Raw genomic sequence first — 144,179 nt, forward strand, 5'->3', positions numbered from 1 at the left:
TCAGTTTCCTCATCTGTTAACCAAACAGGTTCAATGAAGTAAGAACATCCCTGCAGCTCCAAAATGAACCTTTGCTTGTCCCTGACTTTGCTTCATCCTGTGAAGATGCTTAGACATTCCTGTGGAGGAGATCAGGAAGGAAGTGGAGTACCCAGAAAGGTGCCTGCCACCAAGCTTGATGACATGAATTCAATCCCCAGGGCCCACATTGAAAAAGGAGAGGACGTATTCCATCAAGTTGTTCTCTGACCTCCACACACAGGCTATGGTGTGTACTCTCTCACTATGACAATAAATAAATGGATAAATGTAATAGAAAATAATTTTTTTAAGGAGTGGAGAGTTCCAGATGGGGGCATCAAGATTTCTGTTAGAAGCCTGCTGCTGTGCAGTGAATCTTGTCTATATTTTGGGACTGCTCCTTAATAAAAGAAGCTTCCAGAAGTCACTGCAGTTGACAAATTTAATGATTATACATTGGAACACAATACAAAAAGCCCAGAGGAATCCTTTACTTGAATCACTGTAAATGTATTCCTCAATTATTTTTTATCACACATATCACAGGCATTTGGATGGAGATAAAGTATAATGTTGGGGGAGGAAAGAGGCCTTTAGAAGGAAGAGACCTGATTCTACCACTTTCTATACCTGTGACCACCTGCGCCACATCAGGAACCTGCCCTGAGTCAGATGGACTCACACAAATGATTCGTCCCCAGAATGACAACCACTCCACATTACAGATCAGGAGCCCCATCACCAGTCCCCAGCTAGTGGCAGGTCTGGGGTTTGAGATCCCTTTCTTGTAGGTCAACTCTAATCCTAACTTCTAACATTCTCTCTCCACAGTGAAAATAGGGAAGTACCTGAGACCTAATAGTTAGTTGCTCAATAAACATCAGTTTCCCAGCTAAAGCAGAAATCTCTCAAGTCTTTTTCTCCTTTGATTTCCTTCAGACCTTTTTTTTCCTTGAGACAGGGTCTCACTATGTAGCCCTGGCTGTCCTGGAGCTCATTAGGAAGACCAGGCTAGCCTCGAACTCACAGAGATCTACTTGTCTTTGCACTGGGATTAAAGGTGTGTGCCACCACGTCTGGCGTCTTCAAATATTTTCCCTTGCAGTAGAGCCATTTAGTCCAGCCACAAGTCCACACCCCTGGTCCTCCACCACAGAGTCTACTTTGCTCCCAGGAAGCTACGTGCCTGGGGCGTTCCTTCCTTCCAATCCCCAGGCTGAGGGGCTGAGTTCTACCCAGCATGAGCTGTCTCTTGAGTGTGAAGCTGTGTTTGCTGAGCACTTCCCACACAGTGCTGGGTCTGAGTGTTCCCACTTCATCCTTGGAACAAGCCTTTAAGGAAGACACACAGGGTGGGGAAAGTCTTAGAGAGAGCCAACCATGTTCCTAAAGCTACGCAGCTCACCAGTACCCAAGTCAGGATTAGGACTCAGGCCAGCCTGGCTCCTAAATTCTTCATGTGCCTTGGGGGCGGGGGCGGGGGGGGGGCGGAGAAAGAAAGAAAGAAATCTCTTTGGGAAGACTGGAATTTTCCAATCTGCTCCTAGTAGTCTTCTCTACTCTCAGAGGCACCTAGCCAAAAAAATATAAGCCAAAAATAAGTTTATTTAAAAATGAAGATTCCTGGGCATTCATGAGACCTTGGGGCTTTAAGTAAACAGTTCCAGTCAAGGGGGGGGGGGTGCTCTGTGTTCACAGTGAAGGCTGTGGAGATAGTCATACCCTCAACTGAGTAACTGTATCCCTGCAATTTCTGCTAAGGCTGTATTTAACAGAAACAAAAGCTCCACAAGTATATTTACTGTAAAGTTATTTGAATATCTAAAGTTTAGAAGCAACATAAATGTCCCAAAGAAGGAAATGGTTAAGGACCAACTGTGCAGAGTATTATGTGGCCATGAAGATGATGGTTATGGGGACTATGGAGACATGGAGAAACATGTAAGGACATACACTTGAGTACATGACAAAGAGTATCAGGGGCTGGAGAGGTGGCTCAGTGGGTAAGAGCACTAGCTGATTTTCCAGAGGACCCAGGTTCTATTCCCAGCACCTGCGTGGAGGCTCACAACTGTCTGTAATTCCAGTCCTAGGGGTCCTGGACTGTAGGCACTGCACATATGTGATGCACAAACACACGTGTGGACAAAACACCCATACACATTAAAAAAAAGCAGATCATCAAATGCATGAACAACGTGAGCACGGAAACAGGGCAGTCATGTTACATGAAGAGGATGAGAACTGAGGATTGAATACATTCTCTTTTTAGACAGAGCCTTGCTTTGTGGTCCAAGCAGGCCTCAAGCCACAAGCCATTTTTATTATTTCTAATTATGTGTATGTTGTATCTGTGTGTATAGCATTCGGGTGCAGGCACCCCAAGAGGCAGGAAGAGGGCAAAGGATCCTCCTGGAACCGGAGTCAGAGGCAGTTGTGAGCCACCATGGGTGCTGGAGACTGGCATCGACAATGACGGTTGGAGAAGCACGAGGGCCACACGAGGGCACGTGAGCAGGTGACTAACACTCCCCCCCCCCCCCCCCCCCCCCCCCCCCCCCCCCCCGCCTTCTTCTCTGCAAGGATAATGGAGGCACAGCGCCGCACTGCCTCCTGGGGCCTCCCCTGGGGCAAAACCGCAGGTAGCCACCCACAGTCCCGGCTCCACTGACAGCCATCTCAGGCTAGCTTGTCCCGAAGCAGGCGCTGATCGGAAGGTTGGGGGAGAAGGTATTAGGAACCACCACTTGCCAGAGGGAGAATGAGAAAGGCTTGGGTAGGGGGAGATGCAGAATGGAACACAGCTCTGAGAAGCTTCGGATGTGTGGTTAAGAATCCTCGCTGCAGGTCTAGGGAGCCTCAGCCAGCCCTGGGGTGGGGTAGAGATTGAGCAGCCCCAAGAGTGAGTCAATCCACCTGGCCCACCCTTGAGTGAGGCCCAAGGCAAGGCTACTCTTTCTCCTTTCTTCATTGGGCATTGAAGGAGACTGTCCATGGACCCCAACCTGCAACTGGGCAGCACGGCATGACGGGAAGGAAGGGCCAGCTAGCAAGTCTACCTCAAGGACACACCTGTATCAGCTTCTTCCAACATCTGCCGTGATTTCCAGACACTCATGTGTGACACATGTATTTTTTTTTTTTTTTTTAGTCTTTTGAGACAGGGTTTCTCTGTGTAGCTTTGTGCCTTTCCTGGAACTCACTCTGTAGACCAGGCTGGCCTTGAACTCACAAAGATCCGCCTGCCTCTGCCTCTGCCTCCTGAGTGCTGGGATTAAAGGTGTCCACTATCACCACCCGGCTGACACTTGTATTTAAAGCTTTATCTCAGTGTCCATTTAGGGGACTCAGACTAATACAACACATATTTCCTCAACTTATTTATCCTTTCACCTATCAGTGGACATCCAGACTTTTGCCAAGTTTTTGTGTACATATATTCTGGAATGTAATTTCTTATAGAAATTTCCTTGTACATGGGTGGCGGGTTTCTTTTCTTTCTTCTTTTTGTGTGTGTACTAGTCTGTCTGTCTGTCTGTCTGTCTGTCTGTGTGTGGGGGTGTGTGGGCAGGTACATTTGCCTAGAGGCCAGAGAAGGAGATCAGCTGGCCTGATCTAATCATTCTCCACCTTATTCCCTTGAGACAGGTTCTTCACTGAATGTGACACTAAGCTGATAGCCTGAAGGCCCCAACAATCCTCTTGTCTCCACTCTGACAGTCCTGTGATTTCCAGGTGTGTGAGGCCACACCTGGATTTTTACAAGGATGCTAGGGATTGGAACTCAGGTCCTCAGGCTTCCACAGCAAGCATTCTTACCCACTAAGCCACGTATCCCTAGCCTTATATCTGGGTTTTAAAGCCAATACTTAGAGCAGAGTTCCAAGGTTACAGGGCACGAATGTCTCTCATTTTACCGAATGTTGTCCAATCAGCCTCCAAAGTGATTGTCTGATGTCATTTAAGATGCATGAGCACTCAGAAGGTTCATAGCCCGAAAGAACCACTACTTTTTCCTGATGGTTTTTACCATGGGAGAGCTGCATTGTTTGCTGTTTAACAGAATTCCTTAGTGCGGTGATGAATAAAACCATCAAAGAAAGAAAGGTAACAGCTGACAGCTGGATCATCAAGTTGGCGCTATTATTATATCTGTGCCCGAATATCTAGACCTGTAAATCTGTCCTCCTACACGGCCAAAGGAACTTCACACATGGATTAAGCTAAGCATGGTGAGATGGGAGGCTATCCTTGACTATACTGGGAAGACCAACAAGAACATAAAAGTCTTTATAAGAACAAGGAAGGTGATGTGGCAGAAACAGCAGAAAGAAGAGAAACAGCCTCTGAAATATGGGAAGGGAAGGAAAACAGATTGTCTCCTACGGTCCCTGAGGATGTAGCCTTATAGACACCCTGATTTTAGAGTAATGAATCATGTTGTTGTCTTAAGTCACCAAGTTAGTGTTGGTTTGTTACAGCAGCAATAGGAAACTAATACCCCACACACAAGCTGATGAGACAGTCTCTGCTGGAGTCTTCAGACCAGGGATAGTCCAGCTTAACAGCTCTAGGCTGAGTCAGTGCCGTACTCGCAGTGTATACGTGTGTGTGTGTGTGTGTGTGTGTGTGTGTGTGTGTGTGTGTGTGTGTGTGTAACAAAAGAGGGCATTAGATTTGGAGCTAGAGTTACAGATGGCTGTGAGCCGCCCAACATGGGTGCTGGAAATTGAACTTGAGAACTTGGGTCCTCTGTAAGAGCAAAGAGCTTCTTAACCGCATAGACATCTCTCCAGCCCCTCAGGAAATATTTTGATAAGCTCATGGGGGAGGGTGGCAGTTGGGCCATGAAATCTAACAGATAGCTCATCTACAGTAGAAATAGTGGACATTTGGGCCAGGAGGGATTGCAGGGAAGAAAAACAAGGTAAGATAAAGGGAAATTAGGCAAGGTGACAAAAATCCAAGTCAGAAGAAAAGGCAGGCAGGCTTTCTAAGAACTGGGAAGTCTAAAACTCAACCGGAAGAGCATGGCTGCTAAGAAGTCTTCAGTTCTCTCTGCATGGCGAGTCCCCTTCCCTGAGTTAGGCCCTCATAGTTTCCTGTCTGAACTAATGTAAACCCTGCTTACTACCCAGGAATCCCCTGTAATCCATCTATGGGGATCTTTTCCTATTCCCTTCTATTATATAGCAACACAAAGCACAGTGTACTTAAAAATACATAGGGGCTGGAGAGATGGCTGAGTACTTTCAGCTCTTTCACACCTGAGTTTGGTTCCCAGAATCCACATTGGGTGGCTCACAACCACCTTAACTCCAGTTCCAGGGGATCTGACACCCTCTTCTGGTCTCTGTAGGCACCTGTATCCATGTGCACACACCCGCACATAAGCACACACATAATAAAAAATAATAAAATACATCTTTAAAAAATGTAAGTAATGTGGAAAGAGTGAAAATCCACCTCCCTCCTTTTCCATTATTACTTCTCTCCCTGGAAGGAGCTTCTGATAGCATCTTGTAATCCCTCTTTGGCATACACACACACACACACACACACACACACACACACACACACACACACACGTGTTCTGCAATTGTCTGTCATCTCAACATAGGGAGTTCCTTGAGAGCAATCTCTGGGCCTTTTATTCCCAGGCCTGAGGCAATAGACACACCATAAATATTTACTGAATGAATATACACGCTCTCTGTGAATGTCATGTTGGGAACTGATGTTGGTCATTCCCTTATCTCTTGATGAAGACTGGCATGTTCCAGCATCTCTTGGGTCACCTGCTAGTCATGCATTAAGATGGTTATCTTGGGTAGAGCTTCCTTGTTGGCGAACTCCACTCAGCAGTAGCCACAACAAAGGAAGCACCATGTGACAGGCAGCTCATTCACAGCAAGTTCACTCCAACATACGCTTGAGGGTATTTCCTTCTGTACTTCCTGTCTTTCTTTTTCCCCCACTTCTTCCAGTTCTGGAGATGAAACTCTTTAGGGCCTCGTGCAAGGCAAACACCCACCAACTCAGCTAACTCTCCATCTCCTCCCACTTATACGGGTCTGTGGAAGATGAGGTGACATGAAGCATAGAGAAGCTCTGAGTGACGGATCTGGCCCTTAGTGATGAATGGCGGTTTCTCCCTTGTCTCCTCAGCCTCACGAGAGTGGCCCCATACAAAGCAGACTAAAGAATCCTCAGATGACTTGGGGGACAATGATGACGCCAGGCCAGATTTGTCACTGCTCAGCATGTCCTTCCAGTCTTGCTGAGATCTGCTCTGGGCTCTGCCTGGTCTTCCCTGCCATTATACAACAGGTTAGTTTTCCCAAAGTCAGCTGAGGCCTGCAGCTGGACTTAAGACTGAGATACACTGGGGAGGCAGCCTTGGGTAGAAGAGGTCTTATGTGGACAGTCCACACAGCCTGGCCATCTGATCCAGTGTTCCAGAGCAGAGCTCATCTACTTTCTGTATACATAGATCCCTCGGGGATCTTCCTAAATTGCAGCTTCTGGGACCACAGGTCTCCTTTGGAACCTGAATTTCTGTGTTTCCTAACTTGTCAGCTGTTGCTGGTCCAACTCTGGAGAAGGTGTCTGATTAGGGAATATTAGACCATCAAGACTAACAATTTAGGATTTTCTTTCTTGGTTTTTTTTTCCCCCAGGGGATGGCGGAGAGGAGTTGAGACAGGTTCTCCCTATTATATAGCTCTGGATGTCCTGGAACTTACTATGTAGACCAGGCTGGCCTCAAACTCTTAGAGATCCACCTGCCTTTACCTCCCAAGTGCTGGATTAAAGGTGTGTGCCTTCACCCCTGGCTTTGGGATTACCATTGACTACTGCTAACAGGAGAGACGAAGAGGGAAGAGCACATGGGCCAAACTGTTAGGGACGAGGGAGTAGGGGGCATTGTGCTATCGTGAGCCAAGGAGTCAACCATCACTGAACTTTGAATAAAGCTGGCTCCACGTCTCCCCTCATTTCGTCTGGGAAAGATACAGAGCAGCATTGTCTTGGAGGCATCAGTTCTGTCTCATTAAATGTCAGCTGACATTTCACCTCTGTTCGCTTGTTGTTCCAAACACAGTGTCTGGTTGTCAACACAATGGTCCCTAACATTTGCCTGGAAAAAGTGCCCATGTCTGGAGGGTCTGTAGGGGGGTCCATGAGTATGTTGACTGCTTGGCTGCTTGGAAGACCTGCAGTCAAGACCAGCCCGTTCATTTTCTAGAGTGCAGAGAGACACAGTTTAAAGGACTCCTCTTTCCACTCAAGATAGAGCAGTAAGGATTTCGTTTATCTCACCATATGAAGCAACTAAAAAGCTGGACTAGGTTTTTGAAAATAATAGCAGCAGATGTGATGGGAAACACAGGAGGTAAGCCTCCTGTTCCTGGCTCATTGCCCGGAGGAAGTACTCAGTCCGCGATGGCTGGTGGCAGAATGCCGGCAGAAGTCAGCACACTCTGGATGAACAGAGAGGCCAAGAGACTACTATACATAGGGTAGAGTGATAGAGGGAGGGAGCTGCCTAGAGAGAGGACCTGAGGTCTGCAAAGCCCCTTCCTGGGTGTTGTATGTACAGTTCTCAGCCTGTGCAGGTGAGGACCAACCCGAGATTAGAGCCACGCAGAGGATCTGAGGAAATACTGTTCAGAGCTCCCAGACTAGAGTAATGTGTGCTGCCAATAGCCAGAGTAGAAAACTGCAGAATAGAAGACTATCAAGAAGCATTTTGTCTTGTGGGGATTAACCCTAAGTTAAAAGCAGCTCTGGCCTAACCAAATTTAAAAGACGTGCAATGATCAAATGCTTCCCAGGTAACTGAAGTGCATCCTTTAATAGAACAAAGGGTACTTCTCTGAATAAGAAAGTTTTCAACATCCAACAAGGTAAAATTGATGGTGTTTGGCATTCAGATAAAAAGAACCAGACATTCAAAAAGAAGGTAAATGCAGTCAAGAATGAACAGAGAAATCATTCAACACTAAGAAATAATAGAAATGACAGCATGATATAAAGGAACACATTGATGTGACATGTCAAGAAGTCAAAGGACACTAAACACGAGAAGTGGACATGTGAGGTCTGCACAGAGACCCAAAGGGGCCATCAGAGGGGACAGCTCCAGGGTCTGACATGAAAAACATCGTGGTAGGACTTTGTGATGGATTATCCATTGCAGAAGGAATGAACAATGGTGTTAGAAATGATCAAAAGGAAAAAAGAGTAGAAAAGATGAAGAGAGCCCAGTGGGGCATAGGGTGACTTCCGGTGGCCAGATGCTCATGTGATTAGAGGTTGGGGTCTCAGGCTACTGAGACAAGAATAGTACCAAAAGAAATAATGGTCTGAAATTCTCTGAAACTGCCAAAAACTATAAGCCAACGGAATTAAGAAAGCAAGAAACCTTTCAGACACAGGAACAGGAAGTGAACAGCACCAACCAAGGCACAGCACAATCAAACCATGTGAAGCCAAAGAGAGAAGGCAAGAGCAGCTGAGGAAAAAGACACAGTGTACTCAGGAAAACAAGGACAAGGATGAAAGGGAGTTCCTCCATCCTTCCCTTCCCTGCTTTCTCTAATTGTCTTCATTCCTTCCTCTCTCCCCTCTCTCTTTTGTGGGAGCCCGTTCTCGGGTTCCTCGTGGCTTTACCCAGCAGGTCCGCATAGAGGATGATTAGGACCACGGGCCTGAGTGCAGGTGTCTGAGATGGTCTGTACTTGGCTGTGCTGAGGGAGGAGGTCTTTTGCTCCACCCCTTGGCGTCTCTATAAAAACCCTGGGGCAGAGACAGTCGGGGCCGTTGGAATAGGTTCCAGGCCCTCTCGAGGCTATCCTTTATTTTCTGTTTATCTCCACGATATTCTCCGCAATAAATCCTTCTATCTAATATTTCCTGCTGCTCGCACTCAAGAAAACTCTGGAGAACTGTGGGGGTGGTGGGTAAACGCCCCACACTCTTTCCCTCTCTTCCTTCCTCCCTCCTCTTTTTCTCCCTCTGTCCCTCTTCCTCTCTCCCTTCCCTCTCTCCCTTACTTCCAACAGGGTGTAGAGCCCAGGCCAACTTCAAAGTCAATATATATGTGACTGAGGCTGGTCTTGAACTCCCGATCCTTCTTCCCTACTTTCCAAGTGCTGGGATCACAGTTGTGCACTACCTTCATCCAGCTGATAGCAGACTTCACATTGGAAGCTGTCTCAGTTTGCATTCAATTGCTGTGATAAAACACCATGACCAAAAGCAACTTGGAGAGTGTCTTAGTTGGGGTTTCAGTTGCTGTGAGGAGACACCATGACCACAGCAACTCTTATAGAGGAAAACATTTCATTGGGGGTGGCCTACAGTTTCAGAGGTTTAGTCCATTATCATCATGGTGGGAAACCTGATGGCTAAGACAGAGACAAGAACACATTAAAAGATGGTGAAATAGCTTCAGTTTGTTAGTGGGGGTAGTGAGGGGATCAAATCCCTGGACTTGTACACACCAAGCAAGTCAAGTGCCTACCACTGAGTCCCTGTCAATGAGGCCAAGAACCTGTAACCAGACATGTCACGGGTCCTAGGGGAAAGCCTACTATTATTCTGTGAAATGGACATAGTATTAAGATTACTTTTTTTTAATGGTTTTTCGAGACAGAGTTTCTCTGTGTAGCTTTGGAGCCTATCCTGGAACTCACTCTGTAGACCAGACTGGCCTCAAACTCACAGAGATCCACCTGCCTCTGCCTCTCGAGTGCTGGGATTAAAGGTGTGCACCCCCATGCCCAGCTAAGATGACTCTGAATGACCTATTGCTATGTTCATAGATGAATGCATGGTTCCACCCTTATCTGAGAAGCTTCCTCTTGGAATAGATAGCAATTAAAAACTGGTCAATGTGCAGACACTAAAAGGCTTCTGGATGCTCAGCCCTAAATGTGATGTCTGTATCACACCCTTCTCTTCAAGGCTCAGGGGATCTATGAGGAAGAGGGAGAAGTGGTGGACGACTTCCAGGAAACAGTGTTTCCTAGACAGGCTGGGACAAACGCACACCGGAACTCACAGCACTTGCGAGACTTACACAAACTCCAGCCAGAGCAATCTCAGTGTGGAGGAGGGAGGTGACATGGAGTTGCACCCCAAGCTCAGGAGCTACTGATGTTTGATTGCAGCTGGAAGAGGGGAGTGACATCTGCTCTATCAATCAGAGGGCATGCCTGGAGTAGTAATTGGCCAATACAAGTTAGACTTGAGGTTCTAAAAACAATACATATATATCTGTATTTTGAATATATATATTTTCAAAACTTATACATTAAAAATGCAAGAATATATAAAACATGTATGTATGTTAAATATATGTACTAAGAGAGAGAACATTAAGTAGGATGGAAGGGAAGAGGGGAGAATATGGGAGGAGTTGGGGGAGGGGATGAATATAATAAAAACACACTGTATGAAGTTCTCAAAGGATGAACAAAAATAGATTTTAGAAAGCATGAGAAATAAGAACTATGGGGCTGAGGAGATGGCTCCGTTGGAGAAATGCCTGCTGCACAGCCATGAAGACCTAAGTTTGGGTCGATAGCCACCACGTGGTAAATGGGTGTGGTTGTGCACATCTGTAACGTAGTGCTGAAGGTGGGGGACTAAGATATGTGGGTCCCTCCAGCTTGCCAGCCAGCCAGCCAGTCTAGCCAACTGGTAAGCTTGGTCCAGTGAAGAAGTCCTGTCTCAAAAGGTGCCAGTGATAGGGGAGATACTGGTGTCAGCCTTTGACTTCACATTCACATGCACACCTGTGCACATACACTACACATACACAGACATACACAAAAGAATGATAACTATGTACGGGTGTTTTCCTTAACTAAGTATCTCTAAGAAATAATTGACGAAAGGGAAAATATTAACAATACCACTATTTGAAAATAAGCATCCGATAATAATACAAAGGCCAGGGTTATAGATCTATAACCCTGGAAGACTCTTATGTATGAAGTGGAGTGTCACTTGAAGACAAACAGTGATAAGTTAAAGTGTATTACTGGGCCTGGAGAGATGGCTCAACTGTTAAGAGCATCAGTTGCTCTTCTAGAGGACCTGGGTTCAATTCCCAGCACTGACATCGTGGTTCAAAATGATCTGTAACTCCTGTTATGGGGGCTCCAAGGCCCTCTCTTCTCATCTCCATGGAAACCAAGCATAGGGCACAGACATGCTTACAGACAAAACATTCATACCTAATACACATAAAATAAAAATAAATGTTTTTAAAAAGATATGTATTATAGCTAGGTATGGTGTTGCCCACTTATAATTATAGCACTTGGGAGCCTGAGGCGGAAAGATCACAACTTCAAAGCCTACCAGGGTTACACAGTATGATTCTATTTTTTAAAAGTGCATATCATAAACTCCAGAGCAACCGACTAAAATTGCACAACAAAGAGTTATACTTAATAATTAAAGAAAGAAAAGAAATAAAAATAGAATCTTGAAAAACAGCCAACTAACCAAAAATGGGTAACAGCAGAGAAACAAGTAAAAATAGATAGGAAAAGTAGAAAACGGATACCGAAATGGTAACTTTAAGCCAGGTGGTGGTGGCACACATCTTTAATCCCAGCACTTGGAAGGCAGAGACAGGCAGAGCTCTGAGTTCCAGGTCAGTCTGGTCTACAGAACAAGTTCTCGGACAGCCAATGATACACAGAGAAACCATATCTGGAAAAAAAAAATAACAACAAAATAAAACAAAGAAAGATGGCAGATTTAAAGTGAATCATATTGATAGCCATAATAAATGTTAATGGACCAAATATCTAAATTAAATCAGATATTGCCATATTGGATCAAAAACAAGACTCAGTGATATGTAAAATCCACTACAGGGGCTGGGGATTTAGTTCAGTGGTAGAGCGCTTGCCTAGCAAGCACAAGGCCCTGGGTTTGGTCCTTAGCTCTGGAAAAAAAATCCACTACAAATAGTTTAAAGTGAAAAGATGGAAAATATATACAAATATAGCTTGTATATATGTTTTAGTCAAAAGAAAACTGAAATGGTCCATTAGACCAAAACAGATTTGAGGACAAAGAATATTTCTAGGGACTAAGAAGGTAATTTCACGACGAAGGAAGCATTCAGTCATGAAGATAACATAATAACCCTAACAATTTGTTTACCTCATAACAGGTCTTCGAAATATATGAAGCCAAAGCTGTAAGGACCACATTATTTAAAAAAAAAATCTACAACTATGACTTGTAATTTAAAAATCTTCCTCTTAAGAACGGACAGAACAAAAGATAGATAAGCAGTCTAAACGGCTCAGTAGAAACCAAGTGCAGGAACAGTGTGAGTGGTGTGAGTATGGGGCATGGAGGACCAGATTATAGACCCAAACACAAGAGCAGGGATGAACTCGGGGCAAAGGAAAGTGAAGTGTTTGGTAAACACAAAGCTCTCCTGTTACCAACCCCTAGTTAAGTCAAAGGATTTTCAGGTCCACAGTCTCCGTCATTCTTTTTTAGTTTTGTATAAACAATCCACACATTTCACCACAGGGCCTTCTTGCTCTTCAGTTGCACAGAACTCAGAAGCGTCCCTTCGTGATTTTATGGAGGCCAGTTGAGAGCAGTTTACAAGGGAGACTGGCCTTTGAGTCCAGTCCCTGATCGTCTCTGAGTGACTCTGAGCATAGATGTCAGTAAGGAAATGCTGTAATTCTCCATGAAGCAGAGGAGTAATGGAGACCTCATCCTTAATTTGCCTTTAGGAAGACGTTCCATCAAGGCACTCTCCATCTAATGATTCTTGGGGGATCCCCTGGCAATAATAGATGTTTCATTGCATAACACCCCCTCTCTCACCTCTTCCCCTTTTTCTTCCCACTATTGTTCTTCATATTGAATCTACGGCCTCACACATCTCACACATGCATGGCAGGTGCTCTACCAAATCAGGACCTCTGTTGTGAAAATTTTCACCCTGGGGAAAGGACCAATCAAGATACATCTTGTAAATTCCCAGTAACAAACCAAAGTCTGATTCCATCCAAGTTCATCCTGGGGAACCAGTGAGATTTTAGGGTTACTGATAGAGCATGAATGACTCTAAAGCCTGCTCCCAGCAGAGACAGTGGCTTCCTCATGGCTGCCAGATGGAGCCCCTTCCCTGGTCCTTTCTGGCCTATACTCCCTAGTCCCTCCCTGAGATCATGCACAACCACGGAAGAATTGCACACAACTAGTTGGAAGAGTGGCTGGATACTCAGGGAGGATCCTGTGGTCCTCCCACCCCTCCTTCTATGACAGAAAGTAAACTGTCAACCAGCCCAGTTGAGGGATGATCTTCTGCAGGCAGATTCAGCTAACTCACCAAGATGGCGGTAGTTTGGCTTAGACAATAGTCCTATCTAACACCTCTAGACACCTGTTTTCAGGCATCTGGGCAGAGAGGGAGATGCACATAAACCAATTTGTGTGGAAGGGAGTGGGGACAAGCTAGACAAGAGGCCCTTCTATAATCAGGGAACAGAAATGGGTTAGGTGGGAGTTCACTGCGCCCACCCCAGCTTCTCCCATTTTTCCTGTTTTGTTCTTTCCTATTCCCAACCCCAGATCATGGCATGGTCTTGAAGAGCTATTAGCCTCTTGATGGACAGATGTGTGAAGCTCTCTAGAAATGCTGGAACAAACCTGGTTCACAATGTGGAGTTCTTAGGAGAAAACAAGCGTTGGATGCTAGACACACTCTAACGCTTAGGAGTTATACGGTCGACAGGAAGACAGGAAATGCCCCCATATTGCCTTTCCCAGCTGCAAAACCAGAAAGACAGCAACCCTATGGGTGGCTGAGAGGGCCAAATCAAATAACAGATGTTCTCGGGCTACAACCTTGGGGGTTCCCTGAAAAAATCTAAGTTTATTTTTTCTATAATTTTTTTACACACTGTTGGGGGACACAGAAGTCCTTGTACTCACAGAGAAGCACTAAGAGAACCAGGAATGTTAATCATGCAGGGGTGTCTCCTCAATGGATGAGATAAAATCAAATACCTTCGTTCCATCCAGAAAGACGACAGTGGATTTTGTTAACGACCTGGTGACCTTTTTGCTATCTGTGGAGGCAGACCTCACCCACCTTTTTCTATAGAGGCAGACCTCACCCAGATTTCCCAGAGTGCTTATCTCAGACTCTTCTCTCCCTAGACCATTACCCATCCTTGGGAGAGATGTCACGTGTACTTTATGGCCGGCTGACCTCTATGGTCAGGGCCCACACTAGACTCTAGGTCTTTTAGCTATAGACGCCACCCTCATGGTCACATGCTCTTTGCGAAGTCTCTATGTAGTCACACCTTCAGCTTTACTGTGCACCTGGAATCCAGCTGATTGTTGCCAGGAAACCTTTCCCTAAATTGTACCGTGTTTTCAATATGCTGACAGTGAACTGCCTGCCATTAGGCACCCCAAAGTCTGATCCGGGTCGAAAAGTCAATCTGGGCTGAGTTATCATTCTCATCTCGTGGCACGGTGATACCCGCAGGGACCCCTCAACACACCTGGAGCTGCCTTATTGATTCCTGGTTAGATTTAAAATAATAACATCAAAAAGCAAACAGTCGGTCGCCAATTCAGTTCCTCGGATGTGTTTGCCGGCTCCAGCTTCAGCGTTAGCTTCTCTTGAGGCGGTGTCTTCTCAGGGAGCCCTTCTCTGGACGCCTGGCCCTGTGTGTGCCCTGAATTCTAGTTCATCTGGGCTAGCCTTTGGTCTGGAACAGGCTGGCATCTTCTGGAATATTCCCATCCCTTACTAACCCTGGTCCTCAGTTGCTGGTGCTGTACCGGGAAGATTATGACACCTTTAGGGGGCGCAGCCTTGCTGGAGGAAGTACGTCTCCGGGGGTGGGCTTTGAGGGTTTATAACCGTGTCCCACTTCCTGCCTGCTCTCGCTGCTTCCTGTGCATGGTTAAGAGCTGACCTCCCCCTTCCGGTTTCTGCCTCCATGCCTGCCTGCTGGCATGCTGTCCCCGGCGTTATGGACTCCCCTTTTCTTTCTTAAATTCGGTCACGGTGTTTCAGCACAGTCACAGAGAAGGAGCTAATACGGCCACCAGTGAAGTAACTTAAAACAACAGAAATTATTTTTCTAGAGGCCAGAAGCCCAAAATCAAAGTGTGGGTTGAGCTGGGCTTCCCGGCAGGTCTCTGGGGGAGGGTGCTTCTTTATCTCTTCCACTTTCTGGTGGTATCATTCTCGTAGCGTCACAGTGGCGACACTAATGTGTGTCCCCCCTTTCCTTCCCCTCCCCCTCGTGTGATCGCAGGCTCTTTTCTTCCACCACGTGGGTCCTGGGGATTGAACTCGGGTCACCAGGGTTGATGGAGAGCGACTTCATCCACTGAACCATCTTCCAACCCCTTAAAATTAATTTTAAGAGGAAGGGGAAACTGTGGTCACTATGTAAAATAAGTGAAAAAATGAATAAAAAGTTATTTTTAAAAGGAGATTCGGTCAGGGTATGGTGGCACGTGCCTTTAATCCCAGCACTCAAGAGGCAGAGGCAGATTTCTGTGAGTTGGAGGCCAGCCTGGTCTACAGAGGGAGTTCCAGGCTAGCCAGGGCTACATAGAAAGACTCTGTCTAAAACAAACAAACAAAAAGTGATTTGATCAGATCTCAAGATGACCGGTAACTCTTCCCCCTCATATTGTAAAGCATTTTAAAGCATAAAAAACTTTTTTAATTAATTACTTTTGTTTTTTTGGGACAGGGTTTCTCTGTGTAGCCCTGGAACTAGCCCTGTAGACCAGGCTGGCCTCAAACTCACAGAGATCCACCTGCTTCTGCCTCCTGAGTGCTGGGATTAAAGGTGTGTGCCACCACTGCCCAGTCTTCGGAAAACTTTGTTCTCTTTGTTCCATGGAAGATTTGGAATACCCTGTGGGGCCATATTACGCAGTCAGTCTGTTCTTGATTTTGTGGGGGTTCAACAACTCACAGACCAAAGATATTTGAGGAAGAATATCTGCACTGAACATGTACAGACTTCTTTATTATAAGATTTATTTATTTACTTATATATACAGTATTCTGCCTGGATGTATGTCTGCATGCCGGAAGAGGGCACTAGATCTCATTGTAGATGGTTGTGAGCCACCATGCGGTTGCTGGGAACTGAACTCAGGACCCCTGGAGGAGCAGCCAGTGCTCTTATCGGCTGAGCCATCTCTCCAGCCCATGTACAGACTTCTTAACAAAATTCTCCAAACTATGCAGCTTAACAGCTCCTTACATAGTACAAGGTATAAAAGCAATTTTCAGATTATTTAAATACATGGGAGGGTTGCCAAAGTCATATGCAAATACTACCCCATTTTATATCAGGGACCTGATATTGGTGTGCTTCTGGAGGTTGGGCCCTGGAACCAATCCCCGGTAGATACTTAGGAGTAACTGTAATTATTCTTTGATACAGGAGGAGGGTGAGGCTCAGAGTTGTTAAGTGACTTAAGTCTGCTGTCCTTACCCTCATCTCCATCCACACCATCCTGAATGTGTGGGTCTTGTCAGTCAGAGCTCACCAGGCACCAGCTCATAACAGCCATTCTTCCACCTTTCCCAGGAAGCTGGTCTTCTTCCTCAGAGGAAGAGACTCATCAAATGGACATAGGGCCTCAGCATCATTTGTCCTGGGAGAGTCCCCAACCTCTGAACCATTAGAATCCCTCCTCTTGCCAATTTGTCTATTTGTGAAATTGTTCCAAGTTATTTTGAGATTTTTCAGCTGATTGTTGTGAAGTAAGAATGGAGGCATTTCAGTTTTAGGAAATTTTTTTTTGCCCTGAAACAGATGTAGAACAGGTAAGATGTTTGTGTCTGTCTCAGTTTTAACTTTTCGTTGCTGTGAACGGACACCAGGACCAAGCAACATAAAGAAGAAAGTGTTTAATGGGGACTTACAGTTTCAGTGGGTGAGTCCATGACCATCACGGCAGGGAGGCTGGCAGCAGGCAGGCAGGCATGGTGCTGGAGCGGTAGCTGAGAACTTACATCTTTGTCAGAGAGTGGGAGGCAGAGCTCACTGGGAACATCACAGGTCTTGATACCTTAAAGTCCACCCCCAGTGACACATCTCCAACAAGGTCACACCTCCTAATCCTTCCTAAACAGTTCACCAACTGTTTAGTATTCGAACAGATGAATCTATGGGGACCATTCCCACTCACACCACCACAGTATCTGAAAAAGAATTTTGAGGTGGAGAAGGCACCCAGGTTTTCTGAATTCCTTACTAAGGTCCTTTATTGGGCCTGTGGATATGTATACTGGTTCCCTAGGCTTCAGGTAGCCAAGCCTTCTGCCTTTGGTTCCCCAGCTTACATGGGCTAGCATGGGCTAGCATGGGCTAGGATGGGCAAGCAAGACTAATTACAAGGACAGCATCTCCTCGGCCCAGGAAAGCTGATGGCCTTCCTGAGGGCCCTCGTCTTCACAAGGCTGAAGTGAGAAGCAGCAGGAAAGGGGAGCCAAGCTAGTTTAGGTGTTGGGTACCTGGGACCATGGAACTCTTCACTAAAACAATCAATCCCATGTACCCTTCCGGGGCATTTGATGAACTTCCCCTACCCATATGTAGACTGTACATATAATGTGCATACTTGTGTGCCTAAGAGGTGGCCAAGGGAACAGTCTTTTGCAGGTAGAGCACATGGATAAAGCTTGGGCAGTGTTCTCTGCACACATGGATGCTCTCAAGAGTAAAGATGAGAACCAGGTATACTACAGAGACAGCATGAGCTGTGATCTAGGAAGCCCCATTTAAACTCTCGGGGGAGGAGGCCAGAAAGGCATCTCAGTTGGTAGAGTGCTTGACTTGCAAGTCTGAGGACCAAGTTCAACCCCAAGCACCCTGGTAATTAAGGCAGGCATGGTGGCATACACATGCAGTCCTAGAAATGGGGAGGCAGAGACACAAACCTGAGAGACTTTGCCTCAAAAATCAAGGTAGTCACCTCTTGAGAAACGATGCCTGTGGTTTACCTCTGACCTCATCACACACACCTGCACACACACGTACCCCTCTCCTCAAACACACCTACACACAAGTAAAATAACACCTCTTAGCTCAACCCTGCAAATGTTAAGGGTGAGTGCCAAGGGAAAACCTGATCAGAATAAATCTGATCATCAAGAAAATCTGATGAGAAGTAGCCAGGGAAAGACAAGAGTCAGGAAAAGCACACAATCCATAGACTTCCTGTTTGCGGAGAGAAGTGCTCCCCAAACCGTCACACTGATGAACCTGGATGTAAAGCTTAGTTTATTTTTCATTAAAATTCAGACAACGTATTGGTTAGGCCAATAACAGAAACACTTGTTTTTAAAATGGTACCTGTGTTACCGTGAGGATAGAATGTGAATCCAGTGGAGGCAAGCAGCTAATACATGCTAACAGGATTTTCTTCCCCTTGTTTTCTTCAGCCTGTCCCTAACTCTCAAAGCAAGTCTTTTCCTTCATTTGTCCTCAACTGCCTGGTATGATATAGTTAATAAGAAACACAACAACAGCCAGACACTACGATGTTTTTAAGTGTCAAGTTGAGACAAGTTAATAATCGTTCTCTTACGATTTGAGAGCAAGCTTGATTGTCCAGGATCAAAACCAGTTGTTTCCTACTTTTTTGGTTCTGCCAAAATTCTCTTGAGGGTGTGTACCAGGTCAGTGTGTGGACAAGCTCAGAATGCGAATGACGTCCACGGTCACAGCCCATGTCAGACCCAGTTTCGTGAGGATGTGATTTAACCAAACCTTGTCTGAAAAGTAAAGAAGGGTTCCAAACCACCTCAGTGAGCCAGGCAATCTGTCCTTGTCAAAACACTCTCTCTGCGGGGTCTTTCCACGCCAGTCAGGCCTGAGGGAGGTGGCTGGTGTTGGCAATCACAGTCATCAGCCCTTGCCCTCGGCTAGCACTTTACAAAGGGCCTGCCTGCCACAGACGTGATTTCACACCATCCTCCCCTGGAGACAAAGTGGGAACCCTCCGCATACCGTCAGTTCCCATTCTGAGAGCACTTAGAGAGAAAGACACTAGCTCTGTGGCTTGGGCAGAGCACTGTGTTATCAGGAAGTCATTTATCAGTGGCTGCTCGAATTCAGTGATGCCACCCTAGGCAAGACCTCTAACCAGGTGGAAGCGACGGGTGCCTTTAAGGAAATCAAGTCTGGCCAACCATCAACCTCACCCCTCCATCTCTAAGGCCCTGGGCGAGGCCCTTCCCACCATGGCTCTGCTGATGAGGAGACTGTGGTGCCTGTATTCCATGAATAAGGGCTTTTCCTCTTCTCTGCATGCCATAGGAAACCGATTGCTCATGCAGGTGGGCAGCAGGAGACTTGTCATTTGAGCCACAGATGTCTGAAAGGACCTCGGATCTGCATAGGTGGAGCAACCCAGGGCACATGGGTACCTCTTGAGAGTTCAGAGCCAGGTGCCCACACCACAGGGAACGGAGAAGTGCTGTGTGTCAGCCTCTTTCAGCAGCCACGGGGTTCTGACTAGTGTAGTGGTATTTGCTCGGCCCATGACCTTGGGCTATACGGCCCAAAGGAGGCGCTGCTTCCTGCCCTTGTATGTGACCTCTTTTTTTTTTTTTTTTTTTTTTTTCCCGAGACAGGGTTTCTCCGTGTAGCTTTGCGCCTTTCCTGGAACTCACTTGGTAGCCCAGGCTGGCCTTGAACTCACAGAGATCCGCCTGGCTCTGCCTCCCGAGTGCTGGGGTTAAAGGCATGTGCCACCACCGCCCGGCGTATGTGACCTCTTATAAGGAGTTGGAGAGGGTCACATGTCCCTTCTCCCTGCTGTTGCCTGCGAGGCAGATTCACTCCTGGTCAGATCAGAGGACTACTTCTGCTGTCTATTCTGTTCTGTATTCATGAGTATATTTCCTCAATTTATATCTTAATAAATTCTGTTACCCATTTAATAGACTTATGTGGATTGATTGTAACAGTGGCCCAATGTGGGGCCTGAACCCACGACCCTAGGGACAAACTAGAAGAACAATTCTCCAAAAGACCTATCAGTGTATTGGGCGGGGACTACCTGGTTAGTAGACCCAGGAACTAGGAGATGCTTCTCAGAGAGTGCCACTCTCCCCTCTGTGGCTTGTCAAAGGCCACTCATTTTTTTTTTTTTTTTCCGGATAAAGGAGGAAAGACACTGGAAGCTTCCTTCCCAGGCTTCATGATTTTTAACCTCCCAAGAGAGGCAGGATACTGAAAACTGCAGAACCTGAGGTTCTCTGGTGGGCAGAACACACCCAGTAGAGAATGAGTGTCAGGTGACACCTGAGGACAGGCCAGGGGTTTGAGGGATGTGGAACTGCAGGTAGATGAGGCAGAGAAGGAGGGTAGGAGCCAAGCTGGGTAGGAGCAACGGGACTCAGGTTCTAGACTTTGGCTAGATGTAACAAGGGCATATAAAAGTCATCAGAGTCAAAAGAAACAGACAGGTCACCTCAATTGTCCATAAGAATATTGCAAAAATGAACAAATAAGCAAACAACAACAAAATACCCCTACAGGATTAAAAGGAATTCTCCACACACTGGCATTTATTTTCCTTGCTGGTATGAATGCCATCAGTTCTCTTCAAGTGTGTGTGTGTGTGTGTGTGTGTGTGTGTGTGTGTGTGTGTGTGTGTATGTGTGTGTGTGTGTGTTTGTGCACATGTGCCTATGTATGACTATACACGCAGAGGTCAGAAGTCAAACTCGGGAGTCATTCCTCAGGTACCACCTATCTTGTTTTGTGAGACAAGAGATCTCACTTGGCCTGGAACCCACCATTTAGGTTAGGCTGGCTGTCCAGAGAGCCCAGGAACAGCCTGACCCTGCCTCTCCAGTGCAATTACAGGTGTGTAACACCACTCCTGGCTTTTACACGTAGGTGCTGGGGATCAGACTCAGGTTGTCATGATTGCAAGACAAGCACTACTGACTGAACTTCCTTACCTACACCCTGGCCAAACCCCTTCTGTTTCCTTTAACAGGCTATCTATCTCTACGAAAAAGGCCATTTGCTGCTCCAAAATGCCAACTCTTTGCCAGTGGGAATCTCGCTCATCTCTCATGAACAGGAAGGTTATGTAAGCAGTAAGGTAAGGAAGGATATGGAAACATAGTAGAGAAATGTGATTCCAAATAACAACAGGGCATCATGGCCCAGGTGTGACGTTATAGCAAGTTAAAAGAAAACCCACTAACCTGTGCACAATCTTCTGGTGGAATAGGAGTGTTTGTTGGTGATTACATTATTGGTGGCCTGGGACAGATAATTTTATGGGTCAACTTGACATGGCCAAGAGATACCTAGATAACACACACATACATATTTCAGGGAGAAATGGGATTTGAATCAGTAGGTAGCCTGTGTGAGAAGACCCACCCTCACTACCACAGGTAAGCATGATCCACTCTGTCCAGGGCCCACACAGATGAGAGAAGCAGAGGTAGGGTGAATCCAATCTGTTCTTGAACAGGGTCATCATCTGCCCACAGACATCTTGACACTCTGGACTGAAGGCCTGGGCTAGAACTACAACCAGTTTCCCTGGGCCTCTGTATTGCAGATGGACAATGGTGAGAATTCTTAGCCTCCAGAGAGCCAGTCCCTGATGATGGGCATTTTTCTATCTGCCTGCTTATATTCTGTTGGTTTGTGTGGTGAACACTGCATGGTCCACAGACTCAAGTTTGGGAGGAAGAGTGGAATGATATATTTCAAAACAGAAATGTTCACACCCTTTGATCCCAACAACCCTCTTTCACAGAGCAGAGCTAAACAAAGTAAAGAAGAAAACAAGCCCCGGGCATTGAAAGTCCTCTTACATCAAAACCTTGAAGGGTTGGAAATAGTTCACACTCCCACAATGGAGGAGGCCTAAGAGAAGTAACACCAGCTGTGGTGTGAATATATGTCACCGTGATTGGTTTAATAAAGAAGCTGACTGGCCAATAGCTGGACAGGATAAGGTTAGGTGAGAGAGCCTGAGAACTCTGAGAGAAGCAAGATGGGCATGCCATGGTCAGAAAAGGTGCCAAACCATGTGGTGAAGCATAAATAGAAATATGAGCTAATTTAAATATAAGAATTAGCTAGTAGCAAGCCTGAGCTATTGGCTGAGCATTTATAATTTTAATATAAGTCTCTGTGTGTCTATTTGGGAGCTGCTGGCAGGACAGAAACTTCAGCCTGCAACCAGCACATGGAAATGATGGTGATGGGAAGTATTTAGCCACAGTGCCTGCTGAAAACACAGTGCTTAGGGCAGCACATTCACGGCCATGCCTGCACTATAAAATCACATAAATGTACAGGCTGCTTCAGAAAACATGGAAACAAGGAAACATGGCTTACTGGGGGGTTTTATTTAAAAATACTTTTAGATTTTTATTTTTTTGTGTCTTTGTATGTCTGTGTATGCAGTGTGCATGTGGGTGCCCCCAGGGGCCAGAAGAGGGTGTTGAGTCCCTTGGAGTTGGAATGGCAGGTGGTTGTGAGCTGTCCACCATGGGTGCTAGGAACTGAACTTGAGTCTGCTGGAAGAACTGCTTGCATTCTCAACCACTGAGCTACTCTCCAGCCCCAGGGTGTCGTTTCTTTGATTAACATGTGGCTGCTGTAATAAAAACCTAGAAACATACTGACCCTCTGACTCACCTTGTCCCTCCTGGCCTATGGCCCTTGTGACATTGCCCCTTCAATAGAACCATCGTAGATCAGCTTCATCTTCCTTTGGACCATACCTCTTCAAGAGCAAGGGCTGTGTCTCGACTCGGCACTTGCGCTGGCCTGGGTTGCAGGATGTATTTGGCAATTACCTTTCAGGTGACCTAACCACTGCTGAGGATTGCATTACATTTAAAAGTGAAACTCAGTGGATTATTGTCTGCACTCTCTTATCTCCTGGCAAAGAGCCCTTCGTATAAACAGATATCTAAAGGATCTTTAAAAGGAGGGCAAAAATCACATTTAAAAAGCTGGCACTCTACATCCAAGTGAAACACAAGTGCACACCACAGGAGCCACTTGGAGTTGACAGGGGCCCTTGGGCTTGCTTATTTATTATTTATTTATTTATCCCCCAAGACAGTAATATTTTAAAAAATTAAAGTCATGCTACTGTTTGTCACTCTGACCAACTGGATCTTTGCCAGAAGGAAGGCTGCCACCACCCTGACAGACGGCCCAAAGCTGCTGTCTCTAAGCCAGGGCCTGTGCTGTACGGGCTTAAACGTCAGGGATTTGAAGAGACAAGAAATGTGATAATGCAGCCTGTGCCTCCCAAACACAAGGCCGAAACTGATCTTAGCAGCGAGCCCTTATTACACACACTAACCCATGCTCCCACTTTACAGACGAGAACTCAACATTCAAAGAGATCACATGGCTCATTCAAGGTCAAAGAGCAGGTGAGGGGCAGGTCAGGATGCTAAAGCGGCCCCTGGTCCTTAGGCCTCACTGTCAAGAGGCCTGAAGGGCTGTTGGTCCAGGATGATGAAGTTTTAGGTCCTTCCTTCTCTTTTCTCCTTTATTCTTTGGCATACTACATCACCCTTTTAAAATTAGTTCCCCTGGCTTGAACCCTTTCTCTTGTTTTCGGCCTGGGTCACCAAGCCTGCGACTTTATTCGGTGTTTTTATTACACTCATCTTTTTTTTTTTTTTTTTTTAACCAGCAGCCATCTCTGAGACTCCAGGGTGCAAATTAAGTCTAGGATGTATTTTCTTGAACTGGATAGGGTCTCATTGACTGAGGATCAGGTCTGGGATTGCTACGGTTGGAATGTGTTTCCTCAGATTCCAAGCATCGCCACCGTGAGAGTATGAACAAAGACTTTAAAGAAGTGACTGAGTCAGGAAGGGTCTCTCTGGCCAGCGTAACTGGGGGACCTCTGTCGAAGTAGGTGATTTGTCAAAGCAAAAACAAAACTACAAATGCAATAAACAAACAAACAAAAACAAAACGCAAAAACACAGTCCTTGCCTTAAAATAAATAAGAGACAGTTTACTCCGGAGCCAAATTGGAATGATCATGGCCCAGGAACACAGATTTAGGTTGTCCCAAATTCCATGTTCCAACGTTTTTATAGTAACAGAACAAAGAAAGTCGTAAATCAAGGCAATTTAAAAATACACTGGTGGGAAACATCAGAAAGGCAGTTATAGCAAGATGGGGGAGGCAGTCATGAAGTCCTTAGGTGCCATCTGATGACATCGTTAGCTTTTGAGTTGGTGGAAGCTAGTGGTCTGCTAAATTAATAAATTCCAAAAGGTTTTTTTTTTTTTTTTTTTTTTTTTTTTTTTTTTATTAGACACAGAGATGAGTGAGGAACGGCTCTCCAGGGGGCTAAATCTAGACTGAGAAAGGTGATTAGCCTCTGGACCTGCAACATTCCAACCTCACCACATCTCAACCACACCACAACCTCACCACACCGCAGCTTCCAGTCAGGCAGTCTTTGAAGACACACCTTCTTCCTGGTTGATATCGTGTAAGAGCCCCTGACCCGGGGACTTCCTTTTGGTCCCATCTTCTACTGCACAGGCACACCGCTTTCTTCCTCCTCGGAGGATGGACTGTTTAAGGCACCACCTTGGAACCAGACTGCCGGGGGCTCGATCTTGGACTTCCAGCCTCATGAAGTATAAGAAAATAAATTTCTATTCTTTTAGAGTACCCAGGGTGTGGTATTCTGTCATAGCAGCATGAGTGGACTGTGGTGGGGATTGGAAAAACCATTGTTCCAGACAATTTCTTCTAAAATTGTGCTAACTTTCCCCTCGGAAGTGAAGCTTTTTCACAGACTGTACTTTCTAAACTCAATATTCTTCTATGCCAGCTATGGCCCCTCCAGTCCTGTCTTAGTCACTCTCCTAGCTGTGAAGAGACACCATGACCAAGGCAACTCTTATTAAAAAAAAAAAAAAAGCATTTAACTGGGGGCTGGCTTATGGTTTCAGAGGTTTAGTCCATTATTGCCATGGTGTTGAACATGGCAGCAGGTGCTGTAGGAGTAGTTGAGAGCTGAGAGCATCCTGATCAGCAGGCAGAGTGGGAGAGCCAGAGCCTGGTGTGGGCATTTTGGCTTTTTAAAGCCCACCCACTTCCTCCAACAAGATCACAGCTACTCTGACAAGGCCACACCTCCTAAACCTTCTAATCCTTTCAAACGGTTCTATTCCCTGGTGACTAAATATTCAGCTCTATGAGACTATGGAGGCCATTCTTATTCAAACCACCCTCCTCTCTTTTCCCACAATGACAATGACATCTAATTAACACCCAGCTACACTGCCACCCGCTGCCTGCGGTGGCCCCTCTCTTCTTGGTTGTTTTTGTTACTTTTAGTTTTACCTTGTGCCTTTAAATTGCCTTCCTAAAACACAAATTCCACATCCACTCAAAATTCATTTAGGAAATGGTTGCTGCTTTCAACTATGAAAATCCCACATCTTCCTTGTCTGGGGCATTAAGTGGCATTAGATACTCCCTGGTGGGGACTCCATTTCTAGGCCACGTTTCATTATTCTTTCTAATTGACAGAACTTTTCTCCCTGGTTTTATTTTTTTGCACACAGAAAAGGAACTTTATCTAGGCTTAAATGGAATTTAAGATTCTGCATTTGGGAAGGGAGAATAGTTGTAGGATAGATCTTAGTGATACCTTTCTTAAGAATTACATTTATTTATTTATTTGCATATAAGTGTGTGGGCATGAGCATGCCGCAGCATATGTGTATGGAGGTCAGAGAACAACGTGGGGATGGGGATTGGTTCTCTCCCTCCACCTTGTGAGTCCTGAGGCCCGAACTCTGGTCCTTAGGCTTGGATGCAAATGCTTTTATGCACTGAGCCATCTTGCCTACCTGGTGCTTTTTTCAACTATTTGTGGGATGTTGTGAAATTGAGAGTGCCTTTTCTGAGTTTGCTATGTACTGTATATATTTTGCAACATTAAGTGACTATTTTTATTATGTGTTATATATGACCCTGGGTTTTTGGTTGTTGTTGTTCACTTGTTTTCAACAATTCATTTCACCAAGAGGCAGAGTGTTTTCCTACCCTTTGAATGTGTATTGGCGTCGGCTTGCTTTGACCCACAGTAACATAAGGCTGAACTGAGCTCCCGTGAACTAGGGGCTCTGACTTAGTTTAGCTGCCTCTGACTTTCTTCAGCTGGAATGCTGTCTGTAGACTGCTACAGAAGGATACCTATGGGAGGCTGAGAAGTCATCTGGACAGGAACCAAGTTTCTCCAGAAGATGCTCAGCATGAACTGCCAATCAGCTAAGCTCCAGAGGAAAGCAGCCCAGGGTGCATCCAAGGCACCAAGGCATCCAAGGCTCCTAAGGCAGCCACAGTCTTAGGAGACATGACAGATCATTGTGTTGTAAGCCACCAAGTGTGACAAAGGGCCGTTCTGCAGGATAGATAAGTGAAACAAGGTGGCAGGAGCTAGTGTGTGTGTGTGTGTGTGTGTGTGTGTGTGTAAGTCCACATATGAGCATTTAAGATAAAATAAATGGTTTTTTAGAGCTTAAGGCACTTAAGATTACTCTCTTTAGTCGTTCCCACCTCCCACATTTTTTTTAAAGAAATACATAGAGCACATCTATGAATTTGCAAATAAAATGCCCACACCAAAAATGTCTGCTGCCTCTATTGGTTCCTAATCAGTATAAGTAGCAATGACTCTTACATCACTTTTATTATGGATCATTTCCAGGGCACGCAGTAGAACAAGTAAGTGTCAGACAGCAGCATACCTGCCTAGCCAAAAGAGGACTATGGCTACCCCTCCCCCAGCCACTTCACCTGCTCTTCCCTACCTTCCCAGAGGGAACCACTGTCCCTACATATTGTTCCTCATGCCCACGCACATCCAGGTTTAATGTGCAGTTTTACAACGAAACAGGTCGTTGATGGGATCTACAGTTTGCCTTCTTTATTTGATGTCGGATTTTTGAGGTGGAAGAACAAAAACTCAGCTCTGAAGAGGGCCATGCTGGCTCGGGGGCGGGGTGGGGTGGGTGGTGGGTGGGAGGGGGAGGGTCTGTTGGTAGAGCACTTGCCTAGCGTGAGTGGAGCCCTGGGTTCCACCCCCAGCACTACGTAAATTGGGCCACGGTGGCACACATCTTAATCCTAGCACTCAGGAGATAAAGACACATATCTTAATCCTAGCACTCGGGAGATAAAGGCAGGAGACTCCGAAGTCCAGGTCACCCTTGGCTATCTAGTGAGTCCAAGGCCAGCCTTGGCTACGTCAGGATGATTGAAAGGAGAGCAGAGCCATTATATGCCACTGTGTATTCATTCAGGGTGAGGCACACTCTCCTGCTCTGCTGATATCTCAACCCTTCCCTAATGTCTACTCTTGGTTCCATTAATGTCATCGTAGATGACAAATCAGAAGTCTTCTTGTCATCTAAGACTCGTCAGTGCAAATCTAACATAAACTGCAGCAGTCACCTTAAAGTAACATTAAAAATGCTGTACCATTTGTTTCTTGAAACAGTGTTCACTCTATAGCCCAAACTGGCCTCAAACTTGAGATCTTCCTGCCTCGGCCTCCAGGGTGCTGGTGTCTGTCATCATGCCCTACTTTAGAGAAATTAATTTTAGTAATACTTTTCTCTTAACCCAGTATGTGTATAATACTATGCTCATATACTGTATGTTTAATATATAACAAGGATAAAAATTATTGTGAGCCAGTCTACATTTTTCATGTGAAGTATTCAAAATTAGATGCAGATTTTATGATTACAGCGCAGGTTAATTTGGATTAGCTCTATTTCAAGAGCTCAGCAGCCGCTTGCAGCTAGTAGCTACAATTTTAGCATAGATGGGCCTTTAAAACCACACACAGAACAGTCATTGGCACACCATCACCAAATTGATGAGTAAACACTGTGAGGTGTTCATATTCTTCTACGGGGCTAGAGGGGTAGGTGTATGGGGTATGTGTATGGAGTGTGTGTATGGGGTATGTGCATGGGGTATGTGTATAAGGTATGTGCATGGGGTATGTGTATAGGGTATGTGTATAGGGTATGTGTATGGGGTGTGTGTATAGGATATGTGTATGGGGTATGTGTATGGGGTATGTGTATAGGGTATGTGTATGGGGTGTGTGTATGGGGTATGTGTATGGGGTATGTGTATAGGATATGTGTATGGGATATGTGTATAGGAATGTGTATGGGGTATGTGCATGGGGTATGTGCATGGGGTATGTGTATAGGGGTCTCCCAGTGGAAAGAGTACCTACCATGTTGGTGAGCCTGGTGAAGGCTCCAGCAGTTTATGTCTTAGTATGTAGGGGTGGGCGACACACATTTCAAGAGCCCTTAGGGCACCAACAGTACTGACTGCTCCATCATCCATGGGCAGTCTTCCTCGGGATCAAGGACAATGGCTGGTACCCTGCCAAGGAATGAACTGCTGTTTGCCTTCCCAACATAGAGCTCCAGAGAGCCCTTCATTAGGAGCCGACTCCTATGTGGTCCAAGGAGACTGAGTGTAAACCTTTGTTCTTTGGGGAGGACCACGATTCCGCCCCAGGCCAGACTGGCACCATTGAAGTCCACAGTGGGAAGAACCACAAGCCAGCTCCCTGAATGGTCCAGGCAGCGCTTTATTTAGATGAATCCACACAGAGATGCTACAGTTTGGTCTGGACATATGATTATATGGTTTTCATGCCATGTAGTCTTACGAGAAGTCAGGAGCTCTGACAGTAAGTCCTGGACCACACCAAATGTATGGGTCCCTGACTCAGTTTCTCTTTTTCTCACTCCAGCAGTACAACTAGTACTGATCTTGTATGACGATTCTATCCTGGCCCCCTTCTTAAGGGACACTTCAGGAGTGTATAAATCAAAGGGTTAAGTGCCTCTGGGCTGACATGAACTCTGAAGTGGAACTCCAGTTTGCTGTCTTGTCTTCCCTGAAGATTCTTGAAGCTGGAGCACTGAGGAAAAGTTTTGTTCCTCCAGTCCTTGTTCCAAGAGAGGGGACTCAGTGTGTCCTTCAAAAGGAAGAGCCACTGGGCTCTTGGCATCTTCCAAGGTTCTTTATGAAGCAGGGACCATCAGTGGGCTCACAGGCAGGCTCTCTTCCTAAGGAAACTTCCTATAAACACTCATCTGGGGGGGCTGTTCAGGTGTTTGGATCATTGGCAAAAGTCATCATACACATAGGCCAAGTTCCTGAGGAGCTCCATGTCCCCATGCATCTTAGGCACGTCACCTCCCAAACCAGACAGGCTCCTCTACTTCCAGTCACCTGGAGGTTGAAGTGGGGTGTTCCATTGAGTCCTGGAGCTGGATGCCAGACTGGACAACACAAGTGAGATCCTGTCTTTCAAAACAAACAAACAAACAAATGCATAAAAGATACCTTTTTTTCTGAGAGTTCAATTTCCTAGAATATTTTTTGTTTGATCCTTTCAGAGTTGTGAGTTTGATTTTCATGTATTTATCTTAATTAATTTATAATTTATTGATTTAAAAAGTTACATACACATCCAGTTCAAAATCAAATACTATTAAAAGCTGCTCAACAAAAAAAAACAAATGACCATCCCATCTAGTCAAACAGCAATCTGTTATGGGTTTCCTGTGTATCATTTCAAAGCTACTCTGCATATAAGATACATATTTTCAGATATTTTTAAATAAAAAGGAGCACTGTTACATTTTTAAAGTTACTGTAGCTCAAGACAAGGTAAAAAGGCAGAAACCCGTGGATTAAAAAAGCAAAACGCCTGTGGTATAATTGTTTTAAATGCTGTGTTCATGTGTTGAGTTTAAAAATATTTTGATGTGTTCTGATGGTTGGAAAACAAGATGTTGTGAATCACCGTCTTGGGTAAACTGTCCAATATGATTATATAGTTTGTGCTCGCCGGGGCAAGGTCACCTTAATGAGTTTACATAATAATATACAGCAAGCAGAAAGCTACCCAATAAACTGGCAAGAGCAGAGAGGAAGGGAGGGAGTGGAGGGGACAGGCGGCCTCAAGAGTCACCACTTGAGGGCAGGGGTCGTGAAGGAAGCCATCAGGAGCAGCAGGTCCTTCCCAAGTGGAGTTTGGTACAGTGAGGACATGCCAGGCATGACTGTCCTATCTGTACTCCAATGGGAGCGCCGCTACTACTCATGCGCACTTGAGAAGTGCCCAGTGAGACAGAGGGACTGGATTTTAAATTTCGTTTCGTTTCAATTAATTCGAATTTCTATATAGTTGTGTGTGGGATAGAGGTTCCCATACTGGGTAGTGTAGATGTGGGCTTGCCACGTTCGCTGAGGAGGCGTCATGAACACAAGCAGAGGAGGAGAATGAGAAAGCGCCAACAGCCCCAGAGGAAAGCGGAAAAGGAAAGGTGTTTTGGTGCTGCGGTGGTGAGACCCAGTTGAAGGGCACAGACAGCCAAGAGCATTTGGTTGTCTTGTGCAATCAATCCCTGTATCACTGGCAGGGAGCGTCCCGCACCTCTGGTTCTATGCTGGGTTTTTCTGAAGGGTTTCTGTTGGGGCATCGATCCGCCTGGGTCTAAAAGGTCTCTGGCCTCAACTACCAAACCTGTTATGGGAGTATCCTCCACGGATCCAAAGCACGCCTGTCCCTACCATGTAAAACAAAACCGTTTACGACAAGGAAACCCCACAGTTTCATACACCACTAGGGGTCACCATTAACCACAATGAGTGTATATTTGTATTGTTTTTAGCTTACAAAATATGGTGAGGATCTTTGAGTTGGTCATTCGTCTACCGACGCAATAGACTTGAGGTAGTTTTCTCATTTTGTCTCATTGAAAGCAAGGTGGCTTGTGCTCTGGGAACCCATCAACGGAGATGGTCTAATTTGGTTTTATGTTATTTCCAGTTAAAACTCTGCTGGTTCAGACACATACTCATCCATTATTAACTATCTACCGTGTGCCAGGCTCTGGCCCTACACACAGTGCAGGAGTTACACATGGCACAATGACAGGGGAGCACTACCGATCACATGGACCTCTGTGTGGCTGGTGCTCCCACCAGCGCAGCAGCTGAATAGCTCTGCAAGACTCTGGCCTGGCCCGTGGGGACCAAAGCTTAAGGCACAGTCCCTCTGTTCTCTCTCTCTCTCTCTCTCTCTCTCTCTCTCTCTCTCTCTCTCTCTCTCTCCTTCCTTCTCTCCCGTTCTCCCTCCTTCTCCCCCCTCTTTCTGCCTCATCTGCCTCATTTGCCCCTGTACTAACCTACATGTATCCTGCCTCGGGATTATTGGCATGAGCCAGTGTGCCCAGTTGGTGAGGTGCTGGACCCAGGGTCTCAAGCATGCTCGACAAGCATTCTCCTACCCTTGCTCTGTTCTGTCTCTTAGGAAAGTTTGTTCATTTAAAACCTTCTTTGTGACTAGAAATACCTGTGCCCTGTACTTTCTTTGAAAGGTCCACAGACCACAGTGAAGTTTTCCCTTTCATTTTTGTAAGAAAACACTAAATTTTGGTCCTTTGCAGAAAATACCACTCACTGAGCATAAATCTAAAAATAAAGCTATGTACTAAGCTAGCTAGAAAAATTAAATCATGGCATTTGATGGCACACAAAAACAAAAACAAAACATAGCTTTCACCTCAAAGGCAGTAAGAGATAGTTTATTTTGGAGGTCAATCTGAGTGACCAAGGCCCAGGAAACACGCTTGGTTACCCCAGGTTCCATGTTCCCAACTTGGAAGGAGTTTCATGAAGTGTCCCAGGAGCAGAACAAAGAAAGTCATAAATAAGTCAATTTAAAAAGACTTTGGTGGGAACGTCAGAGAGGCGGATACAGCAGGATGGCGAACTCTCCGACCGCCCTTCGATATGATCCGATGACATTCTTTGCTTTCGAGTTGGTGGAAGCTAGGGGGATGCTAAATTAATAGACTCCAAAGTTATTATTTTTTTTGTTTTTAAATCTGTTAGCAGTAAGATGTTAGCTCTGACACAGAGGTAGGCAAGGAATAGCTATTCAGGCACCTAAATCGGGGCAGAGATTAGGTAATTAGCCTCTGGACCCATAACGTCCCAACCTCACCACAGTACTACAGTCCTAATCAGTCTGTCGGTCTTTGTCTGCACAGTTTCTTTCCAGGAATTCTTGTGGGCATCTTTGCCCTTGAGAAATTCAAGGTGATGGATGCTTGGTCAGACCTAGGATCTGAAACAATACTTTTAAATTATGCATGTCTCAACCTGACCTTTGGAAAGGGGCAAATGGCAGGAGTTGCTTGAACTTGGGGACCAGGACCCTAGAGTCAGACTTGACTAAGCTTTCCTGGGGGAATATACCAGGCTCAGAGACATCAAGTAACAAGCACTTGCCATTTGTCAGGATTCTGTGAGTCCCTGGCACAGCTCTGGTCTAGCTGGAGAGGCACATCCCTGTTTAGCTGGCTGGCCTCGCTGCTGGACCTGGGCACGGATGGCTGGTTGTGAAGGTGTGTCTGTGCAAGGGACATCTTATCTTCTAGCAGGCTCCAGAGTGGCCTCGCCATGGTGTCTCAGGGCACAGAAAAGCAACAAGAGGGGACAAGATTAGATAAAGACACTCATCACCAAGCTTGAAGACCTGATACCCAGGACCCACATGGTGGAAGGAGATACCTTCTGAAAGTTGACTTCTGGCCATCATGTGCATGCCTAGCACATGCATGCCTCCACTCCCACCACACACAAATGGAAACAAAATGAAAGGTAAGAATTTCAAAAGACACGTCTATTTGCTTCACAGTTTTCGCTGATAAGTAGGTTCATTTTATGGGCTGTGTGTAAAGACACACTAAGGAGAGAAGTTCAAGACTCGAGGCCCAGGAATGTCTGGCTATCTGCTAACTTCTAATAATTGCACCTGTGTGCCAGACTCCTCAAATGCATTACTGAAAATATCAATCAAAGTTGCCCAGGCTAAATAGTTGTTGCCATGGCAGCTGAAGAACCAAATCAGATAAGAGTGATGGGAGAGGTTCAGTGTGTTCTCATTCCTATTTGCATATTGCTAAATGTTCAATGGAACACCGGTTTTATAAATTCACAGTCTTCCTGAAGCCAGGATTAGCCCAGGGATGAATTCACCCTTACTCATGACTTTTTCCCTATGATTGGAAGGCTCCATCATTTTCTGTGAAGAACAAACATTTATTGAGCAACTATTATATGTTAACTGAATTAGAGATTAGCGATACTGATCAAGCACTCTTTGTTCTTCCAGGGGTTACCATGTAACAGACCAGATAAACAAACAACAGATGATAACGGAAGCCTGCAGAGTTGGGCTCTGGGGAGCAGTGGGGAAGCAACAATTTTTACCAATGAGATGAGTCTGAGGAGACGTCATAGATAGCTCTGAGCTTTGAAGGAGTAGATGGATGAATAGGGAGAAAGAAAACTCCATAGGGCAGGCAGGGTGTGGTGGTGCACGCCTTTAATCCCAGCACTTGGGAGGCAGAGGTAGATGGATCTCAGTGAGTTTGAGGCCAGCCTGGGCTACAGTGAGAGTTCCAGGCCAGTCAGGGCTACATACTGAGAGACTGTCTTAAATAAGATAAAATAAAAATTTGAAACATTGAAACTTTGGGGGCTGGAGAGATGGCTCACAACCTTCTGAAACTTCAGTTCCAGGGGACCTAACACCCTTGTCTGACCTCTCCAAGTAACAGGCACACATGTGCATACATACACACATACATGTAAGCACAATATTCATATACGTAGAAACAAAATAAATCTAAAATATTCCCTAGAGAGGGGAACTGGATGGTAGAGTCAGAGGGTCAAGAGCACAGTTGGCTCAGGACAAAGTGGTCTACCACCCAGGCCTTGTGACTTTGGGCATGCTATAGAGGTGGAAACGGTGGAACTCAGCATAGTATTGAAGGCCCTGGGCAGTGTTATGAAACAAGAAAATGAGGCAGTGGGTATACGAATTTAAGAGGAAATGACAAACTGTTCTTATTTTACAGGTGCTCTGATAATCTATGTGAATGTCACAGCCAGCATTAGGTTTGATATGTTAATAGGCACCGCAGCTAGCCACAGACCACAGAAGAAACAGGTAAACGTTGGAATATTCGTGTTTGACAAGGATGTCAGGAACAGATCTGCTCACGGAAAGCAGTAGCATTCTGTTACTCATCACGAAATGCTCCTCTCTAAAGCAAATGGGGACCATTGCAGAAAACCACAATTGGACACATTGCAAAGATTAATGAGTGGGGAAGCCCAGTCCCAGTGGATACTTTTGTAGCACAGCTCCTACATCTGTGGCTCAGGGAACATCTGGGAAGGGAGGGTGGAAAGATTGTAAGAGCCAGAACACCAAGAGGTCCACTGTGAGACTGCTTCTCTTAGAAATGGCTGCATCAACAAGACCTGAACAAAGACGGTATCAATAGACACGCTGCGTTTATATATTTATCTGTCTGTCTGTCCATCTGTGTGTGTGTAACAATAATAACCAATGATAAAGAGGCTATCAACTTGAGAAGGGGAGCATGGGAGGAGTTGGAAAGAGGAAAAAGAAGAAGAAGAGTAATATAACTAAAAATGATATAAAAAAAGAGTAAATGTTAACTAAAAATGGGGGGGGGGAATCAGTCATATTCTTCTTTACCAGCAATTAAAAAAAAGTATAACAGAAAATAAAACAACTTTCACACGAGCAACAGAACCACAAAGTACCTAAAATAAACTTAATTAAAAATTCCAAACCAGGGCTGGGAAGATGGCTCAGCTGGTAAAGGTGCTTGATGCCAAGTCTGAAGACCCGAGTTCAATCCCTGGGACCCACATGGTGGAAGGAGAGAACCAATTTCTGCAAGTCGTCCTCTGACCTCTACAGGGGCTGAGGCAGGAGCATTCCTTTCTCCTACTAAATACATCAATAATTGAATAAGTAAATAAATAAATAAATAAATAAATTCTCTAATATTTTTAAATACAAGATAATTTTTTGGAGAAAAATGCAATATTAGTAAAGGACATAAAAGCTAAATAAGCAAAGAGATATGCCATGTTTGTGGGCAAGACTGTTTAATAAAACGTTATCAGTTCTCCTTAATTTTAAAATTCAAAGTAATTTCAAGATATTCATAGCACAAGTATTTGAGGGAATAAATATTAAAAACTTAGAAAAGCCAAACCAAAGTAGACAAACAACAACAAAACGACCACAGTTCATTACTTTTTTCTTTCTTTCTTTTTTATTTTTTGAGACAGGGTTTCTCTGTGTAGCCCTGGCTGTCCTGGAACTCACTCTGTAGACCAGGCTGGCCTCAGACTCACAGAGATCCTCCTGCCTCTGCCTTCTGAGTGTTGGGATTAAAGGCCCGTGCTACCACATCCAGACTTATTAGTCCATTTTGATAAGAGCAAAGAGGAAACATTCACCTCAGGATATCCCAATACTACTGTGCTGGCTAGTTTTTTTTTTTTATGTCAGCTTGACACAAGCTAGAGACATCAGAGAGGAGAGAACCTCAATTGAGAAAATGCCTCCATAGATCGGGCTATAGGCAAGCCTGGAAAGTATTTTCTTAATATGATTGATGGGAGAGGGCCCAGCCCATTGTCAGCGGTACTGCCCTGGGCTGGTGGTCCTGGATTCTATAAGAAAGCAGGCTGAGTGAACAAGCCAGTAAGCAGCACCCTTCTGTGGCCTCTGCATCAGCTCCTGCCTCCAGGAGTTCTCAGTTCCTGTCCTGACTTCTTTCACTGATGAACAGGGATGTGGAAGCTTAAGCCACACACACCCTTCCCCCACACCACCATGTTGCTTCTGGTCATGGTGTTTCATGGCAGCAATAGTAACCCTGACTAGCACAGGTAGATAGAACACTGGGACAGAGGCATTTAAGAAAGTGCTCAAAAGTGTACATGCGTGAGTGAGTATGTGAGTGTGTGTGTGTGTGAGTGTGTGTGTGTGTGTGTGTGTGTGTGTATGTGTGTGCTCACAGGTGTGCACTGGTGCACTTGATGTGTAGCAAACAAATCAGTAGCAAAGGATGGGCTGCTTCATAGTGCAGGGAAACCAGCTCACTACATGGAAAAACTATGTTTGATCCCTAACACATGACACATAATAAAGAAACATTAACTTCAGACAAATTAAAGAGTCTAGTGTAAAAGGTTACCCTACAGAGCAAATGTGCACACATAAAATACACACAGAACATGTCTATATCAGAATATATATACATATGATATATATGTCAGGATATATTTTGGGAAATGTTTCTAACCCAAGGTTAGCTCTTTTTTTTTTTTTTTTAAAGATTTTTTTCTTTGAGGTCTCACTATGTAGTCCTGTTGGCCTGGAATTTGCTATGTAGACCAGTCTGGCTACTAACAGAGATTCACCTGCTCCTGCCTCCCAAGTGAGATTTGTTTTTATTTTATGTGTACGAGTTTTTGCCAGTATGGATCTATGTGTACCATGTTCATGCAGTGCCCTCGAAGGCCAGAAGAAAGCATCAGATCCTGTGGTAGTTTGAATGTAATTGGTCCCCATAAGCTCATAAGGAGTGGCACTATTAGGAGGCATGGCTTTGTTGGAGTAGGTATGACCTTGTTAGAGGAAGGATGTCACTGTGGGGGCGGGTTTTGAGGTCTCTTTTGCTAAAGCTTCCTTCAGTGTGACACTGAGATCCCTTCTTGTCTCCTTCTGATCAAGATGTAGCCAGCACCACGTCTGCCTGCACACCACCAAGTTCTCTGCCGTGATGATAGTGGACTGAACCTCTGAACTGTAAGTCGCCACCTCAATTAGATGCTTTCCTGTATAAGAGTTGCCCTGGTCATGGTGTCTCTTCACAGCAATAGAAACCCTAAGACAGATCCCCTGTAGCTGGAGTTATAGGCAGTTATGAGCAGTCATGTGATTGCGTTGAACCAAACTAGGTACTTTGCAAGAGCAATAAATGCTCTTAACTGCTGAACCATGTCTCCAGTCCCCCAGTTAGTTCTGGTGACGCTGTAATACATGTGAGATGATATATTTGCTCCAAGGTTATCAGGCAAGGTTTTTTTGTTAATATGGACAATAAAGAGAATAAGATGTAGAAAAATGAAGAATGACTGACAGGTAGGAGGGATTATTGAGCTTTTTCTTTCTTTAGAAGATCACAGCTAAATAGCTTTGTTTCTAAAACTCATTTGGCTGAGATGTTTCATTGTTGGAGTTCAACATGAACTGTTTGTTTCCTGTGTCCTCCGGGGACACTTTGCCCAGCACCGTGTTGCTCACCACTCCCCTCCAGTGGATGACTCTGGAATTACCTTCCATTTCCCTGCACCTGCTACAAATGAGGACAATCCCTTCCACCACGCTTCTCTGCTCCCTTTCTCTGCCACTTTCCTTTTCGGGGCAGCTAGTTTCACTAGATTGTTATGATCCTGGAACAATGGTGCACACGAGTGACCTAATACTCAGGACAGGAAGATGATGCACTCAAGGCTAGTCTGGGCTACATAGCAAGACCCCATTTCACAAGCAGCAACAGGAAAACAACAAGCTATTCTGTTGGGTTTTCCATCGTTCACTATGTCTAAGTGATTTATTTCTTCTGTGCTGGGCTGTGTTAATTTGGTTTAGTTTGGTTTTCAGAGGTGAAATGGGTCCAGGAAGTCTTGTTCCCAAAGCATGCCTGACACCTCCACTAGCAACTCTCTGGTTGCGGGTGTCAATCAAGTTTGTAACTGGGGATTATGATGGTCTTTCTTCCCAAGTATTGGAAAAGAATTTTTATACATTTTCACTGGTATTAAGTGGCACAGTCCCTATCATAAAGGTAGTGTGACTGAAGTCATTCCAGCCCCAGAGGAAATAGAATTTGCAGACAGAGCCCAAGTTTGTAGGACTCAAAATTTCTGATTCTTTTAACATTTTTTTAGGGGCTGGAGAAATGGTTCAGAGGTTAAGAGCACTGGCTGTTCTTCCAGAGGTCCTGAGTTCAGTTCCCAGCAACCACATGGTGGCTCACAACCATCTGTAGTGAGATCTGGTGCCTCTTCTGGTGAGCAGAGAAACATGCAGACAGAACACTGTATACATAATAAATAAATAAATCTTTAACATTTTTTAGGAACTTTAACTGTAACTGCCATCATTTCTACCATTCACAAAATCCTGGACAATAAACAGAGGCGTACAATATCTGAACCAAGTTTTGTACATCGCTGTTAAAAACAGTGTAGACATTAGTAATTCAGTTATTTGTTTGTCTTTGAGACAGGATCTCCTGGGGCCCAAATTGGTCTCAAACTCTCTGTGTAGCCAATACTGGCCTTGAACTTCTCATTTTCCTGCCTCTACCTCCCAAGTATGGAGATTACAGGCTTGTGCCATAATGCTCAGCCAGTAATTCAGTCTTAGTTATTTAATTACTGCCACAGCATTTTCAAATGTTCAAGTGCAGTGGTGTAAAGCAGTTACTCCATGATGTATTCAACCATCTCAGTGGTCTTGAGATGCCATCTCTCCTTGGGAGTTCTTAATTCACTGATCAAGTTGTCTCACGTGAGAGAACTGTGATGCCCTACTAAATGAGTTGGCCAACTACCAGCTCAATCTTTTTTTTTTTTTTATGCCAAATGCTGTTTATTGAAGGAGGGACGAGGTCTTAAATACAGGCTTACAGCACAATGAGAGAACCCCGGAGGGCAGAAGTTCGCTACCGATGTTTTATAATCTTGCATTTAAGCTGTTAACGCCCATTATGCAGGATACACAGACAAGGAACTTCCCTTAAGCATTCAGGAGGGTGGAACCCGGCAGGGAATTAGCATAGGGAGGATATCAAGGTAAAGGTCAGCAAGCAAGGCAACAGTTACCCAAAACGGGGGTCAGGATCCTACAGGTCTCCCTTTTACTAAAAAATGAGCTTCTGACTTAGGCTGCGTGGGAAGTCAGCAGGTCACCTTACCCATCATGGAGACGCCTGCCCAGGCCACACAGGTGCTCTGTCTTAGGTTGGTGAGCGCCCCCCAGGCATTACCCGTCTCTGAATACTCATTATCATACAGGCTCAATCGTGTGTGAGTTGCAGAGTTAACTGCTGCCAAAAATCTCAAAGTGGCACTTGGCTTGCAATCTGTGTGTTCGACACAGAAAAGACCAACAGAGGTCCTATCCCACCCATAGCCAATAGGCTAAAGGCAACTGAGCCATTCCCTTCCTTAACGATCCTTACTGCAAATTGGAGTCCTTGTAAGATGGTATCCCAAAAGCAAATGGAAATTGAGTTTATAAATTTATAATTTTCAAAGCCAATTGAAATGTATATAACTATTGAATTAAATTTATCATGCCCAATAGAATGAAAGATTAACTAACTGTGGTAGCTACTTTTGCTGCCAGGGTCTCCACTGTGCTAGCTGTAGTAAGCAATTATGAAATGGTAATCCCAGAAACAGTAGCAGCGGTGGCCGCCACTGCTATAACAGCAACAACAGCAGCAGCAATGTCAAATTCTTTTCTGGAGCGTGTGGACATCCACTGACATGGATACAACTCCAGGAACACGAACTGCCAAGGCCCATTTTTCTTGTTCCCAGCACGACTTAGGCTGGCAGCTCTTCTGGAGAATCCAAAAGCATAGCTACAGTTCCTAGACTTATGTTAATGCTTGCCAAAGCTGGCCATATTGGGCTCTCAATCTCCATTGGCATTGGAAGTGAAGAGTTTTTCATTAAGGCCCAATAGGTCTCTGTCATGTTGGGTTTCAGCAGCAGTCACAGGGCGCACACAGCGCTCAGGAATCCAAAGAGGAACCTCATTGTCCTGAGGAAAGACATAAACAGAACCCCGGGCCTACACCAACACCAGATCGGGTCTCCTTCAAGTGCTAGTAGAAAGATCCTTCCATCGTTCCAGAGGGTGATTTGCAACAGGAGACCTCCAGTGCTTATCTGCAGTGGATACTCCAGCAGAAACCACTGATAAAAAATTTAAAATACATAAAACAAGGGAAAGAATAGAATGTGGAGAGGAATGATGAGTCCCCAGTTCCCCCCTTTCTTTTTACTCCAGCAAAATATGTTTGTTTGGCTCCTTTTTAAACAGTCAAATTTTTCTTTTTTTTTTTTCATTTTCACTTTTTCAAATTAATCAATTTATCCACCTTTCTATTATCAGCCTGATACAGTATGTATTCCCATCTTAATTGTGAAATGTTTTATTGAGGCTTGCTCAGTAATTGAGTAAAACCAAAACTTATTATAAGCCACAGTCGTCCTAAGGTCCCCCATGCTATATATATAGTCTCCATGGTTCTGTGGGTTGTAGTCTGATTGTTCTTTATTTTATATCTAGAATCTACTTATGAGTGAGTACATACCATGTTTGTCCTTCTGGGTTTGGGTTACCTCACTCAGGATGATTTTTTCTAGTTCCATCCATTTGCCTGCAAATTTCATGCTTTCATTGTTTTTCTCTGCTGAGTAGTACTCCATTGTGTATATGTACGACATTTTCTTAATCCATTCTTCAGTTGATAGGCATCTAGGTTGTTTCCAGGTTGTGGCTATTACAAATAGTCCAGCTCAATCTTTAGCCTTTCTTGGGGGTTGGAAGGAAATTAGATACCAGGCATGGCTGACTGTTGGCCCAAGAGACAACTCTATTTGATAGGTCCAGGGAGACACTGTACTCATCTCTGCCTATCCATGTGAAAAAGCCAGCCGTATAAACCGCTGCCCCAGACTCCCAGCCCTGAGCACTGTTAGGCCTCAGTGCCTAAGTAAGGTGGTCCAGCTCAGCACATCAACTCCAGTTGGAAGAGAAGTAGGAAAATCACATGCATATTCCTCTTATCTCCACCTAGTAAGGATGGATGCACATGGACATGCAGGCAACCAGGGGGTTGCTTGCCAGTTTTCTTTGGAAGCACCTGAAATGAGGGGTGGATTACAAACTCCTAAAGTTGTAGACAACTAGCATGGAAGAGGAAAACTCTAAAGTGTAGAGATTTCTAGCCTTTTCTTAGAGCATGTGGCAGCTCTGAGTTCAGAAACACCTCCCAAGTCCCAAACTATCCCTCACACATTCCCTGTGGTACAGTGGCTGTAAGTCTTCCAGTTTAGAAGGCATCTTACTTCAGTAGAAAGACTAGGTTTGTGATGATGTCAGCTACATTTTTGGAGGGGCCAATGTGTAGAACTGTGGGGAAAGCTGTATATGGAAAATTATTGCCATTCATCCCTGAGGGCCCATGGAAGTTGGTGAGGTTGCCCATACTAAGTTTGGAATTATGGAACAAAAGGGCTGGCCTCTTCCTCCTTCAGACAGGCAAGGCCCTTCTAAGAGAACTGCAATTCCTCAGCGTTAAATTTGCCCCTCTGCTACATTTAAAGATGCCTAGTTTACTCCGTTACTTCCTCTCTAAGACCCTGTGGGGTACAGTTACTATGGGCCTTGTTATCATTTTGAATTTTTGATATCGGGTTTATCTGTGAAGCCTCGGCTAGCTGCCAGTTTATGCTCTTCTTGCCTCAGCCTCCCGAGTGCTGGGATTACAGGCATCCTATCCCCACCCCTGTATCCAGGGTTCAGATGGGAGATTGCTTGCTCAAGGTCATGTAGGACAGTGAGTGGTGTTGAGATGCAAGTCCTTCCCCCCTGGGCATTTCTGTCTGTCCGACTCAGTGGAAGGTGTCAGGTTTGACATTAAGACTATTTGCTGTATGGTACACTTGCAAGCTGGCTGGACTGTGAGCTGTCACCGCACTGTGAAGAGAAGACATGCTTTGGCCCGAGTCCAAGAACAGCATCTGAGACTCTCAATGTTAGAGGAGAGTGGCCCCAGCCAGCAGGAGGGCAGGGAGAGGTAAGAAACCTGAGCTCCAATTGTTAAATTATATCTCCCAAGCGGTCTGTCTTCATGTCAGCTAAGCACAGTTTTCTAGATACCTGGAAAGAGGTAAGGAATACTGCCTCAAGGTTTCCTCCCTTAAAATGATACATTGCCCTGTATGTAGAATTGTGAACCTTTAAAGTTTTTAAATTAATTATGCACGGTATTTGATAAAGTCCCTGACTAACAGCCGTCGTTCCACATTCAGCAGGAGTAGCAGCTGAAGGATTCAGTGGACCAAGTAACTGGACTACAAGCAACACCATGGTAACCAGAGGCAGGAATGGGGTGAGAATTCCCACACTGGAACCCAGTTTTCATATTCTGAGACTAGAACATTAAAGCTGAGAGTCTACCAGCTTCCTTTTATTTCAAGCTCACTCTCAGGAGCAATACGTGTGTGTGTGTGTGTGTGTGTGTGTGTGTGTGTGTGTGTGTGTGTGAGAGAGAGAGGGGGGGAGGGAAGGAGGGAGGGGGAGAGAGAGAGAGAGAGAGAGAGAGAGAGAGAGAGAGAGAGAGAGAGGGAGAGAGAGGGAGAGGGAGAGGGAGAGGGAGAGGGAGAGGGAGAGGGAGAGGAGTGTTTGAATTTTTTTCAAAGCACTTCCACACATGGGGCCTCAAACCTGTACGGGATTAGACATTCTTATTCCAGCTAAGAGATCAGAAAACAGAGGCAGACCCTGGGCAAGAGGCTTGTGAAGGCTCCAGGGCTGGTTCCTGGCAGAGCCAGGAGTTTGGCACCGTTTCTTCCAGGTCACACTGTCCTCTTATTGATCCTGCCTGAAACTGAGCAGAGTAGCTACGGTTCACACAGAGGTTATGAAACCATGCCATTGTTGCATGGCGTGAACAAAGCTGTAAAACTCTCTGCCTTGTTGCATCCATATCAATGAGTCTGCACAAGTTTTGACACAGAAGTTGCTTCAGTTAAAGGAGACTCAGCCTTTTCCTTCTTCTCCCCTCCCTGCTCCCTGGCCCCTCCCTCTTCTGATTGCCCCCTCCTCTGCCCCACCCCCTCTTTCCTGGTCGGAGCACAGCTCCTTAATAGAACAAGGAGCTATGTAGAAGGGCTCATTCTCTCCCCACTTACTGGGGAACTGTGAGCTCGGAGTGAGGTCTCCAGTTTCTGCTATCACTTTTCATCAGATGCTGTGTCGATCAGGGGACACTCCATCTCCATCTCTGCTTTCTGGGGCTTGGAGAGGAAGACACAGCCATGTCGCCTGCTGAGAATCGATTGTTGGAATTGGTACATCTTGCCTCTGATCAGTAAATACAGAACTAAGACATCTAGAAAATTAGAGAATCCACATCTCAGAGGAATCCAAAAATAAAACAACCCCATCCGAAGCATTGGTAGGGGAGCCATGGAAAAGCCTGTCTTGGTCTTGGGGATAGAATTATCTGGGTCGAGACTATAGTCTTTGCCTAGTCAAAAGCTTTGTGAATCTGTGTCAAGAAAGGATTGAGCTTCTCCAAGCCTCAGACTCCTAAAACCTAATGCTACCCCACAGGCGATTTTAGGACTGAAGTGCCACACACTGTCACAGTAGACAATCAATAAATGGTAGTTTTCCTCCATGCAGTCCTTTCTTTGGCTTTGTACAAGGATGAATCCTCCCAACTAAGTGACACTATGTATGGAGCTTACCTTACAAAATGAAATTCTTGAGGATGGAGAGAAAGTTCAGTGGTTCAAATCATGTACTGCTCTCAAAGAGGACTGGGTTCCATTCCCAGTACCCACACGGGGCAGCTTCAGCTCCAGGACCATCCAACACCCTCTTCTGACTTCCTTGGGCACCTGCACTCTTGGTTCATCTCTTCCTCCTCTGACTTCTATATATAACTTCAATAGAATAAATGGAGCTCTCAATATCTAGCCATTCCACATGAAAGGCTGACAGCTTACAGAACAGGCAAATATGCCCAATGGCTGCTGCCTTGGAAAGGAGGAGCCTGGCAGTAGCTGTTATTTCAAAGGGTTTATGAAGTCATGGAATCTGATTTCACACTGATGATGTCTCCTGTCAGCACCCTAGGGCTGGATGAGGCCTTCTGGGTTATACACCTACCTTCCACTGCACCACTCCAATTATAATCCTCTGTCATTCCTGTGATCATTTGCTTTCTGCTTGTGTGCCCTCCAAGAATAAGACCTTGCCTAGCACCGTTCCTGACACATAGAAGATGGATGGATGGATGAATGAATGAATGAATGAATGAATAAATGGACAAAAATGTTTTCACTGGCTTGTCCCTCCTAGTCATATATGGATTCTGTTAGGCAACCAGGGGCAGGGCTTACTCCTCTTACAGACAGGAACATTGGCATGAAGTGGGTGGCAAGCTCTTTCAGTCCAGACTCTAGAGAGCCAACTGGTGTCTTTCCTCCACCCCCTCTGCCTTCCACTCTCCAGCCTGGCCCTTGGGTCTGTTCAGATAGAACACTAAACAAGCGCTGTTCCCTGGATCCCTTTGAAGGTTAGTTACCACATTTTGTGCACAGAAGCCCCACCCTAAATCAATGAATGACGGGCTGTTCACTGGCAGGCAACAACCCCATCTGATGATGTCAAGGCTGCTCACTTGTATAGTTACAGTTCCCTCAAACAGGGAAAAGATACCCAGAGCTGGGGATGGGAACTGGTTAGAGCACATTGCTTTTGAAGTTTGGTCATTCTATCTATTTCAATTTGCTTTCCCACTTCTGATCCTCTCAAAATATTTTTCCCCCATCAAATTCACTCTAAGTCCTTATGGCAATTCTCTCTGCCCCTTTCTTTCTTTCTCTCTCTCTTTCTTTCTTTCTTTCTTTCTTTCTTTCTTTCTTTTTCTTTCTTTCTTTTGGAACAAGATCTCAGTATTGTCCTTGGCTGGGCTGGAGTTCGTTATGTAGACCAGGCTAGTCTTGAACTCACAGAGATCTGCCTACCTCTGCTTCATGAGTGCTGGGATTAAAGGCATGCGCCACCACCCCTGGCCCTTCCTTTTTAAAACTTTATTATTATTCTTTGTGGGGGACTAAGAGGCACCCATGCCTTGGCGGTTGTGGAGGTCACAGAACAACTTAAAGGAGTCACTTTTCTCCTTCCACTGTGGGATCTAAGGATCAACTCAGGTCATTAGGTTTTCCCAGCACCTCTACCCTCTGAGCCATCTCCTCCTCATTACCGCCCCCCCCACGTTATCCTGCCCCCTTTTCCTTAACACAAGGTTGCACCACGTAGTTCAGAGATACTCCTACCCCAGCTTCCCACATGCCGAGACTTCAGGGATAACCCACCACACCAAGCTTCTTTACTAGTTAGCCAGCTTTCTGATAGAGACAAGCAATATGCACTACGAACTTTCTCTCTGTGAAACCTAGTTTATGAGCTGGTCTTAGTGTTTTATTACATCCACCTTTCTCTCCTTTTACGTCACCATCTTTGGGGATTCTGTTAGAGCGAACACTTCAGGAGAAGTTGAACTGAACATTTTTAGACATACTGAAAAACACCTGGCGTGGGAGTGGCACAGGCAGGTGCGTGGGCGTGGTCTGGTTTGCCTGGAACTAGCCATGGTTTCCCTAGGCCCAGAATCTGTACCTCTGACCTGCAGGGGTCTCCCTGGCTCGTGTTCTTTAGTCCGTTTCAGCTTCTAAAGACACTGCCTAGACCGCTCCAGAGCTCCCTCAAGGCTGTTTATTGCGGAGAAAAGGTCACCCTTAAGCTTATTGTGGTCTGGAAATGCTTGTGACAAAATTGTCATTGTAACAACTTCCTTGAAGAGATTTCAAGCCCTTTATTACCCACACAATAGCTGAGCTGTTAAGGACAGAACAGTAACACCCCTTGAAATGCAGGTAGCTCCTGCTTCCTGGTGTTTCCCAGCTGCCCAGCCTCTCCAAGTTCTAGGTGAACAAGTGGCTTCATTGGTCACCAAGGCCAGCTTCAGTCTATACAGGCCGAGTATCAACAGACAGAGACTGGAGAGGGCTGGCTTGGCCCCGAGAAGCGGGCATGATGGGCCAGGTTACCAACTCGGGGGTTATATACTGAGCCATGTGTGTAGGCGGGAGGGGGCAGGGTTACTCGAAAGGTAACCAGGACTCACACCTGGAGTGGTGCAGAGACACATGGAAGACCCAGGGAAGCAAGAAGCAGGAAGCAGAAACAATCGCAGGGGTGGGAATAACACACAGAAGATGGAGGCGTTAAGTATGGGGGAACCATAGGGCCTCAGCTCTGTAAGACTCAGCAGGACATGGGCTAAACACGAAGGAGTTCGAAACCGCATGCTTTCACCTGGCATAAGTGTGCATGTTGCAAAGCAGGCAGAGATAGGAGAAAAGTGGGCGGAAGTAGCAACAGGTGGCAAACCTGCACTGGAAACAGCTTGGCCACTGATCCAGACTGAGACACACAACACCCAGCCCAGTCTCTGATGCTTTTAGACACTCAGTAGTGATGCCAGACCTTTTCTTTCACTACTACTCCAGAGAGGGCACCTTCTCCCCCAGCTTCCACTGAGACTGGGCAGATACTGTGAATTTGCAGAAGAGCAAGCCTCTTCCTAGGGGAAATTCTAATCGCTGAGTAAAGCTGCTCGTTTCTGTGAATCCCATTACACCATTTTCCTACTTGCAGTCTCTTTGTGGTTTCATTGAAAGGAGCTTAATCTGGATGGGCTGTGCAATTCACAGCTACTTAGCTAACCAGACCAAGCAGAAGCATTCAGTCCCTGAAGGAGGCCTTGGCTCAAACAGCATCCTATGCGAGGGCTTTCAAGTAAGGTCCGTGACAGACCACGGCCACATCCAGTGAAGTGATGCATGGATCCCTGACTTCCCACTGCTCTCTGGGAGGACTAGCTCCCCAGGTGGCCCAGAGGAACGCCGGGCAGCACGGGCCACGGAAGGCCACCTAAGTCAGGACCGCAACTCACCTCGGACCTGGGGCTCCAGCCCTCGGGTAGGCTGGGCGTTTTTGCCCCCGCCCCCTTGCACGATGACATCATGTTTGGGATTGAGAGTGGCAGTTTAAAAGGCAGCCCGGAGGCAGCCAGGAGCCTACACTGCGGAGGAGCGCGCCGTGATCCTAGGCTGTGCCCAGGCTAGGCTGTTGCTCCCCAGGCGGCTCCAAGCGCCTCGCAGCCCTAAAGCGAGCGGCAGCCTCTACTCGCCCGGTCAAAGATGCCCCACCGCAGCCTGCGCGCGGCCGTAGTCCTCCTGTTGGTGATCCTAAAGGAGCAGCCTTCCAGCTCTGCACCGGTCAACGGTAAAGTTTCTGCTTGTCTTTTTTTTTTTTTTTTTTTTTTTTTTTTTTTTTTTAAGTCCTGCACACTCGTCCGTGCCTGAGCAGAAGGATTTCTTGGCAGGCTCTTGCAAGCTAGAATAAAATCACTACTGAGAGAGCAGGAAGGAGCTGTGTATCAAGCACATTTTCAAGGAAGGATGTCCGCTTTTCCTTTAGGATCCACGATCTACTGAGGTTGGAGACACGTTGCCTTTTTAAATGGTGCTTTGTGCACGGTTGGCGTGACTGGTTTGCCTTTTTTTTTTTTTTTTTTTTTTTTTTTTCTGAGCGCCACTAGCTTTGGAGATGGGGCTTGTTAACTTGCTAGCCGGAATTCCGGAACCACCTGCAGAGCGCTGAGAAATGACTGGCTTCCTGAGGGGTGCGATCCGCTAAAAGGGGAGTCAGGCTGGTCTTCAGAACCCTCAGAGGCAGTTAGTCAGTAAGCTTCACCTACACGTCAAAGAGATAAGGTAGCCCATCCTTAATCATTGTCTTTCCACTAGAGGACTCTACTACCCTGACCCTACAAGTGTGTGCACGTGCACCCCCTATTTGTAATTGTAATAAGGGGCTGAACTCCAAAGGGCAGGGGTGCTGAATAGGGGGTGTCGGGATGAGGTGGGAAAGAGGACCGTGAGCTGTGGGCTCTCGTCCAAAGCCTGGTTAATTAACTCCCCTGGAACAAGACCGGGAAAGTAGGCTTTAGCCTGCCTTTTTCTTAGCTGCTTTTCTTAGGGACAGGACGGTGAGTAGGTCCTGCTTGTGACAATCTCCACATCGTGGAGATACTTGTGGCTCTACAGTTCCTGGGTTGCAACACTTATAGAAAGGACCAAGAGTGACCATAATGGCTGAAAAACCGACCCCTCCGGCTAGGCAGCAGGGAGAGAGCATCAGTCCTGCTCCGTGGTCTCAGAGCTCTGCGCTCCTTCCTCCTGGGAGGAGGTCACTGTGCCTGTGGGGAACGCTGGACTTGTGAGCAACAAGCTATCCCTCCACTGAATCTTCATCTCCTGGCTGGCAGGGTCTGCCTACTGTCACCTGCCCCTCGCAGTCAGGAAGAAGCAGGAAGTGGGAGAAGTCCCCCCAAAATGGGGATCAGTTTCGAAAGCTGCTAACTGGCTAACTGCTAACTCTCAAGAACTCTGTGGAGACTGAAGTTCACCAGAACTCTTTTTAGTACTGGACACCTTAACGCAGAGGAGAGAAGGGCTTGTTCTATTGATCTTTTTCTCCCAAGTTTGGGGCTCCCTCTCTCTGACAGCTACTCCCCATCCTTGTTGGCCCCTCCTTCCCTCCTCATCCTCCAAACTGCCTTAGGGGGAGCTTGTAGTAACACCCCACTTCCGCCTGACACTGACAGGTCTTCTCTGCCTCTAGGTTCTAAGCTGTTATACTGCTATTCATCGGCCGGTTTCTTGTCTGCCTCAGGGGATAAAGTCAAACAAAACTCACTGAGGTGGACAGAAGGCCAGTTAGTCCCAGGTTGGGGCTGGAGGGTTAGCTGAGCAAGGGGTCAAAGTGTGCTCTGCCCGATACTTGGGGGTTTGGAATTTGTCACAGTTGGCACTAATAAATGCCCAAGAAAAGCCCTTGGCCCAGGGGTGGGAGGAGCATACGGTGAAGCTGAAGGTCTTCTGGAGACAGCATGGAGCTCTTTGTTACTACGGCCGAGGGCCATTTCAGCGAGCTCTGCCTGAACTGAAGGTGGAGAGCTGGGCAGGCTCATGCTGCTTGGATGCAGAGTCATTAGCTCTTGGAAGCTGCTAGCACCCAAGGCAGAAAGCAGGCAGGGCAGGACCCTGAACCCCTGGCCTGGCCTTTGCTAAATCCTCTTTCCTCAGGGCATCTCCCTGCCCAGTGCCAGCTGGGTTTGCAGGTTCCAACAGGCACTGCTGAGCTGCCCAAATCCAGCCTATTTGGGAAAGGTAATGGTTCTATTCTAGGAGGAGCTTGACCCCCTTAGGGAGCTCCTGAAATTCCTGAGAACATGGTACATGAATGAAGATGTGCTGAGACTCTTAGTAGGCACATGGTCTAAGACAGGTCACTTCACCTGTGAAAACTAAATCCTTCTCTTCCAAGGTAGGATGTCAATAAATAGTGCTTGAGTCTACCAAACCCAAATGGGGACAATATAAACATGTTTTCTAAGGTATGGAGAAAATACTTAAAGTATTATTTAAAAGAACCAAAAATGGTTGTCCTAGGAAGCAAGTAAATGGCAAGTGACTTGCGGGGGGTGGAGGGGGGGCTGATAGTTGTTAAAAAGCCTTGTGGAGCCATCTGGCTCTAAACTATGTACAGATGTCTCATTTGATCAAAATTACCAATTAACTTGGAAAATTAAAAACAAAATTAACATGGAGGCAAAGACATTAAACAAAGCAGTAATCATAATAATGGGGAAAAGGAGATGAAATCAACATTAAAAAGAAAGAAATAAAATAGCGAAGTTCTCTTTCAGCCTTTAGAAACCACCATTGGCTTGAGTAGGAAATTCCTGCTCACGGTGAGCGGCCAGAGCCTTGACATTATGTTTTATGGAGACAGGGGAGGCCAGTTCTTAGTCTTCCAGCTGTCCCTCTCAACCACAGACACTCAGAGATCCAGGAGAGAGAGGCACTCACAAGTTGTACTGTCCCTAGCTGGATTGTCCCCCAGTGTACAGGGAGACACATCTCACTCAGCTTGGGGTTCCAGTCTTCTTCCAGAAGAAGGTGAGAGTGGGCAGGCTGGATGACAGATGTTACAGGCAGAGTCCTGTAACAAGTGTTTAAAATCATTGGATGGTAGGATGAAGGACCTGTGTGAGGTGTGAAAGGTGCGGAGTGGGAGCAGGTGGGTTGCTCGGGTTCTATTCCTGACAGAATCTCTCCTCCACGATCCTCTACTGCTGGCATTGTAACTCAGCTGAGGATGGCAGCTCCCTTGGGGGAAACACAGCTTCCATTTTCGGGAGTTTTCTGCTCTCCGGGTACTGATGTGATGAGTTCTCCAGTTGTCAAGCGGACAAAAGCAAGACGCTAAACAGTGTTTCTAGTAGGGGAGTGGATAGAATGCGTGGGTGTCTGGCCCATTGTGAGGAGCCCACCATCACCCCCCCCCCACAAGGTGTCTACTAGAAGAGGGAAGGGAGGCGGGGAGAGAGCCCTTCCACTGGATGAATACTGGGATTGCTTTGGAGTTTCAAGTCACAAGGAATCCCCTGCCCAGTTAATAATGTTTGGCTTTCCTAAGATGTCTGGGAGTGGCATCTATTCCAGATGCCACCTACTGAGTCCACAGACACCTCCACAAACTCCCCATCCTGAGCTCTGCGTGGGGCACAGCTCCAAGGAGTCACGGGTTCTGGCTCCGAGTGAGAAGTTGGTATTTGGGGGCACTGATGTCTTTTTCAGTCTCCCCCATTTGAAAACTCGGTTGTGTTGTACTTATTTGTTTCTCTGTTCTTTACAGGATCCAAGTGGACCTATGTTGGTGAGTAGAGATTTTAAATGTATTTATTAGGAGAGGACTGTATTTAATAAGAAACCTAGAAACTTGGTAGCGGTTATTTGGGGCGTGGGGTGGTTGGGGAAAGCTGGGCATCATTAGAGAATGGTTCTTCATGAGAGTTACAGAGTGCATTCTCCCCTAGAGCAGAAAGCCTGCTCTAGGCCCCTGAACTGTAAGACTCGGTATTAAGACTTTCAAATTCCAGTAAGGATTTCTCCCAGACCTCCAGCTGCAGGGGCCCTGGCCGGAGAGAACCCTTCCTCCTCACATCTTTCCTACAACAAACAAAGAAGAAAGAGATCCTTTCTGAAAGTTTGGCTCGGGCCCTAGAACTTAAGCTGTCAGTAGACCTGAAATTAACTTCTTGTGGCCTTGTTGTAAGCAAGCCATGGATGCAGAGATGATGGTCTGTCCTTAGAGAAGAAGGAGGCTTGATTCACATTAAATATGGTCCAGGGTGTCTGTGGGGCTGGGTCAGGAACATGTTAGACAGCCTGGCCCACCTGCAAGATGGTTGGGGGAGCTACAATGTTGCAGTGAACCAGCAATGCCACCGCTGCCGGCTGGAGCGGGAACAGGAAGGCAGGCACTTGGTTGGCCCTCTGGCGAGTGCAGGAAAAGTTGGTGATATTTTGATAAGGACAGAGTCACGGACACTGCACAAGATACAGCATAGAAGTGACCTCCCTGGCCCTGGTGGGTGAGGAAAGCAGAGACGTTCTGCTAACGTTAAAGCCAGGAAATGCAATGGCTGTGGTGGGGACAGTCGGGGAAACTGATCATGAGAGTAGAATCCTACTGTAGGGAAGTCCGACCTTCATGTGCAAAGATCAGCCTGGAATGTTCTGGTAGCCCAGGAAACATGGGTAAGTCACTGAATCAAAAGGCACGTTCTCCCAGGCCAGGCCTCCAGGCACTCTGCTCCTCCCTGCACCCAGCACTGCATAGCTCCACTATTACTAACGTCCTTTATGTACTTATTATGTGCAAGGAACGTTACTAGGTGGGTGGGTAATTAGAAGGGTATGCTGAGCTCTGTAGCTGGGAATTACAAAAGTTCATAATTCAAAGCAGAACATAATAAATAGTAACAGCAGATTGTAAATGAATGGTCCAGTGCCCTGATTGTCAGAGGAGAGAGCCAGGGCTGGGAAGTTAAGAGACTGCCTGAAGGAACCAGACTTCTATCTAGGCCTTAAGAGAATGAGAGGACTGGGGAAGGTGGAGAAGTCCTGTTGGCCCAGGTGCCAAGAGCATCCCATGGACAGAGGGGAGGCTGAGCAAGCTGGAATTTGAAGGAAGTGCATAGACAAGGGTTTATAGAGAGTCATGGGTTTGGAGGTCAGAAAGGATGGGTCGAGGAGAGGAGGCCAGGAAATTCCAACTTGTTCTGCATGCAGTGGGGCAGGGCAGGCAGCAGATCTGGGTTTAGGAAGAAGGCATTTGGGCAGATGGAAGGGAGACAGGAAAGTGTTGGGCCTTTGTGGAAACTCTGTTCTGTTCCCTGTCTTCACACCTACCTTATAAAAGGGCGGGGTGAGAAGAGACCAAAAAAAAAAAAAAAAAAGAGAATTCAGCAAAGAAAGAATAGACAGAGTTGGGCTGCAGGGCCCCTCATACAGGCTGTGTGTGTGTGTGTGTGTGTGTGTGTGTGTGTGTGTGTGTGTGTGTGTGTTTGTGTGTAGCACAATGGATTCTTGGCACTTGGTACTTGGGATCTGTGATTCTCAGTAAGCCATTTGGGCCCTCTGGGCTTCCCTTGCCCCATCTGCAACCCTGGGGGTGGAATTATCTAGACCAGTGTTCCTTGGACTACATCTTGGCATCAACTACATCAGAATCTTCTAGAGTTCATTCTGAAAATGCAAGTTTCTGAGTCTCTGGAAAGAAGGGACCTGAGAAACCCGAGTTTTTAAAAACATTCCCCAAGGATAGATTTGTTTGTTTGTTTGTTTATGGTATGCTGAGGCGCTAACTCAAGGCCTCTAGAATCTAGATGAGCACTGCCCACTGAGCCACACTCCAGGCCTCATGCATGTCACTGAAGGACTCTATGCAGACGCTTCCCAAGATCCTTCTAGTCCAAGAGTCAGTGCTAACTTGTTCCACCAATTCTGCTGGCGTCTCACACATAGTGGAAACACAAATCAAGTCTCTACAAGGCTCCCTGCAGCTCTGTCACAGCCCCTCAGCCTTCAGGCAGAACGAGGTGGGAGCAGTCATATCACTTGTAGCGGCCAACAGCATTGTTCCAGGAAGTAGCCTGGCCCAGTGCTGTTCTTCTTCTTTTTTTTTTTTTGGTTTTTCGAGACAGGGTTTCTCTGTGTAGCTTTGCGCCTTTCCTGGGACTCACTTGGTAGTCCAGGCTGGCCTCGAACTCACAGAGATCCGCCTGGCTCTGCCTCCCGAGTGCTGGGATTAAAGGCGTGCGCCACCACTGCCCGGCCAGTGCTGTTCTTCTTGATCACTAACCCGGGATAGCCCTCTGCCTCCCACACTGCGCAATTAGAATGGCTCCGTGATGAGGACGAAGGGCAAAATCTGATGGTACATGGCAAGAACATTGGCAAACCTAGCTTTCGCTTTTGTTTTTGTTGTCTAGAGACTGGGTCTCTTGTTAGCCCAGGATGGCCCCCCAAACTCATTATATAGCCAAGGACGACTTTGAATTCTGATCCTCCTGCCTCTATCCCCTGAGAGGTGGGATTGTAGGCCTGTGCTACCATGCCCAATTTCCAGGGCACCGGGGATTAAACGTGGGGCTTTGCGCATGTACTTTACCAACTGGGCTACAAACCCAGCCCAAACCTGGTTTCCATTAGTGTGCACAGTCATCCCTCAGAGGTGACGAGTGCAGGAGGGCAGAAGGAGGATAGCTCAGGAGGCAACAGGTCCAGGCTGGCAGCGGGCAGCTGGCACCGGTGCCCAGAAGCACACAGGTGGAGAGCAGACCCAGCATCAGTGCCGGAAGGAGGCGGTTTCTCAGCAGTAAGGGTTGAAGTGAACAGGACAAGCCCAACCATGTGCTTGGCTTCCTAGGGTCTAGAACCCAACACACGGCTACACTGAATCACCTTGCTCCAGGCTTCGGGCTGATGGCCGCACATGGTGGAACTTCTATGTGGGAAAAGAACTCTACTCCTGTCCTTGGCACTGAGCCTCATGGTTGACTTCACGGTGGATCTCCAGACACAGGACCATCTTCCTGCCAAGATGGGCCAAGTCCTACCCATCTGTTCCTGGGCTGGCTTTAGAATTCCAAGACTCAATCATGAGAGAGGAAAGGATAGAGCCCGCCCCCCCTACCCACCCCGACTTTAAGCCAGTGCCCGTCAGCCCTGTAGAGCTGGGTACTTGACCTGCTCAACTGCTGAGTGACTGACTTGCAAGTTAAGGTGTCATGTGAGCAGAGGACAAACTCCAGCCCAGTAAAGCAGATCTGTGGCTGAAAGTCAGAAGAGGGGGTGTCTTGGGAGTGGTGAGGAAGAGGTGCCTGGGAAGCGACATCAGGGGTAGCTGGGTATATTTAGTTCCTTGACATGGGTACTGTGTTCAGTTTATGAAAATTCACCAAGCTGTTGGTTTATGATACATGCACTTGCTTGAATGTACATCAGGTTCAATGCAAGAAGTGAAAATTTCCAGCTAGCTGGTAGAATCATTTTTCCCAGATAGGCAGGTTTTGAAAGTCTTATATCAAGAAAACAACAAAAATCCCATTGTGGGCCAGAGAGATGGCTCAGTGGGCAAAGGTGTCTACAGCCAAGCCTGAGAATCTGAGTTTGCTCAGGTGGGACCCACATGGTGGAATGAGAGAACCAACTACTGCAAGTTCTCTTCTAGTCTCTCTATATGCACCATGGCACATGTATGTGCATGCACACACACATGCATACACACACACACACACACACACACACACACACACACACACACACACACACACCCAGGGAATCTGAAGCAATGGAGCAACCAAAAAAAATGTCATTGTTGGAAATAATGAACCAAGAGCAGAGAACGGTCATGGTGTCGACATCCGCTGGTGTCAGGCATTGGTTTGGTTGTTTACAGATTTGAGCTAGCTTGGAAAGAGGTTCAGCTAAAGACGACCCTTAAAGACATCATAATGTTGGGGAACGTGGACACCAAGGTCTCCCCTGGAAAGCTCATGTCTCTCCCAGTCATCACCCCACAGGGCATCTGTAAGGCTAGCCTCTCCATCTTGATATGTGGGATTTGGGATCAATGGGAGCTCGATTGTGTTGGGGGGCAACGGTGGGCTGCAGTAGAACACAGGTCTTCCTGCTCAGTTTAGTGATAGCTTGGGTAGTCTTTGGCTTGGGGAAGATTTGGTGTGTCCCAGGCACTGCCATGCATTCCCAACACTGCTGTCCTTTCTCCATGCCTCCATTCCTCCCACACACAATGGATTCTCCATCCTAAAGAGTTTCCTTTGAAGGGCAGGGGAGATGGCCCACTTAGTCAAATGCTTACCATATAAACAAGAAGACCTGAGGTCCATCCCTAGTAACCACATAAGAGCTGGGAGTGGTGACAGTCTTGTAATCCAAGTGCTGGGGAGAGAGAGATAGGCAGATCCCTGGGGCTTACTGGCCAGCTAGCCTAGCCCACCCGCTTAACCCTAGGTCCCATCGAGACACCTTGTCTCAAAAACACAAGCTTAACAGAGTCTAAAGATGGACCATAGAGATTGATTCTAGCTTCTACATCCATGTGTTCACATGTGTGCATGCTCATCTTGCACACACATGAACATGAACACACATAGAGAATTCCCTTTGGAAATCAGGCTGGGATCCTCCATTGCAGCAGACATCGTGTTCACATCCTTCACGTCCTTCACGTCCTTCGGGCCCTGCCTCCACCTGCCCTCTGCCTGCCTCTGCTGGAACACAAAGCCGCTGCCAACACATGTGCCCTGGGGCCCTGCACGCTCTCTTTAAGCCCTTCTCAGCCTTTAAGACCCAGAAATGGAACACAGGAAAGGAGCCTGGAAATGAAGCTTTCCTTTCTACCCTAAAGCAGGGATGCAGACCCATGTGGTCCCACCCCCAAACTGCAGTAATAAGAGCAGGCCTGTCCAAGCCAGAGGAAGGGCCGAAAACGGCAGCTGGGGGCACATGCAATTACAAGGCGGATTTAATTAAGGGGGTGCATGTCTTTCTCCAGTGTCCCACAGCTGCCATCCAGAGCATGAATAAGAGGCCCTAAGTACTCTTTGGAGAGCTGGAAAAGGCCAGACATGTTTTTCCTATTAGAGAACTGAACCTTGTCCCTGTGTCGGAGGATTTCCTTGAGACCAGCAATCTGACCCACTCTCATTTATTAAATCTGGGCTCCAGTCCCAGTTACTGCTAATTAAAGCAGTGGCATGCAGGGTCTGTTGGGATGTGGTGTGGTCTGCCCACTTGCAATGGGCCTCATCTTTTCTGGGTTGCAGAATTGGGGTTTGAATGTGTCCTGGAGGCCCTTGGTCTGCAGCTTCCCAAATTCCTGTGTCTTAACGACTACAGAAGGCCTTAGAGAGGACAGAGACGGCAATCTTCATCCCTACAGTTGCGGGTGATGGCTGGGTGGGTAGTTTGGCAGAAAACTGGGATGTGGAAGTGAGATTCCAGAAGCTGGCAGATCTTGGACATATCCACTAGGCCACTTTCTGGCTGGCTGGTGTTAGGAAAGCAGCTTGAGTGCTCGGTACCTTAGTTCCTTAGCTGGAAAACTGGGCGTGATAGCAGCTAGTTCAGTGTCTCAAAGCATGGTCCGTGGGCCAACACCATCAGCATCAACGTGACTGTTAGAGATGCAGGTTCCTGGCCCTGCCCCAGGCCTACCCCACTACTCAGGACCTCTGCTGGGGTAGGCTCAGCTGTCATTTTAGCAAACCCTTTGTATAGGTCTGGTGTGTACTCACATGAGAAGTACCCTGGGCTTCACTGGGCTGTGGTGAGGATCGAGTAAGACAATCCATGGAAAGAGGCTGACTCAAAGCTAAAAGCCACGTCCTTGTCTATTCTAATACCTGATAACACCAGAGCACCAATGTATCCATGTGGTCTCTCTCTGAACTATGTTTTTTTTTTATAGCCAGTAGATACCCTTTTATATTTGATTAAACAAAGGATTTTTTTTTTGAGAAGGGAAGAATCAGACAAAGCTACACAAGAGCCTCCCAGCCCACAATGCTCTTTCTGGCTTTGTCCTTCGGATCAGGGTGAAGGTGGGATTAACCTCCTGATGCTTTCTTGGCACTTAGACACCACGTATCTAGTTGCACATCCAAAGGTCACTTCAGCCAAGCACCAATTTCCCAGGAGGTAGGCCCATCCCGGGTGCCCGAGCCTAAGAGTGAAAATGACCTTGACCTAGGGCTGATGGGGCTCTGCATATGCCTAGATCCATGCAGGATCTGAGAGGAGTGCATGCATGGTTTCCTATGCACTTGACTAAAAGAGAGCTGTAACTTGGCAAAAGGGCTGAATCAAAGCTGGTGTGTGTGTGTGTGTGTGTGTCGGGGGGGTATGTGTGTCTCAGTTCCAGGCAGGCACTAATAGGTGTGGTTCCTATGAATGTGTCACTGACAAAATGCCTAAGAAAAACACTTTTTTTTAAAAAAAAAGAAAGGATTTCACTGTGTAGCTCTAGTTGGCAATGAACTTGATGTGTAGACCAGGCTGGCCTTGGACCCACAGGGATCCCCTTGCTTCTGCCTCCCAAGAATTGAGATTAAGGGCATATATTACCACACCTGGCAAGGCAAACAGCTTAACAGAGAAAAGGTTTTTTCCCTCATGGTTTCACAGCTTTCACTAGCTGTCTTCATTGCTTTGGGCCTGAGTGAGGCAGGACATCATGGTATCATGGTAGAGAGTGTGCTGGGGCAGGGCTGCTCACCTCACTGCAGCCAGGGAGCAGAGAGGCAGGAACATCACATATATCTTCCACAGACCCTCTCCTAGTAGCGTTCTTCCTCCAATCAGTCCCACCTTCTGAGAGCCAATTAAGCTATGAGCACTTGGACGGGTTACTCTGTTGATGAAGTTGTTGTTCCGGCGAGCTAATCACCTCTCCATAGCATCACCAGTTGGGGACCAGATCTTCAATACATGCATCTTTGGGGGACACATCAAATCCAAACCACAATAGCAAGGAAGAAAATGGTGCTTTAGCATGCTTTAGAGAAACCCACAGTCTTCGAGGGAGCAGGCCCTCTTTCCTGATCATTTTCTAACCTTCCCCTGCCAGGCAGCCCTGCTGTGAAGGAGCCCTGGTGTCCCAGCCAGACTTGTCCAGGGCAGCACCATGGGATGAGAATATAGTAAGTGCACCTGCCATGGTCAAAGACCCTATTTTATTGGTTCCTGAGTATCTACCTTCCCTACATTTTAGCATTTCTGAAACCAAGATAGCTCTTTTTAAGACAAGAGCCTCACTAGGTATCCCAGGTTATCTGAATCTTATTACGATTCTTCTGCCTCTGCCTGCTGAGTTCTGGGATTGGAGACATGCACAACCCATTGAGCTTTTGGGGATGGATTTTTTTTTTCAAGACAGGGTTTTTCTGTGTAGCTTTGGAGCCTGTCCTGGAACTCACTCTGTAGATTTGGGGATGGATCTTGTCATCAGTGGCATCTCGAACCATGAAAATGTGGTAGCTGTTTCACAAGTCTTCACCGAGAAACAGAGTTCTAGGTGCTAGGAATATGGAGAAAGAGGCAGAAATGATTGATTTCAGTAAGTAGTGAAAACGAAGAAGGGCAAAGAATGGGAAGGGTGATGGCCTGTACACACTCGGCTCACAGTGCCCTAAGGACAGGGACTCAGTGGATTTTGAATATAGCTTTACCAAGCAAGCTTCCACCGGTTCACAGCTCACACACTCAGGTAGTGCTGGGTGAGTACAATTCTTTCAGCAGTGTAATTTATGTGTCCTTTTGGTTTACAGAAGTATCGCTTTACAGAGCAAGCTTTCTGAGTCCCTGCCTGTCATTTGGTTTATGCCAACCAGGAAGGAACAAATCTCAGCTGCCACCTCCTTGTGTCTATAAAGGTTGACTCAGGACTAGTATAACTCTAAGTCAGATGGTTCTGTTTAGTTCGCCTTACTTTTTACAATACTTTGTAATCCTTTATGTGTGACTCAGTCAGCTGCGGGACCTCTGGGTCGAAGAGAGAAGACCCGTGCAGTTCTTGTAGGGACATGTGCAGATTCCATACCAGACAGGCCTGCTGTCCCCCTTTCCATGACACACGGCCGGCAGAGGTGCCTCGGTCATGATGAGAGTGGGCTTTGCTTGTTGTACCCAAGGGTGACATCAGCCGATGAAGCCTGGGTGCTCTTTGGAAACTGCGTGAGAAATGGAGATCGAGAAGAGGTGACACGCAGGGTCGGTGACAAAGATGTTTTGTAGCAGGTCTGAGGCAGTCCTGCAAGCCACCGTTCCCTCCTTGGCTTTGGTTACCAGGAAGGCCAGAGGCAAGCTGTAGTTCCAACTTGAGTAAATGTCTGTTTTTATTTACTTATTTTTGAGGTAGAGACTGATGTACCTCAGGCTGACCTCAGCCTCACTCTGTCACTGTAAATAACCTTGAATTTCTGATCTTTCTGCTCCCACCTCCCAAGCACTGGGATTACAGGTGTGTGCCACCACGCCTGGTTTTATGCAGTGCTGGGGATTGAACCTAGGACTTGGTGCATGCTGGGCAAGCACCGGAGCGACTGAGCTATGTCCCTAGCCAATTCATGTCTGATTTTTAAAAGTGAATGCATTAACGAGCTGGCTACAATTTATTAATCAAAGACTGTAGGTTTCAAAACACCTGAGAGAATCCAATCAGTTTACTTCATACCACAAATATTTACTGAGTGAATAGCGGGCCGGACACTGTGGGGAGGAAACAGACCGGCGTTAAGGCTGAGCTCCGTTACGGGACTGGCTATTTGGAGAGTCAGCAAGTTACAGGTTCTTCAGCCACAGAGCAGAAGGCTCCCACCTCGAGTCTTCAGGAAAGGATTGGAATAGCGGTCCTCAGCCTTCCTGATGCTGCGGCCATTTTTATTACTCACGGTGTGGTGACCCTTGACTGTAGAATTATTGCATTGCTGCCTCATCATTGTGACTTTGCTACTGTTATGATCGTAATGTAAATGTCTGATAGTCAGGCTATCTGACAGGTGACCCCTGTGAAAGGGTAGTTTGACCCCCTAAAGGTTCACAACTCACAGGCTGAGAAACACTGGATTAGGGGGAAGTGCCTTGAGGTTGCATGAGCCAAGTCCTGAAGGTCGTGTAAGAGCCAGGGAAAGGTCACTGAGGACAAAGGGACAACCTGGACAATGGTCAGCTAGGAGGCTGGTGTAGTGTGGACGTGATGCAGGACTTCAGTGAAGAGAGAAGGAACTTGGAGTGAGGCTGAGGATCCCTCAGCCAGCTAGGAAGGCAGAAGGAAGCTGCTACTAGAATGTTCTAGGTAGAGGAATCGTGTGAGGGGTAAGCTTTGAGAAGGACCGTCTTGGCTGTGGGATGGGAAATGGAGTAGGTGGAAAGTACTGGGGAGACCAGAGGAACGAGGGTCGGGGAGCAGGGTCCGGATCAAGAGAATGGTAACGAGGACATGGACCTGCTGGGATGATTCAGCTGTACATATGGACAGCTAACGGTGCGGCCTGCCTGTGAGCGACTGCCCCCCTCAGCTCGGCTTCACTGAGCATTCAGCTAGGCCCTGACGGTCACTATTGCCTGGGAGGGTGGGGAAGAGCGAATGCGGCTGCCCCCCTCCAAACTGCACCCCCGTATACGAACAAGCCCAAGAGAACAGAGGGGGCTAAGCAGAGAAAAGGGCCTTGCACGGCACCCCCAGGTCTCCTGACTCTCACCTGAGTCACGTCCCCAGGCATTTGACAATGCGTACTTTATTCCAGGGATTGTACTCTTACATGACACATCATGCCGTAGGGGAACTGCGGGGATTGAAAAAAAAAAAAAAGTAGACAGTGAAGACCTGTCAGGGACACATCACGCTAAGTTAATTCGCCTTTCTTCCCCTCAAAGGGATGAAAAGCTTGGTGGTTAAGGAAAACACAATAGACTAATACCTGTTGATATAAACAAACATTTGATTCAGCTCACTGTGGCATGCTCGTGGGAAATGTGGATCAAGCTGGTGTGGCTGCTCGGAGGAGAAATCAACGGCATCTAAGTCACCACTGTTAATGTCTGGGGAGGAAATGCAGCTTTCTCTAGGAGCAACCCCGAATCAGTGCCCTTTTCTGATCTACAAAGCGAGTTCCAGGACAGCTGGGACTGTTGTTACACAGAGAAACCCTGTCTCAGAAAAACAAAAACAAAACAAAAGAAAAAACCCGAAACAAAAAAACCTACCCTTTTCTGAGGCCTTAGGACTGCCACGGTCGGTAGGAGTACAGTGGCTGGGTGGAGAGCAGAGTGGAGGCCTGAGTGAGGGAGGGTCTGCTGGCCTCTACAGGGCTGGAGGTGAGGTCCTGCAGGGTGTGAGAAGACAGACTCGGCATGCCCACCCACGTCCATACATGATCTCTGCTCTCAGCTACGGCCCTCTCCTGACACCTCCGTCTCCCACAGTCTATGCAGAGGGAGCCTCAGTTTGTTACCGAGTTGTGTGTCTGGGGCTTCACTTATTCCGCCTGGCTCCATCTTAAAGCCAAAGCTCTGCAGGCAATTCCCTGAGAGTCTCCACTTTTGACAGACCTGTTGGTGTGATGGGTCCATCAGCAAGGAGGAGTCAGGGAAGGTCCCCGTCTCTAAATGGAGGTCTAGAAGACTTGAGAACCACAGGGTTTGAGCACAGTCCTTACACTTAACTGCCTCAGGAAGCACAGGTGACCATCGATGAAGACCTTTTCCCCCAGCAGCAGCTTTTGATCTGGATCGTGCTGAGTACAGGACAGTGTTCCAGGGCCTTTGAGTGGTAATGGGTCAGTAAGGAGCCAGGTGTGCCCAGGAGGAGAGTTACTCAGAGGGCGTGTGACCACGTGCTGAAGGAGCTCTCCTCCCTTCCCCTGGGGGCTGCTCAGGATCCAGATCTTGTGACTGGCTCAGGGGAGGTACACAGGAAACATCCATCTGTGGATGCAGCTCTATGATTCAGAAAAGGCACTGAGAACATGACATTTGATCTAGGACGGTAGGCTTTCAAAGGAGACGTAGTATGGAAGGAAATACAATGCTGCTGAGCACTAGACATGAAACAAGACGTGCAGGGAGCCCTAGGGGTGTTTGGGGTGAAGTAAAAGGGAGAGCCTACTGTGAAAGGTTGGAAACCTGTCCCTAAATCTGGGAGCGGAAGACCTGAGATTCTTCTGAAAGACCCGAGCACCAGGAATATATCTTACCTTGTTTAGACTGTCCTAAAGTAACACCGATTCCTTATGGCTGCCCTGTGAGACAGCTGTTCTGTCAGTGAAGCTCTGAGGATCAAAGAAAGGCATCCAAGGTCTCACAGCAGGGACAGCTGTGAGCGGCAGCCTCGGTAGATGCTTTCAGAGCCTTTGAGTTCCCACTGTGCTTCACACCGCTGGGAAAGACGGTTAGAAGTAGCCTATGAACGAACGTTATCAAGTATAAGAACTGTCAAAACACCATTTTTTTTCCATAAGGGGTAAGCGGAGGGAGTAGTTAGTTACACACACACACACACACACACACACACACACACACACCATAGTTACTGTATGTCATCTATCAGAAAGGACTTCCTCATTTATGAAAACAACTAAGCATTGGCTTAGCATTGGCTCAGCATTCAGAGGCTATTCCAACTTCACCTTCGCTCAAACTCCACTCTGGAGAAGGGCAGGAAGCTGTCTTTTTGTCTGTCTGTCTGTCTGTTTGAGACAGGGCCTCAAGTAATAGTCCAGGTGGCCTTTAACATGCCAGGTAGTTAAGGATGACCTTGAACTCCTGACCCTCCTGTCTTGACTTCCCAAGTCCTCTGATAACAGCTGTGTCCCACCACACCTGGCTTTCTGGAGTGCTGGGGACTGAACCAGAGCTTCCTGTGAGCTAGACAAGCACCCTACCAACCCAGCTGCAGCCCAGCCCACGCTGATGTCTTAGAAACAACCCCACGCTTCTCATTTCTGGGCTCCCCCGGGACTGCTTAAGGGGACGTTTTGGAATGTCACAACCTCCATTCTCTCATCCAGTTTTCACCTATCCCACAGGCTTTATCTCCTGGCCACCTCTGATCACTGCCCAGACTGTGTGGAGAGGTTGCTATGGTGGAGAACAAGGACTTCCACAGTTCCCAGCTCAGCCTTTCTAGTCACTGGCTATATGAGTAGCCATATGTCTTAGGGTTTCTAATACAGTGACGAAACACCATAACCAAAAAGCAAGTTGAGGAGGAAAGGGTTTATTCTGCTTACACTTCCAGTCAGGACAGGAAGGGCAGGAACCTGGTAGCAGGAGCTGATGCTTACTGGATGCTTACCCTGGAGGAGTGATGCTTACTGGCTTGCTCCTCATGGATTGCTCAGTCTTCTTATAGAACCCAGGACCACCAGCCCAGTGATGGCTGTACCCACAATGGGCTGGACCCTCTCCCGTCAATCATTAACTAAGAAAATGCCTTACAGCTGGATCTTATGGAGGCATTTTCTTAATTGAGGTTCCTACCTCTCAGATGACTTTAGCTTGTGTCAAGTTGACATAAAACTAGCCAGCACGCCATGTTATCTATCTTTCTGAGCTCAGTTAACTTATCTACTAAATGAGAGCAAGATATCTACGTTATTGGGTAGCTGTACAAATGGAAATAACCAAGAACTGTGGCCCAGCCCTCCACTGTTCTTTTGAATTAAGTTGCACAAGAGTGTGGTCTTGGTCTTCTGCCTGCATATTCTCCGAGGCTGCTTTTATGCCACGACAGCAGAACTGGATTGTGACAGAGACGTGTAACTTGCAAAGCTGGAAACCCTGATCTTGCTTTTTGTAGGAAAAGTTTGTCAATGACTTATCAAGAAGTTGCCCAGGGCATAGTCAGTGCTCAGTGAATCATGACTTTGTAAAGAACTCTAAACCCACTAGGTCTTGGAGTTTAAGAAAATTTATTTGTGGTTCTAGAGCAGTGGATCTCAATCTTCCTAATGCTGTGACTCTTTAATACAGTTCCTCATGTTGTGGTGAGCCCCAACCATAAAATTATTTTCATGGCAACTTTGTAACTGTAATTTTGCTCTTGTTGTGAATTGTAATGTAACTATCTGATATGCAGGCTATCTGCTGTGCAACCCCTATGAAAGGGTCATTTGACCTCCAAGTTGAAAACTGCTGGTCTAGAATGACACAAGGCAGTGATAGTCTTACAGGGGAATTTAGGGGCTGAGGTTGTAGCTCAGTTAATACATTTCTTGCCTAACATACACAAAGCCCTGGGGTCCAGCCCCAGCACTGCATAATGGCATGTGGTGGAACATGTCTAATCCCAGTACGTGGGAGGTAAAATAAGGAGAATCAGGAATTCAAGGTCATCTTTGGTTGCACATGAAGTCTGAAGCTAGCCTGGATTACAGGAGAGTCTGTCTCAGAAGACAGAGAGTGAGCTAGGGACACAGTTCTGAGGTCAAATGCTTGTCTAGCAAGTACAAGGTCCTGAGTTTCATCCTCACTACCAGGAAAAAGAGAGACAAGGAATATTGAAAATTCGGTGCTGGCAGGGTGGCTCAGCCGGGAAAGGCACTACCGACTGCTAGCCTGACTCAGTTCCCAGGACACATGGTGGAATAGAAAACTGACTTCTGCCACCTGTCTTCTGATATTCTCACTCAAACCTTGGCGTGCGCATACATGATCTCAATCTCTCTCAATTTCTCTCGCTCTCTCTCAAAGAAAAGGTGTGGAGGGGAATCCAGAGTAGTCACGTGTTGTCAGTGTTCCCTGAGGGTAACTACCATGTCCTGCCTTTTCAGATGGCAGGGGACAGTGCCATCCTGTTATAGGCATCAGCTTTGCCTCCATGGGCTGTAGCCCCCAGGCTAGGTCCTGTCATTCCCGAGGCCAGGCCCCCACTCCACTCTTCTGCCCATAATGACTGACAGTGAGAACATCCACTTCCTTCAAGAAAATGTTCTCTGTGGATGTCATCTGGTACCTCCTTCCCCATGTCCTGGTGGGACAAGAACACTCCTCTAGTCCAGGGCTTCTGAGCTTCTGCATGACTGAGCTTTGCGGTGGGATATTTCTGTCATGGAATGGTCCTGTGCCTTGTAGGGTATTTCCCAGCATGCTTGGCCTCTGTCCAGCAGATGCTGACAGCATGCCCCTACTTGTGGTAGCCAACAATGTCTCTACACATTGCCAAATGTTCCCCGAGGGGCAAATTGCGCCAACTGAAAATCACTAGGCTTAGTCTAAAATAACATTGCAGGTGAGGTAAGAAGAACGGGGTCCAGCACAGAATACGTTTGTGTTTAGAAAAGCAGGGTTCTGTGCAAGGGCCCAGAACCACTGTGCATATATCTGACCATCCTGCTGCTTCATTCAATAGAATGCGTGTGGGTGGGGGGGAGGGAGGGCTCTGCTCGACTCTGCAGCTGATGCTGCATATGACCTGAGGACTTTGGGTAGCTACTGACCCCTGTGTTACTAAGAGGCTTCTCCTGTCCCCTCACTGCCTCTCCCCTTCCCTCTCCTCTTCTCTTAGGCAGGGGATTGGACCCAAGGTCTCGTGTATACTAGGCAAGCAATATAACATGAGCTACAGCTTCACTTGACTAAGAGAAGGTTTCTCTCCGTCTCTGTCTCTGTCTCTCTCTCTGTGTTGTGGTATATGTGCATGTGAGTGTGTGGATGGACCTACACACATATGTATATGTGTGTGTGTAAGTCAGAGGTCAACAATGGGTGTTTTCCTCCATAACTTTCTTTCTTTTTTTCTGAGATAATCTCTTACTGAACCTGGAGCTCACAGATTTAGCTAGACCGGCTGGCCAAGGAGTTCCATGGAGCTGCCTGCCTGTCCCACCTCAGCCCTGGGGCTGTCACTGAGCCTGACGTTGACATCGGCCTTAGGGATTCGAACTCAGGTCTCAGGCTTGCATGGCAAGCACTTTCCTGACCGAGTCATCTCCCTAGCCCAGGAGGGTTTCCAAAATGCTTGCTCCCACAATGCTAGGAAGGCTGCCGCAGGATGTGAACATGCTTATGAATCCCACTCTGTGCCAGCCCGTCAGCTTCTCCTTCGTTTTTATATCCAACTCCACTGCTGAGGGAGTTTCTGGATACTTGGTTGTTCAATGATCCATTATCCCCCCCCCCCATTGTTACCAGTTTTCTCTGTGGGCTGATCATTGGGTGGTATATAGGGGGGGATCAGGGCCACAGCCTCACCCAAAGTGGATTGATGGTTAAGCGGAAGCAGACATGAAAACAGATACTACAGCAAGATGGCTCGGTGATGAGGTGCTTGCCACCAAGCCTGACAACCTGATTTTGATCCCTGGGAATCATGTGGTGTAAGAAGGGAAGAGATTATCCCAGAGGCATGTATAAGAAGAAAAGCCAAGGAAAAAGCCACCAAACAGCCCACATTGAGAGACAGGCAGCCTTGGGCTGGAGAGATGGCGTGGCCATTAAAGGCTAGATGTACAACACAACAGAGATTCAGAAGAGCGAGAGATTTAAGGGGACAACTCAGACAAAGCCATGTCCTGGAAACAGTGAGGAGAAGTTTTAGAAACCGCTGGGGCTGCAGGGCTGCTTAGAATCATGCACATCTGTAATCTCAGCCCTTGGGAGGCAGAGGCAGGAGGCTGAGGAGTTTGACGCCAGGCTGGCCCACGCAGTGAGGCCTCGTGTTATAGCTTGACAAGGAAGAAAGGGAGGGAAAAGAAAAGCGCCGGGGCAAGACAGAGCACGGCAAGGGTGAAGTCTGAGGAGAAATGAGGGAAAAGACCGAGCATTCGGACCCAGTGGGCTGTGGACATGGAGCTGAGCAGAGTGAGCAGCCAGGGTCTGAATCCGAGGAGAAGACGCAGAAGTGAGCAGGCAGACGGCTCTTGTAAGATACTCAAAGCGGAGAGAAGCCAGACCAGGAAGAGCGGGGAGGATCTCACCCAGTGGACAGACATGGAAAATCCACAGCTAGTCACCAGTCCAGAGTGACATCCGATTTAGATATTCCAGTTTTCCTTGACCTCCTGTGCAAATGCCAATCAAGCCTTCGTCCCATCCCCCAGCCTCTCCTGTCTAACAGATGAGCCCTGAGGAGGTGGATGTGGAGAGGGAGGGAGGGAAATCAGAGTGCCTGTCAGCAGCAAGCAGCTGCACCCCTGGAGAGAAGCACCTGTGACGTTTGCAGATCTCTCTGTGCCAGGGAAGCAGGCTGCCAAGGAGGCCGCCTCCACCCCAGTGTTTACTCTCCCACGGGTCTCCTTTCTGTACCAGGAACACTGGTCTAGCCTCTTGTAGCCCATGATATTTAGAGTCTTCTCTTTCCACCCAGGAGCTTGTTATGAATAATGGCCCTCTTGACCCCTAGCCTTTTCCTACTGCTTTCCAGGTTTGTTCACAGCTTGTTTTCTGAAACCTGAGAGGGATAAACTACCGATGTTTTACCTAAGCCAACAACTGCTCTACATGAAAGGGCAAAATCAGTTTGACTAGAATCAAATACTTCAATTATAATAAGATCAACCCTATGAACGGATAAGCACATTGTAGGACATACACAGAATGGCATAGTACTCAGCTGTAACAAGGAATGAAGAGTGACTTCATGCTAGAAAGACAAGCCTTGAAAATATGGAAGAAGCCACTCTGAGATCATACACCACATGACTGTATTTATATAAAATATGCAGAACAGGCAACTCCATAGAGAAAGTGGATTAGTGGTTGCCAGGGGCTGGAAGGAGGGAGAATGGGTAGTAACCATTGACTAGGTTTGGGGAGTCCTTTGGGGGTGATGAAAATGTTCTAGAACTAAACAGAGTTGATGGTTTCACACACACACTGTGAATATTTTATTCTTTGTCTATTATTCCACACAAAAAAGACTAGTTACAAAATGGGACTGAGGGGGGTGGCTGATGAGATAGATCAGAAGATAAAGGTGCTTGCCACCAAGCCTGACCACCCAAGTTCAATTCCTGGGAGCAATGTGGTGGTAGGCAAGAACTGATCCTTCCAAGTTATATTCAGACCCCGCCACACACAAACACACACACACACACACACACACACACACACACACACACAAATAAATAAATATAATTTTTACTTTTTTTTTTTTTTTTTTTTTTTTTGGTTTTTCGAGACAGGGTTTCTCTGTGTAGCTTTGTGCCTTTCCTGGGACTCACTTGGTAGCCCAGGCTGGCCTCGAACTCACAGAGATCCTCCTGGCTCTGCCTCCCGAGTGCTGGGATTAAAGGCGTGCGCCACCACCGCCCGGCAAATATAATTTTTAAAAAAAGGTTTTAAAAGGGGGACTAGGGTTGTAGATCAGTTGGTAGAGTGCTTGCCTAGCATGCATGAAGCCCTGGGTTTGGTTCCAGCACCACATAAAACCTAATGTGGTTCTATATGTCTATAATCCAGGACTCAGGAGGTAGAGGCAGGATCATTAGAAGTTCAAAGTTAATGGATTCTATGATGTGACAGTGAGTACTATGGACTCTAAATCCAGAAGTTCAAGGTCATTCTAAACTGCATGCGAGTTTGAGGCTAGCCTGGGCTATATAAGACCTTGTCTCAAATTTTTTTGGCTGTTGTTATAAAACAGAACGGCGGCAACCTTGCCTTCACAGGAGAGTAAAACATAGCCCTAGCCCAACCACAAGGCCTTTGATCAGACGAGGGCCTTCACCAGCTCTTCTCAACTTTAGCTGAACATCAAGATCACTGGGGTAGCTCAAGACCAGTTAAGCAAAACCTCACAGCCAGGGCCAGGCAAGATTAGAAGCTCACAGAAATTCCTGTGTGTGGCAAAGGTTGGGAAATACTGCCTGAGGCCAGTGGTTCGAACATGTGGGGCCCAGCCCAGCATCAGCAGCTCTTTAGGGGGATGTATTGGATATGCAGAGTTCAAGGCTTCATCTCCAAACTACGGTTATCAGAAATACTGGGTTTCAGAAAGCCTTCACAGTCTGTGTGTTGTGACAAGCCATTTAAAAGTGTGGCAGCCACTCTTCAGAGCCTAGACCGTGTGAACCAGAGAGCACTTTCTTCGGAGCCTAGACCATGTGAACCAGAGAGCACTTTCTTCGGAGCCTAGACCATGTGAACCAGAGAGCACTTTCTTCGGAGCCTAGACCATGTGAACCAGACAGCACTTTCTTCAACCTTTGAATAAAAGTCTAGGAGCCTCTGTTGTGTGTTTGGCTTAGTGATGGCTGTTGTGAAAATATAGAGGCCTACCCAAGCCCTCGGGCATCCTGTGGGTTAGGTTCTTGGAATAAGATGGGCCCTTTATGGTTGGGTAATATTCCACTGGATGTCTACGCCACGGTTTTGCTTATTCGTTCTTCTGTCGGTAGATAGGGGTTATTTCCACTATCTGGCTTTATGAATAATGCTGCTGTCTGGCCAGGCTGGTGGCTACAGTCTGCTGTGGACTCAGCAGTTTCACACCTAGCACAGTTGCCTTGTCCATGACTCAAAGAAGACCAGCGAGATCATCGTGCCTTGAGCTTGCACAGGCAGCTGCTTGTTTTCATCGTCAGGGTAGGCGAGCGTGGTGGTTAGCCACGTGCTGCTCTGGTTTGCAGTTACTGTAGTTTCTTTCTTCAAGAACTATTTGTTGACCACTTCAGAATGTCCAGGCTCTTTAGCAGGAATCACACAGGCATGCATAAAGCAAGCTGCCATCTAGTGCTTTGTGTCCTTGGCAAACACCGGGATCACTTGGGGAGGTGACATTCAGCTGGGTCCACCCTCAGAGTCTGGTTCAGTAGGTCTAGGATGGGGCCTGAGTGCCTTCATTGTTTGCTTGCTTTTCCTTGTTTCCTTGATTTTTAGCCAAAGGTGACCCCGAGCTTCAGATCCTCTTGTCTCTACCTCCTGAGAGGTAAAATTCCTCATAAGCTCCTATATACTTCATTTGGTGTTGGCGATGGAATCTGGGACTTTTTTTCATGCTAGGCAAGCACTCTGCCAACTGAGCTACACTCCCGGTTAGAGTATTTATCTTGAAGGAGCTCTAGGGAGGTGGTGGTGGTGGTGGTGGTGGTGGTGGTGGTGGTGGTGGTGCTGTTTCTCTGGGAGCACTTTAATTATCACTGGACTATTGGGGTAGAAAGACCAAGCCTTCTTTTGTAAATGTAGCTGCTGCAGGGTGAAGAGTGTAAAGGGCCCTGCAGAGCACAGAGGAGGGCAAGTATTTTGATCTGCCTTAGGGTGTGAGCAGGTAGATTTATTCTGGGGAGCTGCAAAGAGGCTCAGCCCACCGGAATCCAGAGGAAAGGTGAGCACAGAACATAGCAGTCCAGGGAGGCGGTGTGGCTTCTCTGTGACAAACGACTCTAGGACAGCAGGTCCTGAGGGCCTGCCAAGGGGGTGGCTGAGATGGAGGAGCAAAAGCAAATAGGTAATTTACCTTTGGCATCTTGGAAACCCCACCCTCCTCACTATAAAAAGCTTTTCTTCCAGAAAGAACTTGACCAAAGCCTTGACGTCAGAGTGTGAATAATTATGGAGCTCTTTTGTCCCTTACCCCGGAGAATATTGGAGAATATTGGAGAGGATTATAGGTGGGGGTGTTGGGGGGTAGGGGTGGGGATGGGTAGGGGTGGGTGGGTGGGTGTGGAAGGGCAGGAGGAAGAGAAGGTTTGCAGTGGCTAGCAGAGTTGATTGACAACCCCAGCCTCACCCTCCCAGCCTTCACATCCGCCCCTTCCACCACGGCACGAACAGACATGGTGCAGTGTGGCCTGGAGTGGACTTTACAAGGCCCACGCTGATTCTGCCTCTTAACATTGGCCCAAATTAAAACAGACACAATAAAGATAAAATCTGGATACAAAGGATGACTTAGGCATCTTTACAAAACTCTATTTTGATTGGTCTATAAGGTAAAATCTAAGGGGAAGAGTGGCCTCTGGGGCAGCCCCCTTCAAGCTTTCTAAGTAAGGAGTCACCCTGGTCCTCTAGTCTTTGTTCCCTGTCCCAGCCAAGGCCTGATTCATCTATAACATTAACAAAGGGAACATTTCCATGCCGTGTGATTCCGTGACCTCTGTTAGTAAACACCACAATCAGAAGACCTAGCCATCAATTATTAACCTGTGGTCCTGGCGGCTTCCTTCCTTCTGGCTGGATCTTGCATGTGTCTGACAGGCCAAGTCCAGCCAAGTGTGCTTAGGTTCCTTGTGAGAAGCCGTATGTATTTAAAAACAAAACAAAACTTCTCAATGGACTCCAGGAACTAAAATGTACTTTAAATGTATTTTTAAAATGTGGTTCCATATCCAAACAACGTCCTGGAGATACGTGTTTTGAGTTGGTTTTAGAGGGAACGGAGGGCCACTTTCCTTCTGAATGGGATTCTGGGGCTTAGCTGCATTTTCTGTGGTTCCAGCCACAGGATCAGGACTGATGGATGACCTCTCCAGAGAGGGGCGGGTACCAGCCCCCTGAGAGGAAGATCTCTTCAACATGTGAAGGACCGTAAATGAGTAGGTGTCACATGATTCTGGCTCAGCCTCAACCCCAGAGCAGTTTATTCCTTGGCAAGAAGCCCAATGGACCCCAGGTTCTCTCTGAGTACATGCCACTTGTGCACCTGACGTAACCAGCTAGCAGTGTTAGCAGGCTCTCCAGGCTTTCCACCTGGAAGGCTGTTCCTCCAGCTTTGTTCACGGATCATTTCATCTCGTTCTTTAAGCCTCAGCTTTGAGGGTACCTCCTTCGGCAAGTCTGCCTGTACCACACTGCCCAGCTGGTTTCTCCGTCTCCTCCATCACAGCCCTTGTGGAGTTCCTTCGGAGCACCAACTGCAGGCTGTAATTGTTTGACTTGTGTAGTGGTTGTTTATTTGTGGTTCATTACTGGTCTTGATCCCTGGAATGTAACTCTACAAGGACATAAGGTAGATCTGCTTTGTCATCCAACCTGTTCAACGCTGGGTATAGTGCCTGGCGCACTGAAGGCGCCTTTTGAAGAAATGAATATATTCACTTCAAAATTAAATAGCAGTCTAGGAAGGAAACTAGTTAGAGATTTTTCTCCTTTAGTCGGTATATGGCTACTCAGGGTGTGTGTGTGTGTGTGTGTGTGTGTGTGTGTGTGTGTGTGTGTGTGTAGGCCAGAGGTCAACCTTGGGTGCTGTTCCTCAGTTGACCACCTCATTTTTGATGCATGGTTTCTCACTGGGACCCAGGGCTTGCCAGTCTTTAGACTCAGCTAGTTGGCCAGTGTGCCCCGGAGGCCTCCTGTCTCAGCCTCTCCAGCACTGCAACTGCCAGCGTATGCGCACGTAGCTTTTTCCGTGGGTGCTGAGGATCAAACTCACATCCTCATTCTTGCATGACAAGTACTTTACCAAACGAGTGCTCGCCCCAGCCCCTGAACACTCTATATTTATTGTAACGGCACTCTGTGTTGTCAAGTGTACATGCGTGGGTGGTCTACAGTCACAGGTCACTTTCACGCACATTTGTGGACGAGGACTAGCCATGGTTTTACTTTTTCTAGACCTCTGAGTACAACAAACTAACCAAAGCCTTTGAGGGACTAACCAAAACCTACAAATGGTCTTTGTGTGAGAAGTATGACTTGACTGTTGGTTGGGCAAAAAGTCTCCCCAACATCTAGAACGTCAACTTTGCCACACGGTCAAGTTCTGATCTGTTTTTGTAGCCAGTCTGGAGAGACATGGCCTATAGCCAATCGTTAGGCAGCTACCTGCCTTGAGCATTCATGCAGACACCCAAGGCATTGACCTCAGAGAGTGGGACCAAGAGTCGGGCAATAGGCGAGACTGAGCAACCAGCTTTTTAAAAAAGACGCCAAAGGCCAACCTCAAAATCAGAGACAATGAATATACCTTTATTTTTTATTCTTGTTGTCGATCCAAACTCCATAAGATCCTGTCAAATTACAAACAATATATTTTTTTTCTTTAAAACTGTGGGGCTGGAGAGATGGATCAGTGATCAAGAGCCCTTGCAGGAGACCTCCCAGCCCCTGTGACAAGTAGCTCACAACTGCCTTTAACTCCAGTTTCAAGGGTCCAACTTCTTCCTTTGGCCTCTCTGGGCACCACACTCACATGCACATACCTGCACCCACACATATACACACATAATTAAAAATAATAAAAAATTGTTGTTAATCTCGAGCATACAGGATAGTCAGTGAGAAATCGTAAACAAGCCTTATGGGTAATTACATGCGTCATGCTTTTATTATTATGATATACGCTATAATGTGGATGTATCAAGTATATAAACCTAAGAAATTACTGGACCCGTACATTTTTTTACCCAGACACTATGTCTGCAAACAGGTTATAAAATTATCCTTCAATCTCTTGCATAAATTATTCACCCAGAGCAATAACGCATCTCACACTGTGTGTGGGGATGCCTTCTGAGCACCGAGGCTACAAACACTCTTAAAATTGCTTTATGAGATGATCAAGGAACTTGGAAAACTCACTGGATAGTTAATGATATTAATGAATTATTAATAGGTTTCACATGTAAAATGGGCATATGGCTTAAAGAACCTTTATCTTTAATGATACATACATATCAGCAGTGTCTTAGTCAAAGTTTCCATTGCTGTGATAAAACACCATGACCAAAAAGCACTTGGGGAGGACAGGGTTTATTTGAGCTTACAACTCTCAGGTCCCACTCCATCACTGAGGGAAGTCAGAGCCAGAACTCAAGACAGAAACCTGGAGGCAAGAACTGAAGAAGCCAGGAAATGCCACTCACCGGCTTGTTCCCCTTTTTAGATTTGTCTAAAAAGCTCAGCCTGCTTTTTAGACAAATCAGAATTACCCGACCATGGGTGGCACCGCCCACAGTGAGCCAGACCCTCGCATGCCAATCATTTAATCAAGAAAATGCCCCACAGGCCGGTCTGGTGGGGGCATTTCCTCACTTGATGTTCCCTCTTCCCAAAGTACTGTAGCTTGTGTCAAGTTGACACAAAACTAGCCAGCCCTCGATTTTCTTCTGTAGTTGGGGGAGGGGATGGAGGAAGTCGGGGCACAGCTCAAACTACTGAAGTCATGAAAAGATGGTACATGGTCTTTACACTATATACTTTCTCACTTTCTCTCTCTTCCTTCTAAAACAGGGCCTCATGTGACCTAGGCTGGGCTTGAACTCTTGTTTTACCTCCCGAGTGCTGAGATTACAGGCCTGCGATCATTCCTGGAGTTCTGTAGTGTTGAGGATTGAGGCAAACCATCTCCCATCTAGCTTCATCTCCAGCCCATATTATGTGTCTTTATTTCTTGTTAATGCTTAGAAATTTTCTGAAATTAAAACTCAAAATAAGATGCATAATGAGTTGAACGTGGTTGTGCAGGCCTGTAATCCCAGCATTTGAGAGTCAGAGATTGGAGGCCTCTCCCAAGTTTGAGGCAAGTCTGGTGTATGTATTGAGTTCCAGGCCAACCAAGGTTACATGATAAGACCCTGTCTCAAAGAAAACCAAAGGACAAGATAGCAAAGATACAGTGTATTTCAAAACAAAACAAAACAGAAAACCAGAGATGAGTACAGGGTTAGGGATCACATGCTTGTTTTTAGGCTGGCTGGCTTGCTCTGGCAGCATCCCTCTCCATTCAGACCAGTCTTCCCATAGCCGACTCTTCTCTCCCATTATCTTTGCAGCCGGCACAATCTCAGGATTTCTGGTTGGGGTTTTCATTATCTGGGTGTCATTTTCAGACAGGCTGATGTGTTCTGGTCTGCAGCATTCAACACACCCTCATTGAGTGCCTTCTTCAACCCAGGATGAATTCCGATCTTTCAAGCCGGACACCAAACCACCTCCATCTCCTTTTGATGCCTGGTCAGGTCTGCTTTTCCAATCTCTGAACATGCTGGGCCCACAAACTTCAAAAATGGTCTGTGCTGAAAATCTGTGCCTTTCTAAAGCTCATTCGTGTCTCAAAGCCCAGTTCAAATCTTGCCAAAGCCAGTGTCTCCTTCATGATGGCTGAACTTCTCAGCCAAAGGACCGGAGGTTCCCACAACGGTAGTGACTCAACCCTTTCTGCCTCTGAGTTGCCTAAGGCTATCTCCAGACTACAGTTCTCTCCAAAGAGTTCAGACCTCTGAAGGTTATTCCTTATGAACACATAATGGCGGTTACAAACCATGGATAGAGACAGGCTCTTAAGCTCGTTTTAGGAATTCAGCCCGAAAGGGATGAGAAGAGAACAGAGGTTACAGAAGGTTTGTCCTGTTCCTTAGTGGGGAGACTTGAAGATGCTCCATGCAGATGGCAAAGGAGATCAGTGAAAGAAGGTTGGATAAGGAGAAAGAAAAGTGCGGGGCTGGGAAAAGCAAGGACTTTTGAAAACCTTGACAGTCTGGGTCATTTTAAAAATGTGAAAAACAGCTAGTTTCTGCTTTGTCTACTGGGGGTTGGGGAGAGCATGTTGTGAATAAGGGAGTGTTTGGAATGACCAGGCCGCAGAAGCAAGGCAACCACAAGAGCAATCTGGTTACAGCAGGATAATGGGATTAATCTGACTAAAGCAGGAGAGGGAGCCTGGCAGTGGGACAAGGAACCTAAAGACTGGGCAGCCCGTGGAGGGACCTTGCAGGGTGACATGTTGAGGGTCTAGCCTGAGGTGGAGGAGGTGGTAATGGAAAGTTGTGACTCAACCAGCTGAGGGCCGAGGAAGAGCAGGGCTCACCCGGCTAGGATTTCGAGTGTCGCAGGGGTGAGGCCCAGGGGTTGGTCTCTGACAAGGCACCGCACCATCAAACTGTGACCTGGGCCCAACCTGTTGATTGTTGCAATGTGCAGACCTTACTAAATGCTAAATTTTACAAACAAAACATAACAAAAATCATTAATGACTTGTAAGCTGGCAGCTCTCTCTCAAGAAGCCTGCACTGAGCTGGGCGGTGGTGGTGCATGCCTTTAATCCCAGCACTTGGGAGGCAGAGAAAGTTGGATCTCTGTGAGTTCGAGGCCAGCCTGGTCTACAGAGTGAGATCCAGGAAAGGCACCAAAGCTACACAGAGAAACCCTGTCTCGAAAAACCAAAAAAAAAAAAAAAAAAAAAAAAGGGAGCCTGCACTGTCTTGGATGTGTGCATCTTTCCCGAAGTGTCCTCTCCTCCTGACGTCCACGCGCTCCATTAAAACAGTTTCTTTGTCAGCTTCAACTTCGCTTCATTTGGATTTCAACTGAAGTGACTTTCTTCTGCAGTCATGGGTCTTAGTTTCACCCAGTAGATGTCAGGCTCCCAGAGGCTGCAGATAAGGCTGGGTCCCAAACTGCCACTGCCATCTGCCCCAGGGGCCCATCTGAGATGACACTCAAGCATTATTGATTTCCGTGGAGTGAGGATCTTCCAAGTTCCAAGCTGAGACTTTCTCATGGCCTCCCCCTCAGGGAAGGCAAGTCTAGACTTTACATCCTGGATAGGCAGGATCTCACAGGATAAGGATGTGTCCCTGCTCAGCAGCAAAGAAGTTTCAAAAACTGAAATCTTAGGTCACCGTCAACCATAATATTAAAGGACCCAATTGCAAGAGGGGGAAACTGAGGCTGGATAGGAAGATGGGGAAAATTGAGAGGACATAAGAAGGGAAAGGAGCCCCTCCCTCTGGAGACTGGCTGAAGCCTCTCTTCAGCTGAGAGTCAAGAATTTTAACTAAACTAAAATTCATCGTGAATACTGCCCACATAGAGACAATGTTCTCTTTTCCATAGAGATATTACAAATAAGAATGTTAAAATAGGAGAGGCTAGGGCTGGAAATCAGTGGTAGTGAACTTGCCTGGCATGCATGCGGCCATAGAGCCTATCACCAGTACTGCAAATAACAATAATTAAAAAGAATGCTAGGATAGCAATGAAGGACCGTGAGCTGGCTCAGTGGGTAAAGGCACTTATCGACGAGAATGATGACCTGAGCGTGATCCTTGTGACCCACACGGTGGGGGAAGAGAACTGACTCCCACAAGTTGTCCTCTGACTCTGCATGAACTTGGTGGCATGCACATGTTTATAAACCCATGTGCACAGGTGCACATACATGTACAATAAATGAAATTTAAAAAGCAATAAATTATGCTTAAAGCCTAAGCATGTATGACCTCTGGATTTAAAAAAAAATATCATGTGGTGTATGGTGTATGTATGCAGGCACACAGAACAACTCTGTAGAGTGAGTTCTCTGCTTCCACCTTTACATGCGTTCCAGGAATCGAACTCAGGTCATCAGGCTTATGCATCAAGCTCTTTCCCTGCGGTGCTGTCTCACTGGCTCATGACCTTTGGATTTAACCTTACCTCCTCCCCAGCCGTAACTTTCTGAGAATCTCACAAACAAGAGCACAAACACCGCTTACAGTGAAAACATGTCTGGACTTCTTTGTAACTTAGATCTGGTGAAGACTCCGTAGTCCCCTGCGACCCATGTGTTTAGTCCTATCAGCCTGTAATACCTCGTACTTTTAGAAGCCACCCAATGATCACATTTACTAAAAGAAAAAAGAATAGCTCTTAGAAGCCTTTTGAACAACATAACTTCAGAAGCCACCAATGTTGTATCTGGGGCTAATGCTAAGACACTTAAATATAAGTCCCTCTAGAAGTCTGCACCTGTGTCTATACTGCCCATTTCCTGACTGCCCTTCTGTCCCCTAACACCCACACATAAATCTGTTATCATCTTTTCTTTCTTTTTTTCTTTTTTCTTTCCTTCTTTCCTTCTTTTCTTCCTTCCTTCCTCCCTCCCTCCCTCCCTTTTCTTTCTTTTTTTTTTCAAGATAGGATTTCTCTGTACTGCTCTGGCTGTCCTGAACTCACTCTGTAGACCAGGCTGGCCTTGAACTCAGAGATCCACCTGCCTCTGCCTCCCAAGTGCTGGGATTAAAGGCATGCACCACCACCACTGCCCAGTTTAGCACCATTTCTTAATAAACTCCAACTTTGCTTCCTTGGGGAAAAAAATGTTATGATCTAGTTATAAAACTGAATGCTGATTGGATTTGGTAATATTAAATTCTAACTTAACTTTGCAGGGGTGAGAGTGGTATTGAGTTTTTGCTCTGAGCGCTCCTGGTTTAGGAAAGCCTACTGAAACACGTGCAGATGAAACCGACCTGGTTTGTTTCAGAGTTATCCAGACAGACGGTGAAGATGAAACGGGACCGGCTGTAACTCATAAACTGTCACAGCTGGGTGATGTGGCGTTCACCTCGCTTCTCTCTCTGCTGTTGGACACGTTTGAAATTTTCCTTACACAGATAATCTGCTCCTCAGATAATGCAGGTCCTGTACCCTGGGCCTCACAATTCCCAGTCAGAAGTCAGGAGAGACGTTTTGAACAGTGCCATGTTAATCCTCCTCTATATTTTAAAACAAAGATCTGTCCACTTCTTTTTTGCCACCAGTAGGGAAATTCATGAACTAGAAAGAAATAATGCCTTGCTTTTACTTGGGAAAACAAGCTTTGGGATGTACATGGTCTCCTTCATGGTCATGGGGTGGGGATGGGGATGGGGGTCCAACCAATGGAAGAGGTGCCGTGGAAACCCAGAGCAAAGGCAAGAGTTTAAGGAGCTGCTTTGTAAGAGTTGCTCCCAGCACGGGCTCTCTGGCAAAGAGCACTTGGCAAAGGTTTGAAAGCTGGGGCTGGGTATGGAGTTCAGTTGGTAGAATGATTGACACATAGCACCAGCACCACCTAAACTAGGCATGGTGGCACATGCCTGTAATCCCAGCACTGGAGAGATGTGGGCAGAGGGTCAGAGGTACAAGGTCAGCCTGTGATATACAAGACATGGTCTCAGTTAAAAAAAAAGATTGTGAAAGCTGAGACTCAGCTGAGAAATTGTAGCCTTTAGTGACCCTCCCAGGCTTACTGTGGCTTCAGGTTACTCATGGGCTGGGCAGAAACTGGAGGACAATGACAGAGTCTGCTGCTGTCATATTTGATATTGGTTGTGTAGGTGCCTCGCCATGTGCCTCCCTTTCTTAATTCCCAAGCCAGGAAACCATGAGGCTGTATAAGTGTCCCCAGCTCTGCAAGGGGAAAGAGTCCTAATGCGGTTGTGGAGAGGTCTATAAACACTATGAAGTCATATTTACCAGGCCACATCTGCACTATAGGATGGAGGCAGGTTTGGTTTTCAACAAGTAGTCCCAGCCACCCAGAGCCAATCCTCACACAGGTGACCTTCAAAGCTAAGAAGAGACATTCTGAACCTGAACAAGTGATCTCATTTTCAAACATTCTTTTCTGTTTTAAGGCAGAGTCGCATGTAGCTAAGCTGGTCTCAAACTTATAGCCAGGGCTAGCCTTGAGTTCTTGATCCTCTTGCCTCCACCTCACAAGTACTAGGATTACAGAGGACCAGCAGGATGCTCAGGGGGTAAATGTGTTAACTGTGAAAGCCTGAGGTCACAAGTTCAATTCCTGGGACCCACATGAAGAAACAGGATATGGTGGCACACATCTATAATCCCAGCATTCCTATCCTGAGATGGAGAGCAGAGGCAGGAGAATATAATCTCCCCAGAAGCTCACAGGCCAGCTAACCTAGAGTATGTATGCACCTGTATACACACACACACACACACACACACACACACACACGCACACGCACACGCACACGCACACACACAGAGAGAGAGGGAGACAGACAGAGAGAGACAGAGAGACAATGACAGAGAGGGAGGCAGAGACAGAGACACAGACAGACAGGGAGACAGACAGACACACAGAGACAGACAGACACACAGACACACAGACATGAACGAAAGGAGGGAGGGAGAGAGGGAGGGAGCAGGAAGCAGTACTAAGGTTCTGGATATGCACCACCATAACTAGCTCCCACTCTTCTTTAAAGGGAAAGGGCATGTGGGGGACTTCAAACGGGTAATCAAGTACCCTTAGAGAGAATAAGCAGGAGCCAGGTGAGAGAATTAGTAAACCTGTGAGGACCTGCCATGTGCCAGGCACTGTAGGGAATGTGGGGATGAATGAGACACTCCTTACCTCCAAGGAGAATGTAGGAGAGACGGGGAGGAAACAGATGCACAAACTCTCTCAGATAAACACCCAGAGAGAAGACACCAAGGCTTCACGATCCAAGCCAGGTAACTCCGGTACTAGGCCAAAGTCTACCTTTGGACAAATCACTCCATTCCCAGTACTTCATCTACAAAATACTTTCATCTTGTCCCCTTGGCTATGCCAAGGTTATAGATTTTTAGAAGGATCAAAACCACTAAAATAAACAAGGCATGCTGCTGACGGTGAAAGATGCATGGAGGGTGGAAAAGGCTCTTTTAGACCCTGCAGCCACAAGGGCCTGTGACTGATGCCAATGACTAGCTTGCCTGTGGACAGAGGCCAGGACTGGGGAGGTGCTGTCTACACCCCAGACAGCCCAGGGACACCGGCATCCTGGGCCTTCACTTTTGAAGCTGGTTCCCACTGGGCATCTCATCACACGCGCTAGCGCTGCCTTGACATGAACGAGCCTTGGCGAGCCGTTCCAACTTGCCTGGTGCAGAGGGAGAAGGTGCTCAGTCCTGTAATCTTCATAAATATTGGATCTCAGGAGCCAGAGGGACCTTCCAGAATACGATATCCAACCCTGCCATTTCTACCAAGGCTGGCAGCAGCTCCAGGAGGGAACATGACCTGGCTGTGGCCACTCACCAAGGCGGTGGGATAGGTGTGCTGCAGGCTTGTTGTCCGGGCACTCCACGTTCCCTCCTTATGTTCTCCTGAAGGCCTTGGCCACACTGACTCGGCTGTCTTTAACATGCTTATTTCTCTAGCCCCCAAAAATCTAGCGTGGATCTAACTTCTAATAATGACTATGTAGGACACAATTTACACAATTTCCTCCTTATGGCCTCCCAAGATCTCATTTATTTTGGGGGAAATGTCTGCCAGTAGCTTGAAAATCCATTTAATTACCATGGAAGATAATCTTTTAAACACAGATTTACATTCTTTCAAGATTTTTCCCTGTGGGAGTAACAGAGTTCTCAGTGGTTCTCAAGCTTCCTAATGCTGTGACATTTTAGTATAATTCCTCATGTTGTGGGGACCCCCAACCACTAAATTATTTCCATAACTGCAATTTTGTTGCTGTTATGAATTGTAATGTAAATATCTGTGTTTTCCAATAGTCGTAGGCAACCCCTGTGAAAACGTTTGAGCTCAGGGGTCGCTGACCCACAGGTTGAGAATCACTGGTTTATCTGACCATGGGATCTTTGTTTTTATCCACAGAGGAGTGACTGCTAGCCAGTATTTAGCAAGGAGCATGAGCCCTGGATGATTTTCACATTTAAGCCTGTTTCTCCTCACCAAGGACTTGTCAATTTTATTACAATAATTAGCCTGTAGTATTACCAGCCTTCCCTCCAGTTAAAACCCTGCTGTACTTGGCTTTGTGATCCCAGGCCTGCAATTACTCAATATTTTTCAAGCATCCCTTTGGGATTGCATCCTGCACTCTAGATGTGGGTATCAGGAGTTTGTATCCCCAGGGCTTCCTTCAGGAACATCACACTGTGAATCCACCAGCCTCAAAGACTTACTTGAGCTATGGTCAGTCAGATACCAATTGCACAACCTGACGGAGTTTGGCAGATTCATCCACTTTTCCCCACTAGAACCCCTCTTGGATGTCCCTATAGTATCCAGCTTGGTGGCCTCAAGACCCAGAGTAATTTCTGGTACATAATAGGTGCTCAATAAGCAGATGGTAAAATGCTGGATGTCACTAGTCTTCGAGTAGGAGGATATGTATTACGTTAACATGGGGATAAAGTGGAGGTTGTGGGGGCCCTAGTTTCTGGCCTGGGCTACTCTAGTCTTTCACCTTCCACAGCACTTTAATGGCAGATGGTTTTGAGATGTTTGCTGGACCTGATTCTATAAGCTGCTATCCCCAGGTCTTGAACAGTTTACCTCTAAAACTAGGGCCAACTCTTCTCCCTCATAGCAGTTACAATGAGCAAAGGTGTCAAGTATTTCTTCTGACTCTTCCCACTCTCTGATGAAGTCCACAGGATGCCAAGGGACCAGTACATAATACTTGTCTCATGTAGAATAGTGTGGTTGTCTATGGAAAGATAAGGGAATAAAAAGAAACTGTTGTATAAATGGAGATCAAAAGGTGAGGAAAATTCCTTGTGGAGAACTGAGCTTGAGCTTGGATCTCTCCTTCTAGGTCCTGCTGGGGAAAAGAACTGGTCCAAGAAGTACCCATCGTGTGGGGGCCTCCTCCAGTCCCCGATAGACCTACACAGCGACATCCTCCAGTACGATGCCAGCCTCGCACCCCTACAGTTCCAAGGTTACAATGTATCTGCTGAAAAGCTGTTGAACTTGACCAATGATGGCCATTCAGGTAAGGGGGAGACCCTGGAGACCCTGAGAGGCAGGTCCAAGGCCCGTTGACTCCCTGTCCTGACTCTTCCATCTGGCCGGGATGGGCTCCTCTGGGGCACTCTGGAGAGGGGGCTAGGGGGATGCTGTGAGGCATGCCTGGCCCACTGTCTTGTGTGTGTGCTAAAAATCCTGGTTCCACTGATTCTTCCTGGACAGCATATTTCAGAAGCCCATCTCTTGTTTGAGGGAGAGGGAAGAGATAAGTCTGATCCCATTGGTCCATTGGCTAAGCTGCCAGGATGAATTCTGAGTCATCACAAACTATCCAAGGCATCAGCAATTCAGGTGCTGAGGGTGGACACTTGGGGTTTAATCAGACAGACTGGGTTTGAATCATAACTCTGCTACACACACACACACACACACACACACACACACACACAGAGAGAGAGAGAGAGAGAGACAGAGACAGAGACAGAGACAGAGACAGAGACAGAGACAGAGACACAAAGACAGAGACAGAGACAGAGACAGAGACAGAGAGAGTTAGTTTAGGGTAAGTTTTTCTACCTCTAATAATCCAAACAAGAAAATCCTCACAAGAGTACCCAGCTGCTTAGGTTGTAATTGATTCCAGATGTAATTAGGTTGACAACCAAGATTAGCCATCACAGATACTAATGAGCCATCAGACTGGGTAAGAATTTTAACTTCCTTGAGTTGTCATTTGGAAGAGGGACCCACTGACCTGTTCCGTGGACACTAGAGACTGGATACATCACAGTCTGTTGTATAGTTAGTGCTTCTTTTTTTTTTTTTTTTTTTTTTTTGGTTTTTCGAGACAGGGTTTCTCTGTGTAGCTTTGCACCTTTCCTGGAACTCACTTGGTAGTCCAGGCTGGCCTCGAACTCACAGAGATCCGCCTGGCTCTGCCTCCCAAGTGCTGGGATTAAAGGTGTGCGCCACCACCGCCCGGCCGTAGTTAGTGCTTCTTAAATAGCAATTGTCATTGGAATATAATTTTCCAACTTGGAAAGGTCTTCACTGACAGTTCTGTTATCATAGCCAGGAGCCTGATACATGGGTAAGTAAAGAAACAACCATCATTGGCGTGCGTAGAGTTGATGCTTTTCAGGGGGTCCAGGAAGGTGCTGGTGCCACTGGAGTTGCACTGGGGGAAAGAGGCCAGGCCTCTGACCTGCAGGCATTGTTGCTCTGGTCTGTGCCTTGTTCCTGTAGCCACTTGTATCTGTGTGGGGGCAGCCTGCCTGCCAGCCTGCCTGCTCTCTAGCAGGGTTGGTCTGGCCAGGGTTCAGCCGGCCAGGGCTCTGAAGGCTGCTCCTCCATTCCTCACAGTGAGACTGAACCTGAACTCCGACATGTACATCCAGGGCCTCCAGCCCCACCAATACAGGGCGGAGCAGCTGCACTTGCACTGGGGGAACCGCAATGACCCCCATGGTTCTGAACATACCGTGAGTGGGAAGCACTTTGCCGCCGAGGTGAGTGAGTGGCCAGTCTGGTGGAGGGTACCTGGCGCTGGCTCCCCTCTCTGTGGCCACTGGGATAGAGCAACCTTCATAGTCTTTGCCCCCACCACTCTCCTAGAAGAGAAGTCTAGGAGTCAGGTCTCACTGCCCTGCATTTATCCGGGTGTCTCCGTCCCTTCCTTTGCTGGAGCATACTGAGTGTACCTGTTCCTCTTACTGTGTGATGCTGTTGGGAAGGCCAGCCTTGCAGATGGCATGGTGGGATGCACGTGGCCCTTTTCTAGACATCCTCCTGCTTTGTGCAGATGAAGACCTCACAGCTCGCCTGGCAGCTCATTGCTTAATCATACCAGGCTCATTGCTCCTCCGTGCTTTTCAGTCTTCACACACCATGCTGCTTACAAATGTCTCTCTCACATCATCTTTCCTCTTCTTAGCCATGAATTGTACTTGGGAATGTGAGAACCCTGATCCAGGACTGTCTTGTAGTTTGCCATAGAGTGAGGGGTGACTGGCATTAAGATGTGCAGGGCATCGCTATGATCGGAGATTCTCTGGTTTGGGATGTGGGCACAGCACTGTGTTGTGTCTCCTTGAGATTCTAATCTAAAATACCAAAGGGAATGAGAAGAGAGGCAGGATGCTCCTGCGGTACCACAGGCATGTGATGGGGTGGGATGATGAGGGGTCTTGAGTTCTTCCACTCCAAGTTTTGAGTCGGGGATGTGGCTCTGAGTGTATACAGGGAAACAGATAGGAAGGGATAAATGTTGCTGGTCAGCCAGCAGATCCCATGATAAATAATAATACAACCATTCTCTCCTCTGTTCACAACTGCTGAACTGCTTAATGTCTCAACCTAATTATAGGTCTGTTACCAGTGTTGAGGGGATGTGATTCTGGCCCGATAGAACAGTATGACTGGAGGCGCACGTATTTCAGAGCAGACCCTTCCTTCCCTGGAGCTCAAGAACTGCAATTTCTTGCAAGCTAATTGCAATGTTGAGGCTTTTGCTTCCCCCTGGGAGAATAAAGTGGCAGCTAGGATGTAGGTTTGGAGAGTTTACGCATTTAAAAATATTTCCGGGGTGCTGGAGAGATGGCTCAGCAATTAAGACAGCATACTGCTCTTACAGAGGACCTGAGTTTGGTTCCCAGAACCCATTTTGGGAGCTCACATCTGCCTGTAACTCTACCTTTAGTGGATCTGATGCCTTTTTCTGGCCTCCTCAGACACTGCATTCACATGTGTGCATGTACACACACACACACACACACACACACACACACACACAAATATTTTTAACATTTGAGATAAAGTTTTACTATGTAGCTCTCACTGGCCTGGATCTTACTATATAGACCAGGCTGGCCTTGAATTCACAGAAATCCTCCTGCTTCTGCCTCTTGAGTGCCAGGATTGAAGGCATGTGCCACCATGCCTAGCTAAAACAAAAATAAAATCTTTAAAGAATATTGCTAATTATTGTATTCTCTGCTCTTAAGCTAATCATCAGACAAAGCCTGGTAAAAATAGGCCATAATTGCTAATACTAGAGGAAAAAAACCATCAGGCAGATTCTCTATAGAGATCTCTTTGAAGCTGTGGTTCTTCTGCTGGGTGGCGACTCCGGAGGACTTTCTGAAGCCCCCACCAGGGAGTGCCCACAGACCTAGGTTAGTTTTCAACCTCTTTTTTATTCGTCTGAAAATGGTAAGAGCTGACGCACACCAGAGGGTCAAAGGTCAAGCAATAACGATCTTTGGGTAATTTACACAAATAGAAATCTACTCCGTGGCGCCATTCTAAGATGGTGTGGGCCACGTGGTGGGCCATCCTTTATGGGAAAGATGGTGAAGCAAGAGCCCCCGAGGAAGCCTTAACAGAAGATAACTTACAAGAACTAACATGAAAGTCAGACGTGGTGGTGCACGCCTGTAACCCTAACACTCAAGAGGCTGAGGCAGGAGTGTTCAAGCCCAAGGCTAGCTTAAGCTATACAAGTAAGTTTCTGCCCACCACCCCAAATGACTCTGGTTCTAGTCCCTCACCCGACATTTCACAACCATCTGTAACTCCAACCAAGGCTCCTCTTCTGACTTCCCCTGGAACCAGGCATGCACATGGTACACAGATACACACGCAGGCAAAACATCCATACATATCAAAATAAAATAAAATGAAAAACAGCAAAATGGCTATGTAATGGCATTACAAATAGACCTTATGCTAAATTTCTTTCAAAAAGGGAGATGATAAGTGAATAGGAAAAAAGAAATTGAGATAAAGATTTCAATATGCAATAGTCTCAAGGGCACAGAATAAAAGTGCATGTATTTTGCATTTAGAGCTATTCACTATAAAGTTTTCTGAAAGCTAGGTGATACTATCTTTAGGATTAAAAGTCAGATTAAGCATCACCAGAATTTATAATAACAAGGGTCATACTGTGTATCTACACTTTGTAAATTTAGGATTTCTCAAAACTTTTCTTTACCTTAATAATTAATTCCTGAGATGATTAAAAACTCCACCATTTATAATTTTATTTTGAAAAGATAAAAGTCTGCATTTGTGGAATGTCATTTTGTTTTATAGTCTCTGAAAATCTGACTGCTAAACCCAGCTGGTAAAAGCCATGCTGTGATTCTGTCTGCCTGAGGGATAAACGCCAGGGTTTCATGCATTATCAATTATGATTAAGTTGTAGCTGGCAACTGGTTTCCTGCCCCACCCCTACTGCTTCCAGATCAAGTACAGAGATGCCAAATTACAGGAGACCACTTGGCCCCAGGCTCCAGAAAAAAAAAAAAAAACAAAAACCCAGAAGGGAGAAGAGCTCCAAAGCACCAAAGTCTTCTCATGGTTAATATAAAAACCCATTCATTCATTCATTCATTCATTCATGTCCATTGTACCTCTGCTACTTTACAGGCGCCTTATCAGACACTAGAGATCCCATGAATTAAAGAGGATGTGCCCTGGTTTACAGGTCGAAGAGGACTGGGGAAAGGGGAAACTGGGGACAGATATTAAGGGTCAGGGATCGGTTCTCTTGGGGGAGAGGAGGGACAGAGGTCTATCTTTCTAGTTGGATTCAAGTCTTCTGCAGAAACAAAAGGTTCCTGTGAGTCACTTGTCCCCTCATGGGTACCTCCTCTCCTTTTGCAGCTGCACATTGTCCATTATAACTCAGACCTGTACCCCAACTTCAGCGCCGCCAGTGACAAGTCAGAAGGTCTCGCTGTCCTTGCTGTTCTCATTGAGGTACGAGGTGGTCAGAGGGCCTCCTTCATGAAGTCTGTAGCAGGGATGGTATCAGGACTAGGCATGTGTTCTCTGCACAGCAATCGGTAGTGAGCTGCTCCTGGATCGCCCTGCGTTGCCTCTAGAGCAGGGCTGTTCCTCATAAGGCTCCTTGTCTTTTTTCTCAGAGGAAGCCTTTTCTGTATCTAGGCAGCTGAAACAGACATAGCTTTTGTGACATTGAAAATAGTGAAAGCACCCCCTCCCTTATCTCCAGCCCTGCTGTATGGTATGAGGTCACCTGGCTGGGGAGGGCCTGTGGGGTACACGGATCCTTAGGCTGCACTACCAGATGCATCTGTCACTGATACAATACCTAGCATCCAAACTCCATTCTGGAATGAATTATGTAATATTGGGAAACAAAAATGGAGCCTAATATGGTGGTGCATGCCTATAATCCCAGCAGGTTGGAGGTTGAGACAGGAGGATTGTTGAGAATTTGAAGCCAGCATGGACTACAGATCAAGATTTTATCTCAAAAAACTGGGGGCAGGGGTGGGGAATGATCAGCTTGCTTTGTAAAACAAAGGCACTATGTTCCCATTCCCAATGTGCTTACTTATCTGGCTTGGCTTTTGTGAACTCAAAGCTCCATTAAGTTCCGGGTTAAATGGATTGGTATAGCTTTTGGGCTCCTATGAGATAACCAGGAACACACCCTATATACTGGGTTACTCAAACCTGGTGTCTTAAGCTGAAAACTAGATATTGTTTGATGCCAAAGGTCACGACCACTATATTAACTCCCAACAGTGTGGTGATGGGTCAGAATTTTCTTTGTGAGGCAGTTCCTCGGGGAAGGCCTCCAGCCCAGCCTGCCGATAGTACCTGTGAATGCAGGCTGATCCTAGCTGATTCCGTCCCAGCTCAACCTGTCTTGTCTGTGTTGCAGATAGGCTCCATCAACCCATCATATGACAAGATCTTCCGTCATCTGCAACATGTTAAGTACAAAGGTGAGCGGTGCTTGACTACTTAGTCATTCACTGTGACACAGGATGTGGTCACACCTGTGTCACCTTAAGAATAACAACAGCGTAAGGGGTGGGTGCTGTCTGTGTTCCTGGGCAGTGTTGTGACACCGGGTCAGGTGGCCCAGAAAAGAGCATATTCCCTGTGCCTGAATGTGAGTATTTAAGCTCCTCAGTTACTATGTTTATGCCTCTCCTATCAGGAGGTAGCTGATACCCTCACTCCCAAAATGTCTCTCCAGGCCAACAAGCTCTCATCCCAGGCTTCAACATTGAAGAACTTCTGCCTGAGAGCCCCGGCGAGTACTACCGCTATGAAGGGTCCCTGACTACACCTCCTTGCTACCCTACCGTGCTCTGGACAGTTTTCCGAAACCCTGTGCAGATTTCCCAGGATCAGGTAACAAGCCAGGGACTGTACAGCACATTGCTCCCCGCCATAAGCTGTGCTAATCAATGACTTGACTTCCTCTGAGATCCGTTAGCAGCTCTTCAGAACCTCTCCGGTGACCTGCCGCTGAAACGCTGTAGGAATTACAGACTGAGCTCTAGGAGGAGTTAGACATCAAGCTAGGAACACGGACAGACTTCCCGCAGTTCATTAAAGAGAGCGGCAGAGCTGAGTTTACTGACATACCCCTCAGTGGCTGGGGGGCATCTGCTGTCCAGGTGGAAGAGCCTGGCTGGTGGGGCAAATAAAGATCACATCAGGTTAACACCTGGGCCCTGGGGGTGCAGTGGTGAGAGGGACACTCACCGCCCTTGGAGCTCACAGTCTAGAGGTGCAAGCTGGGGTGCCCTGCCGTTAGCAACGACTCATGTTGGAAGTCGGAGTTAGAAGTTCTCCGGATCACCTGACTTCTGAGTTGAGTCACTGCTCATCCTGCTACCCCACGGCCTACAAGCATGAAGAAGGAGTGTAGAGAAGGTCGGATGGTGCTGCATAATAATCACCCCCACCCCAGTTGTCCCAGCCAGCCTCTCCGACAAACTCCTGCTCTTTACTACAAGTTTCTGAGCTGAGAAACCTCGATAAATGGCAGCTGGTGGGTGGACGGGAGAGGGGATGAGCTGAATCAGAGGTGAGATGTGTGAGGAAGCAGCCATAGCCTAGCCCAGAAGCTGCCATGGAAACAGATTGTATCATATTCGTGGGGGTGTGAAAATGCCAGTAAGCCTGCAGTCAGATCACCAGCCGGCCTCCTCCCTCTGTCTTTTATTCTGATTTGACTATAAAAAACAAGCCCAGCCCCCACTGCTTTAGAGTTGGGTTCCAATCCAAGGTCAGGAAAGGAAGAATGTGGTCTTGGTGAGAGGCTAAGGAGTCCTCTTCAGCTTTCCCTTCACTTGGGGCAGCTCCTGGGGTCACTGGGAACCTTGACAGCAGGAAGGACCCAGCCCAACCCAGCAGTGGCTAGTTAGTGAGACCCTCAGGATGGAGAAGTAGTTCTCTGGTTTTCCCGTTGCTTTCAGATACTTCCTGTCAAGCACCTCATGGGCTGATTCCAGAGGCTTGTCCCCAGTCCTCTCCCCAGGAGGCCAGGCCAGTGAGCATTATCTGCTCATGAGACCTGTTTCCATTTTCCCCCTCAGCTGCTGGCTTTGGAGACAGCTCTGTATTTCACACACGTGGACGATCCTTCCCCCAGAGAAATGGTCAACAACTTCCGGCAGGTCCAGAAGTTTGATGAGAGGCTGGTGTATATCTCCTTCCGACAAGGTGAGGAAGGTGCTGGGGAAGGGAGAGGTAGCAGTGTGCTGCCACATCTGTGTTTCCTACCAAGGAAACAATGCCCTTAGGAGACTGGCGAAGAGTCCCCTGACTGCCAAGGAACCAGAGCACGTCTAGAACTTTGGTGTGGGGGCTACTGCAGTGTCCCTTCAGTGGTCTCCACTTCCTTGAGTCCTTGGAGAGAAGGCCAGGACCCTGAGGTACACAGACCAGAGCCCTTAATTCTGGGAGTCACCTACAGGTGGGGGATGAGATGTTCTTGGGGACTTCTCTGCTCTAAAGAATGATTCCTTATCCTACGACACATTAGAATCCTTTGCACGAGGAGAGACTTCTAATTTCCCACCCTAGACTCTCTTGGCACCGAGGGCTACATATGCCCTGCCCTAGGCCGAAGGAGGTGATTATATACTACAAGCATCCACAGATGCTTCTTTGTAAGGCCAAGGACATAATCCATGTTCATGGCCACATCCGCTCAAAGTCTAATGTAGCAGGACCCATTAGCAAGAAAGCACTCTGGTTCACAGCTTTTTTTTTCTCTAATCTTGGAGCTTGTATAAGCACCAGCAAACACATTCCGAGCTGAATAAAGCTTAATAGTTTGGTGTATTCCAACTACTAGGAACTCATCATTCCTTCTAAGTCTGTAACTGTGGTGACTAGGAGGAAACTGGTGTTTCACTTGCTCAGTGCCTCCATCAGCACACTGAAAGTGGTCATGGGGGAGAAGGAGAACTCTTGCCATCCACACCCATCTTCAGACCTCTGAAGGCAACTTTCTCACCACGCCTTCCTGAGCTTTGCCAAATCTGGGAATCTTGGATGGTCAGAAGCAGTGCCGATCTGCAGAGGCACCCCCATCATCTCTGTATGTCACTTAGAGCTCGACAGGGCCAGGCGTTCATATTTTAAAACAATACGTAAGCCCACCTGCTAGAGGAGGCATGCCCTTCATCTCACCTGATGCTTTTTATTGTTGTTGCTCCTTTACTGTGTGAGATTACAGCTGTCATCTGCTCAGTTTAGTCACGAGCCAGTGAGGACTGCCTTTCAAAGCCCTTCCCAGAGGCATTAGAAATCAGCCCTTCTGAACCGACCCATTGACGTGGCCAGCATTATGTCTGTAGGCTGTCTCTGTGGGTTATCCTCGTGCCCGAGGGTTTGTGCCTTGCATTCTCTCCAGATACCACTCAATTAAGGTCATTCCCCTTCTCTTCAGTTTCTGAGTCTGAAACACAATCTGGGAGCAGGGTGGCCCTTCCTATCACCTGAGAATGTGTAAGACAGTGACAGCTCAGTTGTTTTCTAGGGAATGATTTGAATGCCCGGGAGGTTTTCATTTGCTCTCCATTATGGACACAGCACTCTCCTTCCCTGTTCTTCTAAGTAGACTGTGAAGTATGTGGAATTGAACGAAGGTGCTTCAGTTCTCTGTGTTCTTGAGACAAGGTCTCCTATAGTTCAGGCTGCCTTTCAACCCACTACATAGGTCCAGGCTGGCCGTTGTGGTTCTCCTGCCTCAGCCTCTTAAGAGGTTGGAATTATAGATGTGAGGCATCATACTCTGTATGGATACTTCAATTCTTAAATTTAAACGCCTAGAGGTGAGGACCATAGTCCACAAAGATCAGGCAAGATTTTGCTTATGGTTCAAGGGCTGTAAGAGCTGCTCTCTAATCTAGTCTGTATATGTACCTGGAAAGAGGGTAACAGATGCTTTCCCTGAAGTCAGGAGACCTCGGTTCAAGGCACTGCTTTGTTTTCTCCTGACTGTATGATGTGAACAAAGCACGCCCTTCTTTGGCCCTGGTTTCCTTGGCCACAGGATGCCAGGCTGGAGACCTACTCTGACATCCTTTCAGCGCCAACATACTATGATTCAAAATGGATACTAATAACTGCCAATCCTGACTTTACATTGCAGGGTCAGTGTTTGGGGGCAGTTACAGAGGATCAGAAGAAACCGTGCAGGAATTTGATTATGACAACTAAAAGTAATCCCCACTTGTACCGATGGACTGTGGCATTGGCGCTAATTAGCCGTCTTCTCAGATGGGCTCAGGTCTAAGTAGCTGCTTGTAGACTGGACCATACAGGCAGCTTTGTAGCTGAGTGCTTTGGTAGATCCTGCAAGTCTGGCTGGAGTAGACTGAGAAGGCTCTAGACAGAAGCTTGAAGACTAATCCCTGGCTTAGGACATCAGGACCAAAGCCCAAACGTAGCTTTGCCACAGGCCCTCCCGCATGGCTTGGTCAGAGATGCTGCTTCTGTGAGGCGAGGCGAGGCGAGGCTTTCTCCTTGGAGAATCTGCAGCAGTCCAAGGCAAACTTTTAGACACTGATTATAGAAACTTGGCCAAAGTACCCCTTTCCTCATACTCCAAAACACAGGCAGCAAGCAAGGCTGCTTCCTGAGGCAAGATGACGCGGCAGCCCCTGGGAAGCTCAGCTCCTGCCCTCCTCTGCCCACAGGTGCCTGAGTTCACAAAGGCCTCTCCCGGCCAACCTGGGGCAGGTCTGGCTAACATGCACTTTCAGGTTTATAGCGTGGGCCTGTTTGTCCACATGACCCCTGAGTGATTTGGGTTCAGTTCTTTGCAGACTCTTCCATGGAGGCCCATTGATGATTAGGGTCTGTTCTATGCAGTTTCCTTCGAAAGTTAATGAGAGCTAAGGAATCCAAACATTCTTCCAGGAAAAGAAAGCAAAGAAAATCTCTAGGAGAGAAAATGCAAGGGCGTGTGTGCTGTGTGTGTGTGTGTGTGTGTGTGTGTGTGTGTGTGTGTTCTGAGATTTAATCAAATTGAAACACATAGGACTGAACCATTCAACTGCTATTACGAGAACATACTTATAAAAGCAGCACAGAACGTGCTTTCTGCCTGGAAGGGGCTTGTACTTTAGCCATGATGTAGCCCTAGAGAGGGGTTTCTCAACTCTGGCACTACTGACACATGGGGCAGGATAATTCTTATAGTGGGGCCTCCCTATGCCCTGTAGGATTAGCAGAAGTCCCTCATCCTTACCTATTAGATGCCTGTGGCATGTGTCCACTTGTGATATTCAAACAGTATCTCTGGACAATGCCCAGTTCTCTAGGGGAGATGAGGCAAAATGGCATTGGGAACCACTATCCCAGGGATTGGTCAGTGACTTTGTGGGCTTAGGACTGGTTTTCTCCCCATTAGTATAGGATTTGAAAGTTGAGTATCACATGCTCTGATCTTTATTTTTTTATTAAATTTTTATTTTATATGTCTATAGGTATTTTGTCTGTATGTATGTCTGTATACCATGTGCATGCCTGGTGCCCCAGGAGATCAGAATAGGGTGTTGGATTCCATTGAACTGTAGCTACAGACAGTTGTGAGCCACCATTTCCAACACTGTGGGTGTTGGGAATCTAACCCAACTCCTCTGGAAAATCAGCCAGTGTTCTTAACCACAGAGCCATCTCTAGTCTGTATTGTATTATATCCTGAAAACCTGAGTCTGGTGATGATGATCCCAAACTAACTAACCCAAGAGAAGCCTTGTTCCCATAGCCCTTTAGAACTTAACTAAATATCCTTCTTATACAACCCAGTAAGGCTAGGAGAAGTGGCAAGAGAGAGACCTAGCTCCTCTGGGAAAGTCTACAGACCCTTCATCTGAGCACCTTTCTTCAGGGCCCTCATCATCCCTTGTCTCCTTCCCACCTCACTTGGTGGCCGTTTGGATGGCTTCAAGTCCCTACTCCAGATGGAAAGCTGTAGATCCTGCAGGGGCTGCGGAAAATGCCTTCTTCCAAGGAAGACTTGAGCTTGCCCTCAAGGTGGGGTGCCAGAGCGGAGGCTCACCTAAAGTCAGTTCAGGTTTCCTGAGAGCCAGGTACCCTAAGTGAGGATGCTGGGAAGAGCACAGGTCAGGGCCCAGAAATGGGTTAATTTTTTCCCAGTCAATGACCCCAACTCCAAGTCCAAATGGTGATGGATAGTAAGGCAAGGGTCTATCAAACCTAAATACTAATGTTGCCTATTTCCTTTTAGGGATGTTAGGGGCAGGGAAACTGGAGAGACAGGAAAAGGCCAAAAAGTTTCTTTAATCATGTCTTTAGTGGGCCTGCTCTGAGGAACTGCATGTCACTCACTAGGGATCTAGAGCCAGCTGAGGGGCATTTAGATGAGTGAGTGTGCTGTACTATTGAGCTTGCTGGACATCGAGGGGGAGGGCTCTAACCAATGGCCATTTGCACAGTAACATAATTAGAGCCTGCTTATCCTGGACAGACCTGCATAGTTTTAGAAAAACTTTCAAAAGGGAGAAATTTTATCCAGCTAAGATGGCTGATTAATTTTTTTTTGAGACTAGAACTTATATGCCGTGGTTATTGACCTTGTGTTTCTTCAACTTTCTATTTATAAATAAAAGCTATTAGATGGAAGAGTATCATCAATTCTTCCAAGGCATCCAATGGGAAAACAGAGAAGTTTCTACCTTCAGATTCCCAGACCTGGATCAGGGGTCTGAACTGTGATCAGCAATCATCAAATGTACTAAGAAGTGAAGTCCCAGTCCCCTCAACACACCACGAGTTTCCCTAGCATGCCCTTGCTGTGCACTATGGGACAGAAAAAACAATCAAAAACCAAAAAAAATCCCCCCCCCCCAGCATTCCATCTTGCTCCTGTTGACAAGCCCCTGACTCAGAGCAGGCTGAGTTCAGGAACAACAGCTGGGAAAGGGGCCAGGCATAAGGATGGACCCATTCCTGATGAGGCCCTGGCTGATCCTCCCATGTCAGCTCTCTGTGGCCACCATCCCTGCCCTCTCAGCCTCAGCCTCCCAAACTGCAGGGCCTCCTAAAAACAGGGAAGGCACATAGACTATTCCTTTTGTCTGGAATGGCTCTCTCTCATTCTCAAAGTTCTTTTAAGACTTTTAATCACACTCTCTCAGAAGCCCTCCCTATTACCCTGGAGGTGGCTTATTACCGGCCTCTTTCATCTGACTTGTTCATCTCTATTGTGGTATGTGGCATTTAACCAAGTAATTACTTATTACAATACAGTCAAACCAGAGATAGGTAGGTAGGTAGGTAGATAGATAGATAGATAGATAGATAGATAGATAGATAGATAGACAGACAGAGAATATTATACACTATACACTTACATCCTTACGGAAAGGATGCCTGATGTCTCGCGTCTCATTTCTTTATTCCTGGCACTGTGCCTGGTGCAGGTTATAAGCTTGCTAAAAGATATAACTGACCATTTCCTTTTCCTTTTCCTCCCCAGTATCTTCTCTCTAGAATGGTTTACACATACGCCTGGCCAGTTGTCAAATTTCTAAGTTTTCCAACCATGTTAAAATAAAACCATATGTAAGGGAAATTCAAGACTAGAACTTGCAACCGAGTTTTAAAGGCCTGGAGGAAGTTGCCAACTGATGTCACACTTGTTGTGGCTCTGGGCTGACGGGGATATAAGCTCCCCATCCCATTAGCCATTATCCCTTAATCCCTGACAGCCTGGACCACTGAATGCAACTCAAAGTTCAAGAGCTGGCATGGCAGCTGGCTCAGAACAGTGTGGCAGGCATGCTTGCAATCTGGGAGACAAAGCCCTCAGTTTCTATCACAGTTTTATAAGCCAGCTACTTTATAATCTGCCTAGTGGTGCCTTTTTGGTGAGTTTCTTTGGAGAAGTTATTCTCTCACTGGATTATACAGGGTTGATGAAAAACATTGCCTGGTTGAAAAATACCCTCCAAAGGCAGCAGCAATGTGTGCTTGGTCACTGAGGGCATTTTCCTAAGCCAAGTACAACTGGAAAAGAACATTAGCACTGCAGTCACTTGACTCTGTGGCTTATAGAATAAGGGTACAAAATAATAATATAATAAGAATAACTTGTTATCATTCTAAGTCAATGTCATGTTCATAAGCAACCAAACCCCTGGTAAATCTAAACTCTCCTGGCTTCCGTCATAAGACTGGAGACCACTGAAGATATATCATCCCTGCATAACATGTTGACTCTGAGAACAGTCCGTGCTTTGACAGGACTTTGAAATAAGAGATTACATCCCACAATCAAACAGAATTGAACGTAGAACTAGAAAATACTAGACTGTTGTTCCAGGTACTCCAAGATGTGTAAATGAGTGCTTGCTCTCCGGGCTGGACTTGTCTGTGTTTGTACTTGAGGCTTCAGAACACCTCAAAAGCAGTTTAACCAGCATCCTCGGTGCAGCCAGATGCCAGTGGAAGAGGCAGCTCCTGAGCCAGCTAGTCCAGGTAGTAAGGGGCCTTTGTGTCAAGCAGTTCCTGACCTTCCTGGACAATGCAGCTGTCTGCACCTGTGCGCAATTTCCTTTTGTGTGTTGCATCGCCCTATCTCTGTTCACTCTGGCTGGTACCTAAGTGCTCTATGGAGGCACTGAGCAGGCAGTGCTCGCCCATCTTCTCAGCTTGAGGTATCTATCTCAGGAGTCTTTTCCGCTAGGTTCTCATCAGCTGGCTGTCATGGACCACCTCTGAGAGCAAGCCTGTCTCCATTTTCCCCACCTGTCTCATCATTCTTCTCTAGGAATTACATGTTGTTGTCCCTGTTTGGAAACAACTAATTTCTTTGTTTAAGCTGAACACAACCTTCTCCAGCTCAGCCCATCCTGCACCATCTTTGATACCTGTACTCTAGCTGCCCAGAGACTAGCCTCACCTGGCTGAGCCTCTACTGAGAAATACTTTGCCTTCTTCTTCTGGCTCGAGTTCTCAAGTTATCTCGACATTTCTCCCTATGCCCTGAAAGGCTCATTGCTAGCTCCCTGGCTCTTTAGTCAGCAGATGCTTTGGCCCTATCTTCAGTGGGCCTCAAAAAGACCCGCTGAGCAAGGTCTTTTTCTGCAGACCTTGGTTGGTACGGCCTAAATTGGTAGGATGGCATTCTAACCACACCTTCCTGCCTTGAGCATCCTGGGGAGGTAGAACTGTTATGGTGACACCCTTTGCCAAGCGTTTTTCTTCCTTGGCACCTTAGCTGCTTTGTTTTTTTCAACATCAAAGTCTTAGCTGAAAATTCACTTATTCCAGTCTCTGGAACTTTCTTTGTCTTCATTGCTGTGTGGGCTCACATCATTGTTTCCAAAGAGAGACAATTTAGTCCCTGACAGAGTCCACGTAGGAGTGAAAAACTTGGGTTGGAGCACTGGGCTCAATTATGCTATTGTCAAAATGCTGCAGAGCAAGCAAGGAAATGCTGGACTCCTCCTCCAGAGAAGCCACCAAGCTGGGCCTAGATCACCGTAGGGCCTAGATCTCCATGGGCTTTGCTCAGCAACCCAAGACCCATAGCACACAGACAACTCCTTCAGCCATGTGGTAGGAAGGCTCAGCTGTTTGGGCCCATGTGACTCTCACATGTTTATGGTGACTGTGAAAGAGATGGTCCAGCTTGGACAACCTAGCCAGGTGGCTAGCTAGTGACAGTCTTATGTGGCTGGATCTGCACTATGAGCTTCTGGAGCTTGAGGAACAAAATTGTGTTTCATGACAGGGCTAGAGAAGAAATGGCCAGAGCTTGTTTAAGATAGAAATGAGCAAGGTCTCTGGGTACCATTTAAAAACAAACAAACAAATAAACAAAAAACCCCAGCAAACTCAAATACTAAGTTGTACTGTGCTGGGACCCCAGGCTATGGGGAGCATACAGTATGCATAAAATTCTCCCTGAGTGGGAACCTGTCCTATGTACATCTCGAGACATACATTGTTCCCAGTGCTCAGTTTACCAGGGAGGCCTGGGCAGGCAATCTGACCAGGGGAGCTACTTAAGAGCTATGAACTCTTGGTGGTGGCCAGTCAGAACAGGAACAGTCCACCTGTCCTTGGGGACACTCTCCTGATGCCTACTCAGTTTACTCTCACGGCAGCCAGGGCCACTCAGGCTTGTCTCAGAGGCTTGGCAGGCTTGGTGTGAAATTGCAGGATAGTAGAGAAGGGGTACAGGTATTATGGCTCCTGGGGAATCAGCCAGACTCTGGCCACAGGATAGGAGAAGGCAGGTGAGCAAAACCTTACCCTGCAACCTCCATATGATGAAAGCCCCAAGGGTGAATTATTACCCTCTGCTGGCACCTCACACTTGGCCAGGGTTCACCTAGTATCTTGGTTCCTATGGTGGGCTATACAGGTGCAGACTATACCGGGTTACCACAGCCTGTCACACTCAGGCTTCCAGTGTGAGTTAGAACAAACACCACGAATAGACAGAAAAGCAGGCAGGGAGGCACACGCATGCGTGCACACGCAAACACACACACACACACACACACACACACACACACACACACACACACGTTCTGTAAAGTTTCAGAAAAGCACCCGAGAAGAGGGTGTATGTAAACAGACTTCTTTAGATGGAGGACCTGGCTGAGAGGAAGAGAAGAGTAGTGAGAAAGTATAGGAAGCAGGCTAGGGGCTGCTCAGGGAGGATGTTGTGATTGGGGTCCTCTGTTTATTCAGAAAGATGCAGTCACAGGTGACTACACCCTTGGAGATCCCTATTAGGCTGTGGGATTTTACCTTCGATGGCTGGGTCCCACTTAGAACTCCAAACTCATCCCACTTATTCCTAATAGTGACTCCTTGGGGGAAGTCATAATACCTCAGTCTCATGAAGCAGAGAAGATAGATTGGTAGAGTAGAGGAGTTTGTCCAGTAGGGCCAAGCAGATGTGGGAAAGAAAGAACCAAAGCGTGACATCAGAGCAGATGGGAGAGGAGAGAAGACTGGTGGCAGTTCCTCACTGAGAAAGACAGGTGCCAGAGAAATAGAAAACTTGCCAAGGTAGGCTAATTCTTATCCAGCTTCACTTTGCCTCTTTGGCCACCATGATTAAAAATTGAAGTCTTGCCCTAGCAAAGAAAGTGACTGTGGTAAAGGAACAGAGGATGGAGGAGGAAACAGTATGGATCCCTAGGTGGGAATTTCCCTACCCCATCAACCTAAGACAGGGGTCACCATCCCTAAAATCTGAATAAGCCCTGGAATACCAACCAAAAATAAGAGTTTTATGCTATGCACTGGTTAGATCCATCACGGTCTGGCTCTAGATTAACTTCCAGTCTTTTCTCCCCTTTTGAAGTAGGACTCCTTACCGACACAGGACTGAGTTTGGGTATGTGGCCTCCTGAGTGTGCATGTTACACCTGGGTGATCCCGTGATTTTCATGTGATCTGGGCTTTGTGATACTTTCAGCCCATCTCTTCTGCTTCTCTGCTGTCGCTTTGGCTTCTGGTATCCCTCAAGCTGCTCTTTAATTAAAAAAAAAAAATGAACTGCCAATCAAATGTTTCTCTAATGAAAAGAATGAATCACTCTGTGGTGTGTATGCAAAAATCCCATTTAAGACATTCTGTTGGTTAAGGTTGGAAGGCACTGCTTAAAAACATACCTAAGCCCAAGGTCAGGTGGCTGGTCACATGACCTTGGCCATGGGGTTGGTTGTTGCTGCAGCAGTGAAAATTGGGGGCAACATTGATAGAATCGTCCCAAGAGACCTTACATCCAGCAAGCAAAAGTAGACTGAGATCTTATTCTGTAGCCCAGGGTTTCTCAAGGTGTGGTTCACAGACCACAAGCATCAGCGTCAGCATCAGCTGGAGATGTTGGAAAATAAAATGTAGCTTCCTGGGTCCCAGGTCCAATAGACCAAACCAAGTCTCTTAGGGCTGACCTTTCGGGAAGTCTACATTGTGAACATGATCCTCAGATGATCCTTGTGCAACTTTGAGAGCCCCTGAGGGAAAACCACTGCAATTTGCAGGCGCCCCCTAAGCACTCCAGCCAGTCAGTCCCACAAAGCCAGAGGCCAGAATCCTGAGAACAGAGGTGGGGGGATCACAATGCCCTGGGGACAACAGTGTAGCTAGTTCATCATTTCACACCCATGTGCTACGGGGACCAATGAGGAAAGGGGGAATGTGACAGGTGCTCCCTGCCTCCTCACCAGGCATCATCCTTTCCGTGGTCCTGGCTGGTATCCTTGGCATCTCCATTGTCCTGGCAGTGTCTGTTTGGCTCTTCAGAAGGAAGAAGAGGTGAGTTGGTTTGGATTCAGAATTCCCATTCTGAATGTGTGGCTTATGTGCCCGTGATGACTGGTCTATCTGGAGGGACAGCTCTGCAGAAGGAAGAGCTCCTGTTGTATAACCCACACTACCCTAAGAGTGCTGCTCTCCAAACACCAGTGTCTATTTCCTTGCATGAAATACTGGTCATTTAAGGGTTACTGTGCTCAGGTGTGCTGGTGATTCTACCAGCCTTTCTCCATTACTAGTTAGCTGTGAGACCTTAGGCGAGTCTTCTGATGTGTGTTTGCCTTGGCACTAAGATCTTTCCATCTGGTGTTTCTTCTATGAATCCAAAAAGAAAAATGAAGAAAAACCTGGTCCCTCACTCATATTAGCTATAAATGCCTTTGCCCATAGTTTTATTGCCATGCTTGGCTTTTCTTAACTCAATTTATTTTTCTTGGTATGGAAAACAAGGTTTCCAATTATGGCATGAGAAGTTTGAAGTGGGAGTAATAGTAAGACCTGCTTTAGGATGCAGGTCTGCTATGACCAGGCCTTGCAAACAGAAAACAAATAGGTTCTGTTTCAGTTAAAGCTTGGTGTGACACCATTTTCTCTCAAGTCCAACAGAGGAAAGGTCTCCCAGAGAGGAATCTGGACTTCTAAAACTCCTTTATTCCATACCTGAGCCAGGCTGCTCTCTGGCTCCCTCTCTCTCCTCTTTGACTAACAAGACTTGTGTTCTTATTGTTCCTGTAGCAGAAAAGGTGACAACAAGGGAGTCATTTATAAGCCAGCCATCAAGAAGGAGACTGAGGCCCACGCCTGAGGTCCCTGGCACCCTCAGACATCCAAGGAAGGACCTTGCTTTGGACACTACATACTTTGGCTCTCTGGACACTTGAAATACCTCAAGGTGTTCTCTCGAGCCCAACTGTAACCCCTTCCCCAGACTCTTGTGAGGCTTCCAGTTGGTCCTCCCCTGTTCTGCTGTCACAACCACCCCAGGGTGACCAGTGAGTGGGATGAACTGATCTAGGGGGCAGGAGCTTTCAGTGGATTTCTCTAGCTGCGTGAGATGACTGAAGATTTAGGATTCTGGGTCACAAACCGAACCTGCTGGTGGACTATTAGGGTTTGGAAACCACTTCCATCCTAGGTTAATCTTGATATGTCCCCAGTGCCATGGACATTCCAGTTATTCTCTGACCTTCCAGACCAGAGTGTGTGTCCTTTGCTCAGGTGACGCTTTTGAAACTCAGCTTCCTTCCTCAGCGAGGAACTGTCTTCCTTGGATTTTCTTCTGCCCTGACAGACCCTCCAGCCTGACCTCATGCCTATGGAGAATTGCGACAGGAAGCATCAGATGATCAGAAAAAAAGAAAAACTATAATATACTAGGGCATTTCCACAGTCCTGTCTTTTGGGCTAGAGACACTGACCAAACCTTACAGCCATGTAGGCTCAAGTCCTGTTTCTTAGTGGGGATAAGAGGGAGACAGGGAAAGGGGAAATGGAGGCAATGGGAAGGCATACATTGTCCGGGAGTCTTCCTTTGGAGTCAGAACTGGAATCAAGAGACAGTGGAAAAGAAACTGAGTCTAAGTTACCGCCTACTTAGCCTCAGGAGGGCAGTTGTGTTTCATACTCTACTCCATTGCTGGAAAAATGAGTTGCGTTCTCTCTCCTGGAGTAGATGTGATTTATGAATGATCTGCTCTGCTTTGCACCCATGGGAAACAGACAGAAGCAAGACTACTGTGCAGCTTTGTCTCTTTTGCCCAAATATCAGTTCAACCTTGTCTGATATCCCTTCTGCCAACTCAGTGTCAGGACTGTCTACTCCTCTGGCCGTGGAGAAGTCTAAACGATGTTTAGTCAAAATGTATTTTCATACTATCAAAGCAAGAAGCTAGCTGCACAGAGCCAAACCAGGTCCTGGTATTTAAGTACCAAAACCAATGGAATGTTCCCAAGATTCTCCCTGTTCTTCCCCCTCAGTCACACAGTTTCTTAGAATACTTAATTCCTTCTTCATGTTCCTCCCACAGAGGTGAGAACTCTGTGGAGTGCAGTCAGCTCCACGGCTCTACAGGAGCCTCGGCCACCAGCCCCGAATTCCTAGTTCCTTGCAGTTCTCTGATTTAGTCTCATTTTGACAGCATGGAATGTCCTCTTGAAGCACAAGGTTTTTTGTTTTTGTTTTGTTTTTATATCTTTTTCCTTCTACTCCTTCCTCTGATTTGATAAAAAATCTTTCTCTACCATTACAACTTTTCACAGTGGCCAGCCCCATGTCTTTGTAACATAATTCACTGGGCGAGGTTATAGGTGATCCAATGGGGGCTTGGCTGTGTGTGTGTGTGTGTGTGTGTGTGTGTGTGTGTGTGTGTGCGCGCGCGCGCGTGTGCGTGTGCGTGTGCAGTGTATGTGCATGCACACAAGATCACTGACAGCCTTGGAGTCTGGGTGCCATCCTGGCCTTGCAGCTGACATGCCCGATGGTATCATCACAGAAAGGACAACCCTCAAGAAGCAGCAGCAGCACAATGCAGGGGGCCAGAATGGTCAGCCAGAAACTAGCATAAAGCACTCCAGGACAGCAAGACTGTCTCAAAGAACTATGTGCCGACCAGTTATGTGAGAGCACAGCGAGACTGTCATCCCTGGCATGAAGACTGGCCCTAATGGGAGATGTGCTAGGAGGTGAAAACAGCGGCCTTTCTCCTTCCCTCTTCCCATTCAGCATGGCCCAGACATTCAGTCCTCGTTCAGTCCTCATGGCTGAGATGAAACAAAGCCAGGGAGCAGAAAGAGTGCTCCGAGAATCAGCGCTGTCAACTGTTAACTCTTGAAGATGCAGCTTTCTCCGTATTCCCAATCATTCTGGCCACCACTGAGGGAAACCAGTGCTGTGGGGTGTGGAGCACAGCTTGCCTTACACGCCTTAACTCGGCTGTGTGAGGTGTAAGGTGGGTGCCTAGGAGAGCCTGGGTGGGCACAGGGCTGGGCACATGGCAGGTGAAGAAGACTGACACCAGGCATGGGTGGGTGGGGCATGCACCCGGGACCTGGGGGAGGCACTGGTTTCTGCAGTTTTCCTATGCCTCTAACTGGAGAACTTGAGTCTCGCTGTGGTTTTTTTAGTATCTGTCTTCTGTTAGAGTAAAACATGTATCCATGGCTTTAATAGTATTCTAGAATTTGCTGCACTGACTGTCTTAATCATATTTCTATTCCTCACCCTCTCAGTACTCTTTGAAGGCCTCCTGATCGGCCCTGAGAAAGTACCAGGGGTGACAGTATCCCTGGGTCCCTGTGTCTCTCATCCATAGGCCACTGTGATGATGGCCTGTTTAGCACTTCTATATTTATTGTACCAATGATTGTAATGAAGACATACACTGAAAATATAAGAAATTATAATAAAAATGTTTTTCACATTAGACTGATTTTTCCCCCCAAAGGTAAGAGTGGATGAAGCATTTCTATTGGTGATGAGTAACTAATGAGAACAAATGATCTTGTCGTTTGCATCCAGCTCTTAGAATCTGGCTCCATAGGAAAACACACAGATGGACTTAATCACTCAGGATGGAGGGGTATGAAGATATATGGTGTGTGTAGCTCTGAGTCATGTAACTGCTTATTAGTGAGGCTGGGAAATCCAGAGTAATTAGGGGAGAGCTTAGGGGGGAAACAGGGTATAAGCTGGGCCTTGAAGAACAAGTCACAGGATGCCTGCTTTCCCAGCCATTGAGAGGCTGAGATAGGAATATCAGGAGGCGAAGGCCAGGGACTGGAGAGATGGCTAAGTAGTTAAGAGTCCTTGGTGCTCTTGCAGAGATCTGAGGTTTGCTTCCTTCTACCCACATCCAGTGGCTCACAATCACCTGTGACTCCAGCTCCAGGGGATTCAACACCCTCTTATGGCTCTTGTGTACCCATACCCATATTAGATTTGAACAGATGGATGGAAAAAGAGGAGGTATCCCAAACCACAGGGCTATGACTACAGGGAACAGGTCTGTGTCTCTTCTTACTCTGAGAATGCTGCAAGCAGTAGGTGGATGACCTCTCTTGGCTGTCGTTCCCTTATTTTGAATCCTTTTGCAAACATGCTATCACCTTTTGTCTGAATCTAGACTTCACACACTGCTTTGCTAAAGAAGAGGTGCTGTGCAGGTTACAATAGGTCCCATCATTGTTTGTGCGTGTTATTCAGAGAAGCCTCCAATTTTCATTCTATTCATGAATAACATGCTCTGAGAGGTGACATAGCAGCTGACCCAGCTTTGGATTAGAAACATTACAAGCCATGGGTATTGATGGTTGCTTTATTGAGAACCAGAGCATTCTCCAGCTCTTCGCTTTGACATCCTCCCATGTGTCCTGGGCAGTTGCAGGGATGCAGACAGGTTGGGAGCAAGACGTAGAGCTCCCTGAAATGCTCATGCTTTGGACCTGCTCTTATGTCTAGGCAGGAAGCTAGGAAGACACTTCCTGAACCAGGTAGTATCTCCTCTCTCTGCAGCCTTTCTCCCCATTCTATACAATCAAGACTCATCTGGGTTAAGCCAGGAAAGCGTGGAGGTGGGAGCTACCAGTGGTATAAAGCATTCAATTCTTCCCTCAGCTTCATCATTCCCTCCTCTAAATATAGCTAAAACTACCTAAGCTGGGCCTTGAAGAGAAAGTCACTTGATACTTGTGTTTCCAGCCCTTGAGAGGCTGAGGTAAGGAGGATCAAGAGTTCAAGACCAGCTGGGCGGTGGTGGTTCATGCCTTTAATCCCTTTAATCTCAGGGAGGCAGAGGCAGGCAGATCTCTGTGAGTGCGAGGCCAGCCTGGGCTATAGAGTGAGTTCCAGGAAAGGCTCCAAAGCTACACAGAGAAACCCTGTCTCAAAAAACAAAAAACAAAAGCAAACAAAGAGTTCAAGACCAGCCTTGACTATATAACGAGACCCCATCTTGAAAAAAAGTAGATTTGAACAGATGTATGGAAAGGAGGCATCCCAAACCAAAGTACAATGAATGTACCATCCAATAGAGATAAAGTATAATGCCACATACAGTACACTTTAGACTTTCTAGAATCCACACAAAAAGGAGTAAAGAAACCAGCGACATTTTAATAATCTTATATAATCCAAAGGACCTGAGATAGTGTCGTTCCAATATGTAATCAGCACTTTAATGGGCTATTTCAATTATGCTATTATCTATTTTTAAAATCTATAGTATATTTTACATGCGCACCATATTTTACTGCACAGGAGGGGCAGGTCTAGAGGACCAACTTGGGGTTAGAAGAATGGAGATGGGAGACAGATTATAGAGGACACCAGAGAGGTAATGAGACAGGAGGAATAGGAAAATCAAGCCAAGGTGAGCAGGTTAGCACCAGACCTTGGACTTGGTTCCTCCTCTCCTCCTATTTCTTCCTTGTAGTATCAGCAACTTCTTAGCCTTCTTGACCCTGGATACTGCCTGGAGGGTCCAGGTGCAGAGGAGTGACTTGGACCTAGGGTGTCCGAGCACTTTTGCCTAACTCCCACTTAGCTGGTGCCTGATTATCCTCAGTAGAACCTCCCCTTCTTCTTTCCCTCCCCCCACCTCCAGCTCCTTAAAGTCGTTAGGTCCTTCCACCTACAAGGCATTTCTAGGCTCTGGGTGCCAGCCAGGCTGAAGAGGCTGTGTTCTAGCAGAGTCATGCACACATGAACTCTGTTGTCTGCATGGTTCATTATGGATCTGCTGTATTTCAGGGAGTCACAAGTCTCACGAGGCTCACTCCCAGGAGGAATGGAGACCTCCGGGGCAGCTGCAGAAGGCAGAGGCACAACCCTTAGTCACCATCTGCAGGATAGATCTGGGTATGGCCACACTGAGCTGCCATCTACTCTGAAGGTCACCCAGCCAGGGGCTCACAGTGGCTCCTATGACTTAGATTTGACTATTGCAAGGGTGCAGGGAGATGTAAAGCTGGCTGCCATGGGGAGAACCCTGTTCCACTTAAGCCCCTTCATTACATAATGACTTGGCACAGAGAAGGACCAGAGTGCTTTGCTGCACTGAATGATTCACCATAAAAGTATTTGCCACCAGGTGGCATACATTGGACTGAACCATTATAATTGTAGGTCAACCAGCAATATGGTAGTGCCTTCAGCTGCCTTGACTTTTATCCCATGATGTGGTCACCCAGGGAAAGGGTGCCTCCATCTCCTAAGTAGGAAACAATTATCTGGCTAGCTAAAGAGCATCATGGTCATCAGAATGAGGGTCCCCTCCACAGGACCCATGAAAGCAACTTATTTTTTTAATATTTCATTTCTCTCTGTGTTTCTGTCTATCTCTGTCTCTGTCTGTCTTCCTCTCTCTGTGTGTGTGTGTGTGTGTGTGTGTGTGTGTGTGTGTGTGGTGTACATATGTGTGCTCAGGCAGTTGCCATAGTGTGCACTCAGAAATCAGAGAACAACTTCCAGGGATCATTTTTCTCCTTCTACCATGTGTGTCCTGCGGGTCCAACCTCGGCCTGCAGCCTTGCCAGCAGCCACTTCCGCTCAGAGCCATCTCTCTGGTCTGGAAGCACTTTCTTGTAACAGAACTCACCGTCCTTACCTCAATCATGCAATGATCCCGTAGACTGAAGGCACTAAATGATTTCCAGGAAGTCAATAACCTCCTGCCTCCAGCCTGCTTGGTGACATTAAGCTCTGACTTCCATTTAGGTACAGTCTGATCCGGCACCACCAACTACAGTTGGGTAGAGAAATCGCCTCAGCTCCCAGGGTATTATCTTTACCACTTATTTCAGTAAAACTAAATTTCCATGGCCACATTTATTGGGCTTTCTCTTTTCCTAAGGCAAGTCTAGAGAAAAACACTAAATACACACAGTGTGAGTGTGTGCTTCTCAGTCAATATTTAGACATCACTTCATATGAGAGAATTCAAAAGAATAGAAACATAGTGACAGAAAACAGATTAATGGTTGCCTGGGGAGGTGGAGTGGTATGTGTGTATGTGTGTGAGTTTAAGGAGTATATGAGTACAATATAAAGTATATGAAAAGTGGCTGAACTGGTGGATATGTTCATTATCTTGTCTTGGTTTCTCCATGTATGCCAAGAATGTTCAAATTTTACACTTTAAATACAAGCCTTATTATAGCAATTACATAACTCAATAAATATGGAGGGAAAGGGGCAACCCCATATAGGCAAACCACACCTTATCTCCTCCTGGCCACCAAGCAGGAGAGGTTTGGCCAGGGCTGGCCTCACCCTTCCCTTGGACTCCTACCATGGGAAGAAACATGATCTCTATTCACTTGCCCAGCTATGTATGACCTTCAATATTGTAAGTCAAACTCATCATTTCCACTTGAGTTCACTCCTTTCAAACATTAACTCTTTTAATTGCCTACAACGTGCACAACAAACACAGGATCTCTGAGTTCAAGGGCATACTGAGACCTCTACAGCTACTCAGTGATGATACAGCCAGGCTTCTCTTGGAGAAGCAAAGACTTGTCTAGTGACGTATATAATATAACTAGTTATATTATCTGATTAAACCAGGTCTCACATATCTTAGTGTCTCACCTTATGACACACATAGAACCATTTGAATCCTTTCCATGGAGGACCATGTAGCCATTAACAAACACAGCTCAGGAGCTTAACGTTCCCTTTTAACCACCAGTGAAATGAAGATAACGTCCTTCCTATCAATTAAAGTCACTTTCAATTGACTTTCACATATACCATCTCATTTGAAAGCCAAGATTTAATGAGCAACTATTGTCTGTTAGGTGCAGAGTAAGTGGTGGGGACTCTGGCATGATTTCGACAGGATCTCTCTATCAATGAGCTCACAGTCTCATTTAGGGAGACAAAAGGCACTAACTATAACATATAGTAACCTGAACACAATGCTATGTTGTCCATTACAGAAGAATGGCTAGACAAATAATGGCATATACACAAAACTGAATTCTATTTAGCAATAAAAAGTGGTAAATACTGATTGATATTCACAAAAACAAATGAATCTCGGGAAATTGTTGGGCAAAAGAAGCCAAAGACAGAAGTATACTTCATATTATTCTGGTTACATAAAGCTCAAAAATAAGCAAAGTATTTTTGAAAATTAAAAAATATAGCCGGGCGGTGGTGGAGCACACCTTTAATCCCAGCACTCGGGAGGCAGAGCCAGGTGGATCTCTGTGAGTTCCAGGCCAGCCTGGGCTACCAAGTGAGTTCCAGGAAAGGCACAAAGCTACACAGAGAAACCCTGTCTCGAAAAACCAAAATATATATATTTGTGTGTGTCTGGGGAAAGGGCATGTAAGCTACATTGGGCACATGGAGGTCAGAGGACAAGTCGACTTTTACGTGGGTTCTGGGAATTGAACTCAGGTCACCAGGCTTGTGTGGCAAGCACCCTTATCCATTGAGCCATCCTGATGGCCCAAAACAAGCAAAATTTATCTCTGATGATAGAAGCGAGGGCCACTGGTTGTGTCAGTGTGGAGTGGCTTGAAAGGAGGAGGAGCACCCACTGAGGGAAGGAAATATTCTGTCTTGGCAGGAGAGGATTGACAGCAGAGTACATGGGGGCCAATGTGTACATACATTCAACCACAAGTTATTTTATTGTATGCCAGTTATCCCGATTTAAGAATAAAGCATGTAAGCGATCATGGTAGAGAAAGCCACTTACCTTTCCAAGTCTACTCAAGTCAGGTAAGGCATCACAGGAAATGATACTTGAGAAAGACTTGAAATCAGGGGCTTCCTAGTTGGAGCTAAAAAGAATAAAAATATGGAGGTATGAAAGTTCATGGCACAACTAAATAAAGGAAGCCCCAGGGATGTAGTTGAGAATATCCAAGAAGGGAGGGTAGACCTTTGGTTCATTTTGAATTGATTTTTGTGCAGGGTGAGATATCCTAATTTCAGTGTGAATATTGTTTTCTCAGCTTTATTTGAAGAGCTGGCTTTTCCTCCAGTGTATGTTTTTCAAAGCCTCTTTGTCAGAAGTTAGCTGGCTACAGCTCTGAGGTTTACTTCTGGATCCTCTTCTATTCCATTGGTCTGTATGTCTGTCCCTGCATCAGTACTGTGCTGTTTCCGTTCCTATGGATGTGTGGTGTGTTTGGAACCCAGGGACTGTGAAACCCCCAGCATTGCCCTTTCTGTCTAGGACGGCTTTAGCAGTTTGGGGTTTTGTTTCCAGATGAAGTTTAGGTTTGATTTTTTTTTTAATTTGGTGAAGAGTATAATTGGCATTGTAATGATGACTTCACTGAATTTACAGACCATTCTCAGTAATATAGCTTTTTTTTATATAATACTATTTTTTAAAGATTTATTTGTTTATTATGCATACAGTGTTCTGTCTGCATGTATGCTTGGACACCAGAAGAGGGCGCCAGATCTCATTACAGATGGTTGTGAGCCACCATGTGGTTGCTGGGAATTGAACTCAGGACCTCTGGAAGAACAGCCAGTGCTCTTAATCTCTGAGCTATCTCTCCAGCCCACAATACTAATTTTTTAAAGAAAGTGTTTCGCTCTATAGCCCTGACTGGAACTTGCTATATAGACAGACCAAGCTGCCTCCAAAGTGCTGGGATTATAGCTCTGTGCTACCAAACCTAGCTTCATAATATCAACTTTCTGACCCATGAACATGGGAAGACTTTCCTATTGTTTTCATCAGTTTGCTGTTCTCTCTCTCTCTTTCTCTCTTTCTCTCTCAAAGTTTTCATTGTACATGCTGTTTACCTCCTTGGTTATGTTTAGGAATATTTTTAGGCTATCATGAACAGGATTGCTTTTCTGATTTCTTTCTCAGCATGTTCATTATTGGTACATAGAAAAGGTGATTATGTATGTTGATTTTATATTCTGCTACTTTATTGAAAGTGTTTTCAGATCAAAGAGGTTTCTGGTAGAGCCCTTAAGCCTTTTAAGTACAGGACGATTTGATTTCTTTCTTTCTTATCTGAATGTCTCTTCTTTCTCTTCCCTTATTGCTCTACTTATGACTTCAATTACTGTACCATGTAAGAGTAGAACAAGTGGATACTTGTGTCTTCCTCATTCCCGATTTCAGAGAAAAAATGTTTATCAGAGCCTCATATTATGTGGATCAAGGGGGTTTCTCCAACTTCCCTCCCCTTTAATTCTTCCCATCTTATCCACTGAGGAGAAAGCTAAGCGAAAGCTGAGGATAAACTTCACTGAAAAGCTGACACTTAATTTGAAGATTATAGGATATGATCCCCATCTTATTGCCGCAACAACAGAGCTCCAGTATGCAAGAGTGTGTTACAGCAGAAAGAGCTGCAAGACACAGAGTCTCTCTAAAACAAGCACTCAGGGAGGCCCAAGTCAAGACACAGATAGTTTCTAAAACAAGCACTCAGGGAGGCCCAAGTCAAGAGGACGGCAAAACAAGAGAACCCCAAGTTTCTGGTACAAATCATCAGCAAACATTAAATGTAGTCTAATTCTATGCAGTTTAACATGAAACTCACCCTAATGGTTTATTTTACTTACTAAGTGATCTCCAGCTCTCAACAGATAATGACAAGCCATATTAAGAGGCAAGAAAAGGGGGCTCCTGCTCGGTGGTTAAAGCACTTGTTCAAGAATGAGGACAGGAGTTCAGATTCCCAGAACTCATGTATATGCCAGGTGGATGTGGTGGCCTGCTTGTAATTCCAGCCCCAGAGAGTAGACAGACGGGATTCCCAGAGCAAGCTAGATAGCAAGAGTAGCCATATTTCAAGTATTAAGTTTGATTGAGAGATCCTGTCTCAATAAATAAGGTGAAGAACAACCAAACCAAGGGTGATTCTTGATATCAACCTCAGCATTCATGTGCATGTGTCTACACACACACACACACACACACACACACACACACACGCAGGCACGCATGCACGCATACCAAACACACACATGGAAATGGGAAAAGAGTCAAAAAAAGCTGAGTCTGAAAAAGATATAGTTTTTTAATATTCTTTAAAAATACGTTTATTTCTATCAATATGTATGTTTGCTTGCATATATGTGCACCACGTGAATGCAGTGCCCTCAGAAGAAAGAAGAGAGTGTCAAAACCCCTGGAACTGAAGTCACAGAAAGTTATGAACCATTATGTTGGTGCCAGGAACTGATCCTGGGTCCTCTGTAAGATCAGCAAGTGCTCTTAACGACTGAGCTACCTCTCTTACCCCCAAATGTTTCTAATTATTGAGTAAGTTTTATGATTGTTTCTTAAAGGACTTGGTCCATTTAATCTAAAATTTAAAAAATACTATTTTTAACTATGCACATGTACATGCCTGTATGTGGGTATATGCATGTGAGCAAAGGTACCCATGGAAGCCAGGGGTGCTAGATCCCTTTGAAGTTGGCATTCCAAATGATTCTGAGCTGCCAAACATGGTTGCTAGGAACTAAACCCAGTTCCTCTGGAAGAACAGTATACTGTCCTTAATTGCAGAGCCCTTTCTTTAGCCCCCCATCTAAAAATTTAAATTATTGATATTAAGCTGATCACAGTATTCCCTTTTTATCTATTAATGTGAGATCTCTAGTGATGTTTCATTTATGACCTTGGTGACCTTTCTTTTGTCCTTATCAATCTAAGTGGTTTTACTAATGTTATTGATTTTATCCTGAAGAACCAGATATGTGTTTCTTTTCCTCCGCTGTTTTAGTGCTAGTCCTTGATTTCTTTTTGCTCTTATCTATGTTGTTCGCTTTCTTCTTCCTTTAGCTTTGGCTTTTCCTATTTTCTGATTTTGAACATCCATGTTTATCTAACAAGCTTTTGAAGCTAAATATATCCCTCCTACCCACTCTCCAGGGACTCTGATTGAGTAACTGTTTTCCTCTCTCCTACATCATTTTTTCCTTTCTACTGAATCATTCCCATCACAATAAATCCCCAACATACATACAGCCCTTATCATAACACAAAAGAACAGCCTCCACGGCTCCCACATCCTCTACAGGCCATCCCACTCCTCTTACAATACTGCACCCAAGAGGCTGGCATGTCCTCCCATTCTCCAGAAACCACTCCATTTAAGTGGTCAGCCTTATCTCCACCATAAAATTGCTTTCATAAAGGTCACCAGCGAGTTTCATCTCTCTGAACATTACCATCTGCTCCTGCTCTGCTTACTCACCAGTCCGGAGCATTTGACAGCATTTGCTCTTGCTCCCAGCAGAACACCTTCCATGACTTTTCCTCCCTCTCTTCCTCCCTCCCTCTCTCCCTCCCTCCCTCCCTCCCTCTCCCTTTCCTCTCTCACTTCTTTCTCCCACTTTCCAGTTCCCACTTGGGTTCCAGCCCAGAGTTCTCAGCCAGGACCTGTTATTTTGTATCTATATAAACTACCCAGTGCCCTTCATCCTAAAATCTGAAATGGTATATATTCAAGCTTTTTGTATTACTCACAATTTGTAGTATATGTTCTAAGTGCCTTAACATAATAGTTACAGATCTTTGAGGCAGGGTCTCACTGTAGCTCAGGCTGGCCTTGAGATGACAGTGCTCTTCCTAACTCACCCTCCCAGGCATTGGGATTACAGGTATGAGCTTCATGGCTGGTTAAAACTTAGATGTATTAATCGACGTGGTTAACTACAAGCTCTCCAATGGCAGACTCTCTAGAGTATCTTGTTTCTGCCACCCAATAAGTCTGTCTGAACAGTGTTGTGGGAATGGCCAACCTGGAGAAAGCACTAGAAGCTCCATATCTGATTTTACACAAGTACATAAAAAACATAGTTTTACAAGATTTACCACGATTTACACTCAAATAACAAGTATCGCATAGAAGTCATTGAGCCTTAAAATCTTGAAACTCACAAGTTAGAATGGTCATTTTAGAGCTTGTTGCATGGAATAAAAGTGTTCTACACAAAAGTGGACAATAAGCCAGCTGAGTGGTTCTTCTGTTGTAAGTTTTGATGAGATAAAAAGCAAAATCCTTACATTTTTCCACTGGAGGTTTCTCACGTGTCCAGGTTGGTCACTGGGAAATCTCCATTCTAACTCAGAGCCAAACAAATGACAACTAACAAGACTCACAGCTTTACTGAGAAAGGGCCAAGGAACCTGTAGCCGACTCTGGGCTGACAGCTGAGGAGTGTGCACATCTTCACCTCTATTACAAGCTGGTAGCTCAGAGCCATGGTCAGTATAAACCTGGAACAGCCTCATTTCAAACAGAGCCAACTGCCGCCATATGGATTCCAGTGATTGGTCCTCACAGTTCCCTGAACCTCCTGTCAGAGTAAAGGTCACACCTGCCCCATCTCACCAGGAGGAGGCAAAATGAAAAGATTAAACTACCCAAAGCTGCCAAGTAGAAGCTAAACCACGCTCTTTTACACCTGCCTCTGGTCTGAGCTACTGCTGTGTGATGTTTGGTAAGTTCACTCTTTCACAATTACTTACGAGATTTTTCAAAGTGAGGCTCCAAGATCTTTGAGGATTTTTCTCTACTTGGGTTAAGAAGCCTCAAGGAACAGCTCTGCACCAAATTGCTTCTGAACACACAGATATGAAACATGCTTGGTGAATTTTAAATTAGCCAATAGACCTCACTTTGAAAAGTCTCATAGCTGATCAATAATAGACAACAGAACGTACAGTCCAGTTTCAAATGAGGCGATAACTATAGTAACAGATACTGAAGGGTGTTCTTTTCCAAATAACAGAGAATGAAGTGCCCACAATCTTTTTACTGTCCACTGAAAACTACATAAAGATTCAGCATCTAAAAACCCAATGTATGATACACAGACAGTGCCCATCTGAACACTAAAAAAGAGTAAAGCCTAATATTAACATTTTAATATTAAAATATTAAAAGCCTAAAGTAAGACTAAAGAGATAAACGTTGTAATCATCAACAGGATCCTTTCGCTAGGTGGGTGGTGCACGCCTCTAATCCCCAGCGAGGCTTCAGTGTCACTGTGGGGCCCACATCTACTACTGTTAACACCTGTTTGGGTACAGGGCTGAAGCTAATGCAACAAGAACTGGGTAGAGACAACCTTCCGTCACACGACTTCTCTTTCCTGGGAACAGAAGTCATTTTCTGCGCAGTCTGCAGATGTTACCCTCACTTCCTTTAGCACATATCATCCAGATGCTCTGAAGAGGTCACTGCTACTGCACTGCTAGTCAGGCAGACCAGAAGAACAGACCGGACACACGCCTCCAGTTATGAGCACTGGTTCAAACAGACTAAAGATGAAGGTGGCTTATATTAGAGAGCAACCGGATCTATTCCTGTTTTCACATGGCCACTGACTGTGTTACTCAAGCACTAAAACAATATTCACAATTGCAAGGTCCATCTTATGTGCAGTTTTCTCTCTGCACAGAAAACCTGTGTGAAGGACAGCATACAACATCAAGCCCTACTCCTCTTCATTATTAATAAGAGCAGCATTTCAATGTGCATGTAGAAGACTCCACCTCTTTCGAGGCTGCCTTAGCAAGGGGCAAAGCAGGCTATTTGACACAGCTGTGCCCCAGCTGCTACAACCCTCAGTGTAAGAACACCCACAGGCAACCAAGGACTGTTGGATAATTTCCTCAAAAAGACAACAGTTTCACTGGGTCATGTCCTTTTCATGTGTGTTGGTTGTTGTTGTTGTTTAATATGTATGTTCCTGTCTGTGCAAGTATATGAATGCAGTTGCAACTGAAGGCCAGATGCCTTCATCTGCTGGTGCTGGAGTTACAAGTGGTAGTTAGCTGTCCGAAGTGGGTGCTGGGAACTGGACTTGAGTCCTCTGCAAGAACAGTATGTGCTCTTAACCACTGAGCCATCTTCCCAGCCCTTCATCTGAGTTTTTATTAAATGAGATTTTATAATTGTCCCATTTCTAATACATGGTGTTAGTACTTAGAGAACTTCCTTAGAACTCAACAAGTATGCATAGCAGTAAAATCCTCAGGTTCTCCATACCTCAGATGAACAAACACTTTACCAGAATAGCTACATACAAGGTTTGTAAGACAGCAGTAATAACCAACTAATGTGTTTCTTACTTAGCTTAACAAAAGAAAATACTATGCTTGGGTAGGAACACATCCCAGCTCTATGGGCATCTTCTTGCTCTCGGTTCAGCACAGTGATGGTCACTGTTTGGTTTCTGTATCTTTATCTTTTCTAGTTCTGGGAAAATCTTATATAAAGCTGCAAAACCCACCAACTCCAGCAGAAGCACTGCTATGACTTAGTGCTGAACTAACTTTTTTTTTTTTTTCAAAAGATTTATTTATTATATATAGAGTGTTCTGCTTGCATGCATGCCTGCATGCCAGAAGAGGGCACCAGATCTCATTATAGATGGCCGTGAGCCATCATGTGGTTGCTGGGAACCGAACTCCGGACCTCTGGAAGAGCAGCCTGCGCTCCCAACCTCCGAGCCATCTCTCCAGCCCTGAAGTAACTTTTAAGGGCATAACTACAGTGTTTCTCTGGTGATAGGTAATCTTCCTAGAAGCTTTATTCCTCTTGTATCTCTACACTGAGACACTCAAACATTTTAAGCATGGTGTTTGTTCCCCAATTAAGGTTTGGTTCAGAGGTACAAAACACACATGTTCTTCCTGTCACCACCATCATGCTGTCGTGCTCATCTCCCATGTCACTGCAAGCCCTCTCCCTGCTGCTCCTGCTTCTGTAAATGTGCAAGGATGTGCTGGGCTCACCACTTTCCTGAGAGGTAATTTCTACTTTACACTCTAAGCTCCCAAAAGACTTCGATTGGGAACAGTTAGTACACTCAGTTCAGTAAGTAGCATTTATCATAAAAAGGAAGTCAGATGACCTAAATAAGCCCAACAAAGCCCCTGGGTATTCCTATAAAGAGAATTCTATTTCACTGCAACCAAAACCTAGACCAACCTGCTGAAGATTAAAAGTTACATGCCAGCTTGAAATCTGGTAGCTTAATGTCTATCTGCAGGTTCAACCTTAGCATTTAGGTGATGGTGCTGTTTAGTGTCACAGGGGCAAATGAAAGCATCACACCACTTTCTGTTTTTAGCTGTTCTCACAAGGTCCAGAGCAGCTCTGCCAAGATACATCATTCATCTCCCTGCCCAGCTTCTCAGAGATGAAAATGGTGAGCTTTACCTCGACCAGTCCAGCTGCAGACAGCACACACAGCAGCTTTTACCTGAGGGGGATCCTGGACTTGGCACAATTCTAGACTCTCCCAAGGAATTCAGCATGTAATCACTCCTAAAGAGCCCAGATTTATACTAAAAAGAATAACTTAATGCCTCAGGAAGAAAAACTTAAAATGGGGAAACCAGCCTTGATGAAAATGCAGGTATATACAGACCTTCCCTGGCTAAGTTCCAGTGTCAGTGCAGGTTACTGCATTTAAAGGCACAGCCTATGGTGCTAGTGAAGGACCTGAAAGCCATTCAGAGGACAGCCCTTCAGCCTTGTGTGACATCAGTACACAAAAAGACAAGGACTACCCAGGTTACTACATCCAGAAATTTACTTGCTCAGCAGGAGTTGACTTGGAGATGGTTAAATACCGAACCTCGTTCTCTTTGGGTGTTCTCAGAACTTCCCAGTGGACCCCAGTGGTTCTCAGCTGCACTGCACACCCAGAATGATCAGATCTGCAGGGGAAGTCCAGAAGCATCAGTCTTTGTTTCCCCAGATGCCTCAAACATGCAGCCAGGCTGCAGGCCACACTGCAGCTCTTCCAGAGGCTACTGTGCAAAAGCTTAGGGACAGTTCCAGGCTAGACCGTTCTGCTGCTTCTGTGTTCCAGGAGAAAGGGTCTTTTGAGAAAAGGGCACAGCTGTGCCTCCTCTAAAGACACAGGCTGCTGTGTGGAGGTGCTGACTGTCAGAGGTTATCTGGAGCGCTGGTTGTAAAGAAGGAAGTCCTTGTCTTGGCAGAGCAGGCAGAGTTTCAGGCTTCGGCAGCTACCTCCAGCAACAAAAAATGCCCAGATGCCCATGACCACCATGATTATGTATGCTGACACCAGATTTACTCCATAATAAGGAGTTAGGAAGGTCTGCAAAGGAAAAAGAAATCAGCTTGGGTAAAAGCACAAGCTTTTAAAACCTGTGGAATAAACAGAGACAGAGGAAAATACACAATGCTTTCAACAGCTGGACTGCGTCTCACAAACATGGGAAGGCCCAGCAGACACTGGTCTGTGAACTTGCACCGTGCTTGACTCAAATGGCAACCCCAGAAGACAGCTTTAGCCAGGACCCAATGGGATACTTAACAGAAAGCAATGGAGCACCTGGGCCTGGTTTATAGCCATTTCTGTGTTAATTAAATTGGCTCTAAGAATTTGCAGCAAAGTCAGGTACATCTAGATTACTTTAATACGAACCATTAGTATTCAAAGGAACATGAGGAAATAAAGTTAGGTTTTTTGGCTGTACAATTGCTATGGATTCCAAAAGTTTAATCATTATAAAACACTGTCAGGAACACAGCTCAGTGGTAGAGTGCCTGAAGGCCTGGGTTCAATCCCCAGCACCAAAGAATGACTGATAGAGTGCCAAACGGTACATTGAGTGAAATTACTGAAGACAAGTCTCCACCATAATGGAACTTATATACTACTAAATAACACAGATAATGAAGAAGTAATTAAATAATTAATTGCAAATTATGATTGATAGTAAGACAGAATATTTAGAGTTGTGATGAATGCTAGGATGAGAACATGGTAATCTTCTTAAGGGGTGATGGAGGCCTGGAGAAAATGGCACTTAACCTGAGACAGATAGCAAGAGGAACCCTGTATAGGCTGGCTGTGGGAGGAGCAAAGGTGAGGACCAAGAGATGGAAACAGATGAAAACTAGAGCCCAAATGAATATAGTTTAGGGATGGAGGATCAGATGAGGTCAGTCAGCTGAGGAGCCTGTGGATAAACAATGTGAATGTTATTCTCTGTGCAATGCAGGGTCATAGAAAAGGTTTAGGTTGAGATAATAATGGTTGATTTTGATTTTTCAAACTGCATAAAAAGGATTAAGGGAGATTATGGTGAATCAAGATGAGTTAGGAGAAGATTGCACTGGGTGAGGAGAGCATAGGATGGTAACAGGGTGGTAGTGGTGGAGATGGAGAGTGGACAGGATGAGCTCACAGGGCTTGCTGACTGACTGAATGTGAGGCAGATGCCAAGGCTGACTCATTATTTCTGCCTTGATGGTAAATGAAGGCTTGAAAAGCACTAACCTTGAAAGAGACCAAAGTAGTGGGGAAGGAACAAGCTTGCAGTGAGTGGTACCAATCTGATCCAAAGATGTCATGGTGAGGAGTAACAGGCCGCCGGGCGGGGGTGGCGCACGCCTTTAATCCCAGCACTGGGGAGGCAGAGGCAGGCGGATCTATGTGAGTTTGAGGCCTGCCTGGTCTACAGAGTGAGATCCAGGAAAGGCGCCAGATCTACACAGAGAAACCCTGTCTCTAAAAACAAAACAAAACAAAACAAAACAAAACAAAACAAAACAAAACAAAACAAAAAAAAGTAAGAGGCCATATTTCAATAGGCAGAGGTCAAATACTTGTATGGATTTCTGAGCATGATACCTATAGGAGAGACAGAGGCTAGAAAAATACAAGCACAGCCTAATAATTAATGCTATTATTCCATTATTGTTGTCACCCAAGGAGCTACTGCAGAGATAGTCAAAGGTAATACAAAAATTGAGCCCTGAGAAACTCCAGCATTTATAATACTAAGAGCCAACAAAGGAGTCCTGAAAAACCAGGACAGTGTGTGGTAGCAGAAGAAAAGTAAAGAAAATGAACTTTTTTTTCCCCTGGAGCTGAGGACCAAACCCAGGGCCTTGCACTTGCTAGGCAAGCGCTCTACCACTGAGCTAAATCCCCAACCCCAAAAATGAACTTTTTAAAGGCTGCTAATCTAGAGAGATGGCTTGTTTGTTGCTCTTGTAGAGGCCTGGAGTTGGTTCCCAGCACCCATGAAGGGTGGCCTGAACTGACTATAACTCTGGCTCCTGGAGATCTGATGCCCTCCCACCTCAGCTCCAGGGGATCCAGTGACACTTTCTGGCCTCTATGCATACCCATACACATATGCATATATGCATACACTGATGTTACGGGACTTTTGATCATACTGTGACACTCTGAGACTGTTAAATAAAGTTTACCTTGAATCAGGGGGCAGAGCTAGTGACTAGCTGACTGGAATTGGCCATAGAGAAGCCAGCAATACGGGAAAGAAAAGGCAGGGACTTGAGTTTGGCACTTCCTTTTGGTTTGGGAACTGGTGAAGAGACATCTCTTACTGCGTCTCCAGCCAAAAAGCAAGGTCAACTGGTTGCTTCTTGGCTTCTCTGATCTAGCAGGTTTTTTTCTTTCTTTCTTTTTTTGGGTGGGGGTTGGGGTGTGTGAAAACCTGCTAACTCAGAGAGGTTGAGTAGCAACTAGCTGACCTTCTCTCTTTGCCGGTGTCTCTGAAAGAGAGCCTCCTTTTGCTCAACCAAAACAAACAAACAAAAAACCCCATGCCACACAAAGGCCCTCCCTACTACTTCCTGTGCATCTATGTCTATCATCTTACAGACACCCTGTGACTCTCTAGGATTACTTTCTGTCAACTAGTTGCTAACTCGGCCTCCTGACCCAAGGTTGATTTTATTTAATTAACACAAATGCAAACTGAGGGTTCACAGTGTGATCGAATACCCCATAACACACTGACTCACCATATATACATACATTAAAATAAAATAATCTTAAAGCCTGCCGGCACGAACAAAGAACAATGTCCATTGGATTTGGAAAAGTGAAGGTTTGGAAGGACGGTTTGAGCAGAAGCCAGACTGGGCTAGAAGTCTGAGGGGTAAAGTAGAAGAGAGGGCCAGTGAGATGGCTCAGTGCGTAAAGGCTCTTGTCGTCCTCTGACTTCCACACCATGTGCATGAGCACACACACACACACACACACACACACACACATACATACATACATACATACAAATAAATAATTTCTTTTTAAAAGTGGAGACAGAGTTTGTGGAGATTATTCTTTGAGATGTGCGCTGTAATGAAAGAGGAAAAAGTTGCAGGAAGAGGGGAAGTCATATCAACAAGTTTTGTGTAAGATGTGTCTGAGTGTAAAGAGGGAAAAAGACTGGTCCTGGATGACGGTGGCCCACCAAAGGAGGGCAGTACTCAGGGCAGGGAGGATGGATTAGGGTCACGGCCTAAGCAGGCTGGCCTTAACCTGGGAGCCAGATTTTGCCTCTGTTGGACCAGGGCTAAGGTTAGACCCTAAGTTTCTGTCCAGCCTCAGCCTTATCCTAACAAAGGAGAAGATTTGACTGTGGCAATTGTTTACCAGACGGTTTTAAAGTAAGTGTTTTGAGATTCCCCAAGTAACCCTTCTCGTCTCCGCTCAGCCTGCACATGGCCCTGGTTAAGGCACTGAACTTGACTTATTAAGCTCTGTTTGGGGGATGGGTTCATTTTGCAGGTAGCACCTCACACAGGAAGAATGTTTTATTCTAGAGGCATCTGTGGGTATGGCAGGTGTTGAGAAGTTTATGGGTTCTTTTCTGGAATAATTCTATAGACAACCCCATTAAATTTTAATTTATATTACAGAATGATGAAGTCTTTTGCATTTTCTTCAGTTTATTTCCTTTAGATCCAATTTTCTCTTTTAAGCAATCACAAAAAACAATGTAACCTTGTTATAGAAAATGAGAACACATAAAAGAGAAAAGTTGAGAACAAATGAGAAACTTGAAATTTAGTTACATTACTTATTCATCAGAACATAAAAAAGAAATAATAAAACCCAATTAAATAGACAATATAAAATGGAAAACTGGTATTAGGGATGTAACTCATGGGAGACTTGCCTGTGTGCACACAGGAGCCCCAGAGTTACACACACAAGACCTTCAAAAATAACACAAAAATAATGTGAAAGCTGGATGTGGCAGCTCATGTCTATAATACTAGCTCTAAGGCAGTTGAGACAGGAGGATTGCCACAGATGAGGCTAGCTAAAGCAACAGAATGAATTCTAAGCCAGTTTGGGCTATAGAATGAGATTATCTAAAAAACAACAAATAAAGACAAACATGCTGTAGAAGCTATTTGCAATATCTGACTAAAGATTCTTTTTTAGAAAATATAAAAAAAATTCTAAAAATTTTAAAGACAGTTGGAGGTAGGTAAAATATTTGAACAAGAGCTTCAAAAAGAATTATCCAACTAACAGACATATGAAGATGTGTTTATTATTGAGGGAATGAAAGTTTGAAGTTTACTGTGCTTCTACTATATTCCCAGCAAGATTGAAAGCAAGTTATAACAGTGTTGGCAAGGACACAGAGGAGCTGAAGCTCATAAATAAATGGTTAGTGTTTAAGTCAACATAACCGTGCTGAGGAACTGAGTGATCCCACCAGCTGACTTGTGTATTCCTCGAGCCAACCAGAGCTTCTGGGAATGTATCCAGATGAAATGTGCACACGTGTTTGCTGAAGGACGTACATTTAAACACTTATTGTCATATTCTTCACAATAGTCAAAAACCAGAGCACTAAAGAGATAGCTCAGCGGGTGAAGTGCTTTGTGTGCAGCAATCAGATGTTGTGCTGCACGCCTTTAATCCAAGCATCTGGGAGGCAGAAGTACATGGATCCTTGTGAGTTTGAGGCCAATCAAGGCTACACAGTGAAAACGTGTCTTAAAAAAAAAAAAAAAAAAAAAAAAAAAGACAGGTAGATCCCATATCTCTCCTCAGTGTGCCTGGCTCCCAGGACACACTGCTCTCTGGGGTGTCCTCATTCCCTACTTTTCAGCTACTCCTTGTGCTTCTTTGCTGGCTCACTTTTAGCCTAATCTCAAGGATGGAGCATCATGGGACTCCATGCTTGAGCATCTTCTCTGTTTACCCATAATTCTTTGAATTATCTTTTCTCAGGCAAACTCCTCCCCCAAACTACCCTTTTTCATCCAACTTCCACCTGACCTCTACTCTTGGATGTTAAACAGGGTACCTCCAAAGTAATGGACCCCAAATAGAACCACCCTCTCAGGCCCTCAGTCTCAGTGCGTGACAACACTACCCTTTCAGTGGTCCAGGCCAAACCACTAACCAAATCCTTGGCTCTTCATCTTCCTCTCATCAGCCTCATCCACTCTGTAGGGAACACTGATGGCTCTCCTTCTGACACGTGTTTTCCTGAATCTGGCCATTTCTATTTCTTCACTGCTCTTTCATCCAAGTCCTCCTTGCCTTTCCCTTAAGGAAGGGACCTCTCCCAGCCAGCCAGTTTATTCTTAGTGAAGTAGTCAAAGCAATTCTTTCCAGATGTATATCAGATTATCCTCCACCTTTTACTCCATTTTGTATTTTAAGGTAGGATCTCAGCTATGTAGACAAATATGTGCTTGGCTTAACATAGATGCCATCATGTTAAAGGCAACTTTAGTATCCACAAGTACTGCAAGGTTTAACCATATAAAAGGCAAACAGACTGCATTCTAGCTGAGGGTAAGAAGTGAATAAAATATTATAGGAATTCTAAATAGAAAGAGAGGAGAGAAGCAGGAGGCAGATCCCATTAGTAGAGATCTTTTTTTTCTTTTTAACTTTCTTTTTATTTATTCTTTGTGTTTTTCACATCATGCATCTCGATCCCATTCATTTCCCTGTCCATATCTGCCCTCTGCCCTTGCAAAGCCCTCCCCCCAAAATAGAATAAAATTTAAGAGAAAAGAATGAAAAGTAAAAGAAAAAGAGGAAAAATCTTGTCATGGATACTGTAGTGTGATACAGTGAGTCACACAGTAAAACCTTTGCCCATATATCTTTACTTGGAAGTGTTCATTGCAACGAGCCATTGGTCTGGTTCGAGGCCTCTGGTTTCTGCTACACTATTGATGCTGGGCCCTCCCTGGGACTCCTCTTGGATAACCTGTTGTTCCCCTGTGTTGGAGATTCTGCAGCTGTGGGTCTGCAGGACCAGCCCTTTCATGTGCTCCCACCAACACCCAACCCCACTACCAGGGTGAGCTCTCCAGCATGCCCTGGTTAGTTCACCCCTTGCAGCAATGAGCAAGGGGAGGGGCCGTTCTCCTGCTTTCACGCCCTCAGGATCGGCTCTCCCATACCTGGACCATGAGGGCAGCTCTACTGTGTTGTTCAAGAGAGGTTCAGGGACCACTCTCCGGAGTGCTGCAGCTGGTGAGGGGCAGGGACAGCCGTCCTGCTCTTATGACCTCAGGGCCAGCTCTCCCATACACCACCATATGGCAGATGAGGGGGTTTGGACAGCTACTCCACACTCACACCCTCAGGGCCAGCTCACCCCTGCCTCTGCCAGTAGGGTTAGCTCTCCTGTGCTGCCCAGGCAAGGAGCAGGGCCTGCTTTTCTGAGTGCTGCAGCTGGTAAAGGGGAAGGTCGGCTCCTCCGTCTGTCACAGGCAGTGAGGGGTGAGGGGTAAGAGTGCCCACATCACTCCATGACAGACAGCAGTAGAACACTTCTTCCATGCTCACAGCTTCGGGACTGGCTCACCCACACCTCCACCAACAGGGCCTGCTCTCCTGTGCTGCCCAGGCGAGGAGCAGGGCCTGCCTCCCTGAGTGCTGCAGCTGGTAAAGGGGAGGGTCAGCTCTCTTGCCAGCTGGAGGCGGTAGGGTCTAGGGGAGAGGGCATCTTTCCCTTGCCCCCACCATCATGCAGACTCACACAAGGGAGGCGGTACCAGTGATGGCCCTGTCACACCCTCAGGGCTGGCTCACCTGCACCCCTGACTACAGGGTCAACTCAGGAGAGACCTTTTTAAAAAATCAACTATTATTATTATCATTTGTATACATATATATAGCACACATGCCAATGTGCAGGGTAGAGATCAGAGGACAATTTTTGGAAGTTAGTTCTGTCCTTCCACAGTGGGCTCTGTGGCTCAAACTCAGGAAATCAAACTTGCCTAGTTTACCTGCTGATCCATCTCCCTGGCCCAGGAGAAACCTTTTCAACATTGTACATAAAATATGCAAAGGGTCTAGACAGGGCCGCGGCAGGGTCATTTTGATAACTGTCATGTATATAAATGACCAATTAGCACTCAGATCCAAGTCCTTACACACTGCTGTAAAAACAAGTCTGACAACTGTTTGAAACTTGACTTTGCAGACTGGCTCTGTTACAATGTCACTAAGGGAGGGAAACCAGCACATCTGCTACTGGTCAGAACGTGTAAAGTGTCCCCACCTTATGGAGCCTGTTTTAGCAACTTGTATCAAGAACTCAAAATATTCACACCAATTGACTTCATAGTTCCCTGCCTCAAAGCCTAAACATATGGGGAAAGTCCCATGCACATAAAGTCAAGTGTTCCAAGTCACAAAAGCTTCACAACAGAAAAAAAAAAGGGAGGTGATTAACAAATTAATCAAGTTAAAATAATTTTCACCTAAAGATTTAAACTTAACTAAAATCTGTATCTTAAGGAATTTGTAATGGAGGAAAATTGCTTCAGATATGCTTCATACATAAGCGTGATGCAAACTATTTTAGGCTTGACCATACATCACTAAAGGACTGACATGAGGAAAATCTCTAATGAGACAGACCCCCCACCAAAAAAAAAAAAATTAACTAGACTGTCACTGTGCTGAAACATACATGACCCACTGTCCACTCCAGGGCTTTTCTGACTTGCCCCACTTTACCGAGAGTGTCCTTCATTTGGGTGGAATCCACCACACAGACGTCTGCACCTGAGCTCTGCAAGCACTGGGAACACAGGGACAACACTCACCTGGGTGGACACCAGCAGGTGAGTCAGGAGAACTGTAAGGAGGGTGTGCCACTTTTTCTTCTCACAGCCATCAAAAAACACAATGCCCCAGAACACATGCAGCATTATGATGACCAGTGTCATGAAAGCTGAAATACAAGTCAGCAATTAGTGGCCAGTCCTGCAGACAGCAGACACCAAACCCAGCTGAACCCCAACCCTGTGCACTGGCCCTGAGGGTCCCCTGGCTACAGAGATAGAATCTGACCACCAGTGCACAGAACTGGCTTGCTAAGAACTCCACATGAACTTTCAAAGAAGTTAGGAGGGGGCAGTCTTTGTAGAAGCTATTCCTCTAGAATACAAACCTGTTAGACAAAAGCCAACTTGGATTTGGCTTTCAAGGAGTTTCCCTGAGGTATGCAATGAGATTAGTATGAAATTTACACAAGTATTTGTTTAAAACATATTTATTTTTATATGTATAGATGGTCTGCTTGCATATAAATCTGTGTAGCACATGTGTGCCTAAAGTTGGAACACGCCTGAAAAAGACCTCAGATCTCCTGGGACTGGAGTTGTAGACAGCTATGAGCTGCCTGCAGGTGCTGGGAATTGAACCCAGGTCTTCTAAAAGAACAGCCAGTGCTTTTAATCACTGAGCCCTATCTCTACTCCAACATAGCTATTTTCAAATAGCCTTCAGCCCCACTTAGAATTTTCTCAATTGAACAGAGCATCTTCTGTCTAAACAAGTCTCTGCACTGAAGGGAACTTTTTCTTTAGAACTCTTTTAAAAGAATGTAATAAAAAAAATTAGTGTAACTAAAAATCACTATAATTATCTAAGACTCCTCTCTCTCTCTCTCTCTTTCTCTCTCTCTCTCTCTCTCTCTCTCTCTCTCTCTCTCTCTCTCTCTCTCTCTCTGACTCTTTTAGAAACAGGGTTTCTCTGTGTAGTTTTGGTGCCTGTCCTGGAGCTCGCTCTGTAGACCAGGCTGGCCTCGAACTCACAGAGATCCGCCTGGCTCTGCCTCCTGAGTGCTGGGATTAAAGGTGTGATTTCTTCTTTAAAGCAGGCAAGTCCCATATATTCACACTTTAACATGAAAAAAGGCATATAGATTTCCCTTTCCTGCCACATAATAAACAGGCCATGAGCTTTAACCCACCAGACAGAAAAACCCCAGGCTAGAGTTCTACACCACTTGAAGGAAAAATAACCTGGCATTGCCAAGCAAAGGAGAATAGTTACATCTATTTCAGTCCAGCAAGGCATTTGAGCTACACTATAGACTATAGACTATATACACTATGGACTATATATACTATATACTATAGACTATATATACAATGGACTATATACACTATAGACTGTAGACTATATATACACTATGGACTATATACACTATATACTATATACTATGGACTATATACACTATACACTATAAACTATATAGACTATGGACTATATACACTATAGACTATAGACTATATAGACTATGGACTATATACACTATAGACTATATACTATAGACTATGCATACTATGCACTATATACACTATAGACTATAGATTACACATACTATGGACAGTATATACTATATACTATGGACTATATACACTATACACTATATACTATGTATACTATGGACTATATACACTATAGACTATGGACTATATATACTATGGACTATATATACTATAGACTATAGACTACATATACTATGGACTGTATATACTATATACTCTATCTGTACTCCAAACCAGTGAGTTCTCAAATCAACAGGTCCCTAGCCCAGGGACTTGTTATCAGTGCAACTTACTGGTACCCACCCACCCATGAATCAGAAGCAATGGGGCAGGAGCCCAGCAAAGCCAGTTTAAACAGCCTTCCTAGAGATTCAATGCATGGTCAAGTTTCAGAATCCTGCCAAGGAGGCATTCTTATATATGTTATAAGGAGATACAAGAATATTTACACCAGCACTGCTGTAATAATAAAAAATTCCCACCATTACCACAACAGATAAGTAAATTACACTCTACTCACACAGTGGACTGCTGTATATGACCCACAACATGTTTGATCTCAAGAACACAATGCTGAGTGAGAACACACTGTGAAATGTATGTAAGTAAGACATCAACAAAATAATATTAAAAGGACAAATCTGTTGTGGCTAGAGGAGAGTAAGCTGTCCCATCTCTGTGACAGTGTCTTCATGTCAGGCTCTGGAAGACCACACTAAAAGGATTCAATCCAGGTCCAGTCATCATTCTGAAGAGGACAGTTCTTAAGGACAGATGCTTATCAATGGTCTAACACTGAGACCACTTAAGATGCCCAGCGGCTAAGCAAAGGCTTTTAAATTTTCTCTGAGTCAAAAAAGACCAAGGCAAAAACTGACACAATGGAAACTTTTTTTAATTCATAAAGTGTTCATATTCTAAGGAAGGGTTTTCTAAGACCTAGATGTCAATCAAATGTCAAGAGGAATCACTACCACAGGCATTTGCCATCTGCCCTGGCAGCCTCTGCTTGTCCTTCTCTCTAGACTTTGCCATGGGTACTGAGATCAGCTAAGTGTGCTCCCAAGGTTAGCTCCTTGAGTCCAGCTAATTGGGACATTTTCCAGCCTGTTCTTATCCAAAACAGTGTTATTCTACAAGCTTCAGGCAAGTATCCTCTGGACCTCGTTCATCCTGATCATGCTTCCAAATTCCAGATCTGAATGTCTTGATCCTTCCAGCTAAGAGGTCTGATGGACTGACTTTGCCTCCAAAGTCAAATCAGACATCTCAGACCAGCATTCAAGTTCCTCCTCAATCTAGACCCAAATGACTTTAACAGCAGATCCTTGTGACTCTTTAACTGTGTCCTTGTGTCAGAAACACAGACCTCAAGCCAGGCATGGTGGTACTGCCATTGAGAGGTAGAGACAGAGGCAGGAGGCCTGGGCTACATGAGACACTATCTCAAAAAGTCAGAACTGTTCTCTTCTCCTCCCTTCCTTTCCCCCTCCTCTCCTCCGTGTGTGTGTGTGTGTGTGTGTGTGTGTGTGTGTGTGTGTGTGTGAGTGTGTGTGTGTGTGTGTGTGTGTGTGTGTGTGTGTGAACAGATTGTCCCTTTAACCTAAATGCTCACCCCTCCCCATTCTAACACACCCAAATCTTGCTTAAGATACAGCACAGAAGAGAGGGGGGAGGGATCCTATGAGCAAAGGGGCCAAGATCATGATGGGGAAACCCACAGCGACAGCTGACCCGAGCTAGTGGGAGCTCATGGACTCTGGACTGACAGCTGCGGAACCTGCATGGGACCGAACTAGGCCCTCTGAATGTGGGTGACAGTTTCAAGGTTTCATTTGTTTGTACAGCGGGGGAGGCTAGACTTTGCCTCAACTTGGTAGGCCAGACTTGGTTGACTACCCAAGGGAGGCCTTACCTCCTCTGAGGAATGGATGCGGGGTAGGACGGAAGGGAGGTGGAGGGTGGGATGGGGGAAAGGGAGGGAGGGGGAACTGGGGATGGTATATAATATGAAAAAAAATTTTAAATAAAAAAAAGATACAGCACAGGGTCAACAAGATGGCTCAGTAGGTAAAGGTACTTGCTGCCAAACCTATGATGTAAGTTTAATACCCAGATACACATTGTCGAAGGAAAATAAAGGTTTTTATAAGTTGTCCTCTAACATCTACACATGTGCGGGTGTATGTGTACATGTACACACACAAACACCAAAATGTAATAATTTTTTAAGATCTAGCACAATGTTACTTCTTCAGTAAATATTCCCCTAATACATACTCTTCTCTGTGATTTTTCTTACATTTGTTGTTGAGACTCCTGTTCCATAGACAGGTGGCATTGAACTTGTGGTATTCCTACTACCTCAGTCTCCCAAGTACTGGAATTATAGGTATGAACCACTACATCTGGCTTCCAATTCTGGTTACACTCAATACATATTTTCTGAGCATGGTGACAGTCAAGTATGAATATTCTGGTTGGGTATCTTTAAAGTCAGATAATTGTGAATTAGAATGCCACTTGTGTGGATTTAGACAAGCCATTTAACTCTCTCAGCTTACACTTCCTTTACTTCTAAAATGTATATTTCACAGACCCATTGCAAGGAAGAACAGCACTTGGCAAATCAGAGCTTTTCAGCAAAACAGTGACCACTACACTCTACAGCAGTGGTTCTCAACCTTCCTAATGCTGCAACCTTTTAATATAGTTCCTCGTGTTGTGGTGACCCCAACCATAAAATTACTTTGTTGGCACTTCATAACTGTAATTTTGCTACTGTTACAAATCATAATGTAAATATCTGATATGTGAACCCTGTGCAAGGGTTGTTTGATCAACAAAGGGGTCATGATCCACAGGTGGAGAACCACTGTTCTACAGCCTCATAAATAATACAGCAAGTCCTTAGGTATACTGCCAGGTAGGAAAGTAAAGTGGAAGACATCTGATAATCACATTTATTCAAGATTCCTGGGTACTTGGCTATGGATTAAAACCCATTCCTCTCCACTCTTACAGATTATTCTTCCTCTGATTTTGTTTTATTATCACACTTTCTTCCTTTACTCTTTCAGTATCCAGCAAGTATTTTCTCAGTGACCAATACAGGCCAGGAACTGTTCTAAGCACTGAGGCTACTGCATATTTGGAACAGTCTCATAGACGATACCCCACCTTCAGTTTTCTGTTTTATTAATGTAATATCCAAGAAATCACTCAAATGTTACTGAAAGACTGTACATTCCTACATTCTGGCTGGCTTTGCTATCACCATATAGCAGACACTTAGAAGCTGTTTTCATTAAAAAGCACTGGCTTCTTACTCAGGTAACTGAAAGCAGATTGATAGCCTGGCATCTCTGACTTCACTTTATGAAGTGTTTCCTTTTTTGTTTTGTTGGGTATCTGCTCATCTCTGTAGCAGGCATGATAATCATTCAAGGAGAGTTTGTCTTAAGAACTGGAGACTCCTAACCTATCTCATTCCCCTTCAAGGTTGAATGCACAAAGATAAGAGTAACTGAGGCTTCTTACTTCCAGCTTTTTAATGTCCTGGTCCAGACCCCAAAGGCACCTGAGTGTCTCCAGTCATCATCCTAAACAAGCATTCATCTTGGATTAGAGGAATGGAAGGGCTGGCTGGAGAGAACACTTCCCAGATGAGGGCAGTTCTAATGTGGTTCTGGACCAGGGCCATCATCGCACAACAACTTGCTTGTCTCCTCAAGCCATAAACTGTTTTCAGACCACCTTGCAGGACCAGAACTGAGACACTGACCAATCAGGACCACACACTGAAGGCTTAACTGTTCACACCCTTTGCCCTCACACCTCAATTCTTCTTTTCAGACCTAAAGCTCTTGTCAATGTGATCGAGATAGAGTCCGGGGTCACTAAACCCCCATGACTGATCTTCTCGTCCACTGCACCATATTGATCTCTTCCTCAAACTTTTCATATTGCTCATCTCTTGACTTGGTGTACAGTAGACAGCTGGCCAATCCTAGTCCTGGGACTCTGAGAGATGGGATTTTGTTTCAAAATTCCAATACTGGCCATAAGCTAAATTTTACTATGGCAAATATTGTGGAACATTTATTCCATCTACAACCGGTAAGAAACCGAGGCCTGACTATCTAAACTATCTACCACATACAAATAGTTACACTATATGCATGCCACTTTGTTACTTATTAGCAAATGGACTGAATTCCAACTAGAAATGAAGACATAATAACAGTATCTGTAAAGTCTCCCCCCCCCCCCCGTTTTCATTGTTAAACTCTCTCAGTTCATATTCCTGTACATAAAATCCTAAAAGTCCTTCAGAGACTCTAACTCTAAAATTTACTTTATTCTATTCTTCTTAAGAACAGAAAAACATGGGGCTAGAGAGATGGCTCCATGGTTAAGAGCTCTTACTATATTTTACAATGCTGGGTTTAGTTTTACTTAATTCTGTTTTTGTTTGTTTTGTTTTGTTTTTTGAGACAAGATTTCATTTTATAACAGCCTTTACTATCCTGGAACTAGCCCTGTAGACCAGGTTGGCATCAAACAGAGAATTGCCTGCCTTGAGTGCTGGGATTGAAGGTGTGTACCGATGCTATCACCGCTATCACCACAACCAGGCTAATTTTACTTAATTCTTACTGACTCTAATCTAGACATTCTCTTTCTTCTCTTCTTTTGTCTTTTTAGATTTAGATAGGGTCTCACTATATGGCCCTGTCTCACTTGGAACTTGTTATCTAGACCTGGCTGGCCTCGAACTCACAGAGATACACCTGGCTCTGCCTCTTGAGTGCTAGGATTACAAGCATACACCACCATTGCCTGGCTTTTGATCATTACTTCTGTCTTTCCTGAAAGACCTAGAAATTGAGGCCTAAGAGGAGAGGTCTCTTCCTCAAATTTGGAACAGCCTCTATTCAGTTCCTTCCTTTGTTGGCATAGTTATTACTTATCTTTAAGTAAATCTCTATAATTCCATAAGCAGTGACTAGCTTCTATTTTTCAGTCAACATTTATCAAGTTTTGTCTAGTAACAATGGACCCCATGAGAATCTATGGATGGGATATGGTCATAAACAAGACAGCCATAGTCCTTGCTAAATCATGTGATTTAGCACACAACTGGAGAGACAGGCACTAGACAATAGTCACATCATCAGTTAATCGTGGCTGGGGTACATAGGCAAAGAGACGGGCACTAAACAATAGTCACATCATCAGTTAATCGCGGCTGGGGTACATAGGCAAAGAATTGCACTGTCCATATACTCTTACACTTCTCTTCCTCTTTGTAATATTTATATTATGCTTTGTGCAGTTAGGTGTTTGTTTTTATGTCATTGTGGGCAGAGAGCATGGAGAAATCTTTAATAATTATTTACAGACTGCATACATAAATAATCAAAAGGACTTGTCCCCAAATACTAAATTGATGATATGACTTGAACTTGGAACCTAAATCTCATACTTCCTTCTCAGCCAAGTACTTCCAAGAAATGGCAATGAGTCTAACTGAATGTGGACCTGCTCCACAAGTACTGATAAAAAAGAACTAACTTACATGTGTACTTCATAAAACTATTTTTATGTAACATAAAAATTCATGTACATACAGATATCATACAATATGTGTATTATTAACATAACGGAAATAGAGATGCTCATAAGGACCTCATATTCCTTACTTATTCTAATTACCATTTTAGGAACAAATCTACTCTTCCAAGGGACTCATTTTAAGCTGACCTTGAAAATAGCCTGGTTTACTGAAGGGAGTTAGCACCATCTAGAGGACAAAAGCCGGCAATACATGAGGATGGCAAGAAAACAATTCCTATAACAATGTAAACTAAGAAAATTCACAATACAGAAGGTGTCTTCTTAATTTCTACTGGACTCTGACAGACATTAAACACTAGAACTACATTTGCTTTTTGTAACCCAAGCACTATTGCCATTTAAAATTTATTCCAAGGCCGGGCTGTGGTGGCACACGCCTTTAATCCCAGCACTCGGGAGGCAGAGGCAGGCGGATCTCTGTGAGTTCGAGGCCAGCCTGGTCTCCAAAGCGAGTTCCAGGAAAGGCGCAAAGCTACACAGAGAAACCCTGTCTCGAAAAACCAAAAAAAAAAATTTATTCCAGGAATATTCCAGTTTGACAATCTGCTACTTTGGGGGCGACATTAACAAGCATGATCCATTAACACACATTCCCTTAACTCGCAGTCAGAGTTAAAGGGTCTGAATTGGATGCTATTAGCCTCACAAAGTCAAACACTTTTCAAACAGGGAAGACTAGCTTGCTGGCTGCACAGGGACGGATTCACTTGAGAAGCTGACACATTAATGTCCACAGGCAAGGCTCAGATTTGAACTAACAAGGAAACTGAGAATGGTGGGAAACTGTCTCTGGGGTCAGGGAGTGCCAGGATGTCTCTAAACTACTGCAGCTTTTTAAAAATTGGCCATTTCGCTTTATAATCTTTTTATTCTATTAAAAGCTACTGAAACAATATTTAGTTTTTGGTCATACTCCCCTACAAGATGGTAAGCTCCCTAATGAGCTTTGGCCTGGATGTGAACATGGATTTAATTGAAAAAATGGGTATGTGAGTTCACTTATTCCAATTAATAACTGCTATTGGTCTAGACAACTACAAACACAACTATTTTTCCTCTAGTTTTAAACAAAGTGGAATTTAATAAAATAATATTCTAATTATAAAATAAACTTGTGGTCATTGTGTCATAACTTGTTGCTGGTGAATGAAAAGCAATGTGAAAAGAGTTGGTCCTTTTTTTACTGCATCTTTGCATAAAAAGATTAATTCATCTACTTTTTCCCTCTGCATTTAAAGATCAAGTCATGCTGCCTATCTATAAAAGGCACTGAGTTATAAATTAATCAGAGATTAGAATGTAGACTAGGGGTCTTGTGTTGAATCACTAGCACTGGGCAAGAAAAAAAAGCAGGTGCTTACAGGTTTATATCAAAGATAAATCTAAAATGACAAAACAGAGAGGATATATCTCATAAAAATTAGCTGCTAATGTTTCAACTATACTGTAACATTTTAGTATAGCCAAATAAATATATATAAATCTTTTTTGTGTGGTTATTTGTTTGTTTGATTTTTTGAGACAGGATTTCCTCTGTGTAGCTTTGGAACCTATTATGGATCTCACTCTGTAGACCAGGCTGGCCTTGAACTCACAGAGATCCTTCTGCCTCTGCCTCCCGAGTGCTGGGATTAAAGGTGTGTACCGCCACTGCCCAGGAAATATATAAATCTTGTGCAAGATCCATTCCTGTAATATTCTAAAGCACTCCAATCAAACCCCTGCTCCCACTCCCAGGTCCTTCACTTGTAGTGCCCAAGAATATCTTCCCTTTGAAAGTCTTAACATAAACCACCTCCACTTGAACTCTGAGGCCAATGAATTGCAATAAGGACGATGCTTTAGAGCACAGCTAGGACACATACCTGAATTAAGGAAGAACTGAGGAGAATCACCATGAATGCCCACTGTGCCTGGCCCCAACGAGTCAGACAGGGTGTTCACAAAGGAGAACACTCCACTCATGATTCCAAAGCCCAAGCCAGAAACTAGAGAGGAAGAAAACACCGTTAAGCCCTTTTCCTGTTATGAGTTCAGTTCAATTCTAATTTGCAAGGACTGGGGAATACTATTTCACTGCAGGGAAAGGGTACACCTGCTGTTGCTGAAGCACCAGACAGCCAGCTCTGGAAGGCTAAGTGAGAAAGGAGAGGAGAAAGGGAAGGACAGGATGTAGTACATCAGTGAACAAGGAGAGGCACAGAAGAACTAGAGAGGAAGAAGAGGGTAATGTGATGAAGGCCCTGGCTTTGGTTTATTGTCGCCAGACTGTGAGGGAGTAACTGTGATTGCAAGGTAGGATCTCTGGGCCAGACTGAGCTAATTCTACATGGAGACCTAGATCGTGTGTGTGTGTGTGTGTGTGTGTGTGTGTGTGTGTGTGTGTGTGTGTGTGTGCGCCATGTGCAGGCTGTGTGCCCCTAGAACTAGAGTTCCAGGTGGTTGTGAGCCATCATCTGGGTGCTGGGAACTGAATTCAGGTCCTCTACAAGAGCAATAGGTGCTCTTAACTGCTGAGCCACCTCTTCAGCACTTCTACTATTTTTCTTCATGACACCACAGGGTAGAACTTACCATAGGCCAACAGTCGCATTGAGGGTGTTGTCTCCTCAGGGTTTATGTTTTTCAAACCCTCACTGGCTGTTCTAAAAGAAAAACACATGTTTTTATTTTTAAAGAAATAGCCACATATCAGGCACATCATGAACCCTTCAAAACTAGTTTCTTAGTGAGGCTTCTGATAAGGTTACACTCCAGGTTGCAGTTCAGAATCCATTTAAATGAAACCCAGCACTCTTTTTTGTTATTTGTTTTGTTTTTGTTTGAGACAGGCTCTCTCTACATAGCCTGGATGTTCACTATATAGATCAGACTGGCCTCAAACTTACAGAGGTCCGTCTGCTTCTGCCTCCCAAAGGCTGGGATTAAACGTGTGTGCTACCAGCTCCAGCACATTTTCTTTTCTTTTTAAGATTTACTTATTTTTATATGCATTAGTGTTTTTGCCTGCACGTATGTCTGTGTGAGGGTGTAGGATCCTTTTGTACTGGAGTTACAGACAGCTATGAGCTGCCTTGTGGGTATTGGGAATTGAACCTCGGTCCACTGGAAGAGCAACCAGTGCTCTTAACTGCTGAGCCAACTCTCCAGCCCAACTTTAGCACATGTTCAATAACTGAAGCCAAGAAGTGAGATTTCCACCAACTCCATCTAGCTGATGTTTCTATAAGAGGAAAAAATTAAAATATCAGTAACAAGCCAATTGGGATTGAGTTCAATAAGAATATAAGCAGTGCTCTAGTTTCTGAGCTCAATGAATATTTATTTCTTTATCCTGAGGGATCTATCACTCTGGATTTTCTTTTCGCCAAAGTCTTAGGTCTTTATCTTCAACTTATGGTCATTCGGTCGTATTTTCCACCCTGGCTATACTTACTACCCCTTCTCTCTTTCACACTGAAGAACCAAAATTATTCTCACCCTTCTAGCAGCAACTTTTTTCTTTGGTTCAGGAACTGACCCCATGCCTCACACCTGCCAAGCACATATCCCACCACTGGGGTTTTTCTTTTTCTGTTTGTTCATTTGGTTGTTTTGAGATGGTCTATGTAAGTAGGCTGACTTCAAAACCACTATGTAGCAAAGATTACAGGTGTGTACCCTCGTGCCTGGTTTATGAGGTGCAGGGGACTGGGAATCGAACCCAGGGCTCCATCTTCAGCCCCCTTAACATACCATTTTAGAAAATTTTAAAAACAGAGAGACACTTCTAAAAAAAAAAAAACCAAACAGGGCTGAGGGTCTAGGTCAGTGATAGAGCTCTCTCCTAGCTTGTGCCAAGACCCTGGGTGGGGGTGGGGGGACATAGACAGGGACAAAAAACAAAACAAAACTGTAGCATTGGTTATCTTAGCTTTTCACTTTTCTGTAGATATAAGATTTTTCTGAAATCACAAAATGTGTATTTTATCAATATTATTTAAAAAAACTGAATTAGGTTGCAAAACTTGCAATCCAAGTATTTAAAAAACACAGACAGACACAATTCCCGTATATTTTAGGCATCATCAGCACTTTTAGACAATACAAGAGTTACTGAAAATGCTTTTTAGGCAATGACAGTTATGTTTTAGGCAAATAACTTGAAATTGTAAAAAGTTTGTGTGGAAAAGGCGCGCGAGAGAGCTCAGTGGTTGAGAGCACTGGCTGCTCTTCCAGGGAACTCAGGCTCTATTCCTAGCACCCCTATGGTGACACGTAACTGCTTATAACTTCAGGTCCAGGGGATCTGTTGTCTTCTTCTGGACTTCTTGGACACCAGGCATGCACACAGTGCACAGACATACATGCAGGCAAACCACTCATACACATAAGATAAAAATGAGTGTGTTAAAAAATGAAAAATAAAATTTGTGCAGAAATGGACATTGCAGCCATATGCCAACATCTCACTGTACAAGGTTTTGTTCTGTTTGAACGTTACAATCATCTCATTCATTCATTAACAATGTAGTAACTGCTTCTGATTTCCTGACTCATGAAATAAACTTATTTGACTGCAATGATTTATAGAAGTGGATACAAGTGCTCCACATTTTAATCAGGGCAGCAAATTTAGGCAGCAAAATTTTGGTTGAGTTGGTCCCTTAAACTAAAAGGCTCAAACATATTTGTAGTAGTATAGATATTTAAGCAAAATCTAAATAAACCAAAATCTATAGTATTGAATAAAGCATACCATGAGAGATCAATTTAAATGTATTCACTTATATCTTAGCTCCAAAAAAGAGCTCATGCCTCAGGCTTTGTTCTTAAATGTATTTTTCCTTTTGTAGATTTGAAACTACATAATATGTTTTTAAAATGAGCCTCTGTTTCCCACTAATAGTAAAAAAAATTGGAAGACATAATCTCCATCAGAATAATTTATTTCAGGTGGTAAGAGGGAAGCATGAAGTCCCAATGGGAAGGCTCTCTGTTGTTTCAGTAATTATTTCTCTGGGTTATTTTTCTTCAATAATGTGGGTTTTTTTGTTTATTCATTTCTTGCCAGTTTCCTCCCATTATAAGCTCCACCAGCCAGAGCTCTCTCTTTATCACTTTTGTGATAAACCTCCAGTTTCTACAAAGTGCCTGGCATTTGGCAATTCTTAAGAAACATTTTTGAGAGGAAGGAGATGAAAGAGGAAAGAAAAAGGAAGGGTATGAGGGCAGGCCGACAAGCCAGGCCAGAAGTTTAAATACTCCATATTTTCAGGCTAGAAATGGACCAATCACCAAATCACAACTCAAGTCTAACTGGGAAAATAAACATTTAACTTACTTTAACAGCCTATAATACGCAAACCTGAACAGTTCTTGGAAACAGACAGAGAGCAACACTCCGAAGATGAGCAGGTACTTCTGTATTGGTCCATCTCTGTTGTCAGTAATGACTCTCACTAGGTACCAAAAAACAGATGAAAGCAGAAGAGACACCAACCAGAAGAAAGCTCTGGAATGTAGAAGAAAAAAAAGCCACAAGTTAACAGAAGCACAAGATATTAATAATGACTTTAAATCTGCTGGAAAAGGAACAAAGATCTTGATTTTTTTTTTAATTGGGAAAAAAAGTCCTTGAAGTGGCATTCTGGATCATCAGTTTCTGATCAATGGGCCATTTCTCTCCTAGTGAGAAAAATAGTCCAAGAGGAATGTCAGATGTGCTCAACAAGAACGTGCTCAGTGACCCTGTCAGGTGCACACTAAGACACTGTCTGCCAAGGAGTGGCCAAGAGGAACTTGGTTGCTGACTATTTTTCCTAAGCGATGTTTTGACTTTTTGGTGTGCCATAGAAATATATAACCAATGACCATTGCAATTTTCATATTCTCAAAATTCGCCAGAAACTGTGGATTTAATGGCTAACTATCTGTAAAGATAAGTGTCTTTTTCTGACAGAAAACAAATACCTCAACCTGCATTCATAGTGTGCACCGTGTAAATTTCAGAAGTTGCAAACCCGTGCTCTGGTGTAGTTGTTTTCCAGGCCCGGTTCTGACAACCCTCCTGTGGATTTTAATGATGACAGCAAGCTTTATAAGTCATCGGATCAACAGACTCTATTGTTTTTAAATTACAATAGCGAAGGAGCACTGTTCAGTGGAGTCAAAAAGAAGCTCGGAAAGGCGGGAGTCCCTGGCCTGATGCCAAGTTCCAGAAACTCTCAGCAGGTGCAAAGAGACCAAGACCACGTTCACCAGCAGAGTTCGGTATTTACCAAGCTCTCAGGATCACATGCCTGGTCAGGTGTTGCTGCGTTTTCTCGCGCTTCCACCCTCCGCGGCACCCCAGTCATTACCCAGGGGTCTACAAGAAAAATCTGAGCCCAAGCCCCTCACAGGCATTCTGAGTCCGAGGATGGGGGCTGGGGAGGGGTGGACCACTGATCCCCAGGTGACTTTCATGACAGAGGGTGGGAACGACCCTTGGACGCCACTGAGCACTGGGTGAAATGAGACTCCTGTGGAAAGGCGAAGGCTCCACACACGAATGGAGCCAAGTGTTCCCACACTTAGTCCACAGAAGCCTAGATGCGCACGGCGCGCCTGCTCAGCCTGCCCTTCTCCTCAGACCCTGGCAGGAGAGGAGGCGCCTCCCCTCCGTTCAGCCCTGGCAGTCGCACAGGCTGGAGACAGTGGGGGGTGGCGATCCCTGAGGTCATGGGAACCCCGGCGCGGGAGGGGACCCGCTGCGTCAAGGACCTGGGGCAGTCTCACCCGGCGATGAGGAAGATGACGCGCAAAGGGTCGGTGGCGATGGTGAAGACGTAGAGAGCGAGCGCGGGCCCGAAGGCGATGAAGGCGCAACCGAAGAACACGGCCGCCGTCATGGCGACCGCGGAAGCGAGTCCCGGGAGCCCGAGGGGACCCGAGGTGCCCAGCGGGCAGTGGGTGCTGGATAAGGGGCGGGGCCAGGCTGCAAGGCTCCGAGTGCTCAGTCAGAGCAGAGCTCAGGAGGCGGGGCCTCGAGGTGCTCCAAAGCCCGTGGCAGGGGAGGGAGGGGCGGAGCTGGGGAGGCGGGGCCTCGTGGTGATAGAAAGTCCGTGGCAGCCGAGGGAGGGGCGGAGCGCGGGAGGCGGGGCCTCGAGGTTATAGTCCGTGGCAGCCGAGGGAGGGGCGGAGCACGGGAGGCGGGGCCTCGAGGTGATAGCCCGTGGCAGGCGAGGGAGGGGCGGAGCTCAGGAGGCGGGGCCTCGAGGTGCTCCAAAGCCTGTGGCAGGCGAGGGAGGGGCGGAGCTCGGCAGGCGGGGCCCTGGTGATGCTCAAATCAAAGAGAGGACCAGATGAAGTTCGCGAGGCACATCTTCCTGGTCAGGATGGACGGCAGAGCGGGCCTCTACTCCAGTCACAGCGGACAAGGCAAGACTCAGTTGTTATGGCCTCGAGAAGCTCCATGGCCGGTAAAAGCGGATCGCTGGTTCGAGTTGGGCAGGCAGGCGGAGACTCAAGGTGCTCCAAGCTCAAAGGAGGAGGGGCGTAACTTTGGACGCACCTCTCGAGGTGCTCCAGGCCCAGTCTTAAGTGAGTTTCCTGGCAGAAATGTAGCAGCTCTGCTCCTGCCCTGGAGAAAGTTGTTACTTCTCTGCCCGGCTCTGCTCTGGTGAAAGGAGGTCATCACCTAAACCTCATTCAAGAGATTTACTGGCGGAGAGGAATCCAGGAGAGTGGCAGCCTCTAACGGTAGAAAAAGGCAACTTCAAACTGAACAGGTACAGGAATTATATAGGGTTTCTTAGGAAGTTTTTCCAGGGTGAAGATTTTCAGGGTGGGAATTGGTTGGATTTCAATCCCTGAGCTTGGACAAGCTCAGAGACTGGCTGGATTTCGTGCTCAGGGATTCGTTGGTTTCGTGTTCAGGGATTCGTTGGTTTTTGTACTGAGTTGGTCAGGGGCAAGGTATGTTTCTTTCACTGGCCCCTTTTAACCCTTTGGCTCTGATTTCAGGGTCAGGGTGTGTTTCTTTGGCTGACCCTTTTACCCTACAATGAGACCTGACTTTGATTCCCCAGGACCCATGCAAATCTTGGTTAGGTAGCAGGCATCTGAGTCCTTCAGTTAGATGGGAGGTGGATATAAAATAATTCCCTGAAGCCCTCTGTCCAGGTATCCTGGCACACACAGCAGCGAACAACAAAACAGAGACCTTTGTCACAAACAAGTAGAAGGTGAATCAAATCCCAAGGTTGTCTTTTGACCTCCACATATGTACCAAATATAGGCTCCTGACCTTACACTCACATATGAGTACGTGTGTGCACATACACACACACCACAACTATACACATATGCACATAAAGATTTTTTTAAAAGAATAGAACAATGCATATTGAATAAGAAAAGTTAGTAACTGAATGGATGGGGCAGTAAGTAAATAGTAACACTCTTCAATAACTTCTTCATTCATTCACTCAGCAAACACTGAGGGCCTTTAAAGGTTCAGGTACACTGAGTTTCTTGGTTTTAGAATGTATTTTAAGGGGCTGGAGAGATGGCTCAGTGGTAAAGAATACTTGTTTGCTCTTGTGGAGGACCCGGTTTCAGTTCAGAGGACTCAGTACCCACATTGTGCCTCACAACTATCTGTAACTCCAGTTCCAGGGGATCCAAAGCCCACTTCTGGCCTCCTCAGGTATGCATATGGTACACAGACATACATGCAGGCAAACACACATTAATAATTGTTTCTGATCTATCAATAAGCAAGCAACAACAAATGTAGGTACACAATAATTCTTTCCCTTGATCAAAAACTATCTTTTATAAGGCAAGGAGCTCACTATGTCTGTAGCCCAGACTGGCCTTAAATTCAAGATCCTGTTGCCTCAGCTCAGTCCAGGGCTAAAAAAGTGCACCATCATGCTTGGTCACACTGTTTCCTTATTGCTATATAGTTTCAGTTTTTTCCTCCATAGAATTTATTTCCACTCAGCATAAAAAGATATGTAAGTGTCTATGAAATACAAGTATCAGTGGAAGGAGAAAGCCAATATCCGCAAGATGTCCTCTGACCTCCACACACCCATAACTGTCAATTTTTTTAATTAAAAAATTTTTTTGGCCAGGCAGTGGTGGCACATGCCTTTAATCCCAGCACTCGGGAGGCAGAGACAGGCAGATCTCTGTGAGTTCCAGGCCAGCTTGGTCTGCATAGTGAGTTCCGGGACAGCCAGAGCTGTTACACAGAGAAATCCAGTCTCAAAAGAAAATAAAACACACAAAAAAAAATTTTTTGACCACTATCACACATTTAAAGGTGGCTTGTATGTGTTGGATACAACACAGAAAGTTTATAAGGTAACTGACAATAACTATATTAAGTATATAATACATTCACACTTTATATACATGAATGCTGCGTTCAGAAATGCTCACTGCAGTGCTCTAAACTAATCCAGTGTAATCCACACATATGTGCTTTACTTTGACCAGTAAAGAGACAATACCATGAAAATAATTTGCATGGCTTGAGGTTAGGCTATTCCAAGACATAATCCTCTTATCCTACAGGCAACCACAAAAACTACCAGCTAAGGCCACAGCAATGGATAGAGTACGTTATTGAGATTTTTAAGTCTGTGTTAATTTCTTGTGTGTGTGTGTGTGTGTTGTTCTTTGTCTGGTTTTGGTACTGGGGTAATAGTGGCTTTGAAAAAAAATTAGGAAATGTTCCTTCAGTTTCTATTTTGCAGACTTATTTGAGGAGCATTGACATCAATTCTTTGAAGGTCTGGTAGAATTCTATGCTGAATCCATTTAGCCCAGGGTTTGTTTTTTTTTTTTTTTTTTGGTTCAGAGATTTTTAATTACTGCTTCTGTTTCACTAGGGAATATAGGTCTGTTTAAATTGTTTATCTGATCTTGATCTAGCTTTGGTAGATTGTATGTATCAAGAACTTCATCTATTTCTTGAAGGTTTTTCAGTTTAATGGAATACAGATTTGTAAAGTATATGATTATTATTTCTCTGAATTTCCTTTGTGTCTGTTGTAATGTCCAACTTTGGGTCTTCTCTCACTGTCATTTAATTAATTTGGTTAAGGATTTGTTGTTAATTTTTTCAAATAATCAAAATAAATTCTTCATTCTCCAACTTCTTAGGCCGGAGATGCAGAGCTCTGCTAGGAAGCCCCCTTAAGTGGGGGCTGAGCAAAGCTCAGCTGTAGCAACTCTCCAGGAGAGGAGCAGGATTGCTATATCTTGCAGGGAGACCATCCCCCACCACACCAGGTATAGCTTGACTCTCCCGAATAGTCAGGATACCCTTCCCTGCAGAGCTGTCCTGGCAGCTCCAGGCCTGAATTTCTCAGTCAGGATACCCTTCCCTGCTGAAGCAGTTCCAGGCCTGACTCTCCTGAGCAGTCAGAAAAACTTCCCTTCCAGGGCTGAGCTGTCTCTTTGCAGCTCCAGCCATCAGAGCTGTCCTAAACAGCTTCAGGTGTTGCCTGACTCCCCAAGTAGTCAGGCTACCTCTTCCCAGAGTTGCAAAACTCACATTTTGGTGCCAAAATCTGGGACCAAACCCAAGAGTTGCAACAAATTTACTTACAATAACTCTGTTCTGTCATAGTTTATTAATGATGACTAAAAGATGAGCAAAAGGAAGTGAAACACATGTCCAAAACCAAAAATGATATGACCTATGTTTTAGAACATCATGAATGTATCCCTGCTTACTAAATTCTGTGTAAATAAACACTCTGGCTGCTAGTCAGTCAGGCTGCAAGATTCTCCCAACCATGGCCTGGCTCACTTCATTCCCCTGCTGACTCCTTACATCCTCTGCAGGACCCATCCACCACCGGGAATGGCTCCTGGCATTCCAGTATGTGGTCAATTTTGGAGAAAGTTCCATGAGCTGTTGAGAAATATGTTCTTTAGTGTTTGAGTGGAATGTTCTGTAGATATCTGTGAGGGCCATCTGATTTACAGTGTTTAGTTCCAGCATTTCTGTTTAGTTTTTTTCTGGATGACCTATCTATTGGTAGGAGTGGGATATTGAAGTCACCCAGTATTGTGAGGGTCAGTATGTGATTTTAGCTGTAATACTCTTTCTTTCATGAACTTGGATCTCCTTGTGTTTCACACACATAAATGTTTAGAATTGCAATATCCTTTTGGTGGATTTTTCTTTGAGTATGTAGTATCCTTCCCTATCTCTTCTGACTAGTTTTGGTTTGGTCTATTTTGTCAGATATTAAAATGGTTACACCTGCTTGCTTTTTTGGGTCCATTTGCTTGGAATACCTTTTCCATCCTTTCACTCTACAGTAATGTCTATCCATGATGATGAGGTGTGTTTCTCAGATGGATTCTGTTCTCTAATCCAACCTCTTAGTCTTTGTCTCTATATTTGGGAAATTAAGATCATTGAGTTATTAATGAGCAGTATTTATTGATTCCTGTTATTTTGTTGTTATAGTGTGCCCCCACCCCATTTTTTACTTACTATTCTGGGATTGTTTTATTCCTGTTGTCTTCTTGGTGTATGTAGTTAACCTCTTCCGACTGAAGTTTTCCTACTAGTGCCTTCTGTAGAGCTGGATTGGTAGATTACTTACTTAAATTTGGTTTTCTCATGGAACATTTTCTTTCTTCATTGATTGTAATCAATAGTTTTGGGGGTATAATAGTCTGGACTGGCATCTGTAGTCTCTCAGAGTTTGTAGAACATGTATTCAAGTCTTTCTGGCTTTCAGACTCTCCATTGGAAAATCAGGGGTTATTCTAATGGGCCTGCCTTTATATGTGACTTGGTCTTTTCCCCTGCAGCTTTTCATATCCTTTCTTTCTTGTGTAAATTTAATGTTTTGATTATTATGTGCTGTGGGTAATTTGTTTTCTGGTCCTGTCGATTCAGTGTTCTGTACACTTCTTGTACCTTAACCAGCACCTCCTTCATTAGACTGGGGAAATTTTCTTCTATGATTTTGTTAACAAATATTTTCTGTGCCTTTGACCTGGGTTTCTTCCCCTTCTTCCATACCACCTATTATTCATAGGCTTTGTCTTCTTTTAGAGTCCCAGATTTTCTGGCTATTTTGTGCCTTGTTTTAAGGTCACATTTTCTTTGACTGAGCTATTTATTTCTTCTATCTTGTCATCAAGACCTGAAATTCCCTCTTCCACATCTTTTAATCTATTGGTGAGATTTACCTCTGAGATTTTTTGGGGGGAGGGGTGCAATGCTTTATTGGAGTATATATTTTCAATTGTG

At 45.7% G+C, this 144,179-nt stretch overlaps 2 protein-coding genes and 1 long non-coding RNA gene across 5 annotated transcripts; 1 reads left to right on the top strand and 2 right to left on the bottom strand.

The window, feature by feature from the left end:
- The first annotated feature begins 47,024 nt into the window (after nucleotides 1–47,024).
- Nucleotides 47,025–102,280, top strand: Ca12 (carbonic anhydrase 12). Of its 2 annotated transcripts, none has more exons than XM_059268161.1 (11): nucleotides 47,025–47,248; nucleotides 50,729–50,749; nucleotides 82,167–82,346; nucleotides 83,684–83,829; nucleotides 86,990–87,085; nucleotides 88,020–88,083; nucleotides 88,341–88,498; nucleotides 89,692–89,818; nucleotides 98,961–98,993; nucleotides 99,829–99,916; nucleotides 100,652–102,280. In XM_059268161.1, exons 1-11 carry the CDS (start codon nucleotides 47,164–47,166, stop codon nucleotides 100,719–100,721), a joined length of 1,068 nt encoding a protein of 355 aa, XP_059124144.1. In that variant the 5' UTR covers nucleotides 47,025–47,163; the 3' UTR covers nucleotides 100,722–102,280. The 2 variants fall into 2 exon arrangements, with proteins under 2 accessions (XP_059124144.1, XP_059124145.1); XM_059268162.1 differs by having other exon boundaries at nucleotides 98,964–98,993.
- LOC131915148 (uncharacterized) lies at nucleotides 58,702–61,944 on the bottom strand. The gene is made up of 3 exons (XR_009380274.1): nucleotides 61,620–61,944; nucleotides 60,663–60,746; nucleotides 58,702–59,132 (listed from the first exon to the last, which is right to left on the bottom strand). It is a non-coding gene; the product is annotated as an uncharacterized LOC131915148 (long non-coding RNA).
- A 14,167-nt stretch (nucleotides 102,281–116,447) lies between the features above and the next one.
- LOC131915149 (gamma-secretase subunit APH-1B) lies at nucleotides 116,448–139,010 on the bottom strand. 2 transcript variants are annotated; one of them, XM_059268165.1, is made up of 6 exons: nucleotides 138,683–139,010; nucleotides 137,271–137,417; nucleotides 134,498–134,568; nucleotides 133,789–133,911; nucleotides 124,772–124,899; nucleotides 116,448–116,999 (listed from the first exon to the last, which is right to left on the bottom strand). In XM_059268165.1, the coding sequence occupies exons 1-6, from the start codon at nucleotides 138,793–138,795 to the stop codon at nucleotides 116,832–116,834; spliced, it is 750 nt and encodes a 249-aa protein (XP_059124148.1). In that variant the 5' UTR covers nucleotides 138,796–139,010; the 3' UTR covers nucleotides 116,448–116,831. The 2 variants fall into 2 exon arrangements, with proteins under 2 accessions (XP_059124148.1, XP_059124146.1); XM_059268163.1 differs by having other exon boundaries at nucleotides 137,247–137,417; nucleotides 138,683–139,008.
- Nucleotides 139,011–144,179: the final 5,169 nt, after the last annotated feature.

This window comes from Peromyscus eremicus, chromosome 7 (genome assembly GCF_949786415.1).
Source record: "Peromyscus eremicus chromosome 7, PerEre_H2_v1, whole genome shotgun sequence".
In the NCBI taxonomy this organism is placed as follows: domain Eukaryota; kingdom Metazoa; phylum Chordata; class Mammalia; order Rodentia; family Cricetidae; genus Peromyscus; species Peromyscus eremicus.

What these genes read in the sequence shown, in the direction of transcription:
- Ca12 (XM_059268161.1), top strand. Translation starts at nt 47,164, where the DNA reads ATGCCCCACCGCAGCCTGCGCGCGGCCGTAGTCCTCCTGTTGGTGATC. An exon ending in CAGCTCTGCACCGGTCAACG is followed by an intron (nt 47,249 to 50,728) that starts GTAAAGTTTCTG and finishes TGTTCTTTACAG; the next exon opens with GATCCAAGTGGACCTATGTT. An exon ending in CTCTTCAGAAGGAAGAAGAG is followed by an intron (nt 99,917 to 100,651) that starts GTGAGTTGGTTT and finishes TTGTTCCTGTAG; the next exon opens with CAGAAAAGGTGACAACAAGG.
- LOC131915149 (XM_059268163.1), bottom strand. Translation starts at nt 138,795, where the DNA reads ATGACGGCGGCCGTGTTCTTCGGTTGCGCCTTCATCGCCTTCGGGCCC. An exon ending in GCGTATTATAGGCTGTTAAA is followed by an intron (nt 134,569 to 137,246) that starts GTAAGTTAAATG and finishes TTTTTCTTTTAG; the next exon opens with AACAGCCAGTGAGGGTTTGA. An exon ending in ACCTGCTGGTGTCCACCCAG is followed by an intron (nt 117,000 to 124,771) that starts GTGAGTGTTGTC and finishes TTTCCTTTGCAG; the next exon opens with ACCTTCCTAACTCCTTATTA.